The 134,765-nt window shown below is 45.8% G+C and overlaps 1 protein-coding gene across 3 annotated transcripts; it reads right to left on the bottom strand.

The window, feature by feature from the left end:
• Positions 1-51,031: 51,031 nt before the first annotated feature.
• LOC115094365 (mitochondrial fission factor-like) lies at positions 51,032-116,952 on the bottom strand. Of its 3 annotated transcripts, XM_029607348.1 has the most exons (8): positions 116,792-116,952; positions 94,433-94,694; positions 71,155-71,315; positions 59,901-59,989; positions 56,422-56,568; positions 55,417-55,500; positions 54,499-54,580; positions 51,032-54,045 (listed from the first exon to the last, which is right to left on the bottom strand). In XM_029607348.1, exons 2-8 carry the CDS (start codon positions 94,635-94,637, stop codon positions 53,914-53,916), a joined length of 900 nt encoding a protein of 299 aa, XP_029463208.1. In that variant the 5' UTR covers positions 94,638-94,694; positions 116,792-116,952; the 3' UTR covers positions 51,032-53,913. The 3 variants fall into 3 exon arrangements, with proteins under 3 accessions (XP_029463208.1, XP_029463211.1, XP_029463209.1); XM_029607351.1 differs by lacking the exon at positions 56,422-56,568; XM_029607349.1 differs by lacking the exon at positions 55,417-55,500.
• Positions 116,953-134,765: the final 17,813 nt, after the last annotated feature.

Raw genomic sequence — 134,765 nt, forward strand, 5'->3', positions numbered from 1 at the left:
CTTCAGGTACAATGGATGATTTTTAATGATAGGTTACAAATTTTAACTAATAGATCTGAAATTTCATTTTTTAGTTCCTTCAGAACCCTGGGGTGTATACCATCTGGTCCAGGTGATTTACTACGCTTTATTTTGTCAGTCAGGCCTACCACATCTTCTAGGTTCACTGTGATTTGGTTCCATTCATCTAAATCATTACCCATGAATCATTACCATTGAAAACTTTCTCCAGAATGGGTATCTCCCCAACATCCTCCCTTCAGTAAATACCGAAGCAAAGAAATAATTTAATCTTTCCTCAGGTGCTTTGGGATGATGATAAGCAACTAGCGCACACACTGACTTCTCCCTTCCTCTGCATTTGTATGTAGATAGAACTGGCCCATTGTGATGAGTTTGTGTGTGCCTCTGTCACCCCTCTCCGTTTTAAAATTTGGAAAAGAGACTAGTAGGGCTTTCGGTGCTTTCCTAGCTCTTCTTTTGACCATGAGTCCTTTCCCTGTCCACATTGCCTGCCCCATGGAGGCTGTTGCACCTCACAACATTTTGCTTCATGTAAGTATGTCTTGGGCTTGAAAAGGTTGGGAAACATTGGAATAATGCAATACCTTGAGGCTTGTGGATTATACAATCACAGGTTTTACAGGGGGGGAATTCTTGCCAAATAAATGATTGATTTCTTTGGTGAAATAACCAGAGTAACAGATCCAGAGGTGCAGTAAATGCAGCCTATCTGGATTTTAGTGATGTGCATTGAAAGTGTTTTGTTTCCTTTTAGTTTAGTTTTTTTTAATTCTATGGTTTATTTTATTTAATTTCATTTATTTTAAATGAATGTAAGGAACCATAAGAATTCCTTACCAAAAGAGTGAACCAATTTCATGGGGAAATACGGAGAGATTAGTTAGCTAGAGATTTGGGTTTTGCTCCTTCCATGTAGGAGAGGGAGATTGTGTATTTATTGCCACCATCTCAGAGTGTGGATTTTTTTGTTGGATTTGTTGACTTAACCTTGAAAGGGCAGCAGGCTTCTTACAAAGAGGTTTTACTCTCAAAGAAAATGCTTCCCAGGTCCTACTTACCCCAGATAGCAGGATTCAAGTTTTCACCATAGAGACCAGATATGCTCTAAACCCCATATACGTACCTACCCAGTCAAAATCAGAGACAAGGTTTTGAATGAATACAGAAGAAAGAGCTCCAGAGGAGGTGCAGGAGGTTTTTCCTGTGTTGGATTTTTAGGCCTTCTTGGAGGACTGTACATACAAGTGCAGGGGAAGGAAGAAGTCGGTGTGATGTGGGCAGCTTGCTCAATGAATTACCTGCAGCTGCCACCTGCAGCTGCCAGAGCTCCTCCATTCCTGCTGCTCCCAAAACCCAGAACGAGTCACATCCAGTGCTCAGTCTAGGAATAAGACTGTGTGTGTTGGACCGAGTGGAGCCCAGCTGCATTCTGCCCATTAATAATTACCACACTACAGAGCTCTTGCAGTAGGTAGGTAGGAGGAGGAGAAGGCATGCATGATTACACATGTTCTCAGAAAGGCACTCCTACACATTTAAGAGCCACCACTGACGATTCTTGTTGCTGTAAGGCGCTGAGAGCAGAGCCTAGGTGCTGGCCTGGATCTGAGTGAGACAGGGCTTTGTAAGTCACTAAGATTTGCTCCCAAGGAATTTTCTAGAAAAGGGGGGCAATAGGAGGGTTTTTTTTTGATATCTCAGATTCCTCCCCATGCCAATATCCTACCTTTTTTGGGGGAAAGGCTTGTAGGAGATATAAATATCCCCACGAGCATGCCTATGTTCAAAAGGTTTGGAGACACAGAAAAGTTAGGAGAGGAGATACCCCCAGAGTCTCAAGATAGTGATCATGGAGTTAGTGGAAGGAGTTTAGAGCTTGGCTGTAGGATCCTTTTTTCCTCAACCCTAAAGGACTGGATCTTTAATTGGGGATTTTGGAATTTTGGAAGTAGAGGGAAGATTTTTGGATACTGACTGGTTCCAGCCTGGATGGAAGGGCATCACCCCAGGATGCTGAAGGATTGAATTCAGAGGATCTTTTTGTCTGCACACAAGAAGAAGCAAGAATGAGAAGAAGTGTTTTTTTGGATTCATACTTGAGAAATCCGAGAGGAAAGTTTGGACTCTTGTATTAGAGGTAGCTGAGACCTTTTGTTATATTTTTGAAATTGGATTAGCGTTTAAGAGTTTTTGACCTATTTGGGATATTTTCTAAAGTTTTTCAGATTGGGGATAATTTCCAGTTCAGACCAGTGTATGCTGGAAAGTCACTCACTCCAGTTGTCCTATCCTTATTGGGGGGGGGGGGGGGTATTTGACATAGATGGAGATGCAGGAGAAGGGAGATTAGAGAGAAGACCTAAGATGGACAAAAAGATATCATGATTTTCCGCATTTTGAGATTTGTTTATGCTATTTTTTATTTTCTTAATCATGGCTTGGATACAAGTTGCAGTAAGCAATCTATTTTGAAACCCACAAAGGACTCAGAATGGTTATTTTTGTGGGTTCTCCTGGCTGCATGTATGGACTTTAGTGGTGAGGTGACTGCTACTTAGCCCTTTTTACTGATTTTATCATCCATCTTTCTAGTTTGGGTCTTGCTGCCTCTTTGTAACCTCACTCAGAAAGATATTCTTTCTCACCACCAGACTTGAACCCGGACCACCCCCGGTTGACGATAACCGCACAAACGGGGGAGCTGCTAATGAGCATCAAGCAGTGGTTACGTTTCTGTGGTGCGCGTTGGTTGGGAAACTGCTGTGCTATTCTGTCTTTCCATTACGCTGCCCACCATTGGTGCTAAAGCAACAGGTCTGTTCTTTTCTGCTTCCTCCTGGTTTCCACTTTTGTGGAGCAGTGCCACATCTGCTCTTCTCCATTTTCTTGGAAACTCTCCTGTTGAACGGGGCTATAAGAGGTAGCGTGGGTACCCCCTTTAGCTTCTTCAGTATCCTGGGTTGTACCCCATCGGGTCCCATAACCTTGTTTATTTCCAGTTGTGCCAGTCCATCTGTCGCCTCAGTAATGGTGGCAATGGGTTCACGCCACGGTTCCTTTGATCTAATCATTTTCTTCTTCTAGTGGGGCAGATTTTAAGAATTATTCGCGGGCATAGATTTGTTCGCGCAACCCGGCGTGAACAAATGTACGCCTGATTTTATAACATGCGCGCGCTACCGCGCGCATGTTATAAAATCCGGGCTCGGCGCGTGCAAGGGGGTGTACACATGTGCACCTTGCGTGCGTCGAGCCCGAGGGGAAGCGGCCTTGGAGGGAACTTTTTTTCTGGCCCCCCCCCCACCTTTCCCTCCCTTCCCCTATCTAACCCAACCCTCAGCCCTACCTAAATCCCCCCCACCTTATTTTATTTCTTATGCCCGCCACAGGCAGGCGTATGTTGTGCGCGCATGCGCGCTGGCAGGGCCGGAACAGAGGAGGGCTTGGGACACGCCCCCGGACCCACCCCCTGATCCCAGACACGTCCCAGACACGCCCCCGAACCTCCTTCATGCCCCCAGACCGCCCACTTTTGAAAGCCCTGGGACTTGCGCGTGCCGCCGAGCCTATGCAAAATAGGCTCTGTATGCGCAGGGGCTTATTTTCTCAGGTTATGCGCGTAGCCTTTGAAAGTCTACCCCAGTGTGAATATCAAGCAAAAGTGTTTGCTTACGATACCTGCTTTCTTCAGATCCTCCTAACTTATCTGCTGTCCCCTTTAATTCTTACATAAATAAAACGAGGAAGCGCACAAGGGGAAATATATCTAATTAAATTTTTATCCCCTGCATTTAGTGATTGGGCACTATAATCCTCTGATTGACTCATAGTGACATAGTAAATGACAGCAGAAATAAAACATCCGGCCTATTTTATCTGCCCAGTTATCCTCTCCATGCTGCTAAGGATACATCCCAGCTCCAGGATTGTCTTTTTTTGTTTTCCTCCTTTGTACTCCACCATCTTGGCTAGAAAGGCACACAAGATCCCCACTTAACTCCCTCCATCAAAACTTCCAGTCTCCCTTTCCTTATCCTGGTTATGTTTACCTGTCCTTCTCATGTCTGCATTTCATGAATGCTATTGTTTTTATCTATTTTTTTCCTGCCTCTTTTCTTTAGTGAACCATAGTGATTTCTTCATTCACTGCGCCTTGCTAATATGCCAGACAACGATTTTTTTGTCATTTCAATGTTCCTTTTTATTGCTGTCCTCTTCCAGGAAGGTAGCCGTGATAGTCTGTAGCAGTAAAACCATCAAGGAGGCTAATGGCATCTTATACACTAACCAGTTTATTGAGTAATGAGCTTTCAAAGAACATAAGTGCCCTTTCAGATACATGAAATATAATAGAGAAAGGAAGTGGATGCACATGCACACGCACATATACCATATATGATGATGGCATAGATAGTGGGTCAGGGAGCATACAAGCCACAGAAAAAACATTAAGAAGTGCAGAGCTCCTTTTAGAGCCTCTATCCATGACAAGGTCATCTTAACACAATTATTTATTTTCTTAAAGTCAGCCCTTCTGAAATCTAGAGTCCCTGTTTCAGTATAGCTTGGTTCTGATCCAGTGTTTAGATTAAAGCACATAGTACAGTGACCATCGAACCCCAGACTGACCCCTGCCATAACCTCAGCAGTACTGCAATATTCATCTATAGGACTTCACTAATTGCAGCACCGCCTCTATATGCCCTTGCCCACTGCTGTATTTGGGCAGAACATATGTTGAGAACTCTTATGACCATACCTGGGAACTCTCTGGATTTGGCCCGGAGACTCCGGATTTCTAAAAGAATTACCGGGTCTCCGGGCCAATACCGGAAATCTCCGGGTGCTGCAGCAAAACCAATTTGCTTGGACCCGGAAAGAAGAAAGAAACATTGGTCTTGCGCGGCTGAAAAAGGAGGAACGACAGTGATTTTTACCATCTCCGGACCTTTTTAACTCTTAACTTCGCTTCCTCGTGACACCACCTGCTCCTGCACAGCCTGTTTCCTGTTTCCAGTCACTTGCCCACCCCATCCTGTTTGCCTTGGCCAATCGACATTGCGATTTCCTGCCCGTGCATCAAACGAGGAGTAAGAAACAGGCAGCGTCCACTTCCGCAGCACAGGAGGAGAAGGAAGAGGCTGCTGCTGCTCCAGGAGCCAAAGTTAGAGTCTGCTGTTGCTAGTGTGTTTTGAAAGGGGGGGAGAGAGAATGAATGAGCATGTCCGTGAGAGTGAGTGAGTGTGTATTTGTGTAGGAAGAAGAGATCTGAGAGTGCATGCAGGTGAGTAGGAGAGAGCTGAGTGCAAGTGAGCATGGGTGTGAAAGTGAGTGGGCTTGTGTGTATGGAAGAGGGAGAGACGTCTGTGAGTTGGTGGGGGAATGGCAGAAGTAAAGGTGTAAATGGACATGAGAGAATGAGCAGTGAAAGTAAGTGTGAACATGTAAGCGTGTTTATGAGAGCAAATTTGTGAGCATTTGGTCGCACTGTTCAGTGGGCCCCACTCCCACCCCACCCCCCACTAACCCATGGTAATCTCAGGGTGACTTGAAATCAAAAGTTCCCAGGTATGCTTACGACTAACACAAAAATTGTATAAAAGCAGGCAAGGTAAGCCAGTCCAGACATACAGTGGGACCTGGGTTTAATTCCTGGCTCATATTTTCCACTCCCCAGGTTGGTTGCTGCTGGGAATGCTGCAGAGGCAGTGTTCATGGTCCTAAGAAGGGGAGGGAGCTATAGTTTTCATGCACCCAGTGGCCCTACTGAGGCCACTTGCAGGGTTTTGAAATTGTCCCTGAGCAGAGGACTGTTGCTGGAATGGTAAACTGGGAGGGGATTATAAAATAGGAGAAAAATACCAGGGTAGCTGTGAACGAAGGTGTTACGCCTGTCGGTCGCAGACGGCTGCGACCTCTCATGTTCACCTCTTTTTTCCCTGCACCGTCAAGTCTGGGAAGAATGGTGGTCTCTGCTAATCCCCGCCAACCTCTCCGGCGTTCCCGGGACAGTGTGGGCGCTGCCGACCGCCATCTTGGATCCGGAATTACCTAGGCGCACGCGTGCAAGGGCCTCCTTTTGAACACGTCATGGCAGGAACCGCAGGGGCATTCCCTCCCAATAACGTCTATCCACCTGTGTATTTAATCTGACTGGCCCTTGCCTTCTTCGAGTTAGCAAGGAGTTCAGTCTTGCTGAATCCACCTCATTCAAGGACTTCCTGTTCCTGACTTTGGTCTTGGCATCTAACGCCCTGAGTACCTGCTCCTCGGGGGCTCCCCTGCATTCCCAGCTATCCACTCCTCGGAGGGCCTTCCTGCCTGACAACTGCTAGACCTGCTTCTCAGGTCTCTCTCTCTCACCAGGAACCATCTCTTGTGAGTACTTCTACTGACTTCCACTATACAAACTGTATTGAGGACTTCACGCAGTGTACCCCGAGCCTCGGGCCACTGCCGCCTTTCTCCAGTAGAAGTTATTCAGCTCTCCTGCGCTGTACAGCATCGACACATCAACTACAGGAACCACTTCTGGGTTCCGGCACCTCTACCAGTTCTTCAACATCTACTGTACAGACATCCTCGGCGTACCCCGAACCGCGGGCCACTACCGGATCTTCTCACCTGTGGCCTCGCTCTGGGTATTCCCCATTGCTCAGGATTGTACTTTTACATCTCCATCTCTTTGGACATTACCTTTTCTTTCCTCTCTAATAAAGTCTCTACTTCTGGCTGTGACCCACGCCACTGAGACTGCGCCTGCTGACGGTGAGGCTCTCAGGGCTTCTCCCTGTGGGCGGAGACACCCCTCACCTCAGCCCAGGTGAAACAGAAGGCTTATCTCAGGCCTGATTCTGACTGAGCTGGAAGCTCATAAGAGCAGGAGGAAATTGCCAGATCAAAAAAAAACAAAAAACAGGCCAGACTGAATCCTGGTGTTTGAGCATTGTGGTTAGTGATTTGACATGCTTTGCTGTAGATCATGTGAATGTTCATTGCCATGGAGGAGACCAAGAACACCAACTGCCAGTTAAGGAACAATTTTGGATTCACGGATTGGCTACATGTAATCCTGGTTTGAACCATGAGATTTAATGGCAGATACTGTTATAAATCTCTTTTCTGAGACTACATCAGGCATTTTATAGTGTACTGAAATGCTAACGCCATACTTCATGGTGACTCTGGAGCATCTCACAGTGACACAATGTGTTGCAGTGACCTTCTTTTATTGTGAACTATTTGAGCCTTAAAGTCTCCTACAGATAGTTTGATCCAGGGTTTGCCCAATGATTCCTGAAGGTTCTGTAATCACATCAGCAAAGGTTTGATCGATACTGTAGGTAAGGACTACCGATTTGCGCTGGTCATTATTCTTTAGTGTGCTCAGATATAACTGGACTCAGTGGCACATCGGCTTTTGTGCTGAAAGGTTTTTCTACTGTTGATGTACAACACTGCTTCTGCCTGTGACGGATTATTCATCAGCAATGGTTTGGGTTTCTTCTTGCATTCATCTTGGGAAGTGTTCTCCAGCATGTGTATTTTATAATGAGAGATTGGATGGCCGCAGCAACAGCATGAGAAAACATGACTGCCATTGAGATTTTCCATGCATTCATTTATTCCATTGTCCAGCCGTGGTGCCTGATTGCCGAGCTTTGAGCTTCATTTTTAAACTTCCACCGCGTTCTCAACTTTGTATGAGCCCTGGCTCACTACAGTCAACTCTGCAATGGATGTTGAAGAATTTATTGAAGGAGGGGTTTGTTGAGGCAGAGACTCCTTACAACACAGCCCCCAACAGCTTTTGCAGTTGTGGCTGTTTCACTTCTGTACTCTATCTGTGTGTGCGTATCCACAGGATTAACCTGGATGATTTGGACCTCTTTGGGGGACCCCCAAGGCTCTTGCTTCGGCGAGGTTGCAAGCCAGCAGCCCCCAATCCCCACATCAAGTCGCCATGAAGCAGACAGGGTGGTGTTCCACATCACTGTCCTGGAGTAATAGGCAGACCACATGGAAAGTGATCGCAGAGTACATCGAGGGAAAAGACTGCCCTGGCTGTCCAGCCCCTGCCGGTGGTCGAGAAAATGGAATTCAAGCTGCTCTTCCACCTATTATCCCAAATCACAAAGCACCCTACAGGACAACATTAATAGATACTGTGGTCTCAGTGCTGTGCCCAGATACAGGTGAAACTGGGCAGGCCAGAGGAAGGGCGTAGCCTCCATTTCAAGAGTGGTATCCGGACCAGTCAGAATGCTATTGATGCCTACCGCTCCCTGATGGTACACTGGTGGCAGCTCTAGTAGGGGCATATCAGCAGGATACAGGCGGGCAGGGCTGCACACCCAGCTGATGGACCAGAGTCACTCATCAACCCCTATCTTAAGAGGGAGGGAGGCAGGCAGGGAGATGAGACAGTGCTGTCTAGGCTGGAGAGACAGGAATATTCCTGTTTTGTTTTGTTTTTTTGTGTTACAGATGGTTGCAACAACATGGTCGTTCAATGGTCGATGATGGCTACCAGGGCCCCTTTTTATTCCCCACCCCCTAACCCCCCACAATATCGTCCCTCCTGGGAAATGACAGGAGGGGAGAGACTGGATTAGGGAGCAGAGCAGTTCTTCTCTGCTCTGCTCTATTTCATCTGCTCCAGTCCCACTCCTCCACTCCTGCTCTGCAGTGTTGCTGCCTGGGAAGAGAAGGGCTGTATGGAGCAGGAAGGGCACTGCCCAGTAAAGATGGGGCACCAGGCCTGTATGCCAGGGACAATAAAGAACAGCATCAGAATCTAATAATTGTCCATATTATTAAATATTATGCATTGTTTTTCTTTATTCTCCTTTTAACTACTTTATGTACTACTTTGGCAACACACGAGCAAATTTTGTCTTGACAATAAAGTTTCCTGAATCTAAATCTGAGAAAAACACAGGAGAAGGAGAGGAGAAAGAGAGGAAAGCGCTAGTAGTGGGGGAGGGAAGGGAGAGAGAAAAGCCCACCAGTGGTATCTCTCTCTCTCTCTCTCTCTCTCTCTGTTAACCTCCTTCCCCCACTCCTGCTTTTCTCATGCGTTGATGGTGGCAGAGGAGGCTGCCCTCGTACGTCTCCTGCCCTCAGATGGGGAGGATCAGGCTGTGCCTGAATCCTGCAGCCAGTTACAAGGAGCAGAGCAACTGAGAGGCTGCCCCAGTTTCTCACTTCCTCCCTCCCTCCTTCCTAAGGACAGCTCTCAATCTGAGTACCAGCACCTTTCTTTCTAGATTTAAAAAAAACAACCCACTGGTCCTGGTAGATTATAGACTGAAAATAAAATACAAACAAAGGGGCATTTCAATTGGATGGGGAAACTATTGTTCATTTAAATGGTACTGCCCGTAAGCAGCGGCGTTGCTTAGGGGCTTACACGATCCTTCTCTTTCCCCACAAACATTTTGATTAATTAAACTGAAGAATCACAAATGTTTCTCCTAAACCTCAGCGTTCGTGTTGTGTGTAAGCCATTCTAAACAGCGAGGCCTAGAATCCCGCTTCCCCCACTGACACTTCTTGCGACCTTGGGCAAGTGAATTTATCTTCTATTGCCTCAGGTAACCCACATTAGCAAGAGCGGCTCAAAACAATCTGCTGCTGGAGGCGAGGGATGAGACGGCACTACACCCTCTCGCCCCCGCCCCCGCCAAGGCACAGCACAAGTCAAATCATTGAGAGGGCTGCAGAAGGGAGATAGCAGGGGTCAGAGGTCCCAGAGGAAAAAGACAGCGTGTCGGGTGATAATATTTCTAGGAAACTGGCAATCCTTCCATGCTCCCAGGAACCCTCCCACATTGCTCCAGCATTTGCCCCCTGGAGAAGTGGGAACTCTCTCCAGGTCAGTGCAAAGGTATAAGGTGCCCTAGGCAAACGTTATACCCTTGTGTCGTCCCCCCCCCCCCCCCCCCCCATACACAAAATTGTGCATTTATAACAACAGATTTTACATGACAAAGGACATTCATAGTCTTCTGAGATAACAATATCAAAACAACATGTACATTTTTTTTTACACGCACTACTGTGATGCCAACCAGAAAACCCTGCAAAAAAGACACTTGGAACCATATGTGCATGCGATGTGTGCTTGGCCCTCAGAAAGCCATGAGTAAACTGCATTACAATTACAATATAGTAAACTACCCATACCAAAACAGCACTAAATGCCAGCACTCAAACAGTAACAACCCTACCTATTCAAAGGCAACACTGCAAATATCACACCAGACCCTAAAACATCAATACATCTCCTATTAGGAAAACACAACGAGCTAGGCTGCTGTAGATCCCTACACAGAAACTACATGCCAGCAGAAAACCTAGCTTCAGTCAAACATGCAGAATACAGAAAGACCCTCGCTAAATACAGAATAAAGACATCGTAAATTATAAATAGAAACATGTAGACAAAAGCTGAACTGGAAACTGCATGTCATGGGATAAGCTGCATGTCATGCAGCATGTCATGGGATAAGCTTACTGCTGACATAGCCAACAACATCTGCCCCACCATCCACAAAGTAATAAACCCCAACCAAACAGAAAGAAAACCATGGTACACCTGTGAACTCAAAAAATTAAAACAAGACCTTAGAGCCAAAGAACGCTCCTGGCGAAAACAACCCACCCCCACACTCAAAGTAGCCTACAAACACACCCTACACCTATACCGACAAGCAACACTCCACGCCAAACGTGACTTCTATGCAGCAAAAATTCACAGCTACAAATTCAACCCTACCGCCCTATTCTCCTATGTAGCAGAACTCACAAAGTCCACCACTCCTTCCCCCCAGGAAGATAATAGCATAGAGAAATGCAATAAACTAGCAGATCACTTTAAAAACAAAATCACCAACATTCTCAATCGTCTCCCCCCCAAACCCACTCACATCGACCTCCCACCCACCACCAACAACATTAACCTCACATCCCTTGATCTCACCACTACGATGGAAGTCAACGCCATCCTAAAAAAGATGCGGCCAGCCACCCACATCGCCGACAACATCCCATCTAAACTCCTCCTCACTATCCCTTCCGTCATAGCAAGACCGTTAGCGGATATCATAAACTGCTACCTTACCTTCGGGACGGTTCCCGACCCGCTTAAACTCGCCATCGTAAAGCCCCTACTAAAAAAGCCCACCCTCGACCAAAATGATCCAGCAAACTACAGGCCCATCTCCAACCTACCTTTTATTTCTAAAATTCTGGAGAAAGTGGTCAACACACAACTTACCGACTTCCTAGAAGATAACAATATCCTCCACCCCGCCCAGTACGGCTTTCGCAAAAACCGAAGCACGGAAAAGCTCCTACTTGCAATAACAGACACCATCCTAAAAGGCATGGACCACGGCCAATCATACATTCTAGCCCTCTTAGATATCTCAGCAGCTTTTGATACGGTGAACCACAAAATCTTAATATCACGCTTAGCAGAGATAGGCATCTCTAACACAGCCCTATCATGGTTCTCCTCCTACCTTGACCACAGAAAGTACTTAGTCAAACTTGATAAATCCGAATCCACACACATTCCTCTTTCACAAGGCGTACCCCAGGGCTCCTCCCTTTCCTCCACCCTCTTTAACATCTACCTTCTCCCTCTTTGCCACTTATTATCCAAACTGGGACTAAAATTCTTCTTGTACGCTGACGACGTACAAATACTTATCCCCATCCAAAACTCCCTCAACGAAACCCTGCACTTCTGGGAGACATGCCTCACATCTATCAACGCACTCCTTTCCAACCTACACCTTGCACTCAATACTTCAAAAACTGAAATCCTAATTATTACTAATCAACCCAGCTTATCCATTCACCAACTGCAACAGAACACTTCACAAAATCTCACACCTCCGTCCACTGTCAGAGATCTAGGAGTTCTCTTAGATACACAACTTAGCTTCAAATCCCACATCAAATCACTCCTAAAAGGGGGCTTCTATAAACTCCAAACCCTCAAAAAACTTAAGCCTCTCCTCCACGCACATGACTTCCGTACCGTTATGCAAACCACTATACTATCAAAACTTGACTATTGCAACTCACTGCTAATAGGCCTTCCAGCTTCCACAATCAAACCCCTCCAAATCTTACAAAATGCCATGGCTCGCATCCTTACAAACTCAAGAAAGACTGATCATATTACTCCCATATTACAAAACCTCCACTGGCTACCAATCACCTATCGCTCTCAATACAAAACACTTACTATCATACATAACACGCTATATAAAAATAACTCCCCCTGGATCGAAGATATGCCACACTTCCACCAGGCCAACCGTCCTACCAGAAACTCCCTTGCGGGCACCCTCCACACCCCTTCACTCAAAATTGCTCACCTCACAAACACTAGAGCGAGAGCCTTCTCCATCGCCGGCCCCACCCTTTGGAACTCCCTCCCCACCGAGCTCCGACTAGAACCTTCACTTAATCAATTCAAAAAAGGAATCAAGACCTGGTTATTTAAACAGGCCTATCCCAACGCCTCTCAACCCTAGCATTTGACTTCTCCTCAACACTCATTATTTCCCTCTCCCTAGTACAGTGTCCCCCCGCCCCCCTACACACCCTCCCTCCCTCACCACCCCACCCATTTTATGGCTTCCTGATATTCAGTCACCACCTCTCCTTCCCATTGCCACCACCTGCCCCCTTGTACAGTTCCTACCCCACCCCGCCTCCCCTATGCGCTTCATCCCCCACCCCGCGCTACCCCCCCACTCTGTCGCCTCTTGTATATAATTAATTTATGTCCAACCTGGTTAACCACATGTAATCTCATTTAATAACTGTGGCGCCCGTTGGCTCTACAGTAAAGTTGTCACCTTTTAACTTCCTATCCTTCGTCCATCTATCATTGTAATTTCCTTTCTCAGTTGTCTGTAAACCGACATGATGTTTTTTTTACGAATGCCGGTATATAAAAGTTATAAATAAATAAATAAATAAATAAATGAAGTCAGACTCTGAATGCAGTGCAATGATAGAAAAACAGAAAACATCATTCCTCATAAAACAATAATAAAATCAACTAATATAGCACATATATAATAATAGTAAAACTATACTAATAGAAAGAATAAATATTTCAAAACAGCTAACAGACCATCATTCATTAATTAAATTCAAAAACTTTAAATTCTCAAAAACAATAAAATATTTCAAAACAACAGACACATTAAATAACATCCAACAACTGCAAGTAGCAAAACAAAATTCCTTCTTTCCTTATCTGGGATCATTTGATTCCCAGTCTCTCTGAGATTGTTGTGGATTGGGGAGAGGCACACAAACTTTATCCTCTCCTAACACAAACACTTACACACATCCATGCTCTTACACACACACACACCCTCTCTCTCTCATACATACACACAAACTCTCATACACACACAAACCCTATCTCTCACACACACATACACACAGTAACACATGCATATAGGCTTTCTGACACATACATGTGCACACAGGCACTCACATCTTCTCTTCTCACACACACACAGGTTCTCTCTCATACCCCCCTCTCTCTCTCAAACATTCACACAGGCACTCACTCACTCTCTCACACACACACACGCTCTCACTTACTCTCACACTCACATGACAGGCTCTCATTCTTCTTACACATACCCACACACTCAGGGCCTCACCCTCTCCTCTTCCTCACTCTTCGGGCTGCGGTGGGATGGAGTCTGCTGTAGCCAGGCCTCTCTTCAGGCCGGGGCATGCTGCAGCAGGATGAGATCTACCACGGCCAAGCCTCTCTTTGGACCACAGCAGGATGGGGTCCACTGCGGCCAGGGCTCTTTGGGCTGCGACAGGATGGGGTCCACTGCAGCTATGTTGATCTTTGGGCCCCAGGCACTTTGGTAGACTTGTCTGTGGAAAAGTGAGTTGGCCACCACAAGTGTTTTGGGGGGGGGGACGGGACGGGACGGGGACCTTTTGCTGCTCCTCAAAATTTGCCACTTTAAGCAGCTGTCTCACTTTACTTAATTATAGACCTGCCCCTGACACTTAGGTTGTAAGCTATTTGAAGCAGAGATTTATCTATTTTATTTACAAAGTTTATATATTGTGAAATGCATAACATGCTCCAAGCAATGTGCAGCCTTAGTACACGCTCTGCAATTTGTGGTACTGTACCTGAACTCTAAACCAAAAAAAGGCTGTAAACTGCTTTGAACATTACTTGGAATGGCTGGCTAGAAATCCCAAAATTAAATTAAATATGATTTTGAAAAGATGTTGTTTCATTTACATTTAATGCAGTGAATGGGTAGGCCTGCTTGTTCCTAATCTTCCACTCTGGATCAAAATGATGAAGTGCTGCCCCATATCAGATGTGTTCTTTTGACATTTTCTCTCGCTCAGTCTTCACCATCAGTCCTCCTCGTTTGCTATCTCACCCCCGCTGCCCCCTTGCTCACTTTCACTCCCAGCTCACTTGCTCACTCACCCTTCCAAGCACCCCTTCACCTTTTTCACCTCTCCTCCTCTCACCACCTAGCCTCCACTTGCTCACTGTCACCCCTGAAGATCCCTCCCTCTTACCCCTCTAATCCATTTGCTCACTAACTGACCTCTCCAGATCCACTTGCTCTCATCCCCCAGCCCCTTTGCTCAATTCATTATTTGCTCCCCTATCCTCCTTTTATAATTTCTCTCCCATTACCTGCCTTCCTTCTGCTCCCCTCGTTCGTGCTGTCCTGTGTGGTCCTCCTTGCATCAAACCAGACCACAAGATCCATCTTTCCACAGGCAGAAGGAAAGCAGCATCAGTGCTTTTTTCCTTCTCTGCCAGCTATACTAGGGATGGGCAGAGAAAAAAAATTTCATTTTTGTTATTCGGTTTGTTTTCGGGAGGTTTTTTCCCACGAATTTCGGTTCGTGTTTTGTTTGATTTATTTTTATGAGAAAAGAACAAATCAAACAAGTAAAAAAAAGAGGCCAAAAAACAAAACCCGAGGCCTACCACCCACAAAAATGCCAGAGCCAGGATCTCCCCCAAACCCCACTTACCCGGTCTGGTGAGGATCCGCCGGCTTCAACCGAAGTCTCGACCTTGCCTAGGCCGAGGACACAGTAGATAACCACCACCTTGGCCTTCTCAAAGCCAAGGCTTCGGCCTGACCTGGAGCCCAAGTCCTGATGCCGGGACCTCAGCCTACACTGGGCCCTGAACCTAGGCCTGACGACGGGACCCGGCATGGAGGCCGGGACCAAAGCACGGACCCAGACCTGATGTCACAACCCAACCGAGGCTGGGTCCAGACACTGAGGCCTTGGTCTAGGCCGGGGCCTGGACCTAGGCCAATACCGTGACCTATTCTGGAGACCAGACGCAACACCGGGGCATGGGCTTCAGCCAAGGGTCCGGCCCCAGTCTCAGTGTCCAGGCCTGGGAGCTCCCCTTCCAAAGTCTTCTTTCTTCGGGTCTTCACTGCCACATGATGGTGTTCTGCTGGGGTCATGCCGGAGTGAATTAACTCCAGTGTATTCACCCCCGCAGATGGTGCCATTTGGCAGTGAAGAGCCAAAGAAAGAAGACCTCAGACGGGAGCTCCCAGGCCTGGACCCCGAGGCCTGAGCCTGACCCTAGACCGAGGTCCAGGCATCAGGACCCAGCTTCCTAGCCAAGGCCCCACAGTCGAGCCTGGGTCCAGACTTAGGCCCTGGTGTCAGGACCCGGCCCAGACTCAGGTCCTGTGACTTTTTAATTTTCGCAGGAATATCTTGTGAGGCACTTTGTCAAACGCCTTCTGAAATTCCAAATACACTACATCCACCGGCTCGCCATTATCCACATGCTTATTAAGTCCTTCAAAAAAATGTAGCAGATTAGTGAGGCAAGATTTCTGTTTTATAAATCCATGCTGGCTGTGTCACATTAAACCATGTCTGTCTATACGTTCTGTGATTTTGTTCTTTAAAATCGTTTCCCTGATTTTCCCAGCACTGAAGTCAGACTCGCCAGTCTATCGTTTTCCTTGATCATCCCTGAAGCCTTTTTTTTTTTTTTAAAGAGCGTGGTTATATTGGCCACCCTCCAATTTCTTGCACATGTCTGTTCTATGCATTAAAAAAAGTGGAAGGCCAGATGACTGCCGCCATGGTTGAAAGGTGAGGTGAACCAGGCTATTTTAGCCAAACACTGGAAAAAGGATCCATCTGAGCAAAATAGGAAAAATCTGTAATTCGGATGTGGGGTACGAAAGTAAGTGGATGAAAAAGTTTAGGTACTGTAATTGACGTGTTACCTCATTGATGTACCAAATCCTATCCAAAATCACAATCCCTGCATCCACAGGAACTCTGACACCCAACAATGGGTGCATAACAAAACTAGGACATTTCCCTGTACCGAAGCATTGTAAAATACAAAACTTGGAAAAAAAAAAAACCACACTCAGCACATGTGTAGCAAACCTGCCATACCAAAGCACTATGTAAGTACAGGGACTCAGACAGCAATAACCCTATCTATGAAAAAGCAGGAGTGCACCACCAATACATATCCTATTGAGAAAACACAACCAATAAGACTGATAGAAATGCCTTCATGCTAGTAAAATACCTCACCTTGGTAACACGCACAGAACTGACCTTCACCAAATACAGAATAAATGGCCACATTACACGTGTGAAGATAAAAACTGGAATGGGAACTCTAATAAGCCACTTTACATGCAATGCAGAGCTGGAGAACTAGAAACAGAAATATATTTCCTCCAATAGTAAGCCAAATACAAAGACAGAAAAAAATGCTCATTCTCAAAACTGACATATTATGGCTCTTGCACTCTGTCACTCCCCCTCCATGGCTCTTACCCTCAGTTTTTCCAATTATTCCTTTTCAATCATCCTCTCACACTCACATCCCTGCCCAGCATTCCCAATATCTCCTCACATCCTCTTCTCTGTTCTCCCTCTCTCCCCTGCCCTCTTTCCCACCCCTTCCTGCTCAGCAATCCCCACACTGGCTCTTCTCTTCTGCTTCTCCTGCCCAGCTCCACAGGGTGACAAGAGCATGGGCAGCATCACTTCCAGGCCTAGCGGGGGGGGGGGGGGGGGGGGGGGGGGAAGATAAAGTTGATGTCCCGTCAGGCCCAGAAGAGCAGGAGTTGGTAATGTCTCAGACTGATCTGGGTGAAGGAGAAAACAGCCTCCCACTGGGCCAAAAAGAGGAGAAGGAAGCAAGAGTAGCCTCCTGTCAGGTCAATCAAGAAGTCAGCTGACTCCCACCCAGGCTGACGAGGAGCGAGCAGCCTCCTGCTAGCCCAGGACCTAGAGACACATCTGTTGAGAAACATTGCCTTAAGGTATCCTGGGATTCTCTTTTCTATACCCCTTCAATGCATATATAGATGTATGTATATATAGATGCTATGTGCACATATAGATACATGCATATAGAGAGAGAGGAAGAGAAAGAGTGGTCTGGATATACATATATATTTTTATGTGGGATTATTATTTATTTGATTTATAGTCTCCTTTGTTTGGTAGTACAAAGTGGATTACATTCAGGTATTGTAGGTATTTCCCTATCCCCAGAGGGCTTACAGTCAGGGACGGTAACTTTTAAACAGCCTCACGGGCGTACATGTGCGAACGTATGCCACCTCGCGACAAAGGACGTGGCCATTTTATAACGTACGAGGGTATCTGCGCAGAATTTTACATGGATGCACTCAGGTGCGCACAAATGCCGCCTCTACCTCTTAAATGGGGGAAATTTATAAGGGATGCGCGCTGACGCCATTACTAATTTTCCCAGTTCACCCCGTTAAGGGATAAGACTTCCAAGCCCCCCTAGGTTAGGAGCCTCCCTTTCCCTCTGTAACTCCAACCCTTAAAACCCCGCTGACTAGCGTAGGTTTTTTTTTTTTTCTTTTTATTACTAACATAGCAGTAGTAAAGTTACGTGGCAGGGGACCCCAGCGCACACTCGTGAGCGTAAATACTTACGTGCAACATTTCATGTTAAATCCCCGCAACGCCCACGTCCCACCCTTGTCCTGCCCAGACTGTGCCCCACCCCTTTTTTGGGCTCTCTTACTTGTGCACTTCCCGGGCGAGACGCTAGCCAGACAGACTCGCGTATCACCTGGCTCTGGCACGCGCCAAGCTTTTAAAATTCGCCTGTAAGTTTGTACCTGCGGCAACAGAGGGTAAAGTGACTTGCCAAGGTCACAAGGAGTGGCAGTGGGATTCGAACCCCATTTTCCCTGGTTTGTAGCCCACACACACATACGGTATCTGCATATATGTCCCTTTATAAATATACAGAGCTATGGTTATTCAGACCTACACATATATAACCATATGCGCGTGCGTGTGTACGTATATATCTACATATTATTCTATATAAATATTGCATGCTATTGGTAGGGGTGTCTGGGATGGTCTCTCTCCCCGCCCCTACTTAGATGCACATTAGTGGGATTGTGTAACATGGGGCTGACCTTCTCAAACATGTAGTACAGGTACAACTCCGAGACACAAAAGTTTGTTTTGTTTTTTTTATTTAGCCAGACTGAAGTAACTACAGCTATAGAAAAGTCAGATGAGTCCTCTTCTTTCCATCTTATAAATTGATATGCATAAAAAACTAAGCAAGTTTGCTATTCACAGTCACAATATTCACTGAGAAAAAACAGAATGGGGGTTGGAGGAGGTTTCTAGATCTAGGATTGCAATAAGATTCTGTGGAGCTATGGCATTGTTCTTCTGAGGCCTCTCTTTCCACCTCTCTTATATGTAAAAATTGTAAATTATAGGGTAAAGTTTTTTTTTTCAATCGCAGTACTATTACTTCAGCTGCCTGCTTATTGGGTTTTTTTTAAATTTAAATTGATATTGATGGCTAAAACTAAATATTACATTGACGGTAGCAGAGCAGGTAGGGTTCTTGCTAATTATTTCAAAGCTAAACGGAGATAGAACAAAAGTCAGGCCACTGATAGAGATATTACCTTGTTAAAGAAAAGTGAGGGCAGAGTCAGGTTTTGGTCTATTCAAATTTTTGTCCAAGGGCAAGGCTTTCCATTAGTAACACTTGCATTGAAGAGGGGTACCAGACACGGTTATGGGTACCAGACACGGTTTTACCCTCTCGCTGTCACTTTTTGGCCTTGCCTTTTGCTACTGCCATTCATAAGCATTAGTTATAATTCAAGGCATTACAGCAGGTGTGGCGCTGCTCAAAATGTCTATAAAGGCAGATGATGTTTTGTTATAAATAAGTTAACCGCCCATTTCAATTCCTGTTCGTCTACAAATTAGAGGAGAATTTGCTCTCCTATCATGGTACACAATGAATTGGAAGAAATCAGATCTTACGCTTTTGAATGCATTTTTGTTTTTAACAGGTCAGCATTTGAAAAAAAGCTTCCATTTAGATGGTGTGAGACTAGTTTGAAATTCCATTTAGGAATCATGTTGCTGGCTAAAGATATGTTTTGCGTTTGGCCATCTATGTTTCTAGCCTGGCGGGGATATATTGATTCTATTAAAATGATGACTGGTCCAAAAGTCAATTCTACAGTAAGTTTGCTGAATGCTCCCAAATAATTTTAAAAAATTGGATTCTGTTCTTCGTCTCTGTGGAATGCTAAACCCTCTCACATCTGTTTGAAAAAAGTAAATTGTATAAAGACAGAGGTGGAAGAGGGTTTCCAGACTTTTGTATTTCCCATTAAGCATTTGTCTTAAGAAAAAGTCAGGGAGGTGCTTTGAAATAGAGGACGACGATCTATGGAGGACCCAACAATCTCTGGACAGGGGAAACATTTTGTAACAGACTGATTCTGCTTTGGCCCTACAGAACAGCCCCCCCCCCCCAGTGGCTGAGACAGAGAATGCAAACCAGCACAAGCCACCTACTGCTTGGCAATATGAGCCTCATGCAGCAGTAAAACAACATCCGCTGAAAAAGGACTTGGTGTCCCAGCCCCTGTAGGATAGGAGCTAGGGACTGGCAGCATGGGATTCTGTTCCTCTTCCAAGTCTCCCTGATTGTGCCCAGAGACAGAATGGGCCAGAGACAAGCAAGGGGGAACATCCCCTCCCCCCCCCCCCGATGGCGCAGGAATGGCTGAAATTGAATCCAAAATTGCCACCATTCTTGCGCTGAGCGGGAAGGGATAAGCACACCAGCCCGAACCCCAGAACGGCGCAGAAGTGAGAGCAGTGGATGTCTGATGTTTCTTCGTGGCTGCCGAGCCATCGAACAAGCCCTTCCCGCTCTCTGAGCCTCCGGCGCACAATCCAAGCTGGTTGAGACGCGACTGCGCCAAGCTGAACACGCGGCATGCTGACCCACGGCCCATTACAATCAGGGAAAATGTTGACAGAGCATAGAGAAAATAAAACCTCTCTCAGGACTAAAACAGCCCCACAAACAAAAATAAACAAACCAGCCGCCAAAGCAATGAGGAGGAAGTCGCCCGCACAGCAGAACTATGCTACTGGCTTAAGCTCCTTTTTTTTTAAATTTTATTCAACTCCTCAAAGCTTAAACAGAGGTTTCAAAGAGGAAAATAACTGCCTCAGAATAAAAGAATATCCTGAGCCTGCAGCCACCTCAGCGGCCTCATGAAGGGGAGGGATCTGGACCACCAGATTTACACTCCACGGGAGCATGGACCAAGCCTACACAAGGATCAGCAACCCCCAGCTCGTTTGCCTCAACTGGACAGGGAAGAACCCACCAAGATTCACAAAAAACCCCCGGGAGGAAGGCTCAAAAGAAAAAATTGCCCAAACTGCAGAATTGCAGGTTTTGCCCCATCTGCCATCTGCTGGAGACAGAGAAATACTGAAGAACTGCAGGTGGCACAGGGGTTAAGTAGCAGTGTCAATAAAACTTTCTCTGTCTCCATCTACTGGCAGGGAGGCATAACCCCAGGAGTCTGGGCTGATCTGGGTACGTACAGGGAATAAATATTACTTTAAAAAAAAAAAAAGCCCCAATTTGGGTCAGTTTTTCATATTGCAATGTGCGAGGATTTTTAAGCAATCCTCAAAGCAAGTAACACAGCCCCGCAAGGATTCTCAGCCAGTCAGGAGCGAGTTTCATCTGAGGAGGAATGCCTGTATTTAACCCCAGAGGGCAGGGACAGAGAAAGCTACAGAGAGCGTCTAACAGAGCTGTGAAACAGTTGGGCTTGGAGTGCAGCTGCTGCCCAGTGGAGAGAGAGAGGGGAAGCTGAAGAGGTTGAATGATGAGACTACAGTAAAGGCCTGAAATCCCATTGTGCAGATTTCCAGTGTTCCAAGAGACTGAGCTGGTGTGAAGAGAATGCTAGCTAGTGCCATAGTGGAGTGGAAGCAGGGCCGGCGGAAGCACTAGGCGAACTAGGTGGTCGCCTAGGGCGCCAGCTTCCCGGGGGCGGCACTGCCCCGGTAAAATTAAGAGAGCCGCGCTTTCAAGCATGTGAGCCCTTTGCTGTCAGCCCGGGCGGAACGCGGCAGGACAGCTGGAGTCAGCGGCACCGACGTGCTCTCTTCTTCCCGCCCCCCCCGCGGCCCGGAAGAGGAAGTGGAGAGCATCGGGTGCCTGCGCGGGAAGAAGAGACCACGCTAGTGTGGTCTCTTCTTCCGTGCAGGCACCCGATGCTCTCCACTTCCTCTTCCGGGCCGCGGGGGGGAGGAGAAGAGAGCACGCCGGGCACGACTGGAGTCAGCCGGGTGCCAGCGCTGGAGTCATTGGGTGCCTGCGCGGGAGAGTCTTCCCGCGCAGGCACCCGATGCTCTCCACTTCCACCGGGCCGCGGGAAGAAGAGAGCATCGGGTGCCTGCGCGGGAAGAAGAGGCCACGCTAGTGTCCGACGGGAAGAAGACTGCAGCGCGGCTCGGAGGAAAATGGAGTTTCAACCGCGGCCGATGGGACTCCACCTCCGCGAGGGCTGAAAATGAAAAGGTTAGCGTTGGGAGGAGGCTGCTGCCCCCGCGAGTTCCCGGGGTGGGGGAGAGAGAGAGTGAATGAGCGAGCAAGCATGTGTGTTTGAGATCCTGTGTGTGTGAGTGAGAGATTGCATGTATGTGAATGATTGAGAGCCTGTGTATGTGAAAGAGAGTATGTCTGTGATTGAGAGCCTGCCTGTGAGAGAGAGAGCATGAATGTAAGTTTACCATTGGGAACCTGTATGTGTAAGTTTGTGTGAAAGAGTATGTGTGTATGATTGAGATCCTTTGTGTGTGAGAGAAATCATGTGTATGTATGATTAAGAGCCTGTGTGTATAAGTAAGAGAGAGATCATGTGTGTCTGTGTCTGATTGACAGCTGGTTTAGGTGATGGAGCATGTGAGTATGTGATTGAGAGCATGTGTTTTAAATGAGAGAGAGAGTTCATGTGTGTCTGTGTGTGATTGAGAGCTGATTTAGGTGACGGAGCATGTGAGTATGTGATTGAGAGCCTGTGTGTAAATGAGAGAAAGAGAGGACATGTTTGTAAGCATGTGAATGAGAGTCTGTGTGTGAGAGAAAAAGACAGCATGTATTTATGTGATTGAAAGCCTGTGTGTGTGTGTAAGCGTGAAAAGATAGACAGCATGTGTGTAAATGTGTAATTAAGAGCCTATATGAGAGAGAAAAAACATGTGTATATGTGAGTACTGAGAGCATGTGTGTATAGGTGTGTCATTGAGAGCCAGTGTGAGAGAGAGCGCTGGTATGTGACTGAGAGAGGAGAAAGTTCCAAGCAAACCACCCCACCTCCTGCTAATTCAGAACAATCTCAGGACACCTGGATATCAAATGTTCCCAGGTATGCAGAGCAAAAAAATTTTTGTATCCTTATTATTTTTCATTACTGGGTCTTTGTGTCTGCTATTTTTAAATATTTTGTTGGTATCTGGAAATGTTTTATATGAGTTTTTAATTATTGGATATTCCACTCATCAGCTGTTTCGAAATATGTTCTTTTTGTTAGTACAGTTTTACTGCTGCTGATTTTATATTTCTTGATTTGTTTTATAAGGATGGGTGATGTTTCTTTTTTCCTTTGTTACACTGCATACAGAGACTCTGGCTTGTTGCAGTTTCCAATTCAGTTTTTTCTGCATGCTTCTTGTTATGCGTTTTGGTCTCTTTATTCTATGTTAGGTGAGGGACAGCACGTGATTCAGGTGAGGTTTTCTGCTGGTGTGTTGTTTCTGTGTAGGACTCTATAGCAGCCTGACTTGGTCCGTTTTCCTAATAGGAGATGTATTGGTGTCTTAAGGCCTGGTGTAATATTTTCAGAGACTTATTGTACTTTAAAAGTGTGATCTTACATAAATGCACACATTTACTTGTATTTAGTTTTAAACATATTGTATGGCTCTCATGGAATTACATTTTAAAATATGTGGCGTTTATGGCTCTCTCAGCCAAAAAGGTTCCTGACCCCTGGTATAGAGCTTAGCCACTACTGCTGCTTCTGGTGTGTACTACAGCCTGCATGGAAGAAGAGTAAGAGAGCTGCTGGAGGGGGTAAGTAAAGATGGCTTTTTAAGTTCATTTTTCTTGATTGACTGCCATTTTAATTATTTAATATTATGTGATGTGTCTGCTTTTTTTGTTTGAGCAACAAGTATAGCTTTGGTTTATGTTTATTTTATATATTTTTATTTATTTATTTATAAAAGAGTTTCTATACCGTCGATAAGACAAATCATCTCAATGGTTTACATGGCATAAAATGTCAAATAAGTGTTCTGTTATAAATACAGACTTCGTTATTTTCATTAATGCACAATGTAAGTTAATTGTGTGTGGAGGCGGGGGGGGGGGGGGCGGCATAGCTGACGTTTCGCCTAGGGCGCCTAATACCCTTGCACCGGCCCTGAGTGGAAGGCATGTTTTTCCCTGAAGGAAAACCAGCGCTGAGCAAGTCAGTACTGGAACAAAGCTCTGGGACCTATTTTCCAGAGCTCATCCTATTCAATTGGAGAACCACGAATTGTGGGTCTCCTACTAAAAGCTAAAATATTAGGATGTAAGAAATAAGCATATCAACATCTACCACAAGATAAAGTAAACCTAGAACTCTGAGTAGCAGAAAAGAAGAAACTTAAAGTGCACCACCTAGAGATTTGCAATGTTTCTGTTTTTTACAACTATTCCATTTTTCTTGAGACTAAGAAACATTAGCCAAGTCAAGAACTTTTAAGTTACACAGATTGATAGTTCAGTGGGTCAACATTAAGGCAATGTACAAGTAAAGTACGTTTTTACTGTTATGTTTCTCATATTCAATTAGTAAAGTTGTGGTTATTTATATTTGCTGCGGGTATTCAATTTCTTCAAGTGAGAGAGAAGAAAAATGTTGAACACACATCATAGAAGCCTGGGTCTGCGTATTCAATGGTGTGGTGTATACACAACACTTTTGGTCCAGGAACAGCTGGCCTTGAAACTTTATTTGGCTTTCCCCAACCCCAAAAGAACTTGTGTAGTTTAAAGTATTATCAGTGAAATATCATAATTATTTTTCCCTATAGCGAATCGCGATGCCCTTTCATCAACCGGCCTAATAACCTGGAGCAAGGGTTATAATATATTTATAAATGATCTGGAAAAGGGGACAACGAGCGATGCGTTCAAATTTGCAGACAACATAAAATTATTCCAAGTTGTTAAACCACAAACAGATTGTGTGAAATTCCAAAAGAACCTTGCAAGACTGAGAGACTGGGTATCCAAGTTGAAATACAGAAATATGACGGCAGAAAAAAAAATGTATATCCTATCTAATCTGCCCATCCACCCAACATATTTAGCTTTACAATTCCCATCACTCTCTCAGCAGTCCTCTATATTCATCCCAATGCAAGGGAGGAGGAATAGCCTAGTGGTTAGAGCAGTGGACTATGAACCAGGAGACCAGGGTTTGAGTCCAGCTGTCACTCCTTGTGACCTTGGGCAAGTCACTTTACCCTCCATTGCCTCAGGTACAAAAACTTAGATTGTAAGCCCTCTGGGGATAGGGAAATACCTACAGTACCTGAATATAAACCAATGTGATATCTCAGATCAAATGTCAGTATATAAAATTAAAAAAATACTTTTTTGAATTCAGTTACAATTTTTGTTTCATGCATCTACTATGCTCTCTGTAAATAAATATTTCCTAAGATTACTCCTGAATCTATCCCCTTTCACCCTCATCCCATGACTCCTCATTCTAGAGCCTCCTTTCCATTAAAAGAGGCTCGTTCCAGAACGCTATAGCCAGGGTCATTACAAACACACGGAAATCCGACCACATCACCCCCATACTCAAAGACCTACATTGGCTCCCCATCTCATCACGCATCATTTTCAAAACACTTTCAATAATTCATAAATCCATAACTCCAACTGGCTAGATGAGCCCTTCCAACTCATGCTCTCAAACCGACGCACCAGGGCCGTTAATAGAGGTCTCCTGAAAGTACCATCTCTTAAAAAAGCCCACCTCTCCTCCACGAGGGACCGCGCAATCTCCATTGCAGGCCCTAAGCAATGGAACTCCCTCCCTACTCCGCTCAGACTTGAACCATGCTACTCTAAATTTAGAAAGAAACTAAAGACTTGGGTCTTTTGACAAGCCTACCCAGAATAGATCACTCACTCATCTGCCCCCTTGCCCCCCTACTCACCCCCATACAAGTTATCGACTGCCTGACACCCTCTCCTACCCTTTTACACGTTCCGTGTATATAATTCCCCACCGTTGTACATAAGTTTCCTACCTATCCCCTTGTTCTTCCTCTGTTCCTTTGTGAGTTTCTCTATACTTCCTCCTCCTCTGCATTTTCAAGTTATAATTACATGTTTCGTTCCCTTTCCCCTTGCCCTGTTTTTTGTACTTTGTTTCCTAGCTTTTAGTTACAATGTAAACCGGTATGATGTCTCACCACTAATGTCGGTATATAAAAGCTCTAAATAAATAAATAAATAGATAAATAAATAAATAAAATAAAAGAGGCTTGCCTCCTATGCATTGGAACCTTGTAGGTATTTAAATGTCTCTCCATCATTTCTCTCTCCTCTCCCCTTCTTTACAGTATAAATATTTACATCTTTAATCTATTCCTATGTGTTTTAGAACAAAGGCCATTTTAGTAGCCACCGTCTGGATCAACTCAAAACCAGTTTATATCCAGTGCAGCTTCCAGAATTGTGCACAGTATTCCAAAAGAGGTCTCATACAAGTGCAATATCACCTCCTTTTTTCAGCTAATCATTCACTATAAAGCCAAACATCTTTCTGTTGCGGAGGAGGTGGGGTTGACACAACCCGTAGGTAGGATCCTCTGGGTCCCTACTGTCGGCAGGTGGAGTGGACTGATGAACAGAGGCCAGCTGGAGCTTCACCAATACCAGCCCTTGTTCCCTGAGGGTTGAGCCTTTGGGTGCTGGGGCAGGCTGGACTTAGGTGGGCCTCTGTACATAGTCGATGTAAAGATCAGTTCAGCCCAGCGACAGCAGGTGAGAGATGGTACAGTCTTATACTGGACAAGGTAGTGTCTCCAGGACACTTGGGCGCCAAAGGAACGGAGGCAGACAGGGGGCACCCGAGCAAGAGCAGGCCGAAGCCTGTGTAGACCAGGCCCAGGAGACAGGCTGGAGAAGCGTCGAGGAACAGGCTTGAGTCAGGGCTGGTAGCAATACAGAGGCAGTGGCAAGCAAGGCTGAGGTCTGATCACGGAGATAGTCAAACGCAGTCAAACGATGCGGAGGTCTGGGTCTGGAGATAGGCAGTAGCGTAGTCAGACAAAGTAGAGGTCCGGGCTTGCAGAGAGTCAATGGTTTGGTCAGGCGAAGCAGAGGTCCGGGCTTGGAGAGAGTCAATGGCATGGTCAGGCGAAGCAAAGTCAAAGTCCGTGTAGGCAATCCAAGGTATGGAGCAAAACAGGAACAATGAGACAGGAACCAGGAACAAATGAAGAACAGGAACGTAGGAGTGAGATGAATCTCTAGGAGGCAACGAGAACTCGACCAGCGAGGAGACCTGTTGCAAAGGCAAAGCTAGGGAGCAGAGCCTGCGCTTAAATACTGAAGCTCTGCTGACGTCATCATCCGGGGCCGCGGCTAGGTTCCCACCATGGTCCCTACTTAACCATCAGTGATGGGCGCGGCGCCGAGAAGGAGCGTCTCTCCGTGGGGCACGAGAAGTAATGGACTTGGTGGCTGGACCGGGAACGTCGGGGACTGCAGCTGGGCCAGAAGCACAGGGGGAGGTCCGAGGACGGGGCTGACAGCCCACCGCCACCAGTGAGGAAGAACCAGGAGCTGGAGTCACTGTAGAAATGTGAGGGGTCATGCCGCGGGTCTGCCGCGGACGACACGCGTAAAACTTTCTGGCCTTTGCTGTCAGTTTATCCACCTGTTTGGCCACCTTAAGATCATCAGGTGCAATCACTCCCAAATCCTTCTCTTTCATGTTTAGAAGAATCTCACCCCAATATTTTACCTCTCCTTTGGGTTTTTACAGCCTAAATTCTAAACTCTGCATTTTTTTACCATTAAGTCTTCAATGCCAGATCCTAGACCATCATCTAGCTTAGCTAAATCCCTCCTCCTGTTGTCCACACCTTTCTGGCTATGTTTCCCTGTTGCAGATTTTGGTATCATTAGCAAAAAGACAAAACTTTCCACGAAAATTCTTCTGCTATGTCGCTCATGAAAATGTTGAAAAGAACCAGTCCAAGGATTGATCTCTAAGGCACACCACTAAGTTCAGGGGGAACTCAATTTATCACTACTCTTGGCAGATGAAATTTGATGTGGACAAATGCAAAATAATGCACCTAGGGAAAAGTAACCCACACTTTAGTTGCACAATAGGGTCCCATTTCAGGAGTTACCATCCAGGGAAAGGATCTAGATGTCATCAGATAATACTTTGAAATCTGTGGCTCAGTATGCAGCAATGGTCAGAAAAGCAAACAATGTTAGAAATTATCAGGAAAGGAATGGAGAATAAAATGTTGAATGTCATCATATCTCTATATCGCTCCATGGCGAGACCGCATTTAAAGAGTATTGTGTGCAATTCTGGTCGCCGCATTTAAAAAAAAAAGATATAGCTGACCTGGAAAATGGTGACCAAAATGCCAAAAGAGATGGAACGGCTTCTCTATGAGAAAAGGCTAAAGAGGTTAGGGCTGCTCAGCTTCGAGAAGAGACAGCTAACAATGATATGATAGAGGTCTTTAAAATCATAAGTGGGAAAAAAAATAAAATAAAAAAATATGACTATGGAAAACTCCATGAAGTTAACAAGTAGCACATTTAAAACAGATCAGAGAGAATTCTTTACTCAATCACGATTAAGCTCTGGAATTCACTGCTGGAGGATGTGGTAAATGAAGTTCATATAGCTGGGTTTAAAAAGAGGTTTGGTTAAGTTCCTGCAGAAGTCCATAAACTATTAACTGGTAGGCTTGGGGGAAACCACTACTTTTCCCTGGGCATTAGCAGCATGAGATCTATTTACTGCTTGGGATCTTGCAGGTACTTGTGACCTGGATTGGTCATTGTTGGAAACAGGATACTGGGCTTGATGGACCCTCAGTCTGACCCAAAATGGTAAGTCTTATGTTTTTATCCATTAATTGCAATGCAAAACTGATGAAAAATGGAACACAATTACAAGGAATACAATTGTTTTTCAATATTTTAAATTAGTGCAATAACAGTGACATAAAGGTTTTTGTATTTATTTGTCTTGTTGCTGCCCATTCCTTTTATCTGATTCACATTGCACATTTATATTTTAATTCCATATGAACAGATTGAACACAATCCAGTTCAGTTACGTAACAGTTGCATAACCACAGATAGATACACAATACATTGCACACATCTACTCAGGACTTTGTATGATAGCAAAAATATAAAGGTCAACAAATAACAAAAATATAAAGGTGACACCTTTTTATTGGACTAAATACATTTCTTGAATAGCTTTTGAGAGCTAATACTCTCTTTGTCAAGTCAGATTTGAGAAAGAGTATTAGCTTTCAAAAGTTAGTTAAGAAATGTCATTTAGTCCAATAAAAAGGTGTCATGTTATATATTCTGTTTGCTAATGTTTACTTTTGTGCATTCATGTGGAACACGATAGCCAGAGAACTTTATCTGTATAAAGTAACATTGCAGATATATACCCATATGATGTGTAATATATATATTTCAAATACATATTCACAGAACATGCACATATACAATTAACAAAAACACTATTAGTGCATATATATATATATATATATATATACACATACATATACACATACACACACACACACAGACTACCTTATGCACTACTCATACCCCAAATATGATGTACTAAGCAGAATACACAAATTTACAGGATAATTCACACACGCAATCATGTATGTTTAGAATGTACCATACATACTATTGTCTACACACATGAACTGTGTGTGTGTACTGGTGCTTAAAAGCACATACAATAACTTGATTGTAATGATTATGCACTCAACCTGTTTTGCAGTACCATAGCATAAAAGTGCACATAAAGCCACCCTAGCATCCACGCTGTACTTACTGGTCAGATGTCCAGGCTGCGGTGCTTGGTGGTCCGTGTCTTCTGGGAGGTGGCCTCCGCTTCTCAGGAGCTCTTTTGTGCTAGTGGACCAGGGGATGCTTGTGGCTCTGCCCGAGTCTTCCGCGATTCTAATTTTCCTACCACATGGTTACATCCCAGATTGAACAAAACACAGATAGCAGCCGGATCATCAAAAACAAAACCCCGCAGAGTGCAACGGATTCCTCAGTTTGAATAGCTTACGTGCCAGGTTTGATGGGCATCTGGTTTCTGTAGCATCCCCAAAAATTTTAAGCGCAGAAAGGAGCTTCAGCTTACTCATTGTAACTTTTCTTAAGCCTTGGGGACTGTGCTCCTCTCTTTAGTCTCTTTGTCATAAAAAAAAAAAACAGCATCCTCCCCCCTCTACCAAGATGGTGCTCTTTTTCTTGATCCTAGAGCTCCGTCGTTAAAAGCCAGTGAAGATAAAATCCATTTTATCTCAAAGGAATCAAAACTATAAAGGGGTGATTTTAAAAAAAAAATAATAGTAATAATAAAAAGGAGAAATCTTCAGTGTATATATGTCTGCGTGTTGTGCTGCTCTCATCTGCTCTATGCCCGTCCCTTCACTCCCTCTGGTCCCCAGCGTTAGGTGTACTTGAGAGGAGTAATCAGCAATGGCTTTGTGTCAGGGGAATGAACAAAGAGATTTCTTCCCATTAACTCTCTACAGGGCTCCTACTGTTGCTTTTTCTTTTTTTCTTTTTGGCCTTATTACAATAGTTTCCGATGTAGTATCTGTTCTGAGAATCAAACCCTCCTTCTGAGAAACGCAAGCCATGAAATCAAGGCCACAGACTTCAGGGCCCATCCTGGTCCATCTGTCTCTCTCTCTCCATCCGCAGCCTCTGTTGCTATTTCCTCTCTTTCTTGTTCGGAACAGGAGGCAGGGAAAGATGGGGATTGGAATACTCGAGCTGCAGAGGGTTTTAGCTGCTAGAAAGAGGACTCCGATTCACTCGCACACTGGCTAGTTAACAGCAGTCACTCCCACACGGCACAAACTTTTTCGGATGGCTCCTGCTATTTTCCTTGTGCCTCAGCCTGATGGAGGAGGAGAGAGTCAATTTCCTCCTGTGCAGAATGAGTTTACCTGTCTCTCTCAATTAACACCTAACTTATGAATTCACTGTTTTCAAAGGATGTAAAGCTGAAGAGTGAATTGGGACTCAAACCTTAACTTTCAATCCATCTAAATGTGTGAAAATGGCTGATTATTGTGCATTTTCCTAGTTATGTTGTTCACATCTCGACTTTGTGGAAGCCCTTTTGCCTTATAAATTATACAACTCCATTATCCTAAACCCAGGGAAGTGGTACGATCCTATCATTCCCTGTAATGGGATGAGAAATGATCTTGTCCAGTTGGGGAATGTACCAGGATCCTTAAGATGTTTCCAGAGGCTCTTCCTAGCACAGTGGTGGAGAGAACTGGTTCTCTGTGAGAGACTGCTAGTGTGCTTTCCGAAAGTAGGAATGTCGTTAAGAGTCAGGAGATACCGTGGTGATTCAGAACAACCCCATAACCCATCTTTCATGCAGGACCAATTGCAGACCTAATTAACGAGACCAGGAGAGGTTGCCCATAATTCAGTACCTTAAAACATAACACCCAAGAGACGCATGAAGAAACACCGCCTGTGCACTGGCATCCCTGACTTGCCCTTGATCATGCTTTAATGGGAGGGGAGTGACAAACCTCACATTTTTGGCAAGGTGACTGGAAGAGCAGCACACTGCTGGATCTACTCACATGGGCCAGACACCAATGGAATTTTGCTGCCCTAAACAAAAGGATCTCATTTCATGTCATATTTACGTTTACAGATCACCTTATAAGATTACACCCCCCCCCCCCCCCCCAACGTGGTTTACAGCAAACTACAATAAAAATGCAAAGCATAGGAGCCTAAACCATAGCCTAACCGCCAACTCCCATTCTTACTACGGCCAGGATATAGCCATGAAACTTAAAATAGCATTAAAAAAAAAAAAAAACCCCAAAAAACTATTTCAAAAACCCACCTCCCTCAAAAACCTATCTAAACACTTGTATCGCCACACAAAGTACCAGGCCTCCATCATTCCTTAAGGAGCTCCACAAGGGACAACCGCCTTGCATTCACTCCTTAGATCAGGGGTGGGCAATTCCTCGAGGGCTGCAAACCAGTCGGGTGTTCAGGATATCCTTAATGAATATGCATGAGAGAGACCTGCATACACACTGCCTCAGTTGTATGCAAATCTATTTCATGCATATTCATTAGGGGTATCCTGAAAACCCGACTGGTTTGCAGCCCTCGAGGACCGGACTTGCCCACCCCTGCCTTAGATGGTAATCTGCAAAGTGGCAGTCCGCTATCCATGGCAGGCCAATGGGCGGGGGGGGTGCAGGAATTAACCAAAGAGGTTAATTGATCTTTCAAATTTCTACCTCTTTTTGAAGGGACAAAATAGAGTTCCCTAAAAATAGGATGCATTGATAAATATTCCAGTGGTAACAAATATTTTTAACAAAATTCACATGAAAAGAACAAGGAAGAACACATATTAACTGTTGTAAAGCATCCTTCTGCCTTTTTTGTAACAAGAGTGACTGTTGGCCTCTGTTGGAAACAGGATGCCGGGCTTGATGGACCCTTGGTCTGACCCAGCATGGCAATTTCTTATGTTCTTATGATCTGCAAAACAAGCTCTTTTAAAAGCTTTATTAATCACTGACACAGGGTATTAGCTTCCAGGATCTAGACCATTCTTTGAGCTTCGCTAGATCCCTCACCATGTTTTCCACACCTCCTACCCTGTTGCAGATTTTGGTATCATCAGCAAAAAGACAAACCTTTCCCCAACAATCCTGCAGCTATGTCACTAAAAAAAAAATGTTGGAAAGCACCGATCCAAGGACTGATGATCCCTGAGGCACACCACCAGTAGCCCCTCCCCCCATTTACCACTACCCATTGTTACCTCCCACTCAGTTTCTAACCCAGTCACTCACTCTTGATCCCATCCTTATGTCACCTATGTGCACAGTGTCAAAGATTTTACGAAATCCAAAGTTCACTACATCTAACACTCTCCCCCTTGATCCAATTCTTTGGTTATCCAATCAAGGAAATTGATCAGATTTGTCTGACAAGATCTCTAGTAAAACTATGCTGACTTGGATCTTGTAATCCATTAGATTCCCAAAACTTCACTATTCTGTTTTAGCAGTGATTCCATTAATTTGCTCACCACAGAAGTCAGTCTATAGTTTCTAGCCTTCTCCTTTACCCTCAGATATATCTCATCTGGCCTCACTGCCCTATTTATATTTTAGTTAGCTCTTCACGAACACAGTTTTGAAAATCGATTGAAGTTTATCTCACTTCCAATCTTATTTGTTTTGTATATTAAGTACATAAGAACATGGCATACTGGGTCAGGCCAAGGGTCCATCAAGCCCAGCATCCTGTTTCCAACAGTGGCCAATTCAGGCCATAAGAACCTGGCAAGAACCCAAAAACTAAGTCCACGGCTGCTGCCTCTCTCACCTGCCCCCTTTGACTGCCCTTCTCTCATGATATATTTATTTTTCTGCTTTGTTCTACTCTCTCTAACTCCTCCGCAGTTCATGTCTTCGCACTTTTTATAATCTATGTAAAACATTTGAGGGTCCCTCCTGGCCCTTCTACAATAAATACTGAACAGAAATATTAATCAATTTTGCTTTTTCCTCATCTTCTACATATTCTTCCCCTTCATCTGCGAGTCCCATAATAGCACTTTTGCACTTTCTTCTATCCCTGACATATCTAAAAAAAAAAAAAGTGTCTTGCCCCTTCATTTTGTTTGCTATTGTTTCTTCCATTTTAAGTTTTGCATTCCTGTCTACTTTCCCAGCTCCTCTTAGCTTTTCCAGATATTACCTGTCTTCCTCTTTTTGCAATCTCTTGTAGTTTATGAATGGTAATCTTTTCAGTTACCTCTATTTTTATAACAAAAATATTAGTTGCCCTTATAGTATTTCCTTTTAGTTTTGCCCACTGCTCTTCCATTTCTTACAGATTTTCCCATCCTGCTAACTTTGGAGCCGATGCAATGCGGAAAGCGGGCGCTGACTTTTCAGCGCCCGCTTTCTTAATGCATGCATGGTACTCGCAAGGGGGGCGCCATGCAATAAACAAATTAGGGGGTCGCGGTAGCATGGAGATGCTAGGGTCGCTTGTGCGACCTTAGCACCTCCTTGCTAACGCAACCCCGTGGTTACCGGCGGTCTGCCGGTTATGAACACAGACGCCAATAAACTCTGGGTCGGTTTTCATAACTGCAGTCAGCCGGTTACGAAAACAGATGCAGAGCTTATCTGCGTCAGTCTTCAATGAGGCTGGCTGAGGTTATTATATTTTTTTTTTTTACTTTTAAAGAAGTACAGAAAAGCAGTTTTTTCTGAGACGCACATTTATTTTTTTGCATTTGGGGAGAATGAGCAATAGCCTTATTCACATGCATTTGCATGTGAAGAGCGCTCTCTCTCATTCACTCCACGTCGGACGCGCGTTAAATAGGCGCAAATCCCCCTATTGCATTAGGGGTGGATTAGTGCCTATTTAACCCACAGTCATGATATTTGATTTACATTATTTTGCCTAGTAATGAACTGATTAGCATGCTAATCAGAACATCATCATACTCACCGTAACAGAGGGAAGATCATGCATGGTATTTGATATACTGCACATTATCATTTCATTAGGCCATTACCTCAGGATAAACACCTGATGCAGCTTTAGTAAATGCCCCCCCCCCCTCCATTTGTACCTGAAGAGGTGGAGGGTTAAGTGCCCCCAGGTCACAAGGTCACAAGGATTGGAATCCTGGCTTCCCTGGTTCCCATCCTGCTGCTCTAACCACTACTACTATTACTACTTACTATGCATTCCCTGCAACTGTTGTAAAGCTGCTGAAGTCCATGGGTCCTGCCTCCAAATTTTCAAAGGGCATTTTTTTAATTTTAATTTTCTGTTTATCCTTTTTACATAAGTTCTTACTTGAAAAGAAACATGCTTTTTCTTAAACTTTAACACAATCAAATATACCTATAGAGGTCAAAAAATTAACCACCAATAAATATAAACAATATTAACAGGCTACAATTAAAATGCACATATCAAGCCCACAATTAAGATCCAAGATTATCACTCCCTCAAAGAAATACATTTAACTAATATCATGGGTTGTGGAGACCATCATTTTATATGAAAGATCTATACTAAGCTAATCAGCAGGTGAGGAACTAACAACCAATTTTTTTTTTATTTGATATAAACGCAATCAATTGAGATGGTTGATAGAACAAATATGAAACACCATGGTGTTTAATCAAAAATTTACATGGATGTTTTAGAAAAAATAAACATCCAATTTCTACCACTTGTGGCTTTAAGATAAGAAATTGTTTTCTTCTTATTGTTTGCTTCAAGAGATCAGGAAATATTTAAACTATATGTTTCAGAAATAATTCAGACCGGTATGTAAAATACCTTTTAAAAACCCATTCCCTGTCTGCTTCCAAGAAAAAAGTCACAATTAGAGCTGATAATTTTCATCCAACTGCTCTAGAATATCTGAAATATCCAACTTCAAAGGTTCCCTAGGAGTTAAAACTTGAGAGTCCTTAATGTCCATTTGATCTTTCTTCTTAGGTGGAATAAAATAAGCTTTGGAGATAATGGGTAGTGTTTCTTCAGTAATTTTTCAAAATTTCTACCATATATCTTCTCCATATTTCCTTAGGGGTTATGTAAGGTAACTTAGGAATTGATTATCTAGGCTTTCAATTTTTAAATGCAAAAATTGATTTTCTTTTACTAAGTCATGTTGGGTGTTTATAGCACTTTCAGTTTTCACTTCCGATGATTGTAATTTTTGCTTATTTTTCACTAGGGCCTTTTCAGTTACGTTCAGTCGGTTATCCAGTTGTTCAACTTCTTTAACAGTATTTAGCATTTGCTTTGAGATATTTATATTAATTACTTGAATGGCATCCCATAAAGTTTTCAGAGAAAAGGTTTGAGGTCTTACCAACTTCTGATATTGTCCAGAAAGCTCAAAAGTTTCAGCGGACTGCTCCAGTATGTTTCTCTCCTGCATTAGCTGTTCCTCTCCAACTGCTAGTTCTCCTATGTCCCGTTCAGAGTGGAAATGCGGCGAGACTTCATCTCCCAGCCGCCCGGGCTCCGGAAGAGATTCACACGGGACACCCAATTCCAGTGCCTCGGTTTCTCCTAGCTGCTGACTGGCGTGTCTCAAAGCCGGGTTCGTAGGAGGAGATCTTTCCTCTGGGGAAAAAGATGTAACCAGTTCTGGGCTTAACTCAGGCTCCTCTTTCCCCCCCCCCCCCGTTTCAACCAGCGAACTTTCACCCGGAATAACTTCTCCACGATGAATGTGAGCGTCCATGGGGCCCACAATTATTCGGGTCGAGGGAAGCTCCGAAGCTATGCGTTCCCTCGCCCTTCTCTTGTGGGCCGAATGCGGCATAAGGAATCAAACAACTGAGAAGAACAGAGAGACACTCACACACGTCTCACCATGACGCCATCTTGGATCAGCTCCCTCAAAGGGCATTTCCCTTTGAAAATTATTTTGCAGACTTGTACACTTCCCAGCTTCTTTAAAAATAAATTACCCTATCTTTATAAATCTTTATAAATCAGTAAAAATATGCATCAATGCCATAAAATATTATAAAATATAATCAGTGTGTTAACAACCACGGATTCAACCTCTAACAAAATGCTGGGCGGGAAAAGAACTACTGAAGTCTTAGGAGGTGCTACAGCTTCAGATATAGGTACTTTATTTGTATTACAGAAACCTGAAGAAGTAACGCTAGAAACAGTCTGGATGGCCCTGGTTTCAATAGAAACAGTGACTTCTTTAATCCAGGTGATTTATTTTGGAAACAAACAAGCGGGGACAGATTATTGAAAATAAACAAGGCACAGGAAGAAAAGATGGAAAACTTTGAAAAGAGAGTTTCTCAAGTAGAGGAAGTGCAACATAATCTTGTACTATCAGAGGCTATGGCAACTAAGAAGCTAGAAAATGTGGAGAATTTTCCAGTAATCCATAAGATACCTACTACTGAACTTTTTAAAAATTACCTCTTAAATACTTTGAAAATACCTAAAGATGCAATGCCACTGATTACAAAAGCCTTCTACAGGCCTCAAAAGATATCCCAAAATAGCAAAGAAGACGACAGAAATCTTTGGATTTAACGGGACTTCTGGAAATTTCCCAGGATACTGAGATACAACAAAGAGGAACTTTAGTAGTATCGTTCGCTTTTGAACAAGAACGTAATAATGTCATGAGATTATTTTTGAGAAATAGAAATGCGTTATTTCATGGTTATCGGATCTGGATATATCCGGATATTACTAAGCCAACACAGGATCGGAGAAAGACATTTTTAGAGATGAGATCAGAAATTGTTGCAATGGGAGGGCAATGTGTTATACGATACCCCTGTAAATGTCATTGTCTATTGAAATACCAAAATGTGAAGTATATTTACTATGATCCAATGCAATTAAGGTAGTTTATAAATGCACACTCCTAATTAGGCTCTGGCTTTGTAAATAGGGAAGGCTCCTTATTTTTTTATAGTTTTTTTTGTAGAATGTTGCTCTATTTAACTTGGATCTCTCTCCTATTTATTTATAATGTAGGGATGAACAGGGATGTATATTTCTTGATTTATTGTAATGCCTATTTACATATGGTTGTATTCTCCCTCTTTTTCTGTAACATGATTATTATATTAGTGTATACAGAAAATATATAAAAATAAAATAAAAAAAACCAAAACACACCTGAAATGAAGGAATCAATCAATTTGAATTTTTAAAAGTGAATTCGCACCTCGGCCATGATTCAGCATGACTGACTGCTTTGGGGGTATTTTTTAGGGATGTGCAGAGGGACGCCATACGTTGCATTCGGGATTCGGATTCGTCGGGGGGGCAGATATGTTGCATTCGGCCGTATGGTGCCCCCGATACGTTGATTCCTATTCGTTTCCCCGCTAAACTTAAACTACAACCCCCCACCCTCCTGACCCCCCAAGACTTACCAAAACTCCCTGGTGGTCCAGCGGGGGGTCCGGGAGCCATCCCCTGCACTCACACCCTCAGTGCCGGTTTCAAAATGGCGCCGATAGCCTTTGACCTATTATGTCACAGGGGCTACCGGTGCCATTGGTCAGCCCCTGTCACATGGCCATCGGCACCATCTTATGCTCCTACCATGTGACAGGGGCTGACCAATGGCACCGGTAGCCCCTGTGACATAGTAAGGGCAAAGGCTATCGGCGCCATTTTGATTACTGGCAGCCGACGGTCCGAGTGCAGGAGATCGCTCCCGGACCACCGCTGGACCACCAGGGACTTTTGGCAAGTCTTGGGGGACCCTCCTACCCCCACAATACTTGCCAAAAGTCTAGCGGGGGTCCAGGAGCTACCTCCTGCACTCCGGCCGTCGGATGCCAGTACTCAAAATGGCGCCGATCACCTTTGCCCTCACTATGTCACAGGAGCCAATCATTAGGAGGGTCAGGAGGGTGGGGGGTTTGTTTAAATTGGCTCCTAGGTGGCCAAATAATTTGGCGAAGATTCATTGTATTCGTGGGGAATCGCGATACGTTTTGCTTCCCCACAAATACAACGAATAGGGCCCTATATGTTGCAGATTCCAAATTCGTAGGGAACAAATGCACACCCCTAGTATTTTTTTTATTTAAAAGTTTCAGACAGAAATAAACTAGAATTAGGGAGAGAATGTGGGGCATGCTCGTTGAAGTCATTTGGCTCTGTGGAACCTCCATTGTTTGTAGAGAACTGCAGGGGACGTTATTCAAACCTAGGAATGGCTCAGAATCACAGATACCAGCACAGAATCTCAAACTGTCCTGGAAGTCCTGGGAGCTACTTCCATTGAGCCATGGAGTTCCTCACAATGCTCAGGATCCACAAACCACTGGTCAATGCAAGGTCGCCAGAGTTTGCCAAGGGAATGCATACGCTCGGCACAGTGAGTCTTCACAGACTGTAATGCATGGTTACCATAAAATAAATTATTGTGTGAAGTCTACTGAAAGAATGGTGTACACCCTGCACAGAACATTCTCATGGGATGCATGTATTGTATATATAATTTTAACAGCAACCTTGCTGCTACTCTACATAAAGGACGCAGCTGGTAATTTTCAGACGACACAAAGCACAAGAAGGATGCTGAGCAGAACCTGCATCCAAAACGAAGCAAGTTCTAAAGTGGGTCTGAGCAGCTGAGCCTGAGCATACCTTAACCTGAGGAAGAGAGGAAACTGGTAGCCCATTAGTCTGAGAAGCAGTGGGTGGAGAGCAGAATTGGAGCTGAAGGAGCAATGTGTGCTGAGCATGACCTGATTCAGAGACGTAGCAAGCGCTAGGAAGAACCTAAGCCTGAGAAACAGCAGATATATTAGCATAGGGGTGGCCAACTTCAGTCCTCAGGAGCAACAAATAGGCCTGGTTTTCAGGATATCTATAATGAATATGCACAAAATATATTTGCATGTAGTGGAGGCAGTCCATACAAATCTCATACACATTCATTGTATACATTGATTTGTATATTATACAAGAATGTCGGTATAAATAAATAATATTCTAGATGTGTTTGGGGGCTCCCTAGGACCGGAGTTGGCCACCCCTGTAGTAGCAGCACCTGATCCAGAGATGCAGCAGATGCTGATACAGAACCTATGCTGGAGAAGCACCAAGTATTATGCAAAACCAGAATCTGAAGAGAAGGTAGTGCTGGGCAGAATCTGAGCCTGAGAAGCAGCTGATGCAAGGCAGAACCTGCATCTCAGAACGAACAGGCACTGGCAGGCACAGAGTCTTATCAGTTTGTTTAGGATGTGTCTCGTTGTTGATAGAGCGTTAGCGTTTCTTGGAAACTTTGCAGGGCTGTTTGTTTCTGTTTTATATGCAAGCAAATTATTCCCTAAGCGCACCCTAATTACACGGCAGTTTCCAGCACTCTTGATATGTGCAGATGCAAACACCAGCACCGTCACAAATGCCCTCAGCAATCTTTTCTCCATGCCTACAGGGAGAAGTGGATTAAAGCTGTGCAGGACTGCAGGAGCACACTGGAAGAAATCTAAGATAAACCGTCAAAGGAAATTTTACAAATACAATTTAATATGACATTGTTTAGCAAAAGAAAAGCCTCTCCACCGATGTCTCTGAAGTATGGAACACCCTAGGGTCTCTTTCAGACAATGCGGCGTGCCGCAAGCAGCTCAAGTGAAGTGTGCAGATCCATTAAATATGTTATAAACAGATGTACTAATCATACTAATTATGTTACTGTACACACAGATGCACTGATCCCACTAATGACCTTACATACTGAGGTGCTGACCTCTTTTAATGACGTGACCCCGCAGGTGTGCCGATCCTCCTCACACCCTCTCCCTCTTGGCGATCGTACATACAGAGGTGTTGATTTCAACGCTGATGCTCTTAATAATGTTGCATATGGCAGCTCCGATTATTTTCACGTTAGTGATGTTGCAGGTATGTGCACTGAACTCACAGCTAACGACGTGTCTGCTGATCCATTAATGAATTTAGGTAGAAGCGTGCCAAACCATCTGTTGAAGACGTTATGGACAGATGCTTGGCCTCATCGGTCGCTCCTGCTGTCATGAAATGCCAAGCACTACACGCAGCTTTTCTATTAAAAAAAACAAAAACTGAACAAGTAAAGGTACCAGTGTGTCCAATGCGTTGAGACTGGGGTAGGCAACCAGCTCTATTTCTGCTAGACGGGGGGTGAAATCAGGGCCTAGTTTTAATCCATTGCATGCATAGACTTGTAGTTTTGGTTTCCTTAATACAAGCAGGGCTACAAGCCCACAAACACCATGGGATAAAACCAGTGCCAGATTGGCCTAATCAGCAGAAGTGGATCCGGATAGCAACCCTATTTGAGATATACTATTGGGGGGGGGGGGAGAATACAGCCGTACCCAGTGACTGCACTGCAATCCTGATGTGATGAAGAGTGCTGTATAAATGCTAATTGCATTGATTATTTGCATTTTTTTGTTTCCGGCTGAACAGCACCAAGCCACCATGCTTAAAATTTTGTGCAGGGCTGAAAAATAATGGGCCATAACTCAGTTTCCAAGAAAGCCAAAACACAAAAGAGGCATGAGGACAGAAGCTTTTATTGTAATTTCATGTCTGAAAGAACAAAGCTTGCTAAATATACACAGAGTAGATGCAGTGCATTTCACAGAGTATTAAACAAAGCAAAAAACAAAACAAAACAAAACAACATTAGTGGGCTACCTGTTTGATGGCAGACTGTAAAAACTCATCTTCTGTTCCCTAGTGCCTTTCCAGACTTAATGCTCTCATTATTATGCTGCAGTGCCAATGAAAGCAGTTTAGTTACATTAGCAGAAGCTATAAAACACCAGCCCCCTTGTCACAGCTGTGGTGGGGAGGGAGGAGAAAGCCTTCCAACCCGGTACTACTAGCTCTGATCATCAATCAGTGCGCAGATCAAGTGTACAGCAAGCACGCTGACTACTTCACACACGAGATCTGTATTCCCCTCCTTGATGCGCACACACACCTGTTATTTCACTTTCCCCGTGTAAAGTTACCTCTAACCTGTCGCCTTTATTCAGTGCCCTCCCAACACCTGAGGTTATCCCGTTCCCTTCTCTACTACATTTTTCACCCGCCCCCTCCAATTCACTTTCAGTCTGTGCATGGACCTACTCTCGCTTCTCACCAGCTCATTGTGGATCAAAAGTACCTCCGCAACCTCAGCCAGCTTTCTACTTTACACGTCTGCTAACCTTCCATTTAAAATTGCCGACTTGGTCTAGTGAAGGAGAAGTGGGACAATGTGTGTGTGTGTGGGGGGGGGGGGGGCGGATGAACAAACAGCAGAGGATGTGTACGCTGTACGTGTATGTGATGGGTAGAGAGATGAATTCGAGTATTAAAAAAAAAAAAAAAAAAGAGCCCCCACCACTTCCTTCACCTGGATCCTATCTGCTCCATGCCATATAGAATATTTATAAGTATGGGACAGGTTTTAAGAGAGAAGCACGCGCCGCTATAAAAGGTCAGCAGATGTGGTGCCTACCCTCCCCTTTTCTAATCAGCACTTCAAAGCATCATCATACTCCCTTGTGAATCTCTTACAGAGAAGAACGGGGCACAGAATTTAACTGTTTACAGAGGGTTGGATTTGGAGCAGACCACCGCCACAGGGGCTGCCTTCGTGCAATTGGTGCGGGTATTTCTGCGTGCGTCATACAAGTCTCTGCACCAAGAAAGGCTTCTAACTCCATAAATATTGACAGACATTGCACATGTGAAGAAGAGCATCAATGTCACCCAACTACTGCAGCTCACTGTATCACGTAGGCATGCGAAAGGGTACTATGGTTGCCCATACCACGGTAAATGATGACAGAAAAAGACCCAAGTGGTCCATTCAGTCTGCCCAGCAAAGATTTTTTTTTTTTAAATGGTACTAACTGCCGCTCCATGCAGGTTACCCGGGGTTACCTTTCATTCTTTGTTGTCATTCTTTAGCCATTAGGGATCCTCTGTGTTTATCCCATGCCCTTCTGAATTCCATGACCATTCTTACCTTCACCACCTCTTCCGGGAGGGCATTCCAGGCATTCACCACCCTCTCTGTGAAGAAATATTTCCTGGCGTTGTTCCAGAGTCTACCCCTCTTGGAGCTTCGTATTAAGACCCCTAGTTCTACAGTTTTCTCTCCACTGGAGCAGGCTTGAATCCCGTGCAACAGCCTGGTGTATAAAAAGGTGTTGCACTAATGTGACCTATAGCCAGATGAGTAGTGGCCTTGCCCATGTATGTCAGAGTCCTGGCATCACTTGTGTATCAGGGCATGGACAGCAACTGCACAGCTTGAAACATGGGGGCTGCTTTTCTTCTATCATTTGCTTCAGCTGGGGTGTTGATATTATCTGCAGCTAGCAGGTTACGGATCAAAAGGGTACAAAAGTTTCCCATATTATTATCAGGATTAATGACATGTCAGTTATCACAGCTTTGTCTATTTCAGCCATGTTTACCGTAACAAATGATAGGGATATGCCAGAAGAAAAAAAAAAAAAAAAAAGGTCGTTTGATTTGTTTTTGGTTCAAATAAAAAATTTCCCATATTTGCTCTGAACATTCATTTGTATTCAGAAGTTTATGCAAATAAATTCCATTTTATGGGTGAAAAGAATTCACACACCAAACTGCCAAAAAGAAAAAAGGCACGTCACTAAAATTCACTTTCTGAAGCCTCTTATTTGCGTCATCTGTGTGTAATTGTAAGCTCTAAAAAGCAAGAACTCCTTCTTGTATGTATATGTACAGTGCTATGTATGCCTAATAGTACTATAGACGTGAGTAGTAATGGTAGTAGATGTTCTCTTTCTTACTTTGGTGTCTTCCCATATTCATAGAAGCTCTTGGAGAGTCTGCTTCAGATATTCAGCATGATAGATATAGCACTAATTCTCTCAGGAAGAGGGGTAAACCTAAATTATTGCTGCCTCCTCCACCCTCCCCTGCATAGCCAAACCATAAGCTATGCAAGTTAGTCATGGATACACCTCTAACTAAGGAATCACGGAAGAAGAATATGATAGATATTCTTACCTATTACCTCCACCACTGCCCAGACCGAACAACATCTGTGGCCCCAGGTCTATTCATATTCACTGCTCCACTGTCATCAGTTTTACCGGACATGAACGACCATCACTGGTGCTATGTTGCTGTTTCTCAATATTAACCATGCTTCAGCTGAGGCATACTTTCAGGTCTCAGTAACAGGACATGCAATAATCCACAGATCATTTTGTAAACCCCAGGCTGCTGACCTTCACCAGGATGCTTGCCACATCTAATCCTTAGCTGCCTTGCTCTTCTTCTGCTATTCCTTGCCTTAAGGGCATAGGAAAATTAGTTCTTACCTGATAATTTTCATTCCTGTAGTACCACGGATCAGTCCAGACTGCTGGGTTTTGCCTCCCTTCCAGCAGATGGAGACAGAGAAAAACTTGTAGAGCACCCCCTCTTAACCTGGTGTGCTACCTGCATCTCCCTCAGTATAATCATTATCGAAGCAGGAAACATGTAGGAAAGTGGCAAAAAATTGCCTATCAAGCAAAAAACCAACACAAGAATTGTAAAATTGAACCATAACACAGAATAATCCTGTAGCCTTCTTTTGGTTTCTTCAGCAAAAACTGCAACATCAAAGCGGACTCTCACGATAAACCTCACAAAGGAAGGCATCTGGACTGATCCGTGGTACTACAGGAACGAAAATTATCAGGTAAGAACTAATTTTTCTTTCCCTGTACGTACCCGGATCAGTCCAGACTGCTGGGATGTACCAAAGCTTCCCTATACTGGGTGGGACGAAGAGAGTCCCGCCTGAAGTACACCACTGCCGAAACTACCATCCCCTGGAGTCTGAACATCCAAACGGAAATGACAAGCAAAAGTGTGCAATGTTTTCCAGGTGGCCGCCCTGCAAATCTCTTGCGGTGACACCAACTGACACTCAGCCCAAGAAGCAGCCTGAGAGCGCAGCAAGTGCGCTTTCAATCCCTCAGGAATAGGCTGGCCACGACACGATAGCTTCTTTTAACCAACCGGCAATAGTCATCTTGGACACTTGTTGACCGTTCCGAGCTCCATTCCACAATATAAACAAATGATCCGAAACCCGGAAAGAATTTGTGACCTCCAAATAGCGCAGAAGAGCCCTCCTGACATCCAAACGCCTCAATTCCCTAGCATGCGGCATCTCTGAATCGATGTGAGAAAAGGCAGGAAGCTCCACAGACTGATTTAAATGAAATCTCAACATCTCAACTTGGGTTCCGAAAATCTAGAAGCACCGAATCCCTCCTTTTGTCACTTTCAGACAATATTCTCTTGAACTTAGAGAAAAAACAATCCTCCCTCCTCATTTTACTCGACTTATCAGCAGCTTTCGACACAGTGAACCATGATATCCTCTTAGATCGTCTTACAGAGATTGGCATAAAAAACTCCGCACTCAACTGGTTCTCATCTTTCCTCCAGAATAGGTTTTACAAAGTCAAAATCAACAGCAAAGAATCTCCACCTTTCAGATCCACCATGGGAGTCCCACAAGGTTCTTCTTTATCTCCAACATTATTTAACATTTATCTTCTCCCTCTATGTCAGTTCCTTTCCAAACTCAATCTTACACACTATGTTTATGCAGATGACGTCCAAATCCTTATCCCGATTAGAGATTCATTGCAAAATACCTTACAATTCTGGAATTCCTGTCTTCTATCTATCAATAACCTCCTAACAAATCTTAATTTGATACTCAATTCCAACAAAACAGAATTCCTTCTCATCACTCCAGATGGCAACTACACTTCACCTAATATTCACACCTTATCTCCTCCAGCCTTTTCCACCCAGGTCAGAAATCTTGGCGTCACCATGGATAATCTACTGAACTATACAAGCTTCATCAATAACACTATAAAAGAAGGTTTCTTTAAACTTCAAGTATTAAAGAGACTAAAACCCCTCCTACACTTCAAAGATTTCAGATATGTATTACAAACAATTATATTCTCGAAAATAGACTACTGAAACTCATTGTTGCTTGGTCTACCCGCAAACACTTTGAAACCTCTACAATTGTTACAAAATGCCACTGCGAGGATTCTAACTAAATCCAGCAAAAGGGACCACATTACTCCCATCTTAAAAAACCTTCACTGGCTCCCTATCAAACATAGAATCCTTTATAAAACCCTTTCAATAATCCACAAAATCATCAATAACTCTACTCCAATTGACCTCACCATTCCTTTACAGCCTCACACCTCCTCCCGTCCAACTAGATTAGCCCAGAGAGACACCCTAAAGGCCCATCCTCTCAAAACATCACTAAGTCGAAGAGCTCTTTCCACCGCTGGTCCTAAACTTTGGAACTCTCTCCCACCAGACCTTAGAATTGTACAATCAGCACCTACTTTTAAAAAGAGACTCAAGACCTGGTTGTTTAACCAAGCATTTCCTTAACCCCAACAACCAAGCTCTTAACCTCATCACTATCGATATCAGCCTCGACATAGTCAGTACCAGCAATTATACCAGCATTTATACTCATTTTCTTTAAAATATATTGTATTTAAATTGTATTTAAATTATAATTCCCATGTTCATTTTAATTTATTATTATTTATTATTTATTTATCCAAGTTCATCCTACCTTGTTCATGGTAAGACATTATTCTATATATTGTCAAGTTATTTGTTGCAATGTAAACCGAAGTGATTAGTAACTATGTTACCAGAACGTCAGTATATAAAACTGTCAAATTAAATAAACAAATAAATAAATAAATGAGGAGACCACCTTCGGCAAGAAAGAAGGAACGGTTCTGAGAGAGACCCCCGAATCTGAAACACGTAAAAAGGGTTCCCTACAAGAAAAAGCTTGCAGTTCAGATACCCTGCGAGCCGAGCAAATGGCCACCAAAAATACAGTCTTCAGAGTGAGGTCCTTAAGGGTAATCCATTTAAGGGGCTCAAAAGGAGTGTCACACAAGACTTTAAGCACCAAATTCAAGTTCCAAGATGGACAGACTGCACGGATCGGAGGATTCAAATGCTTCGCTCCACCTAAAAAACGAACCACATCCGGATGGGTCGTGAGAGGACTACCATCCAGTTTGCCCAAAAAACATCCTAAGGCTGCCACTTGAACCCGAAGGGAATTAAAAGACAAGCCTTTAGCCAAGCCTTTCTGCAAAAATGCAAGAATCTGCGGCACAGAAGAGTGGCGAGGAAGGACTGCCTGCTTCTTGCACCATATCTCGAACACTTTCCACACTCTAACATACGTCAACGAGGTAGAAGGTTTGCGTGCTTGTAGAAGGGTAGCAATGACATCCTCCTGATAACCCTTCTTTCTCAGCCGCCAACTTTCAAAAGCCAGGCTGCTAGACAAAAGTGATCTGCCTGATCAAAAAATATAGGTCTTTGACGAAGAAGATGAGGAAGATGACCGAAATAGAACAGCTCCCCTATGAGGAAAGACTAAAGAGATTAGGACGTTTCAGCTTGGAGAAGAGACGGCTGAGAGGGGATATGATAGAGGTGTTTAGAATTAGGAGAGGTCTAGAACGGGTTAATGTGAATCAGTTATTTTCACTTTCGGATAATAGAAAGACTAGGGGGCACTCCATGAAGTTAACATGTGGCACATTTAAAACTAATCGGAGAAAGTTCTTTTTCACTCAACGCACAATTGAACTCTGGAATTTGTTGCCAGAGGATGTGGTTAGTGCTGTTAGTGTAGCTTGTTTAAAAAAGGATTGGATAATTTCTTGGAGGAGAAGTCCATTACCTGCTATTAATTAAGTTGACTTAGAAAATAGCCACTGCTATTACTAGCAACAGTAGCATGGAATAGACTTAGATTTTGGGAACTTGCCAGGTTCTTATGGCCTGGATTGGCCACTGTAGGAAACAGGATGCTGGGCTTGATGGACCCTTGGTCTGACCCAGTATGGCATGTTCTTATAACCTCAGGGGACCAGCCACTGCGAGATTGACTAAGTCCACGAATCATGGGCGCAGAGGCCTTTCCGGAGCCACCAGGATTACTCTGCCTGGGTGGACTCTCTATGCGACGCAGGATCTTTTCCACAAGAGGCCACAGCGGAAAGGCATAAAGGAGTACCGCGCCTGGCCACGGAAGAACTAACGCATTTATCCCTTCTGCTCTATGCTCCCTTCTGCGACTGAAGAAGTGAGCAGCCTTGGCATTCCTTTGCGTTGCCATCAGATCCAGATGAGGAACTTCCCACCTGTCAATGATGGCCATCGCTTCTTCGGAAAGATCCCACTCTCCGCGATCGATGCGCTGTCGACTCAAGTAATCCACTTGTCATTGTCCGTGCCCACAATGTGTGATGCCGCCAGAATGGCGAAATGCTTCTCTGCCCACTCCATGAGCTGCTCTGCTTCCACGGCTACCGGCTGGCTTTTGGTGCCTCCCTGACGGTTGATGTAAGCCACTGTCATTGCATTGTCGGACAGGACCCGCACCGCTCGATTGTGCACCATCGGGAGAAACAGCTGCAGCACTAAACGAACTGCTCTCATCTCTAGGCGATTGATGGACCACTGGCTCTCCTCCAGCATCCAGAGACCTTGGACTGCCCGGGATTGGCAAATGGCACCCCAACTGGAGAGGCTGGCATTCGTGGTGACTACCACCCACTGCGGGACTGCGAGGTCCATACCGCGATTCAGATGCTCTGGGATCAGCCACCATCCAAGACTGGATCTGGCGAACTGTGAGTGGTAACGGGATTTGGAACTCCTCAGACTTCGGATCCCAACGAGAAAGCAACGCTCTCTGTAATGGTCTCATATGAGCTAATGCCCAAGGGACCAACTTCAGAGTGGATGCCATGGAACCAAGGACCTGCAAGTAATCCCAAACCTTGGGCAGAGGAAGAGACAACAGGCGGCGGATTTGTTGTGTCAATGTGGAGATCCGATCTGCTTGGAGGAATACCTTCCCCACCCAGTTATCAAAGCGGGCTCCCAAGAAATCCAGAACCTGGGATGGATGAAGATTGCTCTTTGCCTGATGAACCACCCCATCCCAGAGACTCCAGAAGACCCACAACCCTTCTGATCGCTGCCTCACACAGCGCCTTTGACTTCGCGCGAATGAGCCAGTCATCCAGATACGGGTGGACTAGCACTCCCTCTTTCCAAAGGGCTGCTGCGACTACAACCATGACCTTGGTGAAAGTGTGAGGCGCCGTCGCCAAACCGAACGGCAGGGCACAAAACTGGAAGTGGTTGCCGAGGATCTTGAATCGAAGGACCTCTGATGATCGCTGCAAAATGACTACGTGCAGATACACCTCTGTCAAATCCAGGGAAGCAAAAAACTCACCACTGCGAACCGCCGCTATGATGGAGCGCAAGGTCTCCATCCGGAATCGTGGAATCTTGAGGGCTTTGTTTACCTTCTTTAAGTCAAGAATCAGCCAAAAAGACCCCTCCGTTTTGGGGACGATGAAATAAATGGAATAGCACCCCCTTGTGCACTCCGTTGGAGGGACTGGTACAATGGCCCCCAAAGCCAAGAGCATTGCACCGCGTGGGATCCGCAAGGGGAGATAAGAAAGGGGTCTTGGATGGGCTGAGCAAATTCCAACGCGTAACTGTGTCTTATCACCTCGAGAACCCATTGGTCGGAGGTTATCTTGACCCATTCCGTGTAAAAACTGGACAGCCGTCCTCCCACCTGGGGAACAGAGGAATGGGTATCTCATTGAGTGGACTTGGAGCCCTGCTGCGCCCACTTGAACCCCTCTCTGGCGGGCCGTCAGCCGCGCAAGGAATGAGACCATGGTTGAGCTCTGGCTTGGGGCTGTCTCTGCGTCGACACTGGTGCCCTACTCTGTCAGAACCTCTTTTGATTGCTCCAAATCCTCTCCAAATAGGAATTTATCCTTGAAAGGCAAAGAGCTCAACTGGGCCTTAGAAGAAGCATCAGCAGCCCAATTGCGTAAACAGAGGAGTCTCCTGGCCAAGAACGCGGATGCCATCTTCCTAGAGGAAGTCCATAGGAGGTCATATAAGGCATCCATGCCATATGCCACCGCAGCCTCCAGACGCTCTGCCTGCACCACTTCTGGAGGTGGTAGCTCTTTAGAAGTTAACAACTGTTAGACCCATCGTAAGCTGGCTCGGAGCATAAAGCTACTGCACACAGCCACCCAAATACCCAGGGAGGAAACCTCAAAAATTCTCTTCAGTAGAACCTCCAGCTTTCTATCCTGAAGGTCCTTCAGGATCGCTGCTCCAGCCACCGGTATCGGAGTCCTTTGAGTGACCGCCGATACAGAAGCGTCCACCTTGGGAAACCGCAGGAGCTCTAAGACCTCTTCAGGCAACAGATACAATTTTTCCATCGCTCGCCCCACTCTGAGGCCTGCCTCAGGAACGTACCACTCTCGTCATTAACTGCTGGAGCGTGGGGTGAAGAGGAAAAGTCCTAGATGGACCCTGCAGTCCTGTGAGGACCGGGTCTACCGAATCCTGGGGCAGAACTTTGTGAGGAAGGTCCACCCCAAGCTCCGCCTGGATCTACGGTATTAAGTGGGTCCAATTCCTCCTTATAAAAAAGGAGAACCACTTTCGGATCATCACCCTCCAAGGGGGATGCCTTGTTGGAGTTGTCCTCCGGATCCCCTCCTGAGAGGGGTATAGGAGTCATCAAGGGCTCGGCTGGACCAGTACCATTAGCGTCGGGGGCCAGGGCGCCCACCTCCGGAAGGGAAGAGTTGTGCAGCTTTTTAACCCGCAAAGAGCCCTGGGCCTCCTGACTCCTAGGGACCTTGCTTGGGGGCCCCTCAGTTCGCCCCTGCACTGAAACCCCTGTTGGATGAGCCTAAGTGGCTAAAAACGCTTTGTGCATCAATAGCACAAAGTCCAGTGAAAATTCAGCCCCCCCCCCCCCCACGGCAGGGGATCAAGATCTACATCAGAGCCCCCCCTGGAGCACAAGCTGCCGGGGACTATATCAAGATCTACATCACAGCTCCCCACTGGCAGGGCTGCCGGGGACTGGAGAAAGAGCGGGAGGGAGATCCCCTCCCTCCAAGGCTCTCGCCTCTGCCTTGGCAAAAGTATTCAAAATGGCCGCCGCTCCCACGCTCAGCAGGAATGGATAGGCCTGATCGCCCAAAATAGCCTGCCTTTTGAGAGGACGAGGAAGCAACTCAGAGGTGCCTTCCCTACAGAGGCCTGAGCAGGAAAGCAGCGAATCAGACTCCCCCGCAGACAGTACATCTGGACTGTCACAGCAGAGCTGGGCAGGGGAGGGGGGGAGCACAGAAAATGGTGCGTGAGCCGCGGCAGCAACCTGCAGAAACATGCACCCTGCAACCCCAGTGCTCCTACAGGAAAGCGCCTTGCCCCAAGACTCCCGGAACGGTCCTTAAAAAACAAAATGAGCGACAGTCCGAAACCAAAAGAAGTCAAGAAAGGTCCTTTTTTTTTTTAATCCAACCAGGACTGAGGAGGTGGGAGAGAGACCAGACTACCGGTAATCCCCCCTCTGCTTTACCAGCAAAGGAGCCTCACGGGATCACCAACCCCAGCTCCTACCTGCCTGCAACCAAGGGGAATAGTCCCACTGAGACCTGCCAACCCCCCGGGAGGCTGCAGCGTCTTCACTGCTTGATCTGCTTTTTTTTTTTTTCTTTTTTTTTTAATTTCCTGACACAGCCTAATTAGCTATTCTGTCTAAAACCTTTTTTTTTTTCCCAAAAGGAGAACTATCTACACCTCAACCAAAAGTGCAGACTGCAGGTTTTGCACCGCCTCCATCTGCTGGAGACAGAGAAATACTGAGGAGATGCAGGTAGCACACCAGGTTAAGAGGGGGGTGCTCTGTCTCCATCTGCTGGAAGGGAGGCAAACCCAGCAGTCTGGACTGATCCGGGTACGTACAGGGAACTGTAATTGTCCTCCAGCATAGAGCGCCTCTGTCCCGTGACCTCCTGGGAACCGGGTCCTTCCTGCAGTTCCACTTCTGCCTGGGTTGTCAGCTAAGGGTCTCTGCCTGCCTGTCATTTCCTCCCAATCTGGGGCCGATGCAATTAAAACGCGCTGAAAGCGGGTACCCACTTTCCTAATGTGCCCCCAGTCACCCCTCTTGGGGGTGCCATGCAATATTTAAATTTGGGGTCGCGTTGTCAAGGAGGCGCTAGGGTCGATTGTGTGTCCCTAGCGCCTCCTTGACAGCGGAAGCCCTCGAGCGGTGGGCTGCCCAGTTTACAAAACGGATGCCGAATTTAATCGGCGTTCATTTTCCTAATCGGTGCACAGGCAGGGATTCGGGAAACGGACGCTTGTTAACAAGGAGGATGTACAGACAAGCAGTATTTTCTGCTTTTCTGTACAACTTGTGGGAATGCTCAGCAAAACACCTGCTCTAGTCAGGCATTAATTTTTGAGCGTAAAAATGTGCGTCTTAGATGCATTTTTTTTTTTTTTTTGCATTGAGGGTGATTCTCTGATAGCCTCTTCAACATGCATTTGCATGTGATGAGCGCTATTAGTTTTGCCGCATGTTGGACGTGCGTTGTGCAGGCGCTAATCCCCTTATTGCATAAAAGGTATTAGGTAGCGCCTACACAACTCGCGTCCAACTGCGGGTTAAACAGTGCGCTGGGCTGAACACACTGTATGGCATCTGCTCTTCTGTGAGCCCGCTCCCCTTCTCCCCTGCCCCTCCTCCGCTTCTGCACATTCTGCCCCTCTCCCATATCTCCTGCCTACTACCTTCCCCCTTACACTATCACTGCTACCCTCACTTGCTGCACACTGCTCCTTCCCCCCTGCTCTTCCCCCAGCCATCCCTGGTCTATCTATCTGCACCCCATACTCACTCCTTTCATGCCCAATGTGGACCCCCTCACTCTTACCAGCCATGCAGAAACACCTAACTCTCACACACTATCACAGATACCAAGAAAGAGACAGGCAACAAAAACAGTCACACCCCCTTTCACTCACAAATATGGACTAAAGGCAAAAGGAAGGGAAGGCAAGGAGCATAAAAAGTCACCACCAAGAACATTCAGTAATTGACTTTTCAATGCTAACTTTTCCTCTCGTCAGCTACACAAAACCCCAACCTCCCTTCCTAAGTCCAGGGCTCCACCACCAAACAGCACTAACAAGGGTGTGGTAGCATGCGGCAGCCTGAAACGGATTGCATATAAAGGGCATAGAACAGCACATCAAGCATGCTCAGTGGCTATTCTGTGCAGTAAATATTGCAATAATTAGCGTGCAAAGTCTGAGAAAAATAAACGTATGCTAAATGTACTATTAACTGTGCATTCAGCATCGCAAGTCTAACTAATGCACATAAACCAGCCAATGATAATTAACATTACTGCAAATAAATTTGCATAATGTATCCCATTTAATTTTCAATGAAAATGCCACTACGGAACCTGATCGCATAGAGAGACCCAACAACGCAATGTTGGTCTCTGGAGTAGCCCTCTGGCCACTCGATAGCCCTTTCGGACCTGCTGCACGGGAGCAGCAAATGCGACAGGATGGACAGTGGCTGAAGGCCAGACAAAAGCCTTTTGAACAGTGACCTCAACATTTCAATAGTATCTTGCTTCAAGCAGGTACCCATCTCATAAGCATCTATATTGAGGCATGCTCTCTCTTCCTCTTGCAATGCTATGTGCCGCACACGTTTGCTGCAAAGCCTCCGAGCTACTTATTTCCAAACCTGCCAACCAGAAAAATCACATCCCCCCCCTCCTCCTTCTGTACCCCCAAAATTTGATAGCCCTACCTGTAGCTGTTTCAACATTATAGGAGGGGAGGAGAGACAGCCACACGCATAGACATTGGTACAATCTAATACACTTCCGTTTGGATAGAACAGAGACAAAAAATAGAGTGGGCAGCGATTTCCTTACATTTTATGATCTAAATTGATATCTGAATTTAAGGAAGAAGATGTGTATTTTGTAGCTTTGCTTTGCTGTCTGTAGTGTTTTTTATATTGTTACTTTGGATGATTGTATGTTGCAGTTCATGGTGGTGGTATTGTAAATAGATTATTGTTGCTTGATTTTAATTGTGACCACACTGTAAACCATTTTTCAGGATTTATGTTCTAGGTTGTCTCAATCACCTTGATTAATCTTTTGATGGGAAAAGTGGTATATAAATGTGGAAATTAATGTCAGTGGGAGTGATTGTCTAAAGGCTTTTACAAATGCTCTCTAGAAGGCAGAGCCCTCTGCCTTATAAAAGAAGTCACCAAATCCATTAAAAGCTTCCTCCTGCAATATCACTTCCGATCTGGCTTTCATCCACATGAAATGAGCATCCCGTTCTTCTGATCAGCCTTCTTAGCTCAACTAGTGCAACAAATTCCATGCAAAATATCTGCCAAGAGACTTCATTGAGCGATACTGATCTGCAGGAAAGCAGCTAGCCAGGACTGTGATCCATAGTGCAACGTTTCCCCACACACCTCCTGAGACAGAGGTGAGCTACTAGGGAGTCTGTTATCTTCTCAGCCACAGCCAAGTGTTGACGAGACAGGCTGCTAACAACACCGAGTAGACCAAGACCTCCTTTTGATGCCCGACTCTTCTCTCCTCCTCCAGAATTTGAAGTCTCCCAGAAATCTTATTTATCTGTAAAACAGACAAAGTGACGGCATTACCTGGCAAGCAGGTTTCCTGTGTCTCCAGGTAAGTCTAGCAGACCTCACAATTACTCTTACCCTCTTCCCAGCAGATGTACTACTGCTCCCCCCAGCAGGAACTGATGTAGTAGTATTACTACTTAAAGGAAGGCATACAAACGTCTTATACCTCAGGCTCATTTTCTGCCAATTGCTGCAAAGCAATCTCCCGCTACTGTCCAGCAACCCCCCAGAAGGCACTTCTGTAGAAATAGTAAAAGGGCCATAACGGGGGTGAGGGGGGGGGGGGGGCGGTGGACATTTTTTCTTGATCCCAGCAGAGTTGGTACAAGAACATGGCCTATACGTTTAGCCCATGATATTTTCCACACAGGTAAATGCACCAGCCTAAATCAGGGCACCCTCTAATGCGGCTGCATAGCGGTTATTCCTTTTCTCTTACCTGCGTCCTTATTGCTTCCACCTCCAACGTGCCAAGTTCCTCCCCGGGGCCATCTGAGGATTCTACTCCCATCTCCTGCAAACTTCGGAAATAAAACAGGTTAGTGTTAGTTCATAAATAGACATATTTAAAATGTATTTACACTATGTAAAGGGCCCCTCCCCTTCAGGAGAAAGTATCATGCAGAGAAACCCATGGCCTCTCACAAATTTTCCACCCTTCCCACACATTGCCTTCCACAATACACATACATGGCATCATGCTCATTAATATCTTCATACATCATCTCTGTCTCAGAAAGATCTTAAAATCAGCTCTAGCCAAACAGCATGTTGGAAGGTATAAGACCCAACAAATACAAACTGTCATCACAAATGAAGGCAAAATGCTTTTGCCATGCAAAAATAGATTATCTGAGTACCTATGAAATGTGCACTCTGGATTCTGTTGCCTTCAGTGTGTGGTCCTGCTCTGTTAAGGACTGTGCGGACCCTTGGTTCAGATACTGAACTCACAAGAGGCATATTTCCTCAGTCTCAGTTCATGCTGAACTGGTTTAGGGAAATTTAAAACATTTATGAACTGCTGTCATCTATATGTTACAGCCAACTCAGTCCTGCACTAAAAGGAAGTTCTGATCGACTTCAACACCACTAGGGGAATATTTCATTAATATTCCCCTTTTAAAAAAAATACGCTATTAGAAATCTGCATCTAAAAGAAAAATTTATTTCCCCAATGAGTCCTCAACCAGTTAATTGACAGTTCAATCATAAGCTAAAATGCATGATCTGTTAATTGTGCTGCAAGAGAAAAATAAAATACTTTAGGACTTTTGTGCAATTTTATCATCATTCTTATTATCACCAACCTCATACAATAAGATCCCATTATGAGCATACAGAAGGTGGTGGCTACCTGTACAGCTGTGGCCAGGAGAGTGGCTGGTATTGCCCTAAAGCCGCAGGTCCACTGCCTCCATTCTCCATGAGGGCAGGCACACTGTATCGCAGCAGTACAATAATCAGAAAGAAACAAGGCCAGAAAATCAAAACAGGAGAAAGAAAGAAATCAACTGACAGGTCATTAAGAATTTCAACAGTTCATGCAGATTATTCCAGGATTCAGCACAAGGCAGGCACTTCGGAGCAAAGACATGCAAGGAGATTACAATACTATAGAGTAATGCAAAGGTATAAAAAGTGAATTTTAGTGCAATATTGTATGTTGCGTTACAATTTCAAATGCCTGAATCAGGGTAGTGAACCTGTGCTACACTGGGCTGAGGGAGGATCTGCTTTTAGGTTCTTTGGCTGTAGTGTGCCTTCGGTAGTCAGTATAATCTAGACAGAGCCATAGATCGATCAACATTTAAATAGCAGAAATGATGACAAAAGGGTTAGTATCTCGTGGCCTGCCATTCAAATCGATATGATGTAACTGTGTAAGAAACTATAATTTTCTAATTCAAAACTGTGTGGATTTTGAGATATTTAAACGTCTTTTATTAAACACTCACTTGCAAACCTCAGGCTGAACAAAAACACAGAAGGATCTCATGCAGGTGCCAAAAATCAGATCAACCAAATACATCCTTGTGTTCATGAAACTATTAGTCCTAATGTACAGTCTGGAGGCTCCAGGTAATGGAAAAGGAAGGAGCCCACAAGGTGCTAGCTCTCTTAAATTCACCCGAATTAACTGGCTGGAGAGCTAAATGTCTTTGGCCAAACCAAATAAAAGGTAAGTTATACAAGAAACAAAATGAGGGGCATTTTCAGTGGCTCCTCTCCAGCGACCCCCGCCTTCTGCGGAATATAAAGCCCTAATCCATTTCCTGCCGGGTTTGCCATTGGGTAGAAGATCATGCATAAGACGCGCATGCACGGATGCCGTGGACTGCAACACGCCAGACAGAATCACCTGGGGAGGGATGGGGAGTGCAAGGATTCCTGGAGGCGGTGAGAAAGTAAGCAACCCAGGAACCGCACAGTCCTACAGACGTTCTGCAGGGAGTAGATCTTCCCGTTCGGAGCAAACGCGGGGAAACGGGCGGGGCTAATCTCCTGCCTGCAGCGTGGACAAAAACAAGAAATGATGCCATCGTGCTCCTCTCCCTGCTTTTTGTATTCTGTCTCTCTCCCATTGTTCAACTGCTATGACTTGTTACATCGAGCCGGTCATGGAGCTCAAGACATGCCAACATTAGGCTGCACAGCGGCACCATGGCTGCAGTAGCACGACACGAGAAACAGAAAAAACGGAGGTCTTTAGATTCTGGTCCGGGGGGGGGGGGGGGGGGGCTGCATGTGAATCCAACATGCTCCAAAACACTGTTAAAGCATTTTGTTTCTTCCTCTATAACATCGCTACATTTTGGCCCTTCCTATGTGAGCAGGCTACCAAAACTGCTCATCCACTGTCTTGTCATCTCCCATTTAGACTACTGCACCTTGTCCTTCACTGTCCTCCTGCTAAATCATCTCTTCTCAATTGCAATCTATTCAAAATTCGGCTGCTCAGCTTAGCTTCCTTTGTCACTGTGGCCACGTAACCCCTCTCTCCTCCAGTCACTACATCGGCTTCCCATCAGTTTCTGCATACAGTTCAAGCTCTTAAACACCTAAAAATGCATCCCTCCCCTATACATTTCCTTGTGAACTCCGTTCATCAGCCAAGCGCTCTTTTCTGTGTCCTACTAATCTACCATCAATTCTCGACTCCATGCTTTCCACCTTGTTGAGCTACATGCCTGGAATAGTCTTCCTGAGTCACTAAGTTATGCTCCTTCTCTGGTTACTTTTAACTCCTAACCACTTTTATATAATAAATACACTTCCCATTGACTCGTTTGACATGTATGTTTTGACTAGACTGTAAGCACCATGGCACAGGGACTGTCTCCTATATGTATCTGTATAGCACTGCATATATCTAGTAGCACATTATAAAGGACTAGTGAAAAGTAACCTGGTCTGGAACAGACTGTGCCTATCCACCTGCATGTCAGCCAGTGCCTGGGCGTGTCTGCCTATGCCTCTACTCTCGTTTGTGCACGTCTGTGTATGTGCACATATCTGCCTGTATCAGCATCTCAGATGTCTGTGTTTGCCCGTACTTGTCTATGTGCATGTCTGCCTGTGTTTGTCTGCGTCTGTGTGTGCCTGCATATCTGCTTGTGTGTGTGTCTGCCTTGGGTGCTTGTGTGCACCTGTGTGTGTGCCTATGCCTTACTATTCCTGCGTGTGGGAGCGTGCTTTGCAGGCAGAGCATATTAGCCAACATTACCTAATGTTGCTCGGGTTGTCTGTTCAGTAACAACTTGTGCATGCTTGTGACTATCTTTTACAGACAGAGCATATTGTTTTTGTACAGTGCCCTTTCCAATGTTCCAGGTGGCACCTGGAGGCCACAGATAGATATGACACTGTGACCGACTGAAAGATACAAATCTTATGTAAATAGATACTTCTATCTGAAATTTTGACATTTGGTAGATTTCTCTCTGCAAATTCAGGGGCCCAGTTTGCTAAAGCTTTTCTCCCATTCTGTGTCTATGAGAAAAATGTTCATTAAATGAGGTCCTCAGTGCAGAATATAGAACATTATAGGAAAATGCATAGGAACCACTAAAAACATTTTAGCATGCATAATATTCATAAAAATACTTAACATTTGTTGGATGCATTTTTATACTATATTATTGTTACCTCTAATATTATATGATGTTTGTTGTTATTATGATGCATTAATATGTATGCTGCACAGACAATTACTCTATGAACTTTAACAAGCAGAATCCCATTAAAAATAGAAAAAAAAATATATATTTTTTTTTTGCAGCTGCACATCAAGATCATATTTGCTGAAGGAGCCTGAATAACCCGATCAGATTTGTCAATTCAGGCTTTTCTGGTCATTGAAATTTTAATATGAAAGGGATATCTACATATCTATCTATATCTATATAAATACAGTGGTCCCTTGTCTTATGAACTCAATTGGTTCCAGAGGGCTGGTTGTAACCCAAGTTGGTTGTAAGTCAAGACTATTTTTTCCATAAGAAATAATGGGAAAACCAATAATGCGTTCCGAACCTCCCAAAAGTACACCTTACCTAACCAGTTTTATAATAAAAAATGGTTGTATAAGGTCATTAAGTACCAGAAACACCAATACTTCCCTAGTTTACTCACCAAAAGGTTATAAAATGTGCCTAACCTACCAGAAACAACAATTTCACCTCTGCCACCAGTTCCTTTACGATATCTGCATATGGACTCTCTACCTGGGTAACATCAATCTAGGTTGAGAGAACATTGCACAAATCTCATCTTTGGTTGAGTTTCCTCACTCCGAAGTTCATCAAATCTTCACAAGAGAGTTCTGTTCTGTTTGTACGCCACACTCTGAACGTCAAAGTGGCCCCTATCCCCTACACTAATACCTAAACCTCACCTCGAGTTATTAGGTGGGCCTCCCATACACATATAAATACCTATCTAGTGTGAGGGTATTATGGTTAGGCTCTCTTTCTCTCTCAAAAATTATGGTAGAGTAACTCAAAATGTGTTTGTAACCCGAAATCTTGAATGTTGGTCGTAACCCAAGTTGGTCGTAAACTGAGCCGTTCATAACCCGAGGGCCCACTGTAAAAGGCTTGTCAGTCAGTCATACTGTCATGTCTGTGGCCATCAGATGGTGCCCAAACAGTGGAAGGTATACTGTACAAAGACAATATGCTCTGTTTGCAAAACCCTGTCACAGGTAGGTACACACACACACAGGCTGTTTTTAACCAGACAACCCATGCAACACTGGGTACTGTTTGCTAATATGCTCCATCTATGAAGCCTCGTCTCTCGTTCTCCCACACACAGGGACAGGCAGGCATGATCACATACATATAGGTGTGCACAAGTGTGAGCAAACTCGCACACATAGGCAGAGCCCCCTCCTCCTCACTCACATGCACAGGCAGGCCAGTCCCTCATACTGACAGGCAAAGACCCACACTCACACAGGCTGTTATAAACCAGACTACACAAGCTACTCTGAGCACTTTTCTCTAGTCTTCTATATAAAAGGTTTGTATCAGGTCCTAGTTAAATAGAAACCCAAGGAAATGCTAGCCTTTTTTTTTTTTTTTTATTGTAAAGAGACTGAAACAGCCTCAACTGTATGCAAATCTCTCATATACATTCATTGTGGATATCCTGAAAACCCAACTGGCTGATGATCCCTGAAGACCAGTAGGGGAACAAATGCATTATATGAAGATTGATAGAGATTCCTTGTGCTTGTCTGTATATATCAACTCTTCCACCACTGCTGTCTTGACATCCCACACCATAAAGAAACTACAGTGTGCATGGCCTGAGGTTCTCTACCATAGCTCTTACCGGTCATGCGAGTGGTCTACAGTACATACGGCGAGAGGAGTATGGTGGTCAATTTGAGTTCGCTGTCTTTTCGATCTCTTTTGAGAAGCCTGGACAGAAAAGCCAACTATGTTATATCACAAAAAAAGAAAAAAAAAAAGATGAAGTAGTTCAATCTAATTGCTACACTAATTGACTACCCTCAGTCTTACCCTCTACCCTCTTGGTCTCAGCTGCTCTGTAGAGTGTCACTTCATGGCTAGAGGAATTAAAGATCAGTCTCCAAGATACTGCTGTAAGCAATCCTGGAGAAATTGCATATGAAAGAGGAATATCAACTAGTAAATTAGATGTATTTTATCATCAGCTTTCCATTGGTTTCATCTAACCTGGAAACCATAGTCCAACTGTTTCATGTAATGTTAACAATTTAAGGAGGAAGACAAGATGAGCAAAAGTGTTACAGAAGACACCCCATTTTCAATCACATTTAATCTGAATTTTTTTTAGCCTATTTTCCCCAAAGGTGGCTAAAAAAGTCACTTCTGCGTTTCCACTATTTTACTTGCATTAAAAAACTCAAAGAAAAAAGGGAATACTAATTTGGTGCAAACAGTGATCTTATTGAACATGTCTGATGACTTTTGATTACATATAAAGCGGAAGAGATTTAATGTGTTTATTCACTACTAATGACGACTAGTGTGATGATATATTTACAAACAGTATAAGACTGAGTACACATAATTTTCCCCTGGATTTATCCTTATTGGGTGTTTGGAAACATCCAGGGTTATTACTGTTTTGGATTTTTTCGTTTATAAGCTAGTCCTCTGCAGCTAGACTCCTCACTAATACTAAAAGGAGGGAACACATCTCCCCCACTCTTCAAGCACTACATTGGCTTCCAGTCAAATTTAGGATCCTATTCAAGATACTCTCAACTATCCATAAAGTTATCCATAACCTCACTTTCCTCAACACCTCCACCCCTCTAATACCTTATACCTCCTCTAGACCTATTAGGAGTGCATACAAAGACACACTATTCGCTCCCCAAGCCAAAACTTCTATCAGAAAACGTGCCATCTCGACAGCTGGCCCACACCACTGGAACGCTCTGCCACATGAGCTAAGGCGAGAATCCTGCCCGACTGTCTTCAAAAAGAGACTAAAAACATGGCTATTTAGCCAAGCCTTTCAGGACAATTAACTTATCTTCCTTTCAATATTCTCTCTACTTGCTTTTCTTCAGACTATCCCTCTCACCCATCCCTTTCTTTGCCTCTACCCCCTACACTTTCCTCATTATTTTCTTCATTTATTTAACCTTACTCTCATCCCTCTAAGATGAATATCTCAATTCCTCTGATTCTTTGATGTGCTTGTTTGTTATGTATAAATAATTTCCAATGATCATATAAGGCAAAGTTCAGACCAGAATGTTTCATCTCTTTTTACTGTTACAATTGTTGAAACTTGTTTCACTGTATCGCTTTATGGCGAAATTGAAGTTATATGTAAACCGGTATGATTTGTATCTCTACAAGAATATCGGTATAGAAAAAACAAAAATAAATAAATAAACAAACAAACAAACATCAACCAACAATATATCTTCACTGGACAACGCATCAATTAAGGATTTACAACACTCTGTAGGCATCAATGAGAGGGAAAGTTACATGGTACAACCAATTTTTAAAAGATGGCCCAGGGTTCATGTTCCAGTTGTAAAGATCTGCAGAATGTTTTTGATTAAGAGCTGCATATTCTAACATGAATATCAAAACAAAAGGAAAGCAGATATGCTGCAGAAGTTGAGCATGAAATGACCGTAGGGAGCAGCTGTGGACAGCAACAATCCTCCCTTCCTGCCCTGTTGGCTTTTTAATGAATAATGGTTGGTGTTCTATCTTATGAATTTTATCAAAGCGGCATTAGGCTGTTTCAGAGTTTGCTGGATGACCACTGGAAAGTGAAAGCAAAGTTGCTCACCTGTAAAGTGCTCTTCATACATAGACAACACAACAAATCATCCACACAAATGGGTGACGATACTTGCCAGCAACGAGACAAATAGACTTTCTTAGTCATTCTGAGCTAGGAAAGAGCTAGTGAAGCATCTGCTAACCTTCTGGTTAGCCACTGCCACATGAGCCTCCTCAGTCTTTTTAGCCAATTGACCTCCAACTCCAAGGGGGAACAGGGTGGGACTGATTTGTCCTCTCTATGGAGAACACCTGTTAAAGGTGAGCAGTTTTGCTTTCTCCATGGACAAGCAGGATAGATATCAGCCAAGCTGAAGGTTGCATGGAAATGATTATTATGCTCTTACAGGTAAATTTTAAAAGGAGCACACGTGCGCCCATAAACAAACATATTAAGCACATGAGCAAAACTATGCTTAATTTTATATCAAGCATGCAAGTATGCACGTATCATTTAAAACAGTGGTCCCCAACCCTGTCCTGGGGGCCCCCCAGCCAATCGGGTTTTCAAGATATCCACAATGAATAAGCATTAGAGAAAATTTGCATGCACTGCCTCCATAACATGCACATTTTCTCTCATGCATATTCATTGTGGATATCCTGAAAACCTGACTGGCTGGGGGGCCCCCAGGACAGGGTTGGGGACCACTGATTTAAAACATCCCTACCATGCGTATGTGTGGAGCCTTTATGCGCGTGCTCATAAGTAACCATGGGGGAGAGGGAGAAAGAGACAGACAGAAACAATCTGTCACTATATGTCTCCCACTGTAAGAGAGGCACTTACAACTCAGGGTGGATTTTTTATTTATTTATTTTTTTTTGGGGGGGGGGGGGGGTGCAGTGTTCCATTGGTCTGCCTAGGGCACAAGGCTCTCTCCCTCTCCCCCCACTCTCGGTGTTCAGGATCCCTCTGGTTCAAAATCTCCAGGCTTGCGCCTTATTAGGACTAGCAGTAAAGTTGCACAGGTAACATGGCATGTTCAGCCTTGCAAAATTCAGGGGTTATGCATGTAAGTCTTGGCCCCACTCCAGATCACCCATGGCCCGCCCCTTTTCTGCCTCTTTATTCTTGACCCGCGCACAGGTATGTACACGCGTACTTCCCAGCTTCTTAAAATTTGCATTGCTTGCACGTGGTCCACATACACGTGTACGGGGCTGTTTTTGCGCGAGCAACGCTTTTAAAACCTGACCCGTTACCTAACAGAGAAGCATGCAACCCATAATGCAACAGAGGCTGCAAGGAAGAGTTGAAAGAATCAATTAAATAAAGCTCTTTTTGGAATTAGAAAGTACTTGGAGAAGAACGTGTGCTCTTTTACTGTACTGGAACAGGTTCTGCTGAATGGCAGAGAGTAGGGTTGGCAGTTCTAGCAGACATTTGATTTGATCTGCAACTACAAAGTGCCTCCTTGGATTTGAATGAAGGGATTTGAAATCATATCCCTGCTGTATGATCTTTAAATACCCGATGATCTATTGTTATCAAAGACCAAGCAGGAATGAAATGGCAGAGTCTTCCCCCAACTGGAAGACTGTTAAAGGCTAAAGGAAAATTAGATTCTTATAATTCTGATAATTTTCATTCCTGTAGTACCACGGATCAGTCCAGACTCCTGGGTTTTGTCCCCCCCCCCCCCCTAGCAGAAGGAGACAGAGCAGTTTTCAAACAAAACTCCGCCTTATATAGGATGGTGCCACCTACAGTCCCGGCAGTACTACTCAATGTCAAAGCAGAATGGCTCTCCAAAACCACCTTAACTATGTACAATAACCCTTTAAAAAGACAAAAGAAATAACTGGTCCACTGCACCCTCCTGGGAATGGAACCCATAGAACCACTCGAGGACAGATAATCCAAATTTCTGCAAATCTGAAGATAAATCAATTAATAAACGAGCTAACTCTCCCTTGCTTCCATGCCTCCCACAGGTAGGACTCTGGATTGATCCGTGGTACTACAGGAACGAACATTATCAGGTAAGAAACTAATTTTCCTTTCCCTGTACGTACCCGGATCAGTCTAGACTCTTGGGATGTACCAGAGCTTCCTTACCTGGGATGGGATTCGGAGAGGCCTGCTCGCAACACTCCTTCTCCAAATCCTCCTGAACCTGGCGCTTGGACATCCAGTCAGTAATGCTTCGCAAACGTATGCAAAGATTTCCATGTAGCCGCCCTACAAATCTCCTGCGGAGACACGATCTGGCACGCTGCCCAAGACGCCAATTGCGAATGAGTAGAGTGGGCACGAAGACCAACAGGAAGAGATCTACCTCGAAGCAGGTAGGCCAAGCTGATAGCCTCCTTCATCCAGTGAGCTATGGTAGTCTTGGAAGCCATCTGTCCTCGTTTAGGACCGCTCCAAAGCACAACCAGATGGTCTGATACACAAAAGCCATTTGTAACCTCTATATAACGCAGCAATGCTCTGCGAACGTCCAGCTTCCGCAAGTCCCTAGACAAGGGATCCGATCGGTCTAAGTCCGCGAAGGCCGGGAGCTCCACATGAAAAGCATGGTTGACATGAAAAGCAGAAACCACTTTCGGCAGAAAGGAAGGCACTGTCCGTAATGAAACACCCGAATCCGAAATCCTCAAAAACTGTTTTCTACAGTTTACAGCTTGGAGCTCCGACACTCTACGAGCCGATGTAATGGCTACCAGAAAGATTACCTTCAAGGTAAGATCCTTCAGAGTCGCCCTTTTCAAAGGCTCAAAGGTTGCCGAGCAAAGCGCTGTGAGAACTAAATTCAGACTCCAAGACTGACAAGGATGCCTCACCGGAGGATGCAAGTGCTTTGCTCCCCAGAGGAAATGAACCACATCCGGATGCGCCGCTAACACTACTCCTTGAATGGTACCACGTAAACAACCAAGAGCCGCCACCTGAACCCTCAGAGCTATACGACAAGCCCTTGGCCAAACCATTTTGAAGAATGCACAGAATATCTGACACCGAGGCCCGGGTAGGAGCCACCTCCCGGTCCAGACACCAAGACTCAAAAATCTTCCACACTCTAACATATGCGAGGTTGGTGGATGTCTTACGCGAGCGCAGGAGCGTCGCCACAATGGCGGGAGAATAGTCTTTACAACTTAAGCGTTGCCTTTCAAAAGCCATGCCACTAGACAGAAGCGATCTACTTCTTCCAAACAAACAGGCCCTTGATGCAGCAGGTCTGGAAGAACTGGAAACCGCAGCAGCCCTGCCACCGCCAAATTGAGGAGGTCCGCAAACCAAGGACGTCTCGGCCATTCCAGGGCTACCAGGATTACCTCCTCTGGGTGAATCTCTATTCGCCTGAGCGAATAAAGATTCGCCCTGGTGCTGCCCTGGCCCGACCTCGGTGGGCCAGGGCAGCACCAGGGCATCCACCCCTTCTGCTCCCGTCTCTCTGCGACGGCCATAGAAACGCGGATCTTTGGCATTCTGAAACGTCGCCATGAGGTCCATGTTGGGCCTGCCCCACGCGTCGCATATGAGTTGAAAGGCTGCGTCCGCCAAGTCCCATTCCCCGGGATCTAGGCAGTGTCGGCTGAGAAAATCTGCCTGCACGTTGTCCACGTCTTGAGACACTGCTATGCTGACTAAATGCTGCTCTGCCCAGCTGATCAACTGATAAGCTTCCACCTCCACTGGTTGACTCCTGGTTCCTCCTCGGCGATTGATATATGCTACTGTGGTCGCATTGTCTGAGAAAATTCTGACCGACCTCCCCTGGAGGAGAGGACAGAATGCTTGTAACGCTAACCATACCGCTCGTGTCTCCAGACGATTGATCGACCACTGTGACTCGTCGGGAGACCATAATTCCTGTACCGATTTACCTCGGCATACCGCCCCCCCAACCGGAGAGACTGGCATCCGTGGTGACCACTGTCCAGTCAGGCACCTCCAGGGGGACTCCACAGGATAGATTGTCCGCAACCAGCCACTAATCGAGACTGGACCGCGCTGCATCCGTAAGTGGAAGAGGAAGATGAAACAGTTTGGAGACTGGATTCCATCGGAAAGCAACGCAGACTGCAAAGGCCGCATATGAGCAAAGGCCCAGGGTACCAGTTCCAAGGTTGAAGTCATCAAGCCGAGAACCTGCAAGTAATCCCGGACCCTGAGAGGATGCTTGAGTAATAAGCCTCTCACTTGACCTTGCAGTTTGGAAATGTATTCTGTGGTAAGAAATACTCTGCCCTGCTGAGTGTCGAATAGAGCCCCCAAATATTCCAAGGACTGAGAGGGCATGAGCCTGCTCTTGGAGAAATTGACCACCCAGCCCAGTGACTGAAGAAGCTGGAGCATCTTGTGAATCGCCACCCGGGCAAGCGATTCCGATTTTGCTCGAATCAACCAGTCATCCAAGTAGGGATGCACCAGAAGACCTTCCCCCCGGAGATGGGTTGCCACCACCACCACCATTACACCTTGGTGAATGTCCTGGGTGCGGTGGCAAGAGCGAAGGGCAGAGCTCGAAACTGAAAGTGCTGACCCAGTATCGAAAAGCGAAGAAACCTCTGGTGATCCGGACGGATGCCTATATAAAGGTACGCCTCCGTGAGATCCAGGGACGCCAGAAACTCTCCCTTTCTCACCGAGGCAATGACTGACCGGAGCGGTTTCATGCGAAAACGTGGCACTCTGAGGCATCTGTTTACTCTTTTGAGGTCCAGAATGGGCCAAAAAGATCCCTCTTTCTTTGGCACAATGAAGTATATGGAGTAACGACCCTTCCTTCTTGCCTCTGGAGGCATTGGGACGATGGCCCCTAGCTGCAGAAGTCGCTGCAAGTTGTCCTGGACCGCTCTTTGCTTGCTTGCTTGCGTAACCGCAGGGAGAGATGAGAAACCGGTCCCGAGGGTGCCGTGCAAAATCTAAAGCATAGCCTTGTCTTATCACGGTCAGCACCCACTGGTCTGTTGTTACCTTGGCCCATTCCTCAAAAAATAGGGATAGTCTGCCCCCTCCCGCAGGCACCGAGGAATGGACTGGCGCCCCTTCACTGTGAAGACTTGGCACCCGAAGTAGACTGTGTGTTACTGGCTCTGCCGAATCTTTGGCCACGAAAGGACTGGGACCAGGACTGTTGCCTAGTTGGTGCTTGTCGAAAGGAAGAACTGGGCGAAACCGCTGATTCCCTCTGAACCTGGCCCGGGACGAGAAAGCACCTCACGACTTAGGTCTGTCCTCTGGTAACCGATGAACCTTATTGTCTCCTAAGAGATTGAATCACATCTTCCAAGTCCTTTCCAAAAAGCAATTTGCCCCTGGAAGGGCAAAGATCCCAACTGCGCCTTGGAGGACAAGTCCGCCGACCCCTTTCTTAACCACGGGAACCTATGGGCTGAGACCGCCGACGCCATGGATCTCTCCGACGTCCCCGATAGGTCGTGAAGTGCATCAGCACTGTAGGCCATCGAAGCTTCTAGATGGCCTGATTGGGCAGCCTCCTCATCCGAGAAACTGCCGTGTTTCCCCGAAAGTAAGACGTAGTGTTCAAAAAAAATTTATTTTTAAATACCTGTCGGAGGGCCGCGTGGGTCCAGGCGGCCGGCGGCGGGAGCCGGGTGGTCGCGTGTTAAATCTAGGCCGCGGGCGGGTGGGCGCTTGTTCCAGGCGGCGGGGGGACGCGCGTTAGTTCGAGACGGCCGGCGGGTGGTCGCGTGTTAAATCTAGGCCGGGTCGCACAGGCGCGCATTCATTCACTGCCGGGGGGGGCAGCCCCCCCCCGGCAGTGAATGAATGCGCGCACAGGCCCACAGCGCCTGTGTGACCCCTGCGATTCGGCGCTGGGGGCTGCCGGTGGGGGCTGCTTTCGGCGCTCAAGGCAGTCACATGCCGTGACGTCACGGCATGTGACTGCCTTGAGCGCTGAAAGCAGCCCCCAGCGCCGAATCGCAGGGGTCGCACAGGCGCTGTGGGCCTGTGCGCGCATTCATTCACTGCCGGGGGGGGGGGCTGCCCCCACCGGCAGTGAATGAATGCGCGCCTGTGCGACCCGGCCTAGATTTAACACGCGACCACCCGCCGCCCTTCTCGAACTAACGCGCGTCCCCCCGCCGCCTGGAACAAGCGCCCACCCGCCCGCGGCCTAGATTTAACACGCGACCACCCGGCTCCCGCCACCGGCCGCCTGGACCCACGCGGCCCTCCGACAGGTATTTAAAACATTTTATTTTTTTTTGAACACTACGTCTTACTTTCGGGGGATGTCTTACAGGTTTTTTCCAATATAAGACATACCCTGAAAGTAAGACATAGTGGGACTTTTTGGGGTAAAAAGAAAGTAAGACGCTGTCTTACTTTCGGGGAAACACGGTAGCATTGGCCTGTAACTGCTGAACCCAGCGGAGGCCCGCTCGCAAGGCAAAATTGCTGCACATAGCCACCCGCACTCCCAGTGCTGAAACCTCAAATAGCCTTTTAAGCTGCAACTCTAACTTCCTGTCTTGCAGGTCTTTGAGCGCTGTGGCCCCTGTAACTGGGATCGTGGTCTTCTTGGTAACTGCGGTCACCGCCGCGTCTACCTTGGGCACTCGCAGCAGTTCCAAAGCATCCTCCGGCAGAGGATACAGCTTATTCATGGCTTTACTCACTTTCAAACCTAGGTCCGGGATATCCCTTTCCCAGAACAGCAAGTCTGTAGCCAAGAAATGAAATGGGAAGGAAGTAGCAAGGCCTCTCAGACCCAGCAACACAGGATCCATAGCTCCCAGTTTGGATTCCACGGGCGGACTTCAATGCCCATCTCAGTTAGAATAGAAGGGATAAGAGGTCCCAACTCCTCCTTCCTAAAGAGGGGGACCACCTTAGGGTTGTCACCTTCCACCTCATGCGAGCCCCTTGCTGAACCCTGCTGTTGTACATCAGAGTCCACATCCACCCCCTGCGGAGGCTTGGACTGAAGGTCTGGGTCCCCAGGGTCAGTATCTTGTCTGGAGGTATCTGAGTCCGTCTGAGGGACCCCTGTCCGGAGAGTACGCTTAGGTCTTGATGGGCCAGCACCCCCCTGAGACCTGGAGCAATTCTTGGAAGTAGGCTTGGGCCCCATAGAGGCGGATTTTAAGCCAGAATGCTGCTTCCCTGATTTTCTCGCTTTGTAAGCCTTATGGAATAACACCACAAACTCCGACGAGAAAGAGGAAGGAGGAGGAGTCAGAAGCCCCCTCAGGGCTATCCTCCGTTGCTGGTGAATCATGTTGCAAAGGTTCCCTTTCTTTTGGAAACCTTTGCTGAGGAGAAAGAAGAGGCGGTAAAATCCCCTCCCCCATTGCAGCACGAGTCGCAGACCTAAATGACTGCAAAATGGCCTCCGTTCCCATACTGAACGGGAACGGATCAGACCCAGCCTGACCTGCAGCAGCTGTACCCTCAGGCACTCGGGCAGATTTAGTTTTTACTATTTTGGCAGCTTTCACGGCTCCGGAGGATCCCTCCCCTCCCGGCAGACACGCAGAGCAGAGGCCCTCCCGGGAAAGACGCGCGGCATGATGAAGATCGCAGCATCGAGAGAGAATGAAAATCCCACTGACAACAAGAAAATCTAAAAATAGCTCACTCCCGTTCCCAAATTGCGCCGAGACAAGGAGGAAAGAGAGAGCTGCCGTGACACTGCAAGCCAAATGAAAACTTAACATTTTTTTTTCCCCAAAAAACTTGCCCGGCAGTGGTCCAAGGTGCTGATCCTGTAGGGTGGAGTGAACTGGGCTCCCCGCAGAGCTGCCAAAAAGAGATAATAGGGCCCTCGACCCTGTTATGCAGCTGCCTCAACACCAGTGGGAGATGGCCCTCTCAGGACCTCACAACCCCCTGTGAGGCTGAAGACAACACTGCTCCTGCTAAAGTATTTTAATTTTTTTTTTAAGCCAAATTGAATAAGAAAAAACAATAGTCAACCTAAGTCTGACTAACTCCCAAAACAAACTAACCACACAGACCAGACTGTAGGTTTTGCACCTCCACCATCTGCTGGAGACAGAGGAATACTGCCGGACTGTAGGTGGCACCATCCTATATAAGGTGGAGTTTTGTTTTGAAAACTATTCTGTCTCCAACTGCTGGGGGGGCAAAACCCAGGAGTCTGGACTGATCCGGGTACGTACAGGGAACTGGGAATTCTGTTTGATGGTATAATCAGAAATTCTGGTTTGATTTCATTTGAGAGCGCAGCAAGGATTTGATCTATGCTCTAACATGCTGCCTGGGCTGCTGCTACTGAGGGAATTATGCAGAGAAAACAGACTGTGCGCACACAAAGCATATCGTCCATGTGTAAAATATGATTTATGTGCTCAAAAAATGCTTTCAGTGTTGAAAGCATTTTGGGGGGGTATAAATCATATTGTATGTGCAGAACACACACAAAGCATGTTTTCTGCGTATAAAAGGGAGGGGAAGGCAGCTTTTTCTCTGCCCCAAGATTTCTTTTCCTGCAGCACTGGATCTTGCTCCCTCCCCAGACAGGGTGCTTGGCTGGCAACTGGTCTTCCCCTGCCGTAGGCCTAAGGGATTGGGTGGCTGTTGTTGTTGGATTCTCCTTTTCCTATAGTTCTGTTGAAACCAGGAAGCAGTATAAAAAAATAACCTCCGTGTGCCTTCTTCCTCCTGCAAACGCGAGCTCACCCCCCCCCCCCCTTCTTCCAGCTCACAAGTCATATTTTATGTGCACAAAAGATGATTTGAGAACTAGGAAAAGCAGCAGCCACAGTTGCAAAAGCATAGTTTTACTGCCACCTTATATCATCGAGCCCAGAGTAACCAAATACCATGCGCAGAAGTTTGTAAGTGGGTTTTATCAGCACACTCTTTTTGGAACGACCACATTGAGAATTTTCTTTATAGACATTCTGCCCAATATCCTTGCAATAATTATTTAGTGCTATGGAAAAATGCTACACATGAATTGATGATAAAGTAATATCTCTGTCAGGAGCTTTGCATCTGGTTACTGTCCTAGATTATGCATGAAATATTCTTCATGGTTTTCTCTGCATTAGTATTCCGTTACTCTAGACTCTACTTAACGTGGGAATGCATCTTCAGTGGATTCCTGTTACAACTACTTTAGGAAATGCATGCATTATTGTTTTTGTTGCTCAGCTGCATCTATTCACTGAGGAAGACTTGCCAAGACTCTGCAAAACAATAAGTTATAATATCAGCATGGGCTTTACATACTACCTAATTTGCTTGGCATACTTCAGCACACTATTAATGTCTCTCTGGTAGCAGATATATTCAACACGCAGCAGTATGTGGTCATTCTGTTAGCATACTGTACCACTCTCCGATGGTTTGGAGTTCCAGATTTGGTAGAAACCTTCAGGAAGGGAGAGTCAACCAGACTAACAGTGGCGTGGTCTAAGGCTTCATACTCCTGTACCAAGGAGTTCTGTTGCACCTGGTCCAGAAGGAATGGTCTCAAACTAACATCTGTCATCCCTAAGCAAAGAGAGGGTGAACAAAAAGAAATGCATCACTGAACAAGCTACACATGCTAGTGCAGGGGTAGGCAACACTAACCATCAAGAACCGCAAATAGGTCTGGTTTACAAGATATACAGAAACAAAAAAAGGGGAACCAAAATATCGTAAACAGTGAAGGCTTCTTCATTGAGGTGTCAGCAAGCCACACGGCAGCGTGTTCAACCAAAACTGAACCGCCCGGCCTTTTCAATCAACCACCATTTTTCTTTTGTGTATCGTGTTCAACTGAAATATCAAATTTGTGCATGAATAAATCAAAAATAAATTTCAAAGTCCCGATGATAACATTCTAAAAGAAAAATGGTGGATGACTGAAAAGACCGGGCAGTTCAATTTTGGTTGAACACGCTGCTGTCTGGCTTGCTGACACCTCAATGAAGAATTAGCCTTCACGGTTTACGATATTTTGGTTCCCCCTTTTTTGTTTCAGTTTATTCCTTTATGGGCTACCTTGTTGGCTCTGTTGTGTTGTGATTTTACAAGATATACATACATTTCATAGTTATCAGGTATATTTGCATACAACTGTAAAATTTCCATAATTTTGGTTATCCAGGAAACCAGATTTATCTGTGGTTCTCAAGGACTGGAGCTTCTTATCCCTTGTGTTATTTACTGCCCTAAGTTATGGCACAAATGTACAGTCCACAAAAGGTATTCAGCATGCTAGGTAGATGCATTCATGGAAAAATGCCAGATTATATAAGCTCTGCATACATTTAGTAGCACTACAGAACTGAAAAGTGGCAATACTTATAGTACTGTTAGAAGAAAGGAACAGAACGGTCAGATTACCCAGTTTGGGACAGATATATTTTGGTCATGCCTGTATTTTGAACTTTCATCGTGGCATTTGTATTACCACTTCCATTTGAAACCATCACTACAGGTATCAAAATGCATCCAGGGAAATACATCTGTACTAGGTTATGATACATTTTAAAATGGCCCAACAAGAAACTTGTGCTGGTATGTTAAAAAAAAAAAAAAAAAAAAGGTATGACTGGTCGAAAGTCAACATCTGGAAACTGGGTCACTTGGCAGCTCTGGATGTATTCATGTGCCCAACTTTCATCCCTGGTTCTATCCAGAGCAGCCACAGAATATGCATTAAGCCTTCCTCTATGTAAACAGAGGATATAAGCACGGCTTCCAGTTTCCTATAGATTTCTACATTATGTAATGTACTTTTTCATAAAACTAATACCCAGAAATCAGAGGTCCTGTGGATTATTAGGAAAGATAATATATGTAAGAAAGGCCATAACTGAAATGATATTGAAAGATGGAATAAAACTTGATTCTGGTAGGACTATAGAACACAATGGCAAAAAACGACCATTGCGGCCTATCAGGTCTGCCCAACCACACCAACTATTCTGCTTCACGCAATGTCACTCACAAAAATGTTGAAAAGAAACCATCTAAGGACAGACCCCTGTGGCACATCACCAGTAAGGTCCCTCTCCTCAGTAGGAACTCCATTTATCGCTATTCTTTGTTGCCGCCACTGAACTAGTTTCTAATCCAGTCACTTTAAGACCCATACCAAGGATGCTCAATTTCTTTTGTCACCTATGTGGAATCATGTTAATAGCCTTACTGAAATCCAAAATAAATACACTACATTTAGTGCTGTCCTCAATCAAATAAATTGATCAAATTAGTCTGACACAACTTACCTGTGGGTAGAGACATGCTGCCTCAGATCTTGCAATCCACTGGATTCCAGAAAGTGCATTAGCCTCTGCTTCATCAGCAATTACGTTAGTTTGCTCAACAGAGGTCAGACTAACCAGCCTGTAATTCCCAGGCTCCTCTACTTCCACTTTTATGAACAGTAGCTACATCTGCCTGTCTCCAGTCTTCTGGAACTATTCTCAATTCTAAAGAAGCATTGAAAAGGTCAGCCAGCAGAGCTGCTAGAATTTCTCTAAGTTCCCTAAAAACCCTTGGATGTAATCCATCCGGCTTCCATCACTTTATCTGCTTTGGACCAGATATTCAGTTCTATTTAGCAGGAAAAGTAGAAACTATCCAGCTAAGTGGCGGCCACTGAATATCCAGCTATGTTTAGCAGTCACCACTTACAGACAAGTCACTTAGTAGATAGCCAGATATGAAGCGGCACTAGTTATCCGGTTAACTTAGCTGGATAAGTAATGATATTCGTCCTAATCTGGTTAAGCTAACCAGATAAATGAGACCTGCCATACAGCAGGTCTAACTTAGCCAGTTATGACCTATCCAGCTAAGTTGCAATTTTGACAGGGATATTCAGAAGCAATTTCTCTGCTGCTGAATATCCCGTGTAAGTTAGCCAGATAAGTCTTACCCAGCTAACTCACATAAACATTTCATTTTGAATTTCTACCTCTAAGTTTAGTCAGCTCCTCATAAACATACTTTTTCTAAAAATTGATTGAGATTTATCTCCCTTCTAATCCTATTTGAGTTTGGTCATCCTAATCCTGGCCCTTCCACAGCAAAGACCAAAGAGAAATATCTGTTAGACACGAGCCTTTTATCTTGTCAGCCTCTACATATTCCTCCCCTTCACCTCTGAGCCTCAATGCCACTTTTGCACGTCTCCCTATCACTACCATATCTGCTAATTTGTTTCCATTGGAGTCTTTGCATCTCTTAGCGTTTCCAAATATTGTCACACGTCTTCCTCTTTCTGCAGTCTCTTGTAGTTTATGACTGCCACAGCAGCCTCTTTTTCCTCTCTCGTTTATTTATGTCCTGAACAAAAAGGTTCGTTCTTTTTGAGATACTCTCCTATTTGAACAAACGTAGTTTTCCTGGTCTACCCAGATAGCAGCTTTGTGACATTCAGCATTCTAATACTTACAATACGAGTATTACACGCATACATGGGTGGTAATGATTTACAAACTATTACGTATCCTCCTATTCTAAATCATTTGGACTAATGTAATACTGCTGCAGGATCTTCCGAAGGTAGTTAAGAAAAGACAATTGATGTAGAACACTGCGTTTACATTCAGGTACTGTAGGTATTTCCCTATCCCCAGAGGGCTTACAATCTAAGTTTGTACCTGAGGCAATGGAGGGTAAAGTGACTTGCCCAAGGTCACAAGGAGCGACAGCAGGACTCAAACCCTGGTCTCCTGGTTCATAGTCCCCTGCTCTAACCACTAGGCTATTCCAGCCTGGACCCTTGACAATGAAGAGAGAAAACCCCAGTGGCAGTCCCCTGGAAGAACCTTTAAAGCTCCTCATAGGATAATTTCCTGAGTATGTTTTTCACCTCCCGATTCCAAATGGGTCACAGAGATTGGCTGCTCTCCTCTCAAAAAAAAGATTTGCTAAGGCTATCTGGTCCCACTAAAATTAGATTAGAATGCATGAAACAAGAAGCCTTTAGCATCAAACGCCCTCTATTGTGGAATTCCTTGCCCACTGAGTTACCTAAGAAACTTTATATTAAGCTTAGAAAAGTAATAAAACCTTGTTATTTAAGCGGGCATCTTATTCTGATTAAATATGGGCTTTGGTTTTTTTTTTTTCCCCTTTTGGAATTCCTGATTATGGTTTACTTGGTTTAAGGTTATTTTTGTTATTTTATATGCTGTAATTGATGTTCATCAGCTACCACATGGCTTCATTTTATGTGTCTGTTTTATTTTGTTTATTCTTAGGTCTCTGTTGCTTTGTTTAATTGTTCTATTAATTTGATGTCAGATTGGGTTTTTTTTTAGATTTATATCACTTTGGGAGATTTATTGTAATCTGTAAGGCAATTTATAAATGCTCTTAAATAAATTGGTTTGTAGGTTTTCTGAGTGATGTATTTTAAAAATGTAACCTGCTCAGATTTTTTTTTTTTTTTGAAGGGCAGTATAACAAAAACTAAACTAAGCTACTGGTCATTTTTCAACATGCCGCATGTGCCAATTTATTTTCTTCTTGAGCTTTTTAGATGGGGGAAAACATTAATGGTTGCTGCAGGGAAGAGAGAAAGATGAAGCAGCCCGGGGATGGGATTACAGGAACAGAAAGAACTGGAGATGGAGGGAAAAACCTATGTCGGCAGGGACAGGGTGGGGGGGGCAGGTTGATGATTACTGCCAGGGGTTGGGACGGAAGGGAAAAATGATTGCTCCAGAGGGTAAGGAGGATGAGGAGGAATTGTGCCAGGAGGGTCGGGGGGGTTAGGAAAGGTGATTATGTATGTGCTGCTGTGAATTTTAGTACTTAACCAGCTAAGTAGCAGCGAGTGAATATTCAGTGGTCACCACTTAGCTAGTTAAGGAAGTTAACCGACTAAGTTCTTGGCCAGCTAACTTGGGGGGGGGTGGGGTAGCGCTACACCGGGTAAGTTATCCGGCTAAGTTAAACCTGCTCAATAGCAGATCTAAAAACTTACGGATCAATACTGTAAAACCGCGGGAGAGCGGACGAACGCCCGCTCTCCCGGAGCACGCACCGGCCCTTTGCCGGTGCGTGCGATCCAGTATGCAAATGAGGTGACGCGGTGCAAACGAGGAAAAGGAGGCGCTAGGGACACTAGCGCGTCCCTAGCGCCTCCTTTTGGCCTGGAGCGGCGGCTGTCAGCGGGTTTGACAGCCGACGCTCAATTTTGCCGGCGTCGGTTCTCGAGCCCGCTGACAGCCACGGGCTCGGAAACCGGACGCCGGCAAAATTGAGCGTCCGGTTTTCGGCCCGACAGCCGCGGGCCGAATTCAAATTTATTTATTTTTTTTTTTTTTACTTTTTTTTTACTTTTGGGGACCTCCGACTTAATATCGCTATGATATTAAGTCGGAGGGTGCACAGAAAAGCAGTTTTTACTGCCTTTTCTGTGCACTTTCCTGGCGCCGGAAGAAATTAGCGCCGACCTTTGGGCGGCGCTAATTTCTTAGAGTAAAATGTGCGGCTTGGCTGCACATTTTACTTACTGGATCCCGCGCGCATACCTAATAGGGCCATCAACATGCATTTGCATGTTGAGGGCGCTATTAGGTGCCGCGGGTGGGCCGCGTGTTTTCCTCCCCTTACTGAATAAGGGGTAAGGGAAAACACGCGTCCAGAGCAGGCTGACAGTGCGCTCCGACGGAGCACACTTTACTGTATCGACCTGTTAGACGGATAAAACATTCTGCTAAGCAGTAATTTATCTGGGGATATTCAGCTACATAATTATGCGGCATGATTATGCAGCTGAATATCCCCATCTGACAGGCCGAGACGGTAGAGGTGCGGGAAACCGGGAGCTCAGTGTTGAGCGCCCGCTCTCCCAATGGGCACCCAGCCACCTCTCCTGGGCACACGATCCTGCATTTAAATGAGGGGGGGGGGGGGTCGCACTAAAAAGGAGGTGCTAGGGATAATGGCGCGTCCCTAGCACCCCCTTAGCAACGGAAACACAGGACAGGTGGCTGTCAGCGGGTTCAGGAAACAGACGCTCAATTTTACAAGTGCCGGTTTTCTGAACACGCTGACAGCCATGGCTTAGGAAAAACAGACACCAGTAAAATTGACCATCCGTTTTCCTAACCTGACCAGTTGGCACATTTTTTTAAATTTTTATATTTTATTTAAACATTTTTGGTTCCTCCGACTTAATATCACTAGTATTTTCTACTTTTCTGAACATACAATGTGCGGCTTGACTGCACATTTTATGCATTTGCATGTGGAGAGCACTATTAGTTTCGGGGGCTGGGGGTTGGACGCGCGTTTAACATGCTAAACCCCTTACTGTATAAGGCAGTTGTTCCCAACCCTGTCCTGGGGACCCCTCAGCCAGTCAGGTTTTCAGGATATCCACAATGAATATGCATGAGAGAAAATTTGCAGCGAGTCTTTCCTGTATGGTCGGAGATCAGAGGCCCACAGCCATGCCATTCTGTGGGTGCTGATTCTTGATGCAGTTTCAAACACATCGTAGGTTGTAAGAACTTCGTGTTTTCCACACTCCAGACCCTTATTCCACCAGCGAAATGAGGGTGTCCTGCTGCTGTTGAGGCACCTGCGTGGCTACCTCTTGAACCCGCGACTAGTGGCTCACGTAGAGCTGGTAGGAGGCAATGCAGGCAATGAGCATGGCTCCCTGGAATATTTTCCTCCCAAGAGCGTCCATCACCCTGTGATCTTTCCCCCGGGACACCGAGGAGTGGATTTGAGAACACTTGGATCTCAAGGGCAGATTTGAATAACAGTTTGGTGCAGCAGCTGACACTTATCAAATCTGGTAGCCTTCTGGACGAGGTAAACCTCATCCGCCTTCCTATTCATGGGAGGTACTGTGAAGGGGTGTTCCCATATCCTCGGCAGCAACTCCTTAAGGATGTTGTGCACCAGGACTGCCACAATCTCCTTGAGCTTCCACAAACTGGAGGATTTCCATCATTTTGTGTCTGGCAACCTCCTTCATCAACAACTGAAAAGGGATGGCCTCAGCCATTGCCCGCACAAAACCTGTGAAGGATAATTCCTCTGGTGGAAACTTCTTTCATTCTTCTAGAAGGCTCTGAGGGGAGACTCTCAGAGTCCTAAGAGGAGGAATCTGCAGTGTCATCCCCCCAGAGGTCATATGGAGCCTCACCTCACTCTAGTCGACAGGGGATGGGGTCCTAGGTGCTCAGCCTTCGTCCACAGGCATCGGTAGCACTGGTGTCGGTCCTGGCAAACTGGATGGGATGCTAAAGGCCTGAGCATCCATGCCGGTCTCTGTGGAGCTTCCTTCTCAGAGGAACTGGCAACAACCACTGTATCGGTTGGGGGAAGCATCGGTGTCCTGCATCAATGGCATCCGAGGAACAGATGCCAGCTGGGTCGGTAACGCACCAATGAGCACGCTGAGCCGCTCCAGCAGTGGTTCCAGAACGGACAATGCCGGCATCGGTACCATCCGTGCCACAGGCCCAATGTCCTACAGTTTTCATTCCACCGCCAGCTGGATTAGCTCAACCAGCTCATTCTTGAAAATTGCCGATGCCAACACAGACTGGGAGGCAGGAGAGATGGCCAGATCTTGCTCACAACACAGAGGTGGATTGGCATCTGGCACCAGGACTGGTGGAGACCATCATGGACCCCCGACATTGTTGGAGGATTGGCACTCCTTGCTGAGGGGTGCTTTGGGGGCATTACAGCATGAGCCTGCGCATTCTCGAGCCCGGAACCATGCATCAAAAGGTGACCAGTGCCAATGCTTCCTCGGCTTCCCTCGGTGCTCAGCCCAGTCTTTCCTTGGTGCCAAGGTTGATGACAAACCAGACATCATCAACCTGGAAGAAACAGACGTGGGTCGGTCTCCGGCACCCCTATCCACTAGCGATATTGATGGAACCGAAGGCCCTGCCAACATTGATGGCGCAGTGTTCATTTGTGCAGTTCCAAGTTCAATCGGTGCAGATGCCACCGATGCCAACGTTGATGACTCAGATTTCCTCAACCTGAAGAGTTTCTCCATCTTATCGAGTCGAGCGTGACGTCCCTTAGGTATCATCTGGGCACACGTGCGGCAACCCTGGATGACATGCGATGCTCCCAGGCAGAGGACACATCTCATGAGGGTCCGTGATGGACATGGTCCTCGGGCAGTGGAGGCATCGAAAAAAACTGTTGAATCCATTATGAATGAAAAAAAAGAACGCAAACGTGAGCAGTGACTGTGGGCTTCAAAGATCCGCCACCATGGGGGAATGATTGCGAAAAGAAACTTGCCGTGAATGCCGAAACCCCTCACTAAGGAGTCCACAGGGAGGAACATCGATTAGAATGCGAAAAACTAAAAAATCTCCGGTGAAAATTTTTCCAAAGGCAATTTTAAAGAAAAAAGCCAAGAGCTCACTTAACTGCGTGGGAAAAGCTCCACGTAAAAATACAGAGTGGTATAGGGCATGCTCAGTGTGTCTAGTCAAAGATCCATAAACTGACATACGTTTCCCATGCCGGGCTCCATCCGATGTCACTCATGTGTGAGGACTACCATCCTGCTTGTTTCTAGGAGAAATAGTGACTTATGCATATTAAGTGGCCAGTATGAACATTTCCCTTCCTCAATACTGCTAAAAGTAAGTGTAGTGTCAACATCGAGCATTCCTTTTAGCCACATTTAGGGAGGGCGTTTCCAGAGACGTGTTTTAGGCAGAATCAGAAAATAAACATGCACAAATTGTATTTTGAAGTCTACAAATATTTTACATGCAAAAATCGACCCTCAATATCGGGGACGGGGGTGCCTACAAACTTTGACCGAAATTGGTCAGTTTGAAAACTGTCCCTATTATGTGACGAGATCTATGTTTTACTCCAACTGATGCAATAAAATAAATAAACATTATTTAAAGTATTTAACAGTTTTATATACCGAAGTTCTGGTAACAGAGTTACTAATCATTTCGGTTTACATTACAACAATTGGATTGACAGTATATAGAATAATAATAATGTTGATTTCTTCTGCTATATAAAATTGAACTAAAATATTTTAAAATTAAAAAAAAACAAAAAACACTAAAAGGATAACTCCCATAATCTTGCAAGCATCAAAAAACCAATTAATGGAGAAGAGGGGTGTTTATCAGATTACAAAGCATAAAGGACAAAATGTCCTGTCCTAGAAGAAATTTATCTGTATTTCAGGCCTAGAGGCTGGATTCTCTCCCATGGGGCCCTTTAACCAGTTTTTAAGTCTGTAGGGTGTTGAAGGCATTAGCAATGATAGGCTTGGATGAGCGATGGTTCAAAACTTGCTTATGTGAAAAGAATATCAACTATGGCCTCAGCTTTGGGTCTCTCTCAAAGGGAGATCACAGCAGTACAGAGGCAATCTTCTTCTCACTAAATAACTTATGTTCATCCTTATGTGATCTCTTGTAATTTCTTACCCTTATAATATGTAGGACTACTTGATGCCTTTTCTGTAGCTTTGCACTTCCTGCTCCCCTGATAGTATGTTTGGGTTGGCAATGATCTGGTCTCTACTCCTAGTACAGCATTGCTGCCGAAGACACAAAAGGACCTTGCCCAGACTGCTGAGGGTTTTTTGTTTGTTTTTTGGCATGGGGATTGGCTAGTCCCATGTTATCTTGAGATTGATCTGATGTGGAATGGAAACAATCAACCCTTTGGCACATAATCAGTATCCTCATCACCAATAAATAGGGCAGTTTTTCTGGCATTTTCAAAAGTTTTTAGTCTCTTACAGGTTAGTTCATTTATTTCTGTCTCAACCTAATGCTTACTTGACTTCAACAGCTCTCTGCTCATTTCTAGTAATTCCCAAAAAAGCCACAATGTTGATGGCAAGCAAACTTTATATCTGTTATAACCTCAGAGAAATATACTGAGAATAATATCACTGGTTTGGGACATCATTCTCTGTCTACTGGAACTGATTGCCTTTATAAATACCGCATGTTGTTGTCCGCTATGTGTGCAGGAACAGTGCTGTGCTGTCTTCACTGGTCTCTCTTTATAACAAATGAGCTGGCAGATGAATTTTACTGCTGTACTGTGCAAGAATTACTTTAATGGACAACGCTTCAGTTTTTCATAACCAAGTCTGATTATTAAATAGGACCTCAGTACTATCCCAATAGGGCTATAATAAGGCAGCATGTTCTAAATGCAACTATATAAATGTACATACAACTCAAGCACAGTCATTTGCAGCTGGAGTTACCCTGTTGCACCACAATCTTACAACCAGGAAATACAACCCAGTCAGTCTTCTAAAATAGATTCTGCATGCAAACACATTCAACAATATTGCTACCCTCTCAAGCTGCTCTAAAATAAATACCATACCAATGGAGTCAGACAGTGACTTCAAACGATCTAAAGGAAAATTGGTTCTTACCTGCTAATTTTCTTTCCTGAAATACCACAGATAAGTCCAAACAAGTGGGGTTTGCATCCCTACCAGCTGATGGAGGCAGAGAATTAAAAGCTTTAAGGCACTGCTACATAACAGAGAGTGCCACTTGCAGGCCCTCAGTATTGACCTGTACCCAAGCCAACTATAGAGTAACAACTCCCTAAATGAGAGCGAACGCAAAACCCAAAGGTTGAAGCCCCCCAAACAGAAATACCAAATCAACCTAAGGGACTAACCACAACCTGGCAAACTTCTTTAGGTTCTGTCTATATACATTCTGACAGTTCTTCCCGGTAAGCATGCCAGAACACAGATTTGCCATAATGGTCTTGAGAACATTAAAGGGCTGGGTCTCTGGACTGATCTGTGGTACTTCAGGAATGAAAATTAGCAGGCAAGAACCAACTTTTTTCTTTCCCTGTTCGTACCCCAGATCAGTCCAGACAACTGGGATGTACCAAAGCACCCCCTACACTGGGCGGGCCCATGAAAGAGCCCCTCTCAACACACTTTCGCCAAAGATCAGTTCTCCTGAAGCCTGAAAATCTAAACAGTGATGGCAAGATAAAGTGGGAAGAGAAGATCACGTCACTGCTCTAGAAATCTCCTGCGACAACACTGATACTGTCCACGATGCTGCCTGCGCTTTAGTAGAGAGTGTACACAATCCCGCTGGAATTCTTCTCCCCCATCAAAGGTAGGCTGAAACAATAGCTTCCTTCAGCCAATGCATTATTGTGCCCTTAGAGGCCTTGCATCCATTTCTGGCACCTCCAAACAATACAAACAAAATGATCCAAGTGCCGAAAACTGTTTGCAACTTTTGCCTCCAGTGATTCAACAGACCAATTCAGGAAGGTAGGCACTCCACAGTCTGATTCAGGTGAAACTAAGATACTACCTTAGACAGGAACAAGGGTACCATGCACAAAGACAATCCCTCGTCCGAAATCTTCAGAAATGGTTCCCTACAGGACAAATTCTGCAGCTCCAAGATCCTTGTGAATGAACAAATTGTCACCAAAAATACTACCTTCGGTGTGAGGTCCTTTAATGATGCCTTCCTTAATAGCTCAAACCAGAGGCCCACAAAGCACCTGCAAGACCATTTTTAAACTCCACACTGGACTCAATCTATGCACCGGTGGCCGCAGATGCTCAACCCCCTTCAAAATCCTCACAACATCCGGATATGAGGCCAACAACCTTTTCCCTGGAGTATACCTCTGAGACTCCCCAAAAGCTGCCACCTGAACCCGCAAGGAATTGTAAACTAAGCCCTTGAAAATCACGGGCTCAGAGTATCCTTTTTGTTGCAAGCACCTGCACTCAAAAGTCAAGTCGCGAGACAAAAGTGATCTGCCCGATCCGAGAAAATAGGACCTTGCCTTAACAGTCCCTGCAATTGAGCCAATCTCAGAGACCCATCAATTGTGTGCTGAACCAGATCTGTGAACCACAGACGACACAGACTTTCCGGCACCACCAGTACCACCTGGCTCGGATGCTTCTCAATGTGCCTAAACACTCAATTAATGGTCATGGAGGGAACACATACAGCAGGATCCTTGTCAGCCATGGAAGACCCAGAGCGCCTATGCCTTCGGCTGCAATCTTCGGCTGAAGAAGCTTGCTGCCTTGGCGATGCTCCTTGAATCCATCAGATCCAGGCAGGGACTGCCTTAACGAGACTGGATAAGGCCAAAGGCCTCCTTCGATAGCTCCCATTCTCCAACTGTTGCCTGTTGAGATAGTACGCTTGCACATTGTCTACTTCCACAAGCTATCCCTTGCAAATGTTGCTCCACCCAGGCAAAAAGATCCTGCGCTCCTTGGACAACCGCATGACTCTTTGTTCCCCTTTGCCGATTGATATAAGCCACCATTGTCACACTGTCCGAAAACACTCTGACCATTTGACCTCAAACTTGTGGAAGGAATTCCACCAATGCCCTGCACACTGCTCTTATTTCCAAGTGATTGATAGACCAGGATGCTTCCACTGGCGACCAAGGTCCTTGTGCCATTCGTTCTTGGCAGATCACCCCTCAACCCTTGAGGTCGGCATCTGTGATATTATAACCCAGTTCAGAACCTCCAGGCCCATCCCTTTCTCCAAACTGGGCCGACACAGCCACCACAAGAGACTGGACCTGGAAGTACCCTGAAACTCCTCCAACAATGGAGTCCAGCGAGATACAGCAATGCCACCTGTAGAGGGCGCATATGGGCAAAAGCCTATAATACCAAATTCAACATAGATGCCATTGAACCCAGACCTGAAGATAATCCCAAGCCCTAGACACTGACATCTGCAAAATCTGCACCACCTGGGATTATAACTTCCCAAACCTCTCCGAAGTAAGAAACTCTCTGCTGAGCATCGAACTTCGCCCCCAAGCATTCCAGCATCTGGGTAAGGCTCAGGGCACTTTTTGGCAAATTCACCACCCAGCTCAAGAACCACAACATATTCATCACCTGGCGCACAGACTACCAGCATACCTCCTCCAATTTCCCTCAGATAAGCCAGTCATCCAGATAAGTATGCACAAGGATCTCCCTCTGCGGAGAGCCGCTGGCACCACCACAATCACCTTTGTGAACATGCGAGTTGCAGTCGCCAAACTAAACAGGAGGGCCCGAAACTGGAAACGTTACCCCAGAACCATACAAGAAGGAAACTTCGATATTCTTCCCAAATGAGAATGTGCAGATAAACTTCCATCAATTCCAGCAAGGCCCGAAAAACTCCACACGATGAACAGCCGCGATCACCGTCCGCAACATTTCCATATGGAAAAACGGGGAACTTGCAGTATCACATTTCACCTTTTGCAGAGTGAGGATGGGATGAAAGGCTCCTTCCTTTTTTGGCACGACACAGTAAATCAAGTTCCTCCCACAACCGCTCTCCCTGGCCACCACCAGTACAATCATGCCAGCAACCAAAGGCAACACAACATGTCTCGAATCACTACTTGCTTGCTTCAAACACTGCAATGAGACACCACGAAAGCTTCCGTGATGCAGTGAAAAACTTCTAAAGCATAGCCATCCCTTACTACCTCTAGGACCCATTGGTCCATGGTAATCCAGGTCCACTCTTCGTAAAACTGTGATAGATGGCCTTCCACCATTATCTCGAGAGAGTGATCCAACCTGACTTCATTGTGAAGCCTTACTGGCTCTGGCCCCCTGGTCAGAGTCCTGTCAGGGAAGTCTATGGATGCCACGAAAGGACTGCTGCCTACAAGACCCCTGGGTTCTGCCATGAAGACAGTGCAGAACCCTTATTGAGATGAAACCTGCCACACCTCCAGAAACCTAGAACGAGGTGAAAAAAACTTCTTGACTGTCATCTTATCCTCCGGCAGCTTATTCCCTTTAGACTCCGCCAAAAGTTGTTTCAGGTCCTCCCCGAACAACAATTATCCTTCCTTTAAAGGGAAGATTACAGAGCTAAGATTTGGACCACATATCAGCTGACCAATTCTGCAACCACAGCAAATGTCGCTCCGAGACCGCTGTGACCATATTCCTCGCCAAAGTCCAACTCAAGTCATAAAGCGCATCAGCCTCATATGCAATCCTGGCCTCCACCTGAATTGCCTGGCTATTAACACCAGCATCTGCTGAAGACTTCTCCTGAGACTTCTGGACACAGCATAAACAAGCCCTCTGCATCAAATTTCCGCAGATTGCTGCTCGCAGGTTCAATGTCAAACCCGCAACCAAAATGGACATCTTGTTAGTGACTGCAGAACCGAAGCATGCACCTTTAGCAATACCAGCAGTGGCAGGACATCCTCTGTGAGGGGCTACAACTTTGCTAAGGCTCTAGCCACCTTGGGGCTCACTTCCAGGAAGTCCCATTCCTGGTTCACCAGCTTCTTAATCCTTTTAGGGAGAGGAAAGGCTATCAGTGGGCCCATTCTTGGTTCACCAGCTTCTTGATCCTTTTAGGGAGAAGAAAGGATTTTGGTGGGCCCCAGAGTCCAACCAACAACAGATCCACCCCTTCATTGTCCAACTCCTCCTGGGCATTTTAATACCCAGTTCCTTCCAAACGTAAAAGGGGCCTTAACTCCACTTTATGGAACAGACAAACCACCCGCGGGTCATCTCCCTCCGTTATTGGGACCTCTTCTGGATCAGCCATGTTCTTATTCCCGTCCTGAGTGACAGCCGCCGTGAGATCTGCTGAGTCATCATGATCCACCCTTGGACCAACCCCCAAGACCATCTTCCGGGTCATCCAGATCCAAATCAACCGAGCTTCCAGTCTCCTCAGGATGGTACAGACCCAGCTACAAAGGAGGTCCCTTGATCCCCTGGCCAAGGAGTCCCTTGACCTCTTTGCAGCAGGACGAGATGGCTGACAGAAATGTCCTTTTATAGCCAGTGCTTTTCCTGATTAAAAAGGCCTTATGTATAAACAAGACAAATTCAGAGGAAAACTCCAAGTCATCCTCTCCCCTGTCCAGCCCAGAGCTTGCATCTTCTTCCTCCCCCCCCGACAGGATCACTGGAGACAACGGGGAAGGGGAGTCCCTGGGCTCCTGGGAGTCTGTCACCTTCTGAACTGTAGCCCCTCTCTTGCCTGACAGGCTCTTTAGGCTCCCATTATTAAGAAAATGCCATACTGGGTCAGACCAAGGGTCCATCAAGCCCAGCATCCTGTTTCCAACAGTGGCCAATCCAGGCCATAAAAACCTGGCAAGTACCCAAAAACTAAGCCTATTCCATGTAACCATTGCTAATGGCAGTGGCTATTCTCTAAGGGCCAGATTTTCAAAAGCATTTACTCGAGCAAAACTGGTTTTTGCTCGAGTAAATACACTTTACTCAAGTAAGTGGGCTTTTCAAAATTGCTACAATATATGCCATTGAATTGTCCATAGGATTTACTCAAGTAAGTGCACTTTACTCGAGTAAATAGCTTTTGAAAATTGCTACGATAGTATGTCACATTTCCATGCGTAACTCCTTTGAAAATGACCCCCTAAGTGAACTTAATAGCAGGTAATGGACTTCTCCTCCAAGAACTTATCCAATCCTTTTTTAAACACAGCTATATTAACTGCACTAACCACATCCTCCGGCAACAAATTCCAGAGTCTAATTGTACGTTGAGTAAAAAAGAACTTTCTCTGATTAGTTTTAAATGTGCCCCATGCTAACTTCATGGAGTGCCCCCTAGTCTTTCTACTATCCGAAAGAGTAAATAACCGATTCACATCTACCCGTTCTAGACCTCTCATGATTTTAAACACCTCTATCATATCCCCCCTCAGTCGTCTCTTCTCCAAGCTGAAAAGTCCTAACCTCTTTAGTCTTTCCTCATAGGAGAGTTGTTCCATTCCCCTTATCATTTTGGTAGCCCTTCTCTGTACCTTCTCCATCGCAATTATAACTTTTTTGAGATGCGGCGACCAGAATTGTACACAGTATTCAAGGTGCGGTCTCACCATGGAGCGATAGAGAAGCATTATGACATTTTCCGTTTTATTCACCATTCCCTTTCTAATAATTCCCAACATTCTGTTTGCTTTTTTGACTGCCGCAGCACACTGTACTGACAATTTCAATGTGTTATCCACTATGACACCTAGATCTCTTTCTTGGGTTGTAGCACCTAATATGGAACCCAACATTGTGTAATTATAGCATGGGTTATTTTTCCCTATATGCATTACCTTGCACTTATCCACATTAAATTTCATCTGCCATTTGGATGCCCAATTTTCCAGTCTCACAAGGTCTTCCTGCAATTTATCACAATCTGCTTGGGATTTAACTACTCTGAACAATTTTGTGTCATCTGCAAATTTGATTATTTCACCCGTTGTATTTCTTTCCAGATCATTTATAAATATATTGAAAAGTAAAGGTCCCAATACAGATCCCTGAGGCACTCCACTGTCCACTCCCTTCCACTGAGAAAATTGCCCATTTAATCCTCTCTGTTTCCTGTCTTTTAGCCAGTTTGCAATCCACGAAAGGACATCGCCACCTATCCCATGACTTTTTACTTTTCCTAGGAGCCTCTCATGAGGAACTTTGTCAAACGCCTTCTGAAAATCCAAGTATACTATATCTACCGGTTCACCTTTATCCACATGTTTATTAACTCCTTCAAAAAAGTGAAGCAGATTTGTGAGGCAAGACTTGCCCTGGGTAAAGCCATGCTGACTTTGTTCCATTAAACCATGTCTTTCTATATGTTCTGTGATTTTGATGTTTAGAACACTTTCCACTATTTTTCCTGGCACTGAAGTCAGGCTAACCGGTCTGTAGTTTCCCTGATCGCCCCTGGAGCCCTTTTAAATATTGGGGTTACATTTGCTATCCTCCAGTCTTCAGGTACAATGGATGATTTTAATGATAAGTTACAAATTTTTACTAATAGGTCTGAAATTTCATTTTTTAGTTCCTTCAGAACTCTGGGGTGTATACCATCCGGTCCAGGTGATTTACTACTCTTCAGTTTGTCAATCAGGCCTACCACATCTTCTAGGTTCACCAGGATTTGATTCAGTCCATCTGAATCATTACCCATGAAAACCTTTTCCATTACGGGTACCTCCCCAACATCCTCTTCAGTAAACACCGAAGCAAAGAAATCATTTAATCTTTCCGCGATGGCCTTATCTTCTCTAAGTGCCCCTTTAACCCCTCGATCATCTAACGGGCCAACTGACTCCCTCACAGGCTTTCTGCTTCCGATATATTTAAAAAATATGGTGGATGGTAGTATACCCCTATCACTATAGTCTTCCCCGACACACAAGTGATTTCTAACCATAAAGATTCAATTTTGTATTTAGTCTCATGCAGGATGTTTATCCTGTTGGACTCTATGCCATCCCGGACATAAAGTGCCACACCTCCTCCCGAGTGCTCCTCTCTGTCATTGCGATATAATTTGTACCCTGGTATAGCACTGTCCCATTGGTTATCCTCTTTCCACCATGTCTCTGAGATGCCAATTAAGTCTATGTCATCATTTACTGCTATACATTCTAATTCTCCCATCTTACTTCTTAGACTTCTGGCATTAGCATACAAACATTTCAAAGTTTGTTTTTTGTTTGTATTTTCATTCTGCTTTTTAATTGATAGGGATAAGTTAGAATTTTTTTAGCTCAGGTGAGTTTTTAGTTACAGGCACTTGGACTACTTTTCTAATTATTGGAACCTCTCTGTTGGAATGCCCTAATTCTAATGCATCATTAGTATCCTTTAAAGATACCTCTCTCCGAACCATGCGCTGCTGAGCGACTGTCGGCTTTCCCCTTTGTTCTAGTTTAAAAGCTGCTCTATCTCCTTTTTAAAGGTTAGCGCCAGCAGTCTTCTTCCACCCTGGTTAAGGTGGAGCCCATCCCTTTGGAAGAGACTCCCCCTTCCCCAAAAGGTTCCCCAGTTCCTAACAAAACTGAATCCCTCTTCCTTGCACCATCGTCTCATCCACGTATTGAGACTCTGGAGCTCTGCCTGCCTCTGGTGACCTGCACGTGGAACAGGGAGCATTTCAGAGAATGCTACCCTGGAGGTTCTGGATTTAATCTTTCTACCTAAGAGCCTAAATTTGGCTTCCAGAACCTCCCTCCCACATTTTCCTATGTCGTTGGTGCCCACATGTACCACGACAGCTGGCTCCTCCCCAGCACTGTCTAAAATCCTATCTAGGTGACGCGTGAGGTCCGCCACCTTCGCACCAGGTAGGCAAGTTTCCAGGCGATCCTCACGCCCACCAGCCACCCGGCTGTCTACATTCCTAATAATCAAATCACCAACTATGACGGCCGACCTAACCCTTCCCTCCTGGGCAGTAGGCCTTGGGGAGATATCCTCAGTGCGAAAGGACAATGCATCACCTAGAGAGCAGGTCCTTGCTACAGGATCCTTTCCTGCTGCACCAGGTTGATGCTCTCCAATCATGAGACCTTGTTCCTCCAAGGCAGCTCCAGGGCTGCCAGTCTGAAGTTGGGACTTGGCTACTATGTCCCTGAAGGTCTCATCTATATACCTCTTTGTCTGCCTCAGCTCCTCCAGGTCTGCCACTCTAGCCTCCAGAGATCGGACTCGTTCTCTGAGAGCCAGGAGCTCTTTGCATCGCATGCACATGTACAACTTCCTCACCGGTGGGTAAAAAATCATACATGTGACACTCGATGCAAAAGACTGGGAAGCCCCCCTCTTGCTGCTGGACTGCTGCCTTCATCTCAATTTTGATCAGTTCCTAGTTAAGTTTTAGGTTGCTGTGGGAGTAGGAATGTGTCTAACGTCCTTTAAATGTATTAGTGAATTCACTATGTATTGATCCTGACAGGGCCTTGGGAATCTGTAGCTCTCCCCCTGGAAGGCCGCTCCCTCCAGAAAGGAATCGCTGCATAGCAGTGCAGCATTCAGCTGTCCGCCAAGCCAGGCTGCCGGCCTGACAAGCTTTCCCGCACTGGGAAACCACTGTTGACGTCATCTCGTTTCTACACGGCCAGGCCTGCTGCAGAGGAACAGAAGCCACATGACTGCGGCACATGGGAGAAGGGGGGGTCATACTCCAATGCAGCCTCCAGCTCCCCGAGTAGCCCGAAGCTACGAACAGAGGAGCTACACTGCACTCTTCCCCCGCCCGAGCCTGCCCCGATGAGCAAACAAGAAACAGCCCGAGCGGTGGCTGCTGAATGTAAAAACAGCAGCCACAGCAAAGCAAGAAATTAAAGCAAAAAAAAAGGAATAGTTCCCTGCTGCTGGCAATACCTCTGGGAAGAAGCCTTCACAGGATAAGAGGGAACCAGGACCCCTGGATCTGCTGTGGGCTAAAGCTGATCAAGGATTACCAACATCTCCCCACCTCCCTCGCCTGGCTGAACCTGAGGGATGGCCCACGAAGATTCCTAACACCTCAGAGAGCGTCTTCTAACTTCTCTCCTTCTGCCCCTTTTCTTTCTTTCTTTCTTCTTGACTGCAGGTTTGCACCTCTACCATCTGCTGGAGACAGAGAAATACCGAGGGACTGCAGGGGGGGGCACACTCTGTTATGTAGCAGTGCCTCAGAGCTTTTAGTTCTCTGCCTCCATCTGCTGGTAGGGATGCAAAATCCACTTGTCTGGACTGATCTGGGGTATGAATAGGAAACAGCATTCAGCAAGCCCAGAGCTTTACCATGAAACACAGTTGACATGGTTTGGTATATTCTCTTGGTATTGGCCACATTTATGGATTTTAATGAAGGGTTTATTTTAGATTCCTCCTGGAAGAGGAATTTCAAAAGTCATTTCCACAGGTAGAAAAAAAAAGTTATTTTACCCACAGATATGGCTTTTCACAAAAGTGCCTGCCCAATATGTGGGTAAACCTGTGCATGTACTACCTGTTCACATGTACAGTTTACCCAGAATTCCTGTTTTAGACTTTTTTGCTTTACCAAGGATGAACGGAGGTGCTCCCTGGGCAGAGTTGGGAAAAGGTTTGGACTTCAATGTATATTTTTGGATTTTCAAACATATATATATATATATTCAAATTTCCTTACACATAATAGAAAACTACCAAAAAGTTTTGAATCTGAAAATAAATGCAGTGCTTTAAACAACGTGTAATGAAACAAACTCAAATGAAAAATAACCAGCCGCGAATCATATAATACAAGCCGTTAAGCCCGTTAAAACGGGCTACATCCCTCTGTCTCTCACCTCCCCCTCATTCTCTCTCCCCTCCACCCCCTACCTCCCTCCCTCTCACCCACTCCTCCCTCTCCTCCCACTCAGTCCCTCCCTCCCACCCCCCTCTCTCCCTCCCTCTCACTCTCCCTCAGTCCCACTCCCTCCACCCCTACCTCCCTCCCTCTCACCCACTCCTCCCACTCAGTCTCACTCCCTCCCTCCCCCCTCTCTCTCCCTCTCCCTCAGTCCCACTCCCTCCCTCCCTCCTTCTCTCAGTCCCACTCACTCTCCCTCAGTCCCACTCCTTCCGTCCCACTCCCTCCCTCCCACTCCCTCTCTCCCTCTCACTCAGTCCCACTCCCTCTCTCTCCTCCCCTCTCACTCAGTCCCTCACTCTCTCTCCTCCCTCTCTGCCACCGCCGTTAAGCCGTTAAAAAGGGCTACATCCCTCTGTCTCTCACCTCCCCCTCATTCTCTCTCCCCTCCACCCCCTACCTCCCACCCACTCCTCCCTCTCCTCTCACTCAGTCCCTCCCTCCCACTCAGTCCCACTCCCTCCCCCCTCTCTCCCTCCCTCTCACTCTCCCTCAGTCCCACTCCCTCCCCCTCCCCCTCTCCCACTCTCCCTCAGTCCCACTCCCTCCCCCTCTCCCTCAGTCCCACTCCCTCCGTCCCACTCCCTCCCCCCCCTCCCTCTATGTCCCACTCTCCCTCAGTCCCACTCCCTCTCTATCTCCCTCCCCCCTCACTCAGTCCCCCCCTCACTCAGTCCCCCCCTCTCCCTCCGTCCCACTCACTCAGTCCCACTCCCTCTCTCCCTCTCACTCAGTCCCACTCCCTCTCTCTCCTCCCCTCTCACTCAGTCCCTCCCTCTCTGTCAGTCCCTCCTTCTCTCTCTCCTCCCTCGCTGCCGCCGCCGCCGCTGCCACCGGACGCCACCGCCACCCAACGCCGCCGCCGCTGGACGCCGCCACCCGCCGCCGCCGCTACCACCCCAACGCCGCCGCCGCTGGACGCCGCCGCCGCTACCACTGGACGCCGCCGCCGCTGCCTCCCGCCGCTACCACCGGACGCCGCCACCACCCAACGCCACCGCCGCTGGATGCCGCCATGCCGCTGCCACCCGCCGCCGCTACCACCGGACGCCGCCACCCAACGCCGCCGCCGCTGCCACTGGACGCCGCCACCCAACGCCGCCGCCGCTACCACCGGACGCCGCCACCCCAACGCCGCCGCCGCTACCACCGGACGCCGCCACCCAACGCCGCCGCCGCTACCACCCAACGCCGCCGCCGCTGCCACCGGACGCCGCCATTGTTTTTTCTTTTTTTCTGACGCTGGCTCAGAGCGACGTGCTCGCCCGCACATGCGCGGTAGAGCTGGTCTCTACTGCGCATTTGCGGGCCGTCGGTCACAGGCCATTTATAAGGTAGATTAATAACCTCACATCGATATACTTAGCTCAAATAATGCATTCCTATTACGTCATGTGACGCTGTCGGAAGGATTTGACGAGAATTGTCTTTTCCTCTTTGCTGCTAACTCAGCAATAGGAATGCATTATTTGAAAGTATTTTTCATAAGAATTGATATTTATTGGCTACAGAGAAGATAGACGTATCGCATGGACACTTTAATGAAAAATAAGCTCAACTAAAAAGTGCCATTGCGATACGTCTATCTTCTCTGTAGCCAATAAATATCAATTCTTATGAAAAATACTTTCAAATAATGCATTCCTATTGCTGAGTTAGCAGCAAAGAGGAAAAGACAATTCTCGTCAAATCCTTCCGACAGCGTCAAATGACGTAATAGCTAAATATATCGATGTGAGGTTATTAATATTTTATGAACTAGGTCACCGTAGAACTAGGGGTCACGATTTGAAACCAATGTCAGGAAGTATTTCTTCACGGAGAAGGTGGTGGATGCCTGGAATGCCCTTCCGGAGGAAGTTGTGAAGACAAAAACTGTGAAGGATTTCAAAGGGGCATGGGATAAACACTGTAGATCCATAAAGGCTAGAGGATGGGAATGAAGAGAAGAGCCATGGGGGTGGATTATTGGAGTGGAGGCTACTACCTGGTGATTACTACCCTTACTCAATAAGCCTTCACACGGTTAATGCAATTCCAACATTGATCTCTGCTTCAACCGCAAGGGGAAATGTGTAAAAGAGGATTTGCATTCAGACAACAACCAACAAGGCCTGAACTACACAGTCTGGGTAAACAAATAAGTGTGGGGGTAGCTTACTTATTGCGGCAGTTACTACCCTAAACCAATTAAGCCTGATACTTCACTTTGAATGCATATACAGCATTGCTCTCTGCTTCAACAGCAGGGAGAAATGTGGAAAAGAGGATTTACATTCAGACAACATCCAATAAGGCACTGATCTGTTCAGTCTGGGTAAACAAGCATCGGGATAACTTGCTTGATGCAGCAGTTACTACCCTTAACCATTAAGCCTTATGCTTCACCTTTGATGCAACTCCAACATTACTCTCTGCATCAATGGCAGGTGGTGGCAGGAAATTTGAATCAAACAGTTACCAACAAGGGCCTTGAACTTGCTGGTCGGTGAAACAGCTAAGTAAGGGGAAAATAAGTGTGGGAGCTTGCTGGGCCGATTGGTCTTTTTATGCCGTCATTTCTATGTTCTATGTGTTTCTATGATGCGCGGCTGGTTATTTTTCAATTGCGTTTATTTTTCATTACACGTTGTTTAAAGCACTGCATTTGTTTTCAGATTCAAAACTGTGTGGTGGTTGGTTAATGATTATACACAATCATTCATTTGGTTACCTGGTTAGATACCTCTTAATGATTTACATATGTATGAAATTATCACCGTCCATCTTCACAAATTTTTTGTGTTGTTAAGCAAAAAACAGTGTAGTTTTTGCTCATTAATTTTTTAAGATTTAGTGGGTTTGGTTTTTGGTTTCTGGAATAATCTACCAGCAGAGACGGCAGTAACCAGAGAATGCTGGGATAGTCACAGAGTACTAGAAAGAGCTAGGGAGGAGCAACTGGGCAAAGTGAGTGGCCTAAGATTTACCTATTGTGTAATAAACGGCTCCGGTCTGTTTCACACACTCCTCCAAAACAGATAAACAGATTTTTACAACTGCAGTACCAAACAAAACCACACAGGTTACAAAATGGTTATAGATCTTAAAAAAAAAAAAAATAGCCAGGGGTTTAAGTTGTGGCTTCCAGCTTTGATTGCAGACGGTGCCTAATCAATCATTCTGAAACCAAACGCCAGAAGTCTTGTGGGATTGGCCTCCAAGTTTAATTTCCCTGTTAAATGTAACTTTGCTTTTTCATGTTCAACCTTTTGTTTTTGGTTACTGTTCTTGGTTCAGTTCCCCTATTCGATGTGAACCGACCTGATATGGTCTCCACCATGAAGGTCGGTATAGAAAAGTGTTAAATAAATAAATTAAATCTTCACCCTGGGTGTGCACGGGGTTTTGCACTAGTGCTGAATATGCATCCTGTGAAATTATGCTGCACGTTTACAGAAGGTGTTCTCTCACCTGAAAACGATATCCTATCAGGAATGTGCATCTGGAAGGAAGGTGGTGGTGGATCTTCCTTTACTTCTGCATCCTTCTGTCCAGTGGCTTCATCTGCCACCTTCAGCCTGCTGGGGATCTGCATACTTTGGTTGATGGCTTCTGTGAAGCCCAAGTCACACTGCACTCGGTCAAGATCTGGGTCTCCAGATGCCCAGGCTGTCATTTTGGAACAGGTGCACGGGAGAAATCCTTCTTTTCCGAGCAAATTCGCTTCCAGAACCTAATTCAAGGGGGGCAGGAGTGGAAAGGAGACAGATCAATCACCAAGCATTTTGGCAAAGTGTGTGGGGGGAGGGGGAGAAGAGCCTTTCCCTAATATGATCAACTTTTTCTTTTTTAATATTGAAAGTTTTATTGGATATCAGCACAGAAATGAAACAATAGCTGGAGACAACAGTAAACAGTTATCCAAAACATTTGTTCAGTATACCCCCAAGCCCAATCACCCCTTATCCCCTGGGAACATCTCCATTGCACAAATTGACCCCAAATGGCCCTAAAGGACTTTCAACAATTATGGTGCAAAGCCGTAATATAAGATAAATGATAATTATTATATAAATGACATACTAATCTTTGGAAGGAAGGAGTGTCAGAGCTTTCCCATAACCGGCCAATCTAATACCGCATTGCTATAAAAATCTACTGACAAAGGCAATGTTGAGGTTTAGGGACCCCCACCACTGGTAGCCCCAGCAGTACATGGCAAGCACTACATGTGTTTTCAATTTCCAACATTGCAATAGTCAATCAGTAACTTGGCGCCAGCAAGACTCAATCAACGGGCATTTCCACCAAACAAGCATATAGGTACCTATATTCCCACTATTTCTCCAGCACATTGCTCACCAAAGGATGCATAGAAAGTAATTTTAATGGTGTAAGATGCCAACGGAATAATATCTTGTAGCAATTTTCTTGAAGATTGGCTGATATGGAGCATTTGCTAGCGTTGGAATAGATGGAGTCCTACTCCTCAGCACTCAGTTCTCCCCCAATATCCAATTCCCAGACCCTAAGATATGAAAATTTATCAAGCTTGCAGTGATTGAGAATATCATACACCTTAGACACGAGGCCTTTTAACTTATCTGCTTGCTCGCAATAATTTTCAAACAGGGATTTACTCTGTCTTATGACCAGGGTTTTCTGCTGTGCAAGTAGGAAATGTCTGACTTGCACATATTTTAAAAAATGTAAGGTTGTCATACAATATCAGGTGAGAATATCACTTATTTTCATAACCTCACCACGCTCCAGTAAGTGGCCAATTCTTTTTATCCCATGTGACTTCCAGTCCGTAAATGAATTAAAAGGCTTACAGATGGGAAAAGCTATATTGTGGAAAAGATGTGAGATAAAATGTCACCACTGTGACCAGACCAGTTATGAAGTAACCAAAGATACAGGCAAGTTATGCAGAGGAAGCGAAGTGGAACAAGGATGCCATGGGAGAGCCGATAAGAGAATAGACTCCACCATGCTCTGCTCCAATAAAATTCATTGATAAACCTCCACAGACCGATGAAAATCAATAAGTGCCTATAATTGTGCTGCAGCACAGTACCATAGAAGATTTGGTATGGCCAGACCACCTCTTTTCTTGGGCTGAAATAGAGTTACCTGAGCTACCCAAGGTGGGTGCCTTCTCCAAATAAAATCAAACATTTTCTTTTGCCATAAACACAAAAGGGCTGCAGGCAAGAAGATGGGGAGAGTGATAAAGAAATCTGGGTAAAATTTTCATTTTGATAATGGCTATTTGACCTAGCCAGGAAAAGCATTTTCTGTTCCACTTGTCCAGATCTCTGCTCACCGCCCACAATAGTGGATTATAATTCAAACCAAATAAATCATCTACATCGGGGCTGATATGGATGCCTAAATACTTCAGGGAGGATTTAGCTCAACGGAAGGGAAAGTTTTGACTGAGATTAGACAGAGTAGGTGCATCCAAATTAACATTCAATAGTTCAGATTTTTCCAGATTGACTTTAAACCCTGAAACCTTGCTAAAAGCATTGTACGGTAATTTTGTTGTGATAGTGAAAAAGATGGCTCAGATATGATGAAAAGTAGGTCATCAGCAAATACAGAGATTTTACACTGTTGACTACCAATCTCAACCCCCAAGAACTCATTGGAAAGCCTAATTCAGGTGGTAATGGGTTCCAAAAACAGGGCAAATAATAAAGGGGATAATGGGAAACCTTGGCTGGTTCCATGGCCTATTGCAAAACAATCTCCATATCCACCATTCACTTTCACCCTTGTGTTGTGTTTGTGGCATTGTGGACCCTTGGTCGCAATGGAGATGACTCCGCCCACAGGGAGGGGCCCCGTGGGGAACCACTGCGATTGGCTGAAACGCAGATAGCAGACGCAGTATGGATAGAGTCTTTATTGTAATGCTGTAAATAGATGCTAGAAGTAGGAAGGTAAGGCACTGATCCACGAAGTGCCAGTACGCTCAACAGGCTCAGATGTTCACGATAGGCGGGAGTCCGCAGAGTGGGCAACGTCGCGGCTGGTGGGTGGAGCTGGAGCACCAGATCATAGAGGTACTCACAGGAATGAAGGCATCTTCCTGGTGATGGAATGGTGGGACCAAAGGTCCATGATGCAGGATATAAGATAGGCCCTCGAGAAGCAAGTACCCGATAGTCTGATATCCTGAAAGGTAGAAGAGAGAAAGACCCCCCGAGGAGCGGTTGTCTAGAGGTTCTAGTTGAGCGAGGCCCTTGAAGTGAAAGCGGCATCTACGTTTACAGCTTAGAGTGGTCAGAGTAGCTAAACCGAAGTCTTTGCTAACTCAAGGTGGTAGCGGAAGCGGAGGCCTGATATACCCGGAGGTACTGATGTCATGGGTGGGGCCGCCCCCGAGGTTCCCGCCATGATGTGTATTTGAGCGTAGAAGATGTGTGCGCTCGTGCCCTAGGAGGCCTCGGGAGTGAGCATGGCGGACTGGGACGCCCATGCTGGTTTGGAAACGCCGAGACCCTCGGCACCAGAGGCAACCATCTTACCCAAGGAGAGAGAAAGAGGAGAAAAAGAGGTAAGGCAGAGCGGTCCGATGGACAAACACCTTGCTTCCGGGGGAATCTTATAATTTTTCAACCCAACAAAGGAAAAAAGAACCAAACTGCATTTTCCATAGGGTTTTAAATAAAAAGTACCAGTGCACCATGTCAAATGCCTTCTCAGCGTCAACAGACAGTAACACTGTTGGTACTTTCTCCTGATGAACTCACTATAACAGATCAACAATCTTTCGTACATTATCTGCTGCTGAGTGGTGTGGGATAAAACCCACTTGATCATATTGCACTAGTTGGGGTAAAATCCTGTTTAAGCACTCCACCTGAACTTTGGGTAAAATGCTAAGATCCAGGTTAATTAGAGATTGGACGGTTCGAGCTACAGAGAGTAGGATTGCTACCAGGTTTCGCAAGAACAGATGCCTGCAACATTAGAATTGGGGCCAATGATCCCCCATCCCTCAGGGAATTGAACATATCTGTCAAAGGGACAACTGACCCCCATGAGAGCCTTTTATAGTAGCCACTAGCTAGCCCATCCAATCTCGGTGATTTACCCGCTTTCAAGGTCTTAAAGAACTGTAGCACCTCATATGTATTGACTGGGCTGTCTAGAAAATTCTGTTGCTTAGAGGTCAGGAAAGAGAGAGTGGTATAAAAAGGAGATCTTCATCAATATCAATATCTGAAATAGATTGGTCAGCACTAAAGAGGGATTTATAGAACTGTGTAAAGCATTCTTGAATATCTATGATTTAGTGACCACGTTCCCTGTGCATTTTTAACTTTGGCTATAGAGTTATGAAGTTGCAAAGCCTTTAAAGTCCTTGTCAGATATCATCCAGCCTCATAAGAACATAAGAAAATGCCATACTAGGTCAGACCAAGGGTCCATCAAGCCCAGCATCCTGTTTCCAACAGTGGCCAATCCAGGCCATAAGAACCTGGCAAGTACCCAAAAAACTAAGTCTATTCCACGTTACCATTGCTAATGGCAGTGGCTATTCTCTAAGTGAACTTAATAGCAGGTAATGGACTTCTCCTCCAAGAACTTATCCAATCCTTTTTTAAACACAGCTACACTAACTGCACTAACCACATCCTCTGGCAACAAATTCCAGAGTTTAATTGTGCGTTGAGTAAAAAAAGAACTTCTCCGATTAGTTTTAATTGTGCCCCATGCTAACTTCATAGCGTGCCCCCTAATCTTTCTACTATCCGAAAGAGTAAATAACCGATTCACATCTACCCGTTCTAGACCTCTCATAATTTTAAACATCTCTATCATATCCCCCCTCAGCCGTCTCTTCTCCAAGCTAAAAAGTCCTAACCTCTTTAGTCTTTCCTCATAGGGGAGCTGTTCCATTCCCCTTATCATTTTGGTAGCCCTTCTCTGTACCTTCTCCATCGCAATTATATCTTTTTTGAGATGCGGCGACCAGAATTGTACACAGTATTCAAGGTGCGGTCTCACCATGGAGCAATACAGAGGTATTATGACATTTTCTGTTTTATTCACCATTCCCTTTCTAATAATTCCTAACATTCTGTTGCTTTTTTGATTGCTGCAGCACACTGAACTGACAATTTCAATGTGTTATCCACTATGACACCTAGATCTCTTTCTTGGGTTGTAGCACCTAATATGGAACCCAACATTGTGTAATTATAGCATGGGTTATTTTTCCCTATATGCATCACCTTGCACTTATCCACATTAAATTTCATCTGCCATTTGGATGCCCAATTTTCCAGTCTCACAAGGTCTTCCTGCAATTTATCACAATCTGCTTGTGATTTAACTACTCTGAACAATTTTGTGTCATCTGCAAATCTGATTATCTCACTCGTCGTATTTCTTTCCAGATTATTTATAAATATATTGAAAAGTAAGGGTCCCAATACAGATCCCTGAGGCACTCCACTGACCACTCCCTTCCACTGAGAAAAGTGTCCATTTAATCCTACTCTCTGTTTCCTGCCTTTTAGCCAGTTTGTAATCCACGAAAGGACATCGCCACCTATCCCATGACTTTTTACTTTTCCTAGAAGCCTCTCATGAGGAACTTTGTCAAACGCCTTCTGAAAATCCAAGTATACTACATCTACCGGTTCACCTTTATCCACATGTTTATTAACTCCTTCAAAAAAGTGAAGCAGATTTGTGAGGCAAGACTTGCCCTGGGTAAAGCCATGCTGACTTTGTTCCATTAAACCATGTCTTTCTATATGTTCTGTGATTTTGATGTTTAGAACAATTTCCACTATTTTTCCTGGCACTGAAGTCAGGCTAACCTCATTTCTTCCTTCAAAATGTTCTTGTTTGGTCAATTCAAGCTTGTAAGCAACACTGGCATCATCCAGCAATTGCAGTCTAGATTTCCTGTATTTCTTAATCCCATTTTCTCTACTCACTGTTTAGATCCCCCCCCCTAACTCCCAGCCCCTCCCTTCTCTACCCCTTTTGTCCCCCTTTTATTGAATGTTTATAGTTCTCTGTAAAACAAAGTTTCCATTATTGATTGTTCTCTGTAAAGATACCAGCCCCCCTCTTCCCTACCCTGTTTGTTCCCCCTTTTATTGATTGTTTATAGTTCTCTGTAAACAAAGTCCCTATTATTGCTTGTTCTCTGTAAAGCTAGTTCACCTATTAATGATTGTTCATTGTTCTCTGTAAAGCTCGTTAGCTGCATTTTGTTTACTGTGAACCGATGAGATGTTCCCAAAGTTCGTCGGTATATAAAAGATTACAAATACATAAATAAATAATAAATAGTTCTAAACGAGTTAAAGATAGTTTATGGAACACCCACCTGGACTGTATTTGCATGTGGTCCCTAGATAACTGCGTCACCTCTGCTAGAAGATGAGACTGCTTAGTGCTTTTACCTTTTTACAGTGCGTGGCATAGGATATCAAAATGCCTCTGGCAACTGCTTTAGAGCACTCCCAGATCATGGGTTTAGAATTAGGAGTAAGGGCATATATGTGAAAATATTCCCACATCCGCTGACTCAAAGTATCATCAAATATATCATCTTCCAGTAAATTTTCATTAAGGCGCCAAAATCACTGACCACAATCCAAATTGGTGAATGAAACGTCCAACCAGAAAAGAGCATGATCAGACCAGGTAATACTTCTTATATCTGCATCAGTCACCCAATTCTGCAAAAGCTTATCAACAAGGAAGTAATCAATACGGGAGTATCTCCCATGAGGAGTGGAGAAAAAGGTGTAAACTTGAGAGAAAGGATGTCTCTGTCTCCAGATGTCCACAACATTCCATTGAGAAATCAGAGAACCAAGTAGTTTCATCGCCCCATGTGTGAATCAGTTATGTGTTATTTAGTTCTGGACTTTTAGTGAGATTAAAGTCTCCCCCCTATGATCAACAGCCCTTCTATATGAGAGAGCAAAACTCCATCTAGCTTCTGAGGGAATGAGGCTTGGTCTGAATTAGGAGAAAAAAGGTTGACTAAAGTCAAGATATCACTACTCACTCTAAGGTTTAGTAAAAGATATCTACCAGTCAGATCAGATCTGGAAAAATACTTCACGATTAAAAGAATTAGAGATCAAGATAGCTACACCGAAACATTTAGTACCTACTGTGCTCACTGCAAAGAATTGGTGGGGATAATCTTTATAAAAAAAAAAAAAAAAAAAAAGAGGCGGCGTTCATGAGTCTCTTGAAGAAATGCAATGGCAGCCTTATGATGTATGAGTTCAGCAAATAAAAGCTAGCGTTTCCAAAATTCATTAAGACCTTTTACATTCAGGGATAAGATCCTGGCCATCATGGCAATACACTTAGGTAGAGGAGTAGAGGAGTAAGACCATAGATATTGCACCCCGATGCCTTAGAAAGGAAAGATAGGTAACCCTCTCTAACAGAATAAAAAAAACCAAACACCCTCCCAGAAAATTCCCAAAACTCTGTATTCAATCTACCCAACCACCCTAGTAGATCCACCAGCTCCTGGGGGACATAAGTGACCAACCAACATGGAAACAGAGCCAAGCCTCCCCAATCATTCAAAAATAAATACTGTGCAAAAGCAACTAGCACAATATCCTGATAAGAAAGCTATGGAATACAAAAAGAACTATGCATTCAAAACATTGCGCTGTAAACTGAAGGTGCATGAGACTAAAAGCAAAAAGTTAAGAGCCCATAAGCAGTAACATTTGAGACTCAAAAATATCTGCAGAAATGGGAAATCCACTACGTCCATCACCCTTGATCAGACAAAGCTGAGCAGGAATTCTCCGACTGTTTGCGAAGACTCCTGCCTCTTTTTCCGGAATGCTGCCATTTCGGATAGTTACCCACCTTTGCCATCTCAGCCGCCATCTTTGGAGCAGAAAAGGTGAAGGAGATATTAGCTTGCTTAAAAGCATTCACCACTTCAGTCACTGTTTTCACCCGGAACGTAGTGCCTTTAGCCACAAAAAGCAGACCAAAAGGGAAAGTCCATTTGTAGCAGAGGAGTGCATAACGCAGCGCTTGAATAACATCGCGCAGCTCATAGTGCTTGCAAAGAGTGGAGGGCGCTAAGTCTTGGAAAAGGATGACCTTTCCATGACAAATCAGACTGCTTCCATGCCAGATCAAAAATAAGGTTTTTGGGCAAAACTGTGCATGCACAGCACTATGTTCCTGGCCCAGTTGTCAGATCTGGAGCCAAGAGCTCTGTGAGCCCTTTCAATCTTTACTTGGTTAAGATAGCTGTCAGCAGACAATGCTGTGTCAGTCTGTAACGAAAGAACGTAGGAGCAGATGTTTTTTGCCACCAGCATTGCGTCTCTATAAGCATTAGATTCAGAGACTCCCCTAATCTTTAAATTGCAGTGCCTGGTCCGATTTTCAATGCCCTCTAACTTTTCTGCTAACGCTGCCATTTCAGTTAAGATAAGCTTCTGCTGTGCCGAGAGGTTATTTAAGGCGTCAGCATGGCCTTCAACGCTTGTGTCAATTTCATCCACTTGGGTACCCAACACTGCTAAGTCCTCCCTTATTTCAGATATGGAATCAAGCAGATTTTTTTGTGCTACTTATGATCTGACCTGATTTCCAGGAAACAGCCTCGCAATTCATCTCTAGTCGGGAGATCAGAGACAAGTAAAATTGCTGCCGTTTTGTTGTCCATAACTGGGCCTTCGGGAGGATTCATGGTCGATGTGCTTTCAGACCCATGGAGGTCGGCAGCTTGTCGGCTGAACGAAAACTGCTTTAAATTGGCAGTTTTGCATTTGAACGCCATCCAGAGAACATTGTCAGTAATAAACCCACAGCAGTCAAATTATGCAGGCTTGCAGTGGGAGAATTGGCATGTATTTTCAATCAGGGTTGCAGAACTCCGTGCCTAAGCAGCCATCTTTGTTGATCACTGAAGAGTACCTCCACAAACTTGTTTTTATATACAATTGATTGGCTATTGAGCAGACGGATAAAGCAAGTCTGCTTACCTGTAAACAGGGTTCTCCATAGACAGCAGGATAAATTAGTCATGACACTAGGAATGCCATCTGATGGTACCAAACAAACCCATCTCTCAAACCTCAGTTTAAAGGTCTTACTGAACAAAGCACAGTGGTTCTCAGGAGCCCTTAAGTCTATTACAGAGCTTAGCTTTTAGAAGGTAATCAACTCTCCAGGGAGGTGGATAGTAATAAATATGGCTAATTCACCCTGCTGTCTATGGAGAAAAAAAACACTTACATTCTGTGTCAACAAGCAGGCATGGATTATCCATGACACATGGGAGTCCAAGCTGAGGGTTGTAATGAAGCAATTACTGAAAAAGCAACCCGACCCCACCAGCGGAGAATGGATTACTTACTGGGTGAACAGGCTGTGCAAAACCGCTTGTCCAAAACTACTGTCATCTCTTGATATCCTGTCCAAACAGTAGTGGGACATGAAGGCGTATACAGACAACCAAGTCACAGTTTTCCAAATGTCTACAATTAAAGTGACCCCCAAGGTGAGCCACTGAAGCTGTCATGGCTCTCCTTTGATGAACCTTGGAAGAGTTTGTAATCTGTAAGCCTGCCAGATAATAGTGTGCAATAGAGTACACGAGCCCAGGGGTGGGAAATTCCAGTCCCCGAGGGCCGCAAATCAGTTTAGTTTTCAGGATATCCCTAATGAATATTGATTTGCATACAACTGAGGCAGAGTGCATGCAAATCTCCCTCATGCATATTCATTATTGATATCCTGAAAACCTCACTGGTTTGCAGCCTTCAAGGACCGGAATTGCCAAGCCCTTCACTAGCCAATTTGAAAACTACTACTTAGCTAATTGGGATCAAAGAATTCAAACAGCTGAAAAGCTTAACAATGAGGCAGTCTCTATCAAATAGGCTAAGGCTATCTTACAGTCTAAGAAGCCTTCTCACCTTCACTTGCATGAGGCCTTGGAAAAGAGATAGGAAGAACAATGGCTGGATTGATGTGAAAAGCTGACACCACTTTTGGAAGAAACTTAGTGTGAGGATGTAGGACCATCTTATTGTAGAAATACTGGAGGCATGGCAAATAGGAGACCACTGCTTATATTTCACAGAGCTGTCAAGCACATTTAACAGTTACCAAAAACAGCACTTTAAAGCAGCCAATTCCAGAGGTACAGATGGAGGCTTCATAAGATGAGCTAAAATGACATTAAGATTCCAAAGCACCAGAGGTTTAGAATGCCACAATCTCCTCATAAATTTAGATACCAAGGGATGAATGGAGATTGGAGCACCTTCTACCTATTGATATGTGGCAATGGCACAAAGGTGCTGGTAGATAGGTCCAGAGAGCTGGCCTGACAGCAGGACAAAAATCTTTCCTTTTGAAGCTATAGGACTTTCTAGTCAAAGGCTTCCTGACAAATTAAGATGGAAGAACAAAGGAGGAAACTACTGAGTGTTCAACATCCATGCCACGAGGTCCAGAGAGGATAGTTTCAGATGGCAGAGTTTGCCTTCCTCTTGCATGATAGGAGATGGAGAAGTATCCAATGGGATGGTTATGTTGGTTGGACAACCACATGAGGAAGGGGAATCAAACCTACCTTGGCAATGCTAGAGCACCTTCTGGATCATCTTCACATTTAATAGGATTGGCAGATATGCATTAGAACACAGGCATCCCAATGTACCAGATGAGCATCAGGAGCTGAAATGAACTTGCTTCGAAGTTACAGCAAAACCTTTTTTACTATCCTGTTGCTCTCTGAAATAAACAATGGTCAGTTGACCCTAGGAGGATGAATAGGTCATCCAACATTCGTTGATCCAAGGGCCACTGGTGCAGTAGGACTAGGCTGAAACAGTCCATCAAAACTGATTAGGACTTCTGGAAAGAATGTCCCTTCAGGACCAAACATCCATGCACAAATATGGAGAGTTTCCATTCAAAGGGCAAAAGGAGCCTGGATCCCTTCCAGTTTTATGTAGAACATGGCCACTTGGCTCTTTGATTGGATCAACATTCTTTCCCATCAGAAAATGAGATAAACCCTTCAGCACATATCAGATAACACTAAGCTATAGGAGACTGATCTGAAGATGACTCTCTGCTGAGAACTATGTGACCAGAGTGCAAGCTATACCCAATATGAACTCCCCCACCCTTTGGTGGCGGCATCAGTGGAAAGAGATACTTGACTAGGTGGAGTTTGCAGAGGGAAGCCCACCTCCAGGACTGACAGTTTTTTAAACCACCTCTGTAAGGCCACATTCATTCCAACTGTCATCCAGATTCAATTGGATAATGGCTGTTGCAGCTGGCCCATCAACATGGAAGGCCCTACTGTAAACCCCTCATGTTCAGATAACATGCACTGCCGCTGCCTAGTGACCAAGGATAAAGTCTGATCAGGCAGGAGTCTGATCCTGCTGCAGTAGGGCCTTCTCCAGTCCCCTTATCACCACAGCTCTTTCTTCTGGGAGGAATGATTTTTCTCAAACCAAGTATATCTACACTCCTATGAACTGAAGCCTCTGAATAGGGATGAAATTCAGTTTGACAGAACAGACCAGGAACTCCAAAGGCTGAAGGAGATGAATGGCCTTCTAAAAGAATTCCAGAATCTCCTGTTGGGATGGTTCTGTTACAAGCAATCATCCAGATAGGGGAAGATGCAGACTTCCAGCCACCACAGGCATGCAATTACCACTAGCAGGCACTTGGTGAAAACTCTTGGGGCTGCAGACAAGCCAAAGGGGGAGGGATCTTGTATAGGTAATGAGTCCCTTCCACCATGAACCCAAGGTATTTCCAGTGAGAAAGATGGACGAATGGAGATATGAGCATTGAAGTCCTTAAGATCTAGAATGCACATCCAATTCTTGGACTGAATGAGCTGGAGAAACATATGGCGGGAGTTCAAGATAAACTTCTCCCGAAGTCTTTGTAAATCCTCAGCCCCCCAATTTTCTTAGGAATGAGGAAATAGCAGAAGCAAAACCATTGGCCTTGCTCCTGGATCGGAAACCAGTTCTACTGCCTTCTGCTGAGGGAGTGGTGCCACTTCCAGACAAAGACGAATCTGCATTGAAAACCACTAGGTCAAGGGTAGGTGAGAGAAGTATAAGCAGTAACCACACTCCACAATTTTTAGGACCCAACATTCCTTGGTGGTCTTTTTCCACTTTGAAAGAAAGGACTGTACCCTTGCCCCCCCCCCCCACCAGAGATGACGGGGAATCATGCTCAAGACTCATTAAAAAAGTAGGCCCAGGTTTCATCTGTGGCTGATGATTCTGGCAGAGCCACGCTGCTTTTCCACTCATAGGAGTCGGAACGTGGGGACAACTTGAGGCTTCTCCCTGGTGGCAGTGGAATGGCGCATGATTTCCTGAACGATACCGTGATCCCCTAACTCACCCTTCCCTGCTTCCTGAAGAATGGAAGGATCGTAATCTTGCAGCTCAGGCTGATTCTTCCTCCCCGGCTATCATCACCTGATGACGTCACTCAGGCACCAGCGCTGGGAGACAGAAAGCAGCCCGCGCTGCAAGGCCACGATCTTTTGATTATTCAGATGCAGGGAGGGTGAATGAGGAGATTGCGTTCGCACCGCAGGGGTGAGCAGCATTAAGGAAATCATGCACTGGCTACCTGCGGTGAGAGAGGGGATTGTGGGTGAGAAGGTGTGGGAGGGGGATCAAGACTGCTGGGAGGTGGAGGTCTGGAAGGGCAGGCCTGTTGAGCAAGACTGCTGGGGAGTGTGGGATCTGGAAGGGGAGAGGGGAGCAAAACTGCTGGGGAGTTGGGGATCTGAAAGGGGAGAGAGAGTTGGGACCAAGAGTGCTGGAGAGTGGAGGGGGGGGAGGAAGGGGAGCAAGACTTTGTGGGAGAGTGAGAGCATGTATGGTATGCTTTTGGGAGAGAGAGAGCGAGCATGCATGTGTGTATGCTTTTGGGAGAGAGAGCATGTGTGTGGGAGACTGACCCCCCTTCCTCTCTACCTGCTAATCCATGACAATTTCAGGGCTTCTGGAAATCAAAAGTTTTAGATATGGATAACGGGGAATTGCTTAAAATCCTTATTAGTATTAATTATTTGTGATTTGAAATATTTTACTGATGTTTGGAAAATGTGTGAGTTTTTAATTTTTGAATGCTATTCTATTAATTAGTTTTGAATTATTTTTATTGATATGGTTTTACTAAGTGTATTGTTTTATGAGGAATGGTAATGCTTCTGTTTTTCCATTGTTGCAGCTCATATAGAATTTGGCTTGTTGTAATTTCCAGTTCAGTTTTTGTTTGTACATTTCTAGTAATATTTTATGGTCTTTTTATTCTGTATTTGAGAGTCTATCTGTGTTTTGCATATGTGACTGAAATGAGGTAGTCCAATAATGAGTAGTTTGTATGTTCTGTTTTCCTAATAGTGGGTGTATTGCTGTTTTAAGTCTCGTGTAATATTTGCAATGTTAACTTTCATAAGTAGAGTTGTTGCTGTTTGAGTGCTGGCAGTTAGTGTTGTTTTGATTATAGAAAGTTAATTGCATTGTAATTCTGTTTTCTTGTGGCTCTGTGAGGGTCATGCCTATGCCCAAGCCACATGGGCATGACCTTCAGAGAGACATAAGAAGGCCACAGTAGGCCTAATGCCATATGAGTTTCAAGTGCCTCTTGCTTTTTTGCAGGGTTTTCTGCTTGACGCCACAGTGTCGTGTTGTGTAATGGGTGAGGGCGCAGTTTTTCACTTGGCCATAGGCGCCACATTGCCAGACTACGGCTCTGGATGTGAAGGCTCCGCAAAGGGAGTTTCACTACCCCTTCTCTATCTATGGTCTTGTCAACCAGAAACGGTCCTTCTCCAGGGTCTTCTTTAGTGAACATCGAACTGAAGTATTTGTTTAATATTTCTGCCATTTCTTCATCTATCTCCACACATAGTGCTCCTTGTCACTATACCACTTCGGGCCTCCCTTCTTTATCTGATATGTCTGAAAAATGTTTTGTCTCCTCTCTTTACCTCTTTGATAATTCTTTCTTCCACCTGAATTTTTGCTTTCCTGATTTCTTTCTTCGTCTCCCTCGTTTTTAAACAGATATTCTTCCCTGTGTTCCTTTTTTTGAGAACTTTTATACTTTTTGAATGCTGTTCTTTTTGCTTTAATTTTTTTCAGCCCCCTACTTAGAGAACCAGATCAGTTCTTTTTCCTCTTCTCTTCTTTGCTTTCCTATCATATATATTTGTTGCCTTTGTAATAGCTCCTTTTAATTCAGCCCACTGTTCCACCTCACCCATTTTCTCCCAGTCTTCTTGTTCTATCTTCAGGTACGTCCCCATTTTGATAAAGTCCGTATTTGTGAAATTCAAAACATGGGTCTTTGTGTGACTTCCCTGTATCCTATTTGCGATATTGAACCATACTGTCTGATGATCACTAGTGCTCAGGTAGGCACCTACCTGAACATCAGAGACATTATCCACATTAGTGAGCACTAGATCAAGGATCACACCCACCCTCGTGGGTTCCACTACCATTTGTTTGAGAAGAGCATCTTGAAGGGCATCCACTCTCTCTCTACTTTTTGTAGATTCCGCAGAAGGGATGCACCAATTCACAACCAGAAGATTAAAACCTCCCACAAGCAACACTTCTCCCTTCTTTCCCACCTCGAGCAGGTCTCTGTCCAGTTCATCTGTTTGGGTTCGAGGCCTGTAGATCACACCAGTAAACCTGGAAGTACCATCTTTTCTTTTTTAGGAAGGCCCATAATGCTTCTTCTTTACTCCATGACTCTTGCAATTCAGTTGCTTGGATATTGTTTTGACATAGTTACTCCTCCTCCTTTTCTGTCCTCTCTATCCTTCCTTAATAAGTTATAGCCCGGGATGGCCGCATCCCAATCATGAGTCTCAGTGAACCATGTCTGTGTAACAGCAACAATGTCAAATTCCACCTCTACCATTAGGGCCTGCAGGTCTGGGATTTTATTGCTCAAACTACGAGCATTTGTGGTCATAGCTTTCCAGTTACTCTTCCTAGTTGCCTTTTCTGTTTCTTTGAACTGAATAGGAAAATTGGTTCTTACCTGATAATTTTCATTCCTGTAGTACCACTGATCAGTCCAGACTCCTGGGTTTTGCCTCCCTTCCAGCAGATTGAGTCAGAGAAAGATTTGACTGACTCTGCCCTATATCCTGAGGTGCCACCTGCAGTCCATCAGTATTAATCGATATTCAAGCAGAACTCCACAAGAACCAAATGAACTAAATAGACCTAAGCATCTTTCCAACTCATGGACTCTATGTCAGATGCTAACGTAACGAAACAGTAAACACCGCCAGCCCTTATCTGCAGATTATGCACAAAACAGTGATCGAGCGGACTCTCAATAACTCTACTGGGTGGGACTCTGGACTGATCCGTGGTACTACAGGAACAAAAATTATCAGGTAAGAGCCAATTTTCCTTTCCCTGTACGTACCCGGATCAGTCCAGACTCCTGGGATGTACCAGAGCTATCCTAATGTGGGTGGGAACCCAAGAGTCCCAGCCGAAGAACCCCCTCTGCAAAGGATGCAGAGTCCGGAGCCTGGACATCCAAACAGTAACGACGATCCAAGGTATGTATTGACTTCCACGTCACCACTGTACAAATCTCGAGGAGAAACCAGCTGACACTCTGCCTACTACGTTGCTTGCAAACGAGTAGAATGAGCTCTCAAGCCGACCAGACGAGTCCGACCAGCTAGAAGATAAGCAGAACCAATGGCCCCCTTTAATCAATGATCTATCGTGGCACAGGACACTTTGTGCCCCCGGTTTGGACCACTCCATAACACAGACAAATGGTCCAAGATACGGAAGCCATTGGTGACGCCCAGGTAATGCAACAGAATGCAACACATTCTGTTGCATTATCCTTAGACGCAGGATCCGAACGGTTTAAACCAGAAAAACAATTGGAAAGCTCCACTGATTGAGTCAAATTTTATTTTTTATTTATTTATTTAGAGCTTTTCTATACCGGCATTCATGATACAATCATATCATGCCGGTTTACAAATAACAAGGGGTGCAGTAACTTTGTACATTTAACAAGTGCATAAGAAACAAAAAAAGTTACAATATAATAGGGTTGCTGGAACTGGTAGAAATGAAATGAGGCGACCACCTTTGGCAGGAAAGACGGCACCGTCCACAAAGAAAACTCCAGAATCGGTAATCCGTACAGGCCTGAAGCTTTGACACACTGGTTGTTGAAGAAATAGCCACCAGAAACATCGCCTTCAATGTAAGATCCTTCAATGTCACCGCTGTAAGAGGCTCAAAAGGCGCGATGCACAGGGCCTTGAGCACCAGGTTCAAACTCCAAGAGGAACAAGGGTTCCGGTATGGGGGACACAACAGCTTTGCCGTCCGGAGAAAAAAACGCGCTACATTCAGGTGTGCCGCTACCAAAACACCGTGTAACTTACCTCGATAGAAGCCAAGGGCTGCTACCTGTACCCGCAATGAACTACAGGACAACTCCTTTGTCAATCTAGCTTGCAAGAAGGGCAAAATATCCGAAACTGAAGCCCGCGTAGGATGTACCTGGTGATCCACACACCAAGACTCAAAAACACTCCACACCCTGACATATGCCAGAGACGTGGAGGTCTTACACGAACGGAAAAGAGTAGCTACTACCGCGTCGGAATACCCCTTGCTCTTCAGACGACGGCTCCCTAAAGCCAGGCTGCTAGACAAAGGCGATCCACCTCTTCCAAACAAACGGGACCTTGACAGAGAAGATATGGCAGATCCCGAAACCTCAAGGGGCCGACCACCGCCAGGCTGACAAAGTCTGCAAACCAAGGATGATGTGGCCACTCCAGAGCCACCAGAATGACTTCAGCCCGGAGCGCCTCTATGTGCCTGAGCACCTTCTCTATGAGAGGCCATGCCGGAAACACAGAGAAAAATGTCCTTGGACCAGGGAACTACTAGGGCATCCACCCCTTCCGCTCCCCATTCTCGCCTCCGACTGAAGAAGCAAGGTGTCTTAGCATTCTGAAGTGTTGCCATTAGGTCCACCGCCGGTTTGGACCACTTGGCCCATATCCTCAGAAAGGCTTCTTCGCCTAACTCCCACTCCCTGGGGTCTAGGCGAGGACGATTGATAAAATCGGCCTGAACGTTATCGACTCTGGCGATGTGAGAGGCTGTAACTCTGACTAGGTGTTGCTCCGCCCAAACTGGTTGACTCCTGGTTCCTCCATGGCGATTGATATACGCTACTGCTATTGCATTGTCGGATAGGACTGATCTCCCTTGCAGGAGAGGCTGAAGTGCCAACAATGCTAACCGCACAGCCCTGGTCTCCAAGCGATTGACTGACCACTGGGCCTTCTCCATGGACCATTGGCTCTGGACTGACGTCTTCCGATACATTGCTCTCCAGCCGGAGAGACCGGCACCTGTGATGACCACCGTCCACTCAGGGATTTCCAGCGGCATCCCCCGCCGCAAATTGTCCCCAACAGCCACCAATTCAGGCTAGAGCGAGCCGCATATGTAAGGGGAAGGAGCAGGCGATACCGTTCAGAAACCAGATTCCAGCGGGATGCAATGCAAACTGTATTGGTCTCATATGCGCAAACGCCCAAGGAACCAGCTTCAGAGTGGATGTCATCGAGCCGAGGACCCACAAATAATCTCCCACCTGTGGAGAGGGATTGAACAACAAATCTTGTACCTGTCCTTGCAGCTTGAGCAGCGCTGTTCGGGTAAAAACACCCTTCCCTGATGCGAGTCGAACAGAGCTCCTAGAAAACTCCAACGACTGGGAAGACGTAAGGCTGCTCTTTTCGAAGTTGATCACCCAGCCTAAGGACTGCAAGAGAGAAAGAACTACGTACACCATCGAGCGGCAAAGAGGCTCTGTTGTTGCTCGAATCAGCCAGTTGTCCAGATAGGGATGGACCAAAAGACCTCCCTTCTGGAATTGCACCGCCACAACGACCATCACCGTGGTGAATGCCTTGGGAGCTGTTGCCAACCCAAATGGCAAGGCTCGGGACTGATAATGGCAGCCTAGGGTGCATAATCTCAGGAATCTCTGGTGATCTGGGTGGATAGCGATGTGTAGAGACGCCTCCATCAAAGCCAGGGATGCCAGAAACTTCCCCTTGAGAACCGACGCAATGACCTATCGGAGAGCTTCCATGCGAAACCTGGAAACTCAGAGGCAGCGGTTTACTCCCTTGAGGTCTAGAATGGGCCGAAACGTTCCTTCCTTTTTTTTTTTTTTGAACCACAAAAGAAATGGAGTAACAACCTCTCCATTGCTCCAATCGAGAATCAAGAACGATGTCCCCGAGATGCACAGCCACTGCAGAGTAGCTCGCACTGCGCAACGCTTTTCCTGATAAGAACACAGGGACACTAGAAACCAATCCCTCAGACGCTGAACAAAATCTAACTCGTAACCTTGATTTACCATCTGAAGGACCCACTGGTCTGATGTCCGCTTGGTCCACTCCCCATAAAGGAGAGACAGCATGCCTCCTACAATCGGAACTGGGGAATGGACTGGCCCCACTTCATTGGGCAGATTTAACCCCCCCCGCTGCTTGGGGGTTTCCTGGTCTGCCGAAATGACGTCCATGAAAAGACTGAAACCAAGACTGCTGCCACCCTGAAGATTGCTTCGTAGAGGACCAGATGGCCGAGAAGGACGGAACCTCAGACTGGACCAAAAGTGTGAGTGCGAGGGAAAGGAACCACGACTTTTAGGCCGGTCCTCCGGCAGCAAATGCACCTTGTTCTCCCCTAAAGATTGTATCATATCCTCCAAGGCCTTAGCAAAAAGCAATTTACCCTTAAAGGGCAGATATCCCTACTAAATGGCACATCCGCCAACCAATTTCTCAACCAGAGGAGTCTATGAGCCGGCACCGCTGACACCGTAGAGGGAGCAGAAGTCCTGAGGAGATCATACAAAGCATCAGTGCTGTAGGCTATGGCCCTCTTTGTTGGAGAGTGCCAGATTACTTTGTAAGTACTGTACCCAATGAAGTTCTATTCGCAGGGCAAAGCTGCTGCACATCGCCGCCTGCACACCCAGGGTGGATACCTCAAAAAAATCCACTTGAGCTGTATTGCCAACATGCGGTCCTTAAGATCTGTGGTTCCCGTCACCAGAACAGTAGTCTTTTGTGTGACCGCGGACACTGCGGCATCCACCTTCGGTAGCTTCAAGACCTCCAAGGCTTCTTCCGGCAAAGGGTACAGCTTATCCGTGGCTTTGCTAATTTTCAGTCCCAACTCATGGGTGTCCCAATCCCGGAACAGGGGGACGGTGACAGATATATGGAAGGGGAAAAAACATATGCGGTCCCCTGAACCCCACCATCACTGGATCCACATTCCCCATTCGGGAGTCCGTCTGTGGGGCATCGATCCCCAATTCTGCCCGAATTGCCGGGATAAGGGGACTAACCTGTCTCCTAAAACGGTGGACAACTTTGGGGTCATCTCCATCCACTCCGAAAAGTATAGGACAGGTATTCTGAGTAGAACCCCCTCCAAGATCCGAATCTGTAGAGAGCTTGTCACGGGACTCTGGCAGGCCCAGGTGCTGATCCGAGTCCTCCGAAGTAGAAACCAGAGCGCAGCCTGCCCCAGACCTCCAGGGACTTTTAACTCAAAGGTCGGAGCCTAGGTCGAAAGACCTCGAGCGTTTCCATGGACGGACGTCCGGGTCCACTGAACCAGTCCCCCAGCACCTCCTCCTCCCCTGCTGTGACTAGTAAACTATGTAGAAACCTAATAAAATCCCCCGGGAGGAGGAGGAGAGGTCCGAGGCCTCATCGAGACCAGCCCCCTTTCAGTGTCTTTCGGCTGTGATCCGCCTCCCTCGGGGACTGTTTGCTGCGGAGACAAGGAGAGAGGATCCGACCCTCCCCCTCATCGCTGTCTGAGTCGCCGCGGGAAAATTTCCCAAAATGGCGTCCATTCCTGCTGAGGGAATGAAGAGACCCGTCGCGTCCTGGCTGAGCCACAGGCCGGTCAAAGCGCTGGTTTGCGGCCCCATGTAATGTGCTTTCACCCCCGGGAAGGCACGAGACACACGGGCCATCTTGGGACACTCGGGTGCGCACGTCCCCGCACTTGCGGCAGGCCGCGCCACACGGCGTCAGCAAAAACGGCACAGGAAAAAGCAAAAATGAAGAGCTGGCGCCCCGGCGACAATCCCCCCCCCCCCCCCCAGAGATACTAAAGCGCCGGCGATCCCTGCAAAGATTTTTTTTTTTTTAACACTTATCTGCTCTTCAGGCACCGCACCGAGCAGGGTGAGTGAGCTGGGATCACCCCCGCCGGTAGTGGTTGCTGGGTCACCGACCTCCCCAACTCCGGCAGCCTCAAGAACCAGGGGGGATGGTCCCCTCAGGACCTAACCATCCCCTGGGAGGCAGCAAATCGGCCGCTGAAAACAGTCAGCCTGTTTAGAATTTTTTTTTTTTTTAAAGAGGTAGTCTCAAATTGAAAATCCTGACTAAACCTCACAAACACACACCAACAGACTGTAACCTAACAAAACACCTACAAACTCTGCTGTCTATTTTTGTAAGTACCACAGACTGCCCAGATTGCAGGATTTTGCACCTCAACCATCTGCTGGAGTCAGAGAAATACTGACGGACTGCAGGTGGCACCTCAGGATATAGGGCAGAGTCAGTCAAATCTTTCTCTGACTCCATCTGCTGGAAGGGAGGCAAAACCCAGGAGTCTGGACTGATCCCGGTACGTACAGGGAACTGAATTTTTCATTTAGCATCCTCCTTCCTGCCACAGACAAATGTAAGCCATCCTTACCAAGTGAAAACGGGGAACTGGAGTCAGACAGCAATAAAAAAAAGGGCCCTGACTTTTAAGGTCTGGGAAACTGATAAGTATGGAGGTGACCTGTAAAGCACGGCAGGTACTACCATGGGCTTGCTGGGCGATCTGGATGGATATTTGGTCCTTTTCTGCTGCCATTTCTGTTTCTATTCAGTAGCCACAGAGGCATTCACGGAGTGGGATGCCAGTGGTTTGTGTTCCACCTTCACGGAGCGGAAGGTTGGAGGGCTGCCATCTCCAAAAAAACAAAAACAAAAAAACCAAAACAAAAAAACAAAAAACAAACAAGCAAAACAGAGGTGGGTAAGAGTATGGGGCAGGGGTGTGGCCGTTTATTGTGGCAGTTGCTACCCCTGATTGAACTGGATGTTCATTGGGATGCGGATACGGCACTGCTCTCTGCATTGGTGGAGGGGTGGAAGGGAATTGGGGCCGGAGGGTGCTGGAAGCCAATAGTGACGGGGGAGGGGGAGAAAAAAAGGGGTGGGGGGGAAGATAAAAAAAAAAAATAATAATGGATAAACTGCGTAGCTTGCTGGGCAGACTGGATGGGCCGTTTGGTCATCTTCTGCCGTCATTTCTATGTTTCTATGTTTCTATTCAAAAGACAACATTCCTCAATTTCCCATTCAAATATGCTGAACTAGATTCAAAGAAACATTTGAACGACAAAGGCAAGAAACTATTTTTGAGGGAAAGATCCAGCTTTGGGTGTTATTCAAGCTATACGTTTTCAGATAAAAACTACTAATGCCGTTCTTATTTGAAAAGTCAGGTAATAAACCCAAACAGTTATTTTTAAACTCTACAAAATATTCTGTGTGTCAGACCTGTCTTGTGTTTGATTTCTTATTGCCACAATTTTGTGAGAAGTCTATTGCCGGTATTTGCTTTTATTTTTTATTAAAGGGTTCACAGGAGAATCCAATGGCTCCCTCACAAGAGAGATAGTTTAAGGTTAATGATGTGACTGTCAAAACTTAAGACCCGAAACTCCTCACCCCCCCAGCAATTTCACAGGTGCAACCTAACAACTCTGCAACTTATAATATCTAGAGAAAGAGAACGAGTGGTGCATGCAAAGTCACAATAGGCGTGATCGGTATCTGTAACCACAGTTTATCGAAACTGGACAAAAGCGTTTCGCTCTGGCCCCAGTGCAGGTGCAAGGTCCGCATTTCTTTGTAAATTAACTGGAGAATGAGCAGAAAACGAGGAAGTTTACTATGATCCTTGCTCCCTTCATGCAAGCAGGTCCTAATGTTACGTCCCAGTCAGCACATCCGATTGCACTGTGTTTCTCCCTCTATTGAACCCATGCCCACAATGGAGATCCTTTTGTCTGCCCCCTCCTGGGCCCTGACCGCGGGTACCAGGAGAGAAGGGAGACCCCGGCTCTCTAGGGCCTCTGGAAACTCCCCACTCCGATACTTGGCGCAGTTGTAGCGTATTAAAAAAGAAAGAAAGAAGACAGCATGCTGGTTAGGTTGCAACTCGAAACAATGCAGCAGTGAGAGCATAGAAATGAATTAAAACAAGTACGGAGTCTTGGACTTAGCGTCTTTGTATTTCCAAATCCGGAGACCCTTCAGTTAAAACGGGCAGCAAAGGAAATGGAGGCGAGTAAGGCGTGCAACTGCAGTTTTAGAAGTGGCGAACACGCTTCTAAGTTAAAGCGTAGCCAATCGAGAAGGGCGGACGTGACAGCCCAGCCTTTATTTTAGATCGTTATTAAGGAAGAAAAGCGGGTTTTCAACATGCCACCCTGTTTTCTAGGTGGGGAATAGGTCTGATCCCACAGGAAATACGGACGGGCCAACTCTACGAACAGCAAAGAAGTGCGAGGCGGTGAGAAATCCAGCGATCCCAAAGGAGCCGAGGGGGACTGCGAAGGAAGTGAAAAGGCAAACTGAAAGCTGACCTTCGGCGCCTGCCCGGGACGCCTTCAACAACACAGCACAGCGTTCTCCGAGCGCCAACCAGCCCCTTCTTTTCTTTCTTTCCTTGTACTTTGCACGGTTGCCGAGAGCAGCTTCCCTCGCTGGAACGTCGAACACATGAACCGGACTGAACTGTAAACACTTTCGGTCCGCCCCTCCTGACCGGGCCACGCCTCGGGCTGCCAGCTGGGCGGCAGGCAGGCTGCTGCACGTGGCTTACAGGAGGCCCTTTTTTTTACGATTCATTCTGGGTGTCTTGAATTCTACATTTTATTAGCTCCAAACGAGACTAATCTGAGATCGTTACAAAGGCAGTTCAGAGGACAGAAACTCCTTTGCAGGATAATACTTTGCCAAAGCCATGGCGAGGCCCTTCAAAGTTCTAGGGCACGAACCCATAGGTATTTCATTCCCTCCCTCCCAGACTCCAGGGCTGTCTGCTTTTCCACAGACCAGAACTGGACACTTGAGAACTGGGGGCAGGGAGGAACCTGACCACCTGATCCTCCCCTCTTTTGCATAAATGTGCTGTCCTTCCCCCTGAACCGGCCTCCTCTGTTCCTTCTATTCTACACTCCCAGGACAGTGACAATGAACAATCTAAGAATGGTTCAACATAATCAACAAAGCCATCAAGCACTCATGACTCAACATGAGAATAATGGAGCACAATCAGCATTCCATTCACTGTGTGCATTATTTATTTATTTTTAGATTTTTTTTATACCGGTGTTCCTGTATGAAATACAGATCACATCGGTTTACATTGAAACTGAACATAAATTTTTGCCTAGAGGCATTACATAGAACAAGGTTGTGGAACTTGGAAAAGGGTAAACTAGATCAAAATTAACATTGTAATGTAAACATATTAGCTAACAAGTCTCATTGAGCAGTATAAACAAAAACAAAAACATAAAAGCAAAACAGTAAATGTCACATGAGACCTGCAGCAAGAGAATGGATACAGAGTCGAGTAGAAGTATAGAACCTGGGGAATATGATGAGGAACTCTTGCTGGCTGTAGGGGAAAAAAGTGCTTATGGTCCTGTAAAAGCTTGTTTAAAGAGCCAGGTTTTAAGTTTCTTTTTGAATGTAGAGTGGCAGATCTCTAGCCTGATATCTGGCGGGAGCGCGTTCCATTGAATGGGGCCAGCAGTAGATATCGTACGTTTCTGAAGCGAGGATGTTGTTGAGGGAACATGGAGAGTGCCTTTATATGCTCCTCTGATGGGTCTAGCTGAAGAGTGAGGACGTAGTTGGGTGCTTAAGTGAAGTAGGGATATATTGTGAATTGATTTATGAATTACTGTGAGCACTTTATAAAGAATCCTTTGCTTAATTGGAAGCCAATGGAGGAGTTTGAGAATGGGGGTGATGTGATCTCTTTTATTCGTATTTGTAAGGATTCTAGCTGCAGAGTTTTGTAACATTTGGAGGGGTTTGAAGGATGAGATTGGGAGGCCGAAGAGAAGCGAATTGCAATAGTCGATTTTTTATAGTATATTGGCTTGAAGAACCAACCGGAAATCATTGAAATGAAGAAGAGGTTTCAACTTTCTCAGGACTTGTAGCTTGTAGAAACAGTCTTTAGTGGTGGTGCTAATAAATTTTTTAAGGTTAAGCTGATCGTCTAGAATGACACCTAGGTCTCGAACTTGCGGTGAGTGATTTAATAAAGGGATGGTTGCAGTGAGAGGGTTAGCTGGGTTTAGCAACTTGTTGTTGATGTCCTGATTGATGATTAGGATCTCGGTTTTGTTGTTAAGAATAAGGTTAGGGCTAGCAAGAAGATGATTGATTTGTTGAAAGCAATTGTTCCAATGAATCAGGGTTTTGTGTAGAGATTCTGTGATTGGGATGAGTATTTGGATGTCATCCGCGTATAGGTAGTGGATTAGATTTAGTTTAGAAAGTAGTCGACAGAGGTAAGAGGTAAATGTTAAAAAGGGTTGGGGAGAGTGAGGAACCTTGAGGGACCCCCTGGTTGGATGGGACCGGATGAGATTCTTTGTTGTTTATTTTTACCTTAAAATGTCTATTTGCCAGGAAGGACTTGAAGCAGCTGAGAACTGTACCCTTAATGCCTATGTCTGCCAGACCTGTTAATAGAGATGAGTGGTTGACAGTGTCAAAGGCCGCAGAGAGATCTAAAAGTATCAAGAGATGTGGTTGTTTTTTGTCCATGTTAGCTAGAATAGTGTCGGTAAGAGAAATAAGTAGGGATTCCGTACTCAATGATTTACGAAAACCGTATTGGGAAGGTGCAAGAATAGAGTTTTCTTCCAGGTACTCGGATAGCTGTTTATTGACTATCTTTTCCATAAGTTTGGCGATCATTGGCAGATTGGCTATTGGGCGGAAGTTGGCTGGATCTGTGGTCGGTAGGTTCGGTTTTTTTAGTAAAGGTATGTGCATGCATGTGTATTATGAGTAGGGATGTGAATCGGGCTTCGGACGATATTTTCAAAATAGTCAGAAATCGGGGCTCCCCCAAAATGATAGGAAAACCCCACGATATTGATCATGGGGCTTCTCATCATTTTGGGGGAGGGCGGGAAAAACGGCACACAAAAATAACCCCTAAACCCACCCCGACCCTTTAAAACTAATAGCTTCCCCCACCCTCCCGACCCCCCCAAAAACTTTTTACAGGTACCTGGTGGTCCAGTGGGGGTCCCTGGAGCGATCTCCCGTTCCCGGGCCGTCGGCTGCCACTAATCAAAATGGCGCCGATGGCCCTTTGCCCTTACCATGTGACAGGGTATCCGTGCCATTGGCCGGACCCTGTCACATGGTAGGAGCACTGGATGGCCAACGCCATCTTGTGCTTCTACCATGTGACAGGGGCTGACCAATAGCACCGGTAGCCCCTGTGACATAGTAAGGGCAAAGCCTATCGGCGCCATTTTGAATACTGGCAGCCATCGGTCCGAGAGCAGGAGGTCGCTCCCAGACCCCCGCTGGACTTTTGGCAAGTCTTGTGGGGGTCAAGAGGGTCCCCCAAGACTTGCCAAAAGCCCCTGGTGCTCCAGGGAGCGAAGTACACATTCACGGAGACGGCGGGGAACCACCGTCTTCCCAGCAGGTACCATGGTAGTAACTGCAATTGATATGCAGGCTGGATCAATAATATGCGTGGGGGGTCTCGGGTATGTCTTCTGGCTCGATGGCGCGAGAGAACGCATCTGCACGAAGATTTTTCGCTGCTGGGCGGTAATGGAGCTCAAAGTTGAAGCGGGCAAAGAATAGAGTCCAGCGGGCTTGTCTTGGGTTGAGTAACTGGGCCTCTTTTAGGTGCTCCAGGTTTTTATGGTCGGTATATATCGTGAACCTGTGTTGCACCCCTTCAAGCCAGGGACGCCATTCCTGGAGAGCAAGTTTTACTGCTAGGAGTTCGCGGTTCCCTATGGTATAATTTCGTTCTGTGGGAGAGAATTTGTGTGAATAAAAGGAACATGGAACCAGGGTTCCCTTGCTGGAGTATTGACTCAAGACTGCTCCTGCTGTAATGGCGGATGCATCGACTTCAACTATGAAGGGGTGGTTTGGATCCAGATTACAAACACGGGCCAGTGCAGAAGGCCTGTTTCAAGGCATGGAATGCTGATTGGGCCTTGGGAGTCCACACTCAAGGATCACATCCCTTCCTCATCATGGCGGTGAGTGGAGCGGCCAGCGTAGAGTAATTGGCAATGAAGTTTCAATAGTAATTTGTAAAGCCAAGGAATCTTTGTAGGGCTCAGAGACCCAGTGGTGGAGGCCAATCTCGAATAACCTGGAGTTTGAAAGGGTCCATGGTGAACCTGCAGCTAGAGATGATGTAGCCCAGGAATGGGAGGCTGGGTTGCTCAAAAAGGCACTTCTCCAATTTAGCATAGAAATGGTGGTCTCTGAGATGCTGGAGGACTGTTTGAACGTGGGAATGGTGAGACTTCAGATCTTTGGAGAAGATGAATATATCGTCCAGATATACTATGACAAATGAGTACAACAGATCCTGGAAAATCTCGTTCATTAGCCGCTGGAAAACTGCAGGGGCGTTGCATAGCCTGAAGGGCATTACTACGTACTCGTAGTGTCCTTCTCTTGTGTTGAAGGCGGTCTTCCAAATGTCTTCCGGTTGAATCCGTACTAGGTTATATGCCCCACGTAGGTCTAATTTAGTAAAGATTTGTGCACCCTGCAGGCGGTCAAAGAGTTCACTGATAAGTGGCAGTGGGTACCGGTCCTTACGGGTTACTGCATTCAAATCTCTATAGTCTATGCATGGTCTTAGACTGCCATCCTTTTTCTTTACAAGGAAGAACCGGGCTCCTGCCGGGGAGATAAAGTGTCTTATGAACTAGTTAGCTAAATTTTCTTTGATGTAAGCTGACATCGCTTGAGTCTCTGGGAATGAAAGAGGGTAGGTTCTGCACTTGGTAGGCGTGGCACCAGGTAGGAGTTCTATGGGGCAGTTGAACTCCCGAAACAGAGGCAGGATATCGGCGTTCTGCTTGGAGAACACGTCTTTAAATTCCATGTACTGAGTAGGTAACCCGGGAAGGGATGTAGAACAAGACTGAGATGGATGGAGACGCTTGCCATAAACACTGGGTTTGGCATCGAGAACCCCACTGGGTGAGTTGCAGGGATTGCCAGTTGAAGTGGGGTGCATGTGTTGTGTTGTGTTTGTGGCATTGTGGACCCTTGGTCGCAATGGAGATGACTCCGCCCATGGGGAGGGGCCTCGTGGGGAACCACTACGATAGGCTGAACTCAGATAGCAGACACAATATGGATAGAGTCTTTATTTTACTGCTGTAGATAGATGTTGATAACAGGAAGGCAAGGCACTAATCCAAGAAGTCAGTGCAACGCCGATACCGCCAACGTTAACGTTTCGCTTGACGCTTCATCAGGGCGGATTCTAAAAAAATAATCGGCATATATATGTGAAATGACTTACAATTATCGTACACATTCAGAGTATTAATAATTTTAACTTCAATTCTTACTCACTTTACTCTCAGCTTCTCACGGTCCGGGCTCAAAAGTGCCAACTAAAATGGCTACAGCTTTTTAAACCCGCAGAGCAAGTGACGTCACGGCTGTTGGATGGAGTTGGAGCACTGGATTGTAGAGGTACTCACAGGTATGATCGCGTCTAACTGATGGTAGAAAGATGGGACCAAAGGTCCATGGTGCAAGATATAATGGCTGGGAGGCCCTCGAAGAGCGAGTACCCGATGGTCCGATATCCTGAAATGTAGAAGAGAGAGAAAGACCCCCGAGGAGCGGTTGTCATAGTTAGAGAGGACCCCGAAGGGTAGTTGGAAGCGAAAGACGCCCGAGGAGCAGGTATCTAGAGCTTCTACAGGAGCGAGGCCCTTGGAGTGAAAGCAGCATCTAAGCGTGCAGCTTAGAGCGGTCAGAGTAGTTAAAACCGAAGTCCTTGCTAACTCAAGGTGGTAGCGGAAGCAAAGGCTAGATATACCCGGAGATACTGACGTCATGAGGTGGGGCCGCCCTCGAGGTTCCTGCTATGACGTGTATTTGAGCATAGGAGATGTGCGCGCTCTCCCCCTAGGAGGCCACGGGAGTGAGCATGGCGGATGGGGATGCCCATGCTGGTTTGGAAATGCCGAGAACCTTGACACTCGGCACCGGAGGCAGCCATCTTGCCCAAAGAGAGTGAAAGAGGAGAAAAAGAGGTAAGGCAGAGCAGTCACAGCCATCTGCGACCAATGGATGCAACAGTACCCCCCTTCAAAGGGCCCCCTCCAAGACCTCTTCCAGGTGGTCTGGGCTTACTGGGTGTGCCAGGTGAAAATGATGTACTATCTCCTTGTCTGTATTAGTGGCCAGTGGTTCCCAGGAGTTTTCCTCTGGGCCGTAATTCTCCCATGAGATGAGATACTCCCATGTTTCGCCTCTTTTACGTACATCAAGGATGTCGTCTACGGCATATTCAATGTCATCTTCTGTATCCAGGCTGGTAGGCTCTGGGTCTTTCCTGGAGAACTCGGAGAGTTACATGAAATGCATTGTGTATCTTCATTGATGGAGGCAGTTTTAAACTGTATGTTAGATTTCCTAATCGCCGAAATATGGTGAAAGGTCCCACAAAGTGAGGTGCAAATCTTGCAGAAGGAAGCTTAAGTCGAAGGTACTTGATGCTTAACCAAACCTTGTCTCCAGGCTTAAACTGGAGTGCCTTTTGATGATGAGCATCATAGGTTCTCTTTGCCCTTTGTCTTGCTTTGAGGAGAAGCTCCTTCGTCTGTCTCCAAAGTTGGGATAATTCTGCTGTGGTAGCCTGGGCAGCAGGAGAGGCTACTGACAATGGAATTGGCAGCGGAGGTAATGGTTGCCTCCCGTAGACAAGCTGGAAAGTGGGAAGACCCCGTTGAAGATGCAGGATGTGAATTGATGGCAAATTCTGCCCAAGGCAATAATTCAGCCCAGTCATTCTGTCTGGAATTGACATAAGATCACAGAAACTGTTTCAGCGTCCTATTCATCCTCTCGGTCTGACCGTTAGACTGAGGATGGTAGGCAGAGGTTAAGTCCAAGGCAATGTCAAATTTTTTACATAATGCTCTCCAAAACCTTGCAGTAAATTGCACTCCCCTGTCAGAAAGGATATGTTTAGGCATCCCATGAAGACGGAAGATGTGTTTAATGAAGAGTTTTGCCAACTCAGTAGCAGAGGATAATCCTGGTAATGCTACAAAGTGTGCCATTTTAGAGAAACGGTAACCGTAACCCATGTGGTGTTATTGCCGTTGGATGATGGTAGGTCCACTATGAAATCAGTAGCAATATGGGTCCATGGTTCATCTGGTGATGGTAGAGGCTGTAATAGGCCCCAAAGATGCCCAGGTGGTGGCTTTTGCTTGGCACAGACATCACAGGAACCCATGTATGCTTGTACGTCCTTCTTCATGGTTGGCCACCAATAATATCTTTGCAATATAGCTAGAGTACGACTCTGTCCTGGATGGCCTGCCAGACAGGAATCATGTGCCTATCTCAACAGTTTTTTTCTTAAACTCCTGGCCACCACAGTCTTCCTGGTAGGTACCGTGTGGGTGACTGCGAGGACCACTCTTTCGGGATCAATGATATGACAGGGTTCATCCGGCACATCCTGAGGTGAGAAGGATCGTGATAGGGCATCAGCCCAAGTGTTCTTCTCTCCAAGACGGTACTTCAGAAGGAAGTCAAATCTGTTGAAAAACAGCGACCATCTTGCTTGATGATGGTTGAGTCGTTCAGCATGTCGAAGGTACTCTAGATTCTTGTGATCGGTGTATACTACTATTTGGTGTTGTGTGCCTTCTAGCCAGGGACGCCACTCTTCAAAATCCAGCTTGATGGCGATGAGCTCCTTGTCTCCTATCCCATAATTTCTCTCAGCAGGCGAGAATCGCCTAGAAAAGAAGGAGCAAGGATGGAGCACATTGGATTCGCTGTACTGACTTAGAACCGCCCCCACACCAACGTCGGATGCGTCAACCTCCACGATGAAAGGATGGTGTTGGTCAGGGTGGCAGAGACATGGCTTCTTTTGAAAAGCCTCTTTGAGCGTCAGGAAGGCTGAAATGGCTTCTGGAGACCAATTGGCAGGGTTGGCTCCCTTCTTGGTCATAGCAGTTAGAGGGACTGTCAATGATGAGTAGTTTTTAATAAAGGATCGGTAGTAATTGGTGAATCCCAAGAAGCGACGCAATGCCTTCAGGACTGTGGCCAGTCCCGGATACTCTCAAGTTTCTTGGGGTCCATTTGAAAACCATTCTTAGAAACAATGTACCCCAGGAAGGGTACAGCCTCTTTGTGCTCTTTTAAGCCAAGAAGACAGGGCACTCACTGGGCACTGGGCAGTTTTGTAGACTCACATATATTGGGACAGCAGTGCTCTCTGATGCCAAATCCCCAGTGGGCCTCTTTTGTAGTTACAAGCTTGGTGTGTGCACATACAGCGGTCCCAGTTTTAATGTACATCCAGGCTCTGCCTCGTGGGCCAGTGGGCACTTTTGCAGACTCATGTATATTGGGACAGGGGTGCTCTCTGAAGCCAAATCCCCAGTGGCCCTCTTTTGGAAATAATTCTTTTAATTGAAATCCTTAGTAGGCAGTGACATTAAATCCATAATATCAGGGAAAGCTAGACGTGGTCAAGTGATTGGGACTGGCATAGGAGGCATTTTAAAAGGCAGTGCCAGTCCCCCATTAAAGTTAAAAAGGGACCTGTTCCAATCTAAAATCTCTGGAGGGGCAGGCAATTCCATCCGGAAAAAAATGAAATTTAAAGATGATGCATCGCCACTACCTGTTTCTGATCCTGTAGTTTTGGAGGTGAGGGAAAGGGAAAGGGAGGCTGAGTCATGCCAGACAAAATGGTGACACCCAAAAGCAGCAGTGCGATAGCAGACTCGACTAAGCATTGACAATGTAGCGCAGGCACTGTTTGCTTCTGATTCCGATGAAGAATCATCTTGTGTGGGATTCTCATCATCAGAAATGGAAGAAGTAATAGCTGAAAAAAGTTTAGGAGGATTAGTTAGTCCTGTCTTAGCCTCCACTTCAGTGCAGCAGGGGAGAGATGAATGATGATGATGATGAGGAAGAACAGTCAGCACAGGCACAGAGTGTGATTGATGCCCCTGGCATTGCTTCTCAGGGTGCACCCACTACTTCAGCTCCAGTGCCAGCATCCATCCCGAAGGCCATAGAGAAGGGATCACGAAAGAAATCTGCGATCTGGAACCACTTTAAAGTGACGGAGCACCCGCGTTTTGCTCAGTGTAATTACTGTGCCAGGGCTATTAGCAGAGGCAAGCAAATGGGACATCTATCTAATTTTGGCATGACACATCATATGAAGAGGCAACACCCAACAACAGTACTGCCATCTGGGGATGGTGACAGTACCAGTCAGTTCCAGGCAGCATAAAGTGGTTCCAGGCAGTTCCAGGCAGCGTAAAGTGGTTGAAAAGGAGCAGAGAGTCACCCCACGCCCTCAGCCCCTTCTAGCAGTCAGATGGCAGGTCAGCAGCCCCCTGCCATGTGGGGTGGTGTGTGTTAATGCTATCCCGGGGTAGGAGGCAGGCAGCCTCAAAAGTTGTAACCAGGAGCATTGGGGAAATGATTGCCCTTGATGACCAGCCCTTGCAGATAGTGGAGAATGTGGGTTTCAAGCATTTGCTGAAGGTCTTAGTTCCAAATTACAAAGTCCTTTCAGAACCACATTTAGCAGAAAGGTCATCCCCAGCCTGTACAACTACTGTTGTAGTCGCATCCAAGCGCTGCTAGCTAAGGCAGAGGGGAATGTGCATTTCACCTGCGATATTTGGACCACCATGAATGCTGCATACTCTTACCTCTCCCTGACAGCACACTGGTGAGACCTGGCTGAGGCAGGGGCAGGCAGCAGTTCTATTAGTCAAGTATCGGGATGGAGGTGGGCTTTACTACACACCCACCTGTCGGACGAGGCCCATACCTAAGCCAATATTCTAGCATGCATCAGACAGATGCTGGCGGGCTGGCAGCTACACCAGTGAGACAGGAATCCTCAGGCAGGGTTCTTTGTCACAGACAATGGTGCAAACATAGTAAAGGCAATAACCAACGGGCGCTTTCAGAACATCCGATGTTTTGCACACACTCTGCACCTGGTAGTGAAGTCAGCTCTGGGGTTGGAGTCCAATTACCATGAGAATGAATACCTGCATTCGTTAATACACAAGTGCAGGAACATAGCAGCGCGCTTCCACAGAAGTGTGAAGGCGGGGCAGGTTCTCCGACAAAAGCAGACTGATTTGAACATGCCTCACAAGCTGTTAAAATTAGTGAGGTTTGGGTGGACCCTTGGACACTGTGGCAGCTGATCATGCCCACGGGGGGGCACTCCCGTGAGGGATCACAGGTCAGGCTCAGCTGAGGACACACAAACACAGAGATTGATCTTTATTTAAACAATGTTGTGTAGCCACCAGAGGTGGCAGTGATGAGTTGTTGAAATAGCCCGACTGGGCTAGTATCCCGTTGTCCGTATGACATAGTGAGGGCAAAGGGCCACCGGTGCCATTTCTCAACGCAGCCGTGGCCAGAGAGCTGGAGATCGCGTCTGGACCCCCCCCCCCCCCCCCACTGGACCCCAGGTAATTTAAAACATTTTGGGGGGTTCGGGAGGATGGGGGATTTGTTTTAAAGGTTCGGGGTGGGTTTTAGGTTTTTTTTGGTGTGCCGGTTTTCCCGCCCTCCCCCGATTTACGATTTTTAACGATTTAAAAAAAACAAAAAACACGATGATCAGATTTCCCTCCCCCCCCCAGCCAAAATTGATCGTTAAGACATATGACATATGACAGGGCAAAGGTAGCGCCGGCGCCATTTCTATTAACGCAGCCGTGGCCCGAGAGTGGAAGATCACACCGGGACCCCCCCCACTGGACCCCAGGTAATTTAAAACATTTTGGGGGGGTTCGGAAGGGTGGGGGATTTATTTAAAAGGGTCGGGGTGGGTTTTAGGGTTGTTTTAGTGTGCCGGTTTTCCCACCCTCCCCCTTCCCCTCCCCCGATTTACGATTTTTATTTATTTATTTATTTTTAATTTTTATATACCGGAATTCCTGTATACAATACAAATCAGTCCGTTTACATGAAACGAAAAGATTGCCCTGGTCTGGGAGGTAGGACCGGGGTGTTTTTTTACAAAGAACATTGAACATTGAAAGAAACATTGAAAGAAATTTTTGACGATAAATTGGGGGAATTCCTATTGTATCGCGCCTCTAACGATTTTTGACGATTTAAAATATATCGGACGATATTTTAAATCGTCAAAAAACGATTCACATCCCTAGTGGCTATTAGGGATGTGCATTAGTTTGCGACGAAATAGGAAATATAGATAATATTTCCTATTTCATCACGTTTCGGGGGCCTGACAAAACAATAGGAAAACCCACAAAATTTCATGCGGTTTTCTTACCATTTTTTTGGGGGGGGGGGGGAGAGAAAGGGCACATTTAAAAAAAACCCAAACCCACCCCAACCCTTCAAATTTAATTAATTGCAACCCCCCAAAACTTGCTGCCCCCCCCCCCAAGACTTACCAAAAGTCCCTAATGGTCCAGCGGGGTCCCGGGAGCGATCTCCTCCTCCTAGGCTGTCGGCTGCCACTAATCAAAATAGCTCCGATGGCCCTTTGCCCTTACCATGTGACAGGCTATCTGTGCCATTGGTCGGCCCCTGTCGCATGGTAGGAGCAATGGATGGTCTGTGCCATTTTTTAAGATGGCGCCGGCTGTCCATTGCTCCTACTATGTGACAGAGACCGGCCAATGGCACCGATAGCCCCTGTCACATGGTAAGAGCAAAAGGCTACCGGCGCCATTTTGTTTACTGGCAGCTGACGGCCCGAGAGCTGGAGATCGCTCCTGGGACCCCTGCTGGACCACCACGGACTTTCGGTAGTTTTGGGTGGGTCGGGAGGGTGGGGGGTTATAATTAATTAAATCTGAAGGGTTTGGGTGGGGGGGGGGGTTCATTTCGGGACCAGCCGAAAACAAATTGGCCCGAACTGCAGGAAATGAAATTTCCCTGCGGTGGGCCGATAACGAAGGCCAAACCGAAAGGTTCAGCCAAATCACATCTCTAGTGGCTATTTCCTAAGTAAACTTGATTAATAGCAGTTAATGGACTTCTCCTCCAAGAACTTATACAAACCTTTTTTGAACCCAGCTATACTAACTGCACTAACCACATCCTCTGGCAACAAATTCCAGAGTTTAATTGTGCGTTGAGTGAAAAAGAACTTTCTCCGATTAGATTTAAATGTGCCACATGTTAACTTCATGGAGTGGCCCCTAGTCTTTCTATTATCCGAAAGAGTAAATAACTGATTCACATCTACCCATTCTAAACCTCTCATGATTTTAAACACCTCTATCATATCTCCCCTCAGCCATCTCTTCTCCAAGCTGAAAAGTCCTAACCTCTTTAGTCTTTCCTCATAGGGGATCTGTTCCATTCCATATAGCATTGTCCCATTGGTTATCCTCCTTCCACCAAGTCTCTGTGGTGCCAATTATGTCAATCTCATCATTTACTGCTATACACTCCAACTCTCTCATCTTACTTCTTAGACTTCTGGCATTGGCATACAGACATTTCAAAGTGTGTTTTTTGTTTGTATTAACAGCTTGCTTTTCAGTTGTAGGGATAATTTCGAAATCATTAGCTTTGATGATTTTTTACATATAGGTACATGGACGACGTTTGCTTTTATTGGAACCTCTCTGTTGGGATGCCCTAACTCTCCTGTTTCATTAGTATCCTTCAAGGATACATTTCTCCGAACCATGCACTGCTGAGTGACTGTCGGCTTTCCCCCTTGTTCTAGTTTAAAAGCTGCTCCATCTCCTTTTTGAAATTTAGTGCCCACAGCTGTTGTGACCGTCATTGCCTGATGGCTTCACTCCGCCTACCTTTCCTTTTCTGTGACTCCTCCTGCTTCTCATGGATGCCTGGCTGCCGTGGCGTCTGCCTGCCGTCCTCTCTGGCGTCCCTGGACTGGCTTGGGCGCTGCCTCCCGCCGTGGTCTCCCGGTACCTTAGGGTACGCGCGCCACTCGGCCCTCATTCTTATTTCCTCATTGGCGTGTTCCTCAGGGGCGTCCCCAGTGATGACATCACACTGCCCGGATATTTAAGCCTACTGTTTATTGCTAGCTGTTGAGTTAGCAAGGGTGATCTTACAGATGGGATTCTCTCTCCATACCCAGCTACTCTGCCTTCCTACTCCTATTGGACTCTTTCTGCTAATGGGGTATCCGCTCCTTGGGGGCCTCATTGTTTCTTTCAGGTTGCTATCAGGTAACTGGTACTTGCTCCTCGAGGGACCATGTTCCCTGACTCGCTGCCTGCATCTATCTCCTTACTACTTGGAAGAATTTGCTACAGACACTATCAGTGAGTACTACTATCATCTAGGGGTGTGAATCATTTTTTGACGATTTAAAATATTGTCCGATATATTTTAAATCGTCAAAAATCGTTAGAGGCGATATACACTAGGAATTCCCCCGATTTATCGTCAAAAATCATAAATCGGGGAAAGGGGGAGGGGAAGGGGGAGGGTGGGAAAACCAGCACACTAAAACAGCGGTTCTCAACCGGTGCGTTGCGACACACTAGTGTGTCGCCAAGCACTGGCAGGTGTGTCGCGTGGCTCCCGTTCCCTCCCGCTGCTCGTTCTTCCCTGCTGCCGTTGCCGCCGGGCTATCAGCACGTTCAAGCCCAGCGGGAACGGCAGCGGTGCAAAAAAAAAAAAAAAAAGCTGTGGCATCCGCGGCTGGCCTTTTCTTCTTCCCGCGCCTGCATTCCCCCCCCCCCCCCGGGACCCGGAACAGGAAGTGGTGCGCGGGAAGAAGAAAGGCCGTGCCGCAAGAGAACGCGCGCCATCACGGCACACATGGGGAAGCGCTGCTGCGGCCGTATGGCCAACCGGTCTTCCTGTTCGGGGGGGGGGGGGGGGAGCGGAAGCGCCGCGGGCAGCTTCCGCTTCCTCCCCCCAATGCAGGAAGATCAGCTGCCTCTCCTGCTGCCACCCGTTCTCCTGCTATCTTCGGGCGTCGGGCCGTATGGTCCATCGATCTTCCTGCTTGGGGTGGGGGAGCGGAAGCGTCGCGCACAGCTTCCGCTTTCTCCCCCAAAGCAGGAAGATCAGCTGCCTCTCCTGCTGCCACCGGCCTCCTGCTATCTTCGGGCGTCGGGCCGTATGGTCCGCCGATCTTCCTGCTTGGGGGGGGGGAGGGAGGAAGCGGACGTTGTGCGCTGCGCTTCCGCTCCCCCCCCCCCCCCCGACAGGAAGTTCGGACGCCCGAAGATAGCAGGAGTCCGGTGGCAGCAGGAGAGGCAGCTGATCTTCCTGCTTTGGGGGAGAAAGCGGAAGGGAAAGGAGAGAGCAGCATGAGCCTCCCGCGATCGATGGAATTCTTCCTTCTTGGCCTGCGGGGGCTGGAGGAGCAGCTACCTTTTGTGCTGGGGGGGGGGGGGGAGAGGAAGTGAGTGACAGAAAGAGAGAGAAGCAGCCAGCCAGCCTGTGTGTAAGTGAGAGAATGTGTGTGATTGAGAGCCTGTGTGTAAGTGAGAGAATGTATTTGATCGAGAGTATGTGTGTGATTGAGAGAAACTGGTCAGAGAGCTGATGTATGTGTATATGTGAGAGACAATGAAAGTGACTGCTCAAGGAGATGACTGATGTGTATGTGAGAGTGTGAGACAGTCAGGGATGTGTGTGTGAGAGAGAGAGAGAGAGAGAGAAAAAAAGCATGGAAGTGAGAAATCTGGGTATGTGAGAAAGCATGGGAGTAAGAAGCCTGGTGTTGTGGGGGTGTATGTGAAAGAAAGCATGGGAGTGAGAAGCCTGATTATGTGAGAGAGAGCATGGGAGTGGGAAGCCTGTGTGTGTGCATGTATATGAGAGAGACTGGTTGGTAAGGTGACGGTGTGACTGGTGTGTATGTGAATGTGAGAGAGAGAATGTGATTCAGGGAATGAGAAGCCTGTGCACGTGGAGAGCGAGCATGGAAATGAGAGAGAGACTGGGTGTGTGTGTGTGTGTGTAACAGAGAAAGTGATTATGGGAATGAGAAGCCTGTGCATGTGAAGAGAGTGAGCATGGGAGTGAGAACCTGGGTGTGTGTGAGACACAGCATGGGAGGGAGAAGCCTGTGTATGTAAGACAGAACATGGAAGTGGGAAGCCTGTGTGTGTGTGTATGCATGAGAGAGATCAGGTGACGGGTTTGTGAGAGAGAAAGTGATTATGGGAATGAGAAGCCTGTGCAGGTGAAGAGTGGGCATGGGAGTGAGAAACCTGTGTGTGTGTGTGAGACACAGCATGGGAGTGAGAAGCCTGTATATCTGAAAGAGAACATGGGAGTGGGAAGCCTGTGTGTGTATGCATGAGAGAGATCAGGTGACTGGTGTGTGTGTATGTGGGAGAGAAAGAAAGTGATTATGGGAATGAGAAGCCTGTGCATGTGGAGAGAACAAGCATGGGAGTGAGAGACTGGTGAGTGTATGTGAGAAAGAGAAAGTGATTATGAGAGTGAGAAGCCCATATATGTAAGTGGAACATGGGAGTGGGAAGCCTGTGTGTGTGTGTATGGCATGAGAGAAACTGTTCAGGAAGGTGACTGGTGTGTTTGTCAAAGACTGGGAGATGATTGGTGTGCGAGAGACAGAAACTGGTCATGGGGGCATGACTGGTATGGTGTGTGTGTGTGCGAGAGACATGGGCCCTAAGGAAGAGGACCATGAGTATAGAGCTTAGCCACTACTGCTGCTTCTGGTGTGTGCTACAGCCTGCATGGAAGAGGAGTAGGAAAGCTGCTGGAGGGGGTAAGTAAAGGTGGCTTTTTAAGTTTATTTTTCTTGATTGACTGCTATTTTAATTATTTAATATTATGTGATGTGTCTGCTTTTTTTGAAATATTTTATTGGTGTTTGGAGAATTTTTAATAGTTTTTATGAGTTTTTAATTGTTGGATGTTATTCTGTTCATAGTTGTTGTGAAACATTTATTCTGCTTATTAGTATAGTTTTACAATTATTTCTGTGTGGGGATCTATAGCGGCTTGCTAGTTCTGTTTTCCTAATAAGAGGTGTATTGGTTTTTAGGGCCTGATTTAATATTTGTAGTGTTGCCTTTTCATAGATAGGGTTGCTCCTGTTTGAGTGTATTCCATAATACAGGTGTAACTGTGTGTGGATTAGTTTATGTGCATTACTACAGATCCTGGGAGTATGTTAGGTCGGTTCTGTGTCTGTTACAGAGATATTTTACTAGCATGTAAGTGTTTTATCAGTCTTATTTGTTGCGTTTTCTCAAGAGGACATGCATTGGTGGTAAACTGCTGTCTTTTCATAAGTAGGGCTTTTGAGCCTGAAAGTAGAAGGAGTTTGAGTTGCTGTTACTGAGATGACACCAGAACCAGAATATCTTTTTTGTAGAGTGAGTTGAACGGGGAATGTCATAATTCTGCTTTACATCCATTATTGTAGATCAGGGGGGTTCCCGTGGATGCAAACTGTACATTTACATCTAGCCCTGTGACGATCATGGGTCAGTGTGTCACGCATGTGAGAACCATCTGTCAGGTGTGTCCCGACAGAAAAAAGGTTGAGAACCACTGCACTAAAACAACCCTAAAACCCACCACGACCCTTTAAAATAAATCCCCCACATGTCTTAAATTACCTGGGGTCCAGTGGGGGGGTCCCGCTGTGATCTTCCACTCTTGGGCCACGGGTGCGTTAATAGAAATGGCACCGGCGCCATTTTGGTTCCTGTCCCCCGACGTCACGAGCGCAGGAGATCGCTCCCGGACCCCCGCTGGACCGCCAGGGACTTTTGGCCAGCTTGGGGGGACCTCCTGACCCCCACAAGACTTGCCAAAAGTCCAGCGGGGGTCTGGAAGCGACCTCCTGCACTCGAATCGTATTGCTGTATTGCAAAATGGCCATACGGCCGGCGCCATTTTGCATTTTGGCCCGAGAGTGGAAGATCACAGCGGGACCCCCCCCCACTGGACCCCAGGTAATTTAAGACATTTGGGGGGGGGGGGGTTCGGGAGGGTGGGGGATTTATTTTAAAGGGTCGGGGTGGGTTTTGGCGCTCTAACATACCTCATTGTTTTCCTAATGGAAGCGCTAGAGTGTCTGGATTTCAAGTAAATTATGACAAAACAGCTGCCTTAAACATTAATTTAGGTAAATATTCTCTGGCCTTAACGCAAGCTAATTTCCCATTCAGGTAAGCAAAGCATCCCTAATGTGCCTAGGAATACTAACTCTAGAGAAATAGTACCGGAAGCTAACTTCCTGGGATTGATATGTGCATTGGATCGCAATTTGGAGTTGTGACCCTGCTATATAGTGTGCCGGTTTTCCCGCCCTCCCCCGATTTACGATTTACACGATTTAAAAAAAAACAAAACAGCGACGATCCGATTCCCTCCCCCCCCAGCCAAAATCGATCGTTAAGACGATCGATCACACGATTCACATCTCTACTATCATCTATTCCTCAGAGCTGTCTCCCTGGAACCAGGTATTCGCTCCTCGAGGGCCTGCCTCCATTCCAGTGCCAGTGCTATCTCTCACGTGGAGCCGCTGTGTGAGTACTTTGCCAACAAGTCTCTCTACGTCCAGGGATCTGGTACTCGCTCCTCGAGGGACAGTTCTCCCTAATCTCGGGGCTTCTCCATAATTGGGACTCTGAATGTTCTATTGTACTCACTTTCTCAGTTCTCTCCACTACAGCACTACTACCGGAGAATCCGCTGTTCCAGCGCCCTGGGGAATACTAGCCCAGCCGGGCTACAACATCTACTCACTACTGCCACCTCTGGTGGTTTCTCAAACTGTCTAAATAAAGAACTATCTGTGTTTGTGTTGTCCAGAGCTGAGCCTGACCTGTGGCCCCTCAGGGGACTTCCCCCCGAGGGCATGGTCAGCTGCCACAGTGTCCAAGGGTTCACCCAAACCTCACTAATTATAACAGCAGCTTGGTTCCACTCTGGTTAAGGTGGAGCCCGTCCTTTCGGAAAAGTCTCCCCTTTCCCCAAAAGTTTCCCCAATTCCTTACAAAACTGAATCCCTCTTCCCTGCACAATCGTCCCATCTACGCATTGAAACTCTGGAGCTCTGCCTGCCTCTGGGGACCTGCACAAGGAACAGGAAGCATTTCAGAGAATTCCACCCTGGAGGTTCTGGATTTCGGCTTTCTACCTAAAATCCTAAATTTGGCTTCCAGAATCTCTCTCCCACCTTTTCCTATGTTGTTGGTGCCCACATGTACCATGACAGCCGGCTCCTCCCCAGCTCTGTCTATAATCCTATCTAGGTGACGCGTGAGGTCAGCCACTTCACACCAGGCAGGCAAGTTTCCAGGC

This window comes from Rhinatrema bivittatum, chromosome 6 (genome assembly GCF_901001135.1).
Source record: "Rhinatrema bivittatum chromosome 6, aRhiBiv1.1, whole genome shotgun sequence".
NCBI classification, from domain to species: Eukaryota; Metazoa; Chordata; class Amphibia; order Gymnophiona; family Rhinatrematidae; genus Rhinatrema; species Rhinatrema bivittatum.

Coding starts and splice junctions, on each gene's coding strand:
- LOC115094365 (XM_029607348.1), bottom strand. CDS start 94,637: ATGACAGCCTGGGCATCTGGAGACCCAGATCTTGACCGAGTGCAGTGT. Junction 55,501..56,421: donor CACTCCCCATCCCTCCCCAG/GTGATTCTGTCT, acceptor GCTGCGATACAG/TGTGCCTGCCCTCATGGAGA. Junction 54,046..54,498: donor TGGAAGCAATAAGGACGCAG/GTAAGAGAAAAG, acceptor TCTGTTTTACAG/ATAAATAAGATTTCTGGGAG.